General features: G+C 45.8%; 3 protein-coding genes and 1 pseudogene across 3 annotated transcripts; 2 read left to right on the forward strand and 2 right to left on the reverse strand.

Annotated features, from left to right (window-relative positions):
• Positions 1-27,606: 27,606 nt before the first annotated feature.
• LOC141468045 (TRPM8 channel-associated factor 2-like) lies at positions 27,607-42,613 on the reverse strand (annotated as a pseudogene).
• Positions 42,614-52,114: 9,501 nt separating this feature from the next.
• On the forward strand, positions 52,115-71,372 carry FKBP4 (FKBP prolyl isomerase 4). Its single transcript, XM_074150320.1, has 10 exons — positions 52,115-52,368; positions 55,938-56,082; positions 57,331-57,473; positions 61,835-61,955; positions 62,495-62,651; positions 63,966-64,056; positions 64,402-64,485; positions 65,214-65,399; positions 65,894-66,133; positions 70,110-71,372. The coding sequence occupies exons 1-10, from the start codon at positions 52,285-52,287 to the stop codon at positions 70,206-70,208; spliced, it is 1,350 nt and encodes a 449-aa protein (XP_074006421.1). The 5' UTR covers positions 52,115-52,284; the 3' UTR covers positions 70,209-71,372.
• A 1,191-nt stretch (positions 71,373-72,563) lies between these two features.
• Positions 72,564-83,269, forward strand: ITFG2 (integrin alpha FG-GAP repeat containing 2). The gene is made up of 12 exons (XM_074146007.1): positions 72,564-72,659; positions 74,291-74,386; positions 74,831-74,872; positions 75,561-75,738; positions 76,078-76,214; positions 76,613-76,761; positions 77,898-77,992; positions 79,726-79,779; positions 81,434-81,525; positions 82,063-82,180; positions 82,769-82,942; positions 83,104-83,269. The coding sequence occupies exons 1-12, from the start codon at positions 72,564-72,566 to the stop codon at positions 83,253-83,255; spliced, it is 1,383 nt and encodes a 460-aa protein (XP_074002108.1). The 3' UTR covers positions 83,256-83,269.
• A 10,439-nt stretch (positions 83,270-93,708) lies between these two features.
• Positions 93,709-118,243, reverse strand: NRIP2 (nuclear receptor interacting protein 2). The gene is made up of 6 exons (XM_074146021.1): positions 117,689-118,243; positions 112,976-113,152; positions 98,100-98,182; positions 97,519-97,646; positions 94,632-94,684; positions 93,709-93,801 (listed from the first exon to the last, which is right to left on the reverse strand). The coding sequence occupies exons 1-6, from the start codon at positions 117,917-117,919 to the stop codon at positions 93,709-93,711; spliced, it is 765 nt and encodes a 254-aa protein (XP_074002122.1). The 5' UTR covers positions 117,920-118,243.
• Positions 118,244-126,812: the final 8,569 nt, after the last annotated feature.

Consider the following 126,812-nt stretch of genomic DNA (forward strand, 5'->3'; position numbering starts at 1 on the left):
CCAGGAAAGCAAAAATGCTCCACCTGTTGAGGTCAGACTCAAGGAAGGACGACAGCCGGTAAGAATCAAACAGTATCCCCTGAAGAAGGAGGACAGGGAGGGAATTCCGCGAGTAATAGAAAGATTCTTACAACTGGGGTTACTAAAGGAGTGTGAATCCAATTTTAACACTCCAGTATTACCTGTCTGTAAACCCGACGGGTCATACCGGGTGGTCCAGGACCTCCGGGCTATAAATAAGATAACTGAGGACCTCTATCCGGTAGTGGCAAATCCATACACCTTGCTGACTGTATTGACACCTGAACTAACCTGGCTTACTGTTTTAGACCTGAAGGATGCCTTCTTTTGCCTCCCTCTCCATAAAGCCAGCCAGGAAATATTTGCATTTGAATGGGAAAATCCCAGAAGCGGACGTAAAACTCAGACGGTGTTACCACAAAGGTTCAAAAACATCCCTACTGTATTTGGTAACCAACTCGCAAAAGATCTTGAGTCCTGGGAAGCCCTGCCTGAGGAGGGGAAACTGTTACAGTATATGGACGATATCCTGATTGCCACCAAGACAAAGGACGCTTGTATGGCCTGGACGGTGAGTCTGCTAAACTCTTTGGGGCTCCAGGGATACCGGGTATCCAAGAAGAAGGCCCAAGTAATGCAGCGTAAGGTGATTTATCTGGGCTATGAAATCAGTGCTGCACAAAGGACTTTGGGACAGGCCTGAAAAGAGAGAGTGAAAGAGTTACGAACTTTCCTGGGGATGACTGGGTGGTGCCGACTAAAACCCTGTAACACCTTGAATGGACAGGCCTTTGAGTTGCAAAAAAGGCCCTGATGTCGCCCCCAGCCTTAGGACTCCCAGATGTGAGTAAACTGTTTTTTTCTTTTTTTCTCACGAGAAGCAGGGGATTGCCCTGGGAATACTAGCACAAGATCTGGGCCCGTATCGACGAGCAGTTGCCTACTTTTGGACGCAACTGCAAAGGTTTGGCCTGGATGCTTGCGAGCGGTCGCAGCTGTAGTACTAAACATCCAGGCAGCCCAAAAATTCACCCTGGGCCAGAAAATGACTGTGTTGGTGTCCCATACAGTATTAGAAGTGAAAGGCGGACACTGGCTCTCCCCACAAAGATCCTTGAGATATCAGGCTATAATGGCAGAACAAGATGATGTGGAGATTGTAGTCACTAACATTGTCAATCCAGCCTCTTTCCTCAGTGGAAACACAGGAGAACTAGTGCATCACAACTGTCTGGAGGCCATTGCAGCAACATATTTGAGCCGTTCGGACCTGAGAGACAGTCCTATGGAAAACATGGAAAACTGGTTCACGTATGGAAGCAGCTATGTCCTGAGCGGTAAAAGGCATGCCGGATATGCCATTACCACCAGTCAGGAAGTAACAGAGTCAGGGCCTTTGCCCATTAATACCTCGGCACAGAAGGCAGAAATAACTGACAGACTCGAAATACACCTTTGGAGTCGTACATGCTCATGGAGCAATCGGGAAGGAGAGAGGATTATTGAACTCACAGGGCAAAAACATCAAGCATGCAGAGGAGATCCTGAAGCTGCTGGAGGTAGTCGAACTCCCTGAGAAAGTGGCGATCATGCACATTAAGGCACACCAGAAAGCAAACTCGGAGTTGGAAAGAGGAAATGAGCTGGCGGACAGAGGCAAAACAGGTAGCCAAAGAAAAGGCAAAAACAGAAGGGGCTTTGATCCCTGACAGGCAAATTTCCCTAGAAGGTAAGCCAGAATATACCAAGGAAGATCAGAAGCTTATCACAGATCTAGAAGGATCATATAACGAGGAGGGATGGGCTCTCACCCCACAAGGGAAACTAATCGTTCCCTCTTATCTAGTATGGTCTCTGATAAGGGAAGAACATAGAAAGAGGCATTGGGGGCAGAGGCACTATATAAACAACTAATTAGGGAAATTGTAGCTAGAAATTTATACACCATTGTGAGACAAGTGACTCAGCAGTGCGATCTTTGCCTCCAGACTAATCCCAAAATACCCCCAAACCAGAAATGGGCCAAATTGGGAAGGGCAACGGGCCTGGGCAACAATGGCAGCAGAACTCCCAAGAAAAGGGGGGTATCGATATTTATTAGTATTAACTGATAGCTTTTCAGGTTGGCCAGAACGGACATTGCTCAAATTTGGCAACAGTCAAGGGTACTACACCAAGTACCTCAAGATGATGCTTTACTTGGTTTTTTCTGATCTTTGGAAAAATTAACCTCGTGGCTGCCTGAATTTGCTTGGTTGAAGCAGTTGTTTGTATTATTAATTACAATGATAGTCTTAAGGATTGCAATTTGCGCTTTACTTAGATGCTTTATGTGCTGTGCAAAAAGAACCACAAGTGATCACAAACTTTGGAAGAAGCATCAGCTTTGACAAAAAGTCAAGTCAGGAAAATATTTTAAGAAATGCTTAGAGAAAGAAAACATGCTGTAGGAATAAGTAAAAGAATTTACTAATCTCTTAGAAAAGGGGGGATTGATAAGGGGAAATAACACTAATGGCAGGGCCATTGCCTGGCTTAAACTGTGTATCTATAGCCTAAAGCCATTGCCAAGGTGTTTAGGCAAAGAAAGGATGTGTTGAAACCATAAAGTGGTCACATCGGCCTCGATGGGAGATAAGGGAACAATTGGTATTCAGTTGTCCTGACAGAGCGATCATCTGGTTTCCCAACCCCGTGGCCTGGAGCAACACATTAACATTAAAAGCGAGAGGTACACAGCGAGGAAGACCTGGCCTTCATCCCCGAGACCCCGGCCCACGACCACCAGGAGACACTGCGCATGTGCAACGGGGAGGAGTTAAAGGCGGAGACCATGGAAATGATTTCTCGTAACTCATTGTAATAAAGACCACCTTTTCGGGGAAAGGTTATGGATATGTAAAGGCGCCCCTTGAATATGTAAGATCTGATTGTATAAATCCTAAGCTAACTGCCGCGGTGGGTGCGCACGATTTTGGTGGGGTGACCCCCCGTGCTGCCCGGCGCTGAATAAACATACCTACTTTACAACCCCACAGGTTGTGGAGTCTGCTTTCCGCACGTCACCTCATCCTTCAAAAAGTTTATCTAACCAATCCCAACTATCGTCTTGTTGGAGTTTAGAGACTCCATCTTTAAGCTGTTGAATGCTGGCATGGATCGATTCCGAGTGGTCGGAGAGATTCATACAACACATGCCTTCAAAATCTTCACAGCCATGGCCTTGCGCTAAAAGCAAAAAATCTATAACAGCTCCATTTTGCAATGTAACATGGTGAACTCTATCAACATCTAATAAAAGGCCAGACAATGCATTACTAGTAGCATTAGTCTGTTTAGCAAGCCAGCAGCCAAGCTTATTTAAAGTCGCTAATGCTTTCCCAGCAGCAACTCCAGGTAACAAAAGAGAGGCAGTAGCAAGACACAAAGTGTCTTGTCCAGTCAAATTTGCCAATGTGACCCACACATTTACTTTAGGAAGAGGAGGGGGAAAAAGACTGCCTCAAAGAGGTAAGGGTCTTACACCTATTGTTATCAAAACCAGACACCCAATCATGGTCTCAAGTTTTTTCAAAGTAACAAGAGTCAAAGTCTGGTCCCATCCAGGTGCTCCGAGGCTCCCTCAGTGTCTTAGTCGTCAGTGTCTCAATCGTTCACAGTCCCAGAGCGTTCAGGAGTTTGTTGATCAAAGAGATGATCAGAGTCATCACTGGATGATTGTGATAGGGATTCACGGAAGGGTCGTACGTTCTTCACTGGAATCCACCTGGGACCTTTTTCTGTGGAGACACATGCATAACCTCTTCCCCATGTAACAAGAGGATATGGTCCCATGATCTTACCTGTTTCTGGATCATGAACCAAAACCGGGGCTTTAATTCGTACCTCAAGTGAAACGTTTGCATTAAAATGTCGAACTATCGGAGGATTGTTATCTATTAAAGAACAATTCAAAAAAGTAAAAACATACAAAGCTTTCTGCAGACGTTCCTCAGGAATAGCAGTTCCTACTCCCCCTTTTTGTTGTTGTAAGAAACGCTTCAAAGATCAGTGAGAGCATTCAATTGACCTGTAGGGGAATGAGGAATGCCGGTAATGTGGGTCACACCCCAAGAGTCAAGAAATGCTTTCGTTGCGGTTGAGACAGGGCCATTGTCCGTTTTTATTTGAGAGGGTATGCCCAAGGTGGCAAAAGCACGCATCAAATGTTTGTGGACGTCACACGCCTTTTCCCCTGTGTGGCAAGAAGCAAACAAAGCGCCTGAAAAGGTGTCAATAGAGGAATGGACATATTTCAATTTACCAAACTCCGGATAATGCATAATGTCCGTTTGCCATAGCTGTAAGCTCTGCAGCCCTCTGGGATTAACCCCTCCTGCTATCGACAGGAAAGAATGCCTTTGGCAGTCAGGACATACTGCGATAATGTTAGATGCTTGTTGGGAGGTAAGCCCAAACTGCCATTTGAGACCTCCAGCATTCTGGTGAAAAAAAGAATGGCTGAGTTTAGCCTGTGCTACGCGATCCGGCAACACCTGTACTGGTAATGTCAGCAAATCAGCTCGTCGGTTCCCTTCTGCAATAAAACCAGGTAGAGAAGTGTGTGACCTGACATGCATAACAAAATAGGGGTGAGGGCGAGAGTCCAAGAGAAAGATAGGTTCCTGTAATAAAACAAATAGGTCAGAATGTGAGACATTACGTAATACAGATGCTTCAGCTCGCTCAACAATCCCTGCAACATAGGCTGAATCAGTGATGAGGTTAAGCGGTGTGGACCACCTTCGAAAAACTCGAACAACCGCAGTCAGCTCCACTATCTGGGGAGAACCAGGAACGGTCTCTATGTCCGAGTCCCATCGTCCATGCTGGTCGTCCCACCATAAGATGACTGATTTGTGCGATTTTCCAGACCCGTCCGTAAATACAGTAAGGGCTTGTAATGGCTGATCACTCCTTTTCGGCCTGGGCATCAAGCGGAAGTCAACATTAAGCAGCTTATGCAAAGGTGGGTGGGATGCAAGTTGACCCGTATAGCCTGTCAATGTCATAATAAAGGTGTCTGACTGCTGATAAAGCCATTGTAAATACATGTTCGTCACAGGTAAGCAAATACAAGCAAAGTCTACTCCTGATAATGTTAACAAGCGTTGCCTGGCTTTAATTATCAAAGAAGCAAACATCTCATGCTGCGTCGAAATGGTTTTTGTAGATTGATTCGGCAAGAAAACCCATTCGATAATCAGCAGTGGGTCTGATTTCTGAGGGTCCCATTGAAATATTAGTGCATGAGGCTGTCGAGCGGAGTTTAAAATAATTAGATAAAAAGGTAATTCGGGAGCCCACCGGTGTATTTGTCTGAGAGTGATTGCTGTAGCAACCTTTTGCAAAGAGTCAATGGTCTCAGGGCCAAGACTGCGGTGGGAACGCAAGTCAGTATCTCGTTTAAGCAGTTCGAATAAAGGACCTAAGTCCGCATTAGAAATTCCCAACAGCGGTCGGACCCAATTGATTGTTCCCAACAATTTCTGTACATCATGCAAGTTTTTTATGTCCACCTGTATCTGTAAAGGTTGAGGAACTATAGTCTGGGCCCTGATGCACCAACCTAAGTATTTCCATGGGGGTATCTTTTGAACCTTCTCTGGCACAATACAGAGGCCTGCTGAGTTAACAGCAGTTCTGACAAGGGCTACAGCTTCCTCCATGACCTCGTGATGTTGTGCAGCCACTAGGATGTCATCCATGTAATGGTACAATAAGACACCGGACATTGCGGTCCTAACAGGACAAAGTACTTTAGCTACATACCACTGACAGATTGTAGGGCTGTTCTTCATTCCTTGTGGCAGCACAACCCACTGGTATCTCTGCAACGGAGCTTGCATGTTGACGCTTGGAACTGAAAAAGCAAACTTAGGAACATCGTCCTGGAGTTAACTTAACGACTCAGTCCTTAAAGCCTTTTTAGGCAGGGCGCCAGGAACTTGCCCATCTCAATGCTGCTCATCTCAGTGTGGCAACATTTGTCAAGTACCTGTTTTCAGGTCCTTGTCTAACCCTTTATGGTCAGGACCACCCTCAGTTTCCCATGGTTTATGGCCTACAAGTTCCAACATGTCCTGGCTTGTTAATTGAGCAGTACTCGGGGTTCTGCTCTTCAGGCCTCGTCCCACACCTGATGTTTTAATTCGAATGGGGTGGTAGTATCGTTCTTAGCAAAAATTTCTCTAATCTCTTCTGGTAGGTTTCCTGACATCCCTTCTCTGATTATATCAGAAACCACAGATTGTATCCAGAGTTGTGTTTGTATACATTGAATGGCAATAGAGACGTGTCCTTGTACAAAAGTTGCTAGTGCTTGGAAATCCTCAGTAGTATGGTTAGATAGTAGGGAAATAAAATCAACAGTTAATTGCTGAGTTTCAGCCAGAGTAATTAGAGATGACCTTAGTGGTACTTCTAGCCTTCCTAAATCAGAGGTGACTGTGCTCAGTTTATTAATCGTTACTTCCTGATCAATCAAGTTTAAAACTCCTAGTCCAGATCCAAACCATCCTGTTAAATCTCTCCGTTTTCTTGAGTGGTGAGCTCTGGAATGTAACCATGCCTTCCATCCTTTAAGGCTTTGTGAAATAAAAGGTAAGCATTCTGATTTTTTCTGAGATATATCAGCTTGTACTCTTACCTGTACCTTCTTTAAAGAACATGTGGGGTTCAGAAATAATTTCTGCTCGTTGGGTTGTTTCACTACAACTGTGAATGAGATGTTGTGGTATTTTACAGCACAGTTAGCTGGTTCAAACGGAGGGATGGTGGTTGGACTTGGAGTAATTCTATTTCTCCAAAGCACTTTGAGCAAAAAGGTGAATGTTCCTGAAAGGCTTTCTAGGCTCCATAGCGCATTTAGTTTAAACTGCTTCCCCTTTATTTACTATAGTAAGGCTACATTGAGGTTGCTGACATGTAGCCTTCAAAGTAGCTGTTGGTACTTCCCATATGGTAAGTTTCCCTTTCTGAGTGCTATCGTATTTTATATTTATAGTAATGTTTTCAGCCTTTTCAGATGCATTACAAATAACCATACTCCTAAAGGTAAATGGTTGGGTGAAAGTTTTTATCTCCTTTTTGCATGCTACATTTCCCCCATGTATTACATATTTCTTACATATTATTGGTACATTATAATTGAGAATAGTATTTGAACGTTTCACTTTTGGAAAGGGGATAGGTTGGGGAGAGAGAGCAATCGATTTAGTCATTTGAGCTTTATCCATACCATGTGTGGTGGTCATACCCTTTGGGATTGAAATCAAAGCCGCTTGTTGGTATGATCTTATCATTTTCCTTCCATCATATATAACTCCTATGCACCTAATCATTGAACTAGCTTTAGGCTGAACCTCTGCTCAACAGTATTCTTGGTGAAGCGTACATACTGCCGAGAATATGCATTGTTGCGGCTCTTCTACATTGTATACATAAATGCCAACCATCATTACAGTGGTTAGGTACACTTGTGTCATATCAAATTTACATGCTATATCAACCAAGCTGTTTTCTCTTATTTCAAAGGACGGTATTTGTCGTGAATCTCCCCAGTGTCTTCTAATTTGGCCATCAATTTTTAAAACTGTGTATACCTTAGTCTTTTTATATGTGATATTCAGAGCTGCATTGCCCAAGTATCCATTCCTGGTCCAGTCTTCAGGGTCAGGGACATCATCTAGGTCTTGATCTCTGTCTGTCCAGCTGTGATGTAGATGATCACAATAATGATTTCTGGAATCGCAGTTTTGCTGGTCCAGTACATTCGGAGATCCATTTCTGCTCAAGTGGGTGATCTTCCTTACGCCTCAGAGCCGTTTTTGTAATCTTAGTTTTAAAGGTCCTAAAGGTTCAAAAGTCCACTGCTTGTCTGGAGCTTTTTTCACTCAAGAGTAGTGAATCCAGGCCGGCTGTTCCTTCACTTTGATTGCAGTGAAGGTGGTCAGTAGCACTTGGAATGGTCCGTTCCACTTCTCTTCCAGTGGATCGCCTGAAAAATTCTTGATATAAACCCAATTTCCAGGACTAAAGGGATGGATAGGGTGGTCCAATCCCTTAACTCTGGTTCCTAGGACATTTTTATTGATTTTCTCTAATTGTTTTCCCAAAGAAATAACATATTTTTGTAAATAGGAATTACCCAACTGGTTTAAATCTTCTCCTTTATATTTTTTCTGATATGGTCTCCCATATAATATTTCAAAAGGGCTTAGGTTCTCTTTAGCTCTTGGCTTTACACATAGTTTAAGCAGAGCTATGGGTAATGCTTCATACCAATACAAATTCGCTTCTTGACATATTTCGGCTATCTGCTGTTTTATCATGTGATTCATTTTTTCTACTTGCCCACTGGCCTGCGGCCTATATGGGGTGTGTAACTGCCAATCAATTCCCAATAGATTGCTAACTTGTTGCACTACTTGTGCACAGAAGTGAGTACCTCTATCTGATGAAATGACTGTAGGTACCCCGAATCGAGGTATTATCTTGTTCAGTAACACTTTAGTCACTTCTCTTGCCTGGTTTGTTCTACAGGGAAAAGCCTCTGGCCATCCAGAAAAGGTGTCTGTAAGCCCTAATAATACTTGTACCCCCCTTTTCTTGGGAGTTCGGAAAAATCGATTTGCCAATGGTCTCCTGGTATGTTTCCTTTCTCAATAGTTCCTAACTGTACTCGATTACCTGTGTTGGGGTTGTTTCTCAAACATATTTCACACTGTTGAGTCGCTTGTTGAACAGTGGTATTCTTCCCTATCCATTTTTGGCTCAAAAATGTATATAACGAATCTGCTCCCCAATGTGTCTTATCATGTTCTTCTTTAACAAGTCCCCACACTAGTTTGGCAGTTATGATAATTCTACCGTCACTCAAATGAGCCCATCCCTTGGAAGGAACTTGTCCTCCTAATTCTTGTACGAACTCCTCATCTAATCTAGAATATTTAATGCCCTCCTGGTCATCCAGGTCTTCATCTCAATTGTCTGGAATTAAGGCTAGAATTTGTTCTTTCTGTATTCTTTCTGCTGCCTGTTTAGCCTCATAATCAGCCAATCTGCTACCTCTTTCTTGGTCAGTGTTACCCCTCAGATGTCCTCGACAATGCATGATGGCGACTCTAGCTGGTAACCGTACTGCCTCCAATAGGTGAAGTATCTCTTCTGCGTGTTTGATTTGCTTTCCTTGCGCGGTAAGCAACCCTCGTTCCTTCCAGACTGCTCCATGGGCATGAACAACTCCAAAGGCATATTTAGAGTCTGTCCATATATTTATCCTTTTCCCTCTTGCCAATTCCAAAGCCCTAGTCAAGGCAATAATCTCGGCCTTTTGAGCTGACGTCCCGGCAGGCAATGGTTGGGAATTCAGTTACCTTATTTGTTGTGGTCACTGCATATCTAGCCTTACAGATACCTTGTCGGACAAAGCTACTTCCATCCATAAACCAGGAGTCCTGTGCATCCTCCAGGGGTTCTTCTTTCAGATCTGGTCTGCTGGAGTACACGGTCTCTATTGTTTCCGAACAGTCATGTGTCAGTGGTTCAGTTGTTGCTCCACTAAGGAAAGAAGCTGGGTTCACAACATTAGTCACTTCAATTTTAACGTCACCGGATTCAGCGAGGATGGCCTGGTATTTCAAAAACCTGGGTGGGGAAAGCCAGTGATTCCCTTTTTGTTCTAATACAGCAGATACTGTATGTGAAACCAACACTGTCATCTTCTGGCCCAAAGTAAATTTCCGGGCTTCCTCGATATTTAGTATTATGGCCGCTACTGCTCGTAAACATCCTGGCCATCCTTTACTTACTTCATCTAATTGTTTAGAGAAGTAAGCTACGGCTCTTTTGTATGGTCCCAGACGTTGAGCTAAAACTCCTAGAGCTATTCCTTGTTTCTCATGAGAAAAGAGCCAGAAAGGTTTGGTTACATCAGGCAAGCCCAAGGCCGGGGCTCTCATGAGTTCCTTTTTAAGTATTTCAAATGCGTTCTGAGCTTCTTTGGGCCATATCAGTTGAGTGGGATTATTTTTCAAAAGTTCGTATAAAGGTTTCACTATTATTCCATAGTTATAAATCCATAATCGACACCAACCTGTCATTCCCAAGAAGGTTCTGAGTTCTTTTACCGTCTGAGGAAGTGGGGTTTTACAGATGGCTTCTTTTCGTCTGGTTCCCAACTCCCGTTGTCCTCCAGATAATTCATATCCCAGGTAGGTCACTTGCTGTTGTATCATTTGAACTTTCTGTTGAGAGACTCAATATCCATTTAGTCCAAGAAGGTTTAACAAGCTCACAGTCCATTGGATACACTCAAGTTTTGTTTCAGTTGCTATTAATAGGTCATCCACGTATTGTAAAAGGGTTCTGTTTTTGGAAGGAGGCTTCCATGCCTCAAGCTCTCGTGCTAACTGATTTCCGAAAATTGTTGGACTGCTTTTGAAGCCTTGGGTAAGACTGTCCAAGTAAGCTGGGTTTTCCTACCAGTGGTAGGGCTTTCCCATTCGAAAGCAAAAAACTTTTGACTTTCTTTAGCCAAAGGCAGACAAAAGAATGCATCTTTTAGGTCTAGTACTGTAAACCATACCTGACTGTTTTTCAATTTGGTAAGTAAGGTATAGGGATTGGAACTACCGGGTGCAAATCTGTTAACAATTTTGTTTATTCCTCTTAGGTCCTGTACTACCCGATAAGTTCCATTTGGTTTCTTTACCGGCAGTATGGGGGTGTTATATTCTGATTCACATTCCAGTAGTAGTCCATGTTGTAAAAAGTTATTAATTGGGCCTTCTATTCCCCTGCGATCTTCTAATCTCAAGGGGTATTGTTTTTGACGTATTGGGCTCACTCCCTCCTTAAATTCTATTACTATGGGGGTGGCGTTTTTCGCCCTTCCTGGAGTCCCTGTAGCCCAAATGCCTGGATATACTTGATTAATGATTTCTTCGAGTTCGGGTGATGATACAGTGAGCTTTTCAGAGTGCATTAGGGCTAGGCTCAAAATTTCAATCAACTGATCTTCTTTCACTTTTAATTCCATGGCTCCTTGATTAAAAACTATCACTGCCCCTAATTGCTCTAATAAGTCTCGCCCTAACAGTGATCTGGGCGAATATGGCAAGTATAAAAATCGATGTATTCCGATCTGTTTCCCCAATTTAAATCTGAGGGGTTCCAAAAAGAACGCCTTTCTCTGCTGGCCGGTGGCTCCTATCACATTTACAAAATCCTTGCTTACAGGTATTAATTCTTGATTTAAAACAGAGAAAGAGGCACCTGTATCTATTAAAAATTCAACTTCTTTCTCTTGTTCCCCTAGCTTTATCTTAACCAGTGGATCCGCTAGGGTAGATGCCCCAGGTCCCCGTCAATCAGTCCCTGTTTCAGCTATCAGGGCAGGTGGGGTACTTTTAAGCTCAGAACATTTATTTTTCCAGTGTCCTTTTTTCCGGCAATATGTACATTGATTCCTTTCCAGTACATTCTCAACATTAACACCCCTACCTCTTGCCAAATTCCTTAGTCCTCCTCTATTCCTAAAAGACCTCCCTCTTCCAGGTCCTCTAAATCCCGTACCGTTTACTACTCCCCTCTGTTCTAATGCTGCCACAGCGGCTGTGGCCATCACTTTTGTCAGCTTTCCCCTATCCACATCTTCTCGATTTCTAAAAACTCTCCAGGCTTCTTCAAGTAATTTCTCCAGATCCCTTATATCTGGTTCTTTTAATTTCTGGAGCTTCTTTCTAATATCTGGAGATGATTGTCCTAAAAACAAGGAAACAAGCTGTTGCTCCCCTATATCTGAGGAGGGATCTAAAGTAGTATATTTTCTCATTGCCTCTCTCAGTTTGTCCAAAAACTCTGTAGGGGTCTCCCTCTGTCCTTTTTTGACAGCATATAATGCTGACCAATTTATAGCTTTTGGAATGGCATTTTCCAGCCCTAATTTGATCCAATCTCGATATCGTCTTAACATTGCATAATCTTGTCCATCATTGGGATCCCAGTTTGGATCAGTCAGTGGAACGTACTCATCCACACTCCCTTGCAGGACTCTCCCTGTAATTTGAGCCTGCACATGGGTTCGGGCAGTCTTTAATACCAATTGTTTTTCTGTCTCAGTCATCTCTCCCAAAATTAAATCTACATCTCTCCAATCCAGATCTTGATTTCTAACTATCAATTCAAATCGCTTTGCCACCTTAGAGGGATCATTTCGATGCCCTCTAGCTACTTCTTTCCAATCATTTAAATCAGTGGAGGAAAACGGAATTTTCACTCTAGCTGGCCCACTAGATCCCATTACTTCCCGTAACGGGGCTAGGAGTTGTGGAGCTCTCTGGGTTTTACTCCTGGTTCTTGCAGTAACTGGAGTAAAGGCAGTTGCTGCTTCCCCTTCTTCCTCACCGCTACTGCCACCCTCTGTCTCAGTGAATGGCGATTGGTGTGGAGAAAGCAGATCTTGCAATAGAGGGGGAGGCATTCCCAAATCCTCAAGCTGATCCTCTGTTTCCTCTTTCCTCTTTCTGGATTCTGTTACTTTCAAACACCTTTGTCCAATACTACATGCCGAGCAGCACCTCTTCATTTTCTGCTGCCCCTTTCTTTTATCTTTCCGTTCTTTCTCTAGGGACAAAACTAGAGGGTCTTGCAGTGGTATATTAAATCCACAGTCCTTTTGCCATTCAGGATGGTTTCGCAAAGTGAAAAACATATCCGCGTACATAACCTCATCCCATTTTCCTTCTCTTCATAAGAATAATATTAACTGCAACATAGTATTATACTTTAGAGTCCCATTAAAGGGCCACTTTTCTCCATCATCTAATTTATATAAGGGCCACCATTGATTACAATATTTTATCAAAGTTTTCTTATTCACGTTCCCACCTGATGGTCCCCCTATATTTTTCCAATGTTTTAAAATACATCCTATGGGGCTTCTTTTCACAATTCCACCACTTTGCTGTCCTCCCATCTTTATAAATTTAACTCCCCAATTGCCCTACCACACAGTACAGTTAGAGGATAAAATCTATCTCCCCAATGTTCCTCCCACTGCATCCACAGCTGGCAATTAGGGCACTCAAAATCAGTACAATCTGGATTAGACCCAAACCAATGAACATAAAATATCTTAGAACAATTTTAACATTTAACACTTATTGTTGGCTTACACCCATTATCCGGGTGGAGGGGACAAGTATCCATTTATATGACTGGTCATATTCATCTGATCAACCAAACATACTCGCTTCATTCGTCTCCGGCCGCACCCCTCGTGGGATAACGGAACCACGGATCAGAACTCCACACTCGCTTCGCAGCTCTGCTGCCTCTCAGTCACTCAAATCATACATACAAGAGCTAGCTCAATTCATTCACACACTTTTTATCAAATCCAAATCAGCTTTCAATACACAATTCCTTTAAACAGTTCCGATTTCAATACCGATAAGTTACTGCCGCCACAAGGCACATTAATGCAAAAGTACGTAGCTTTACTCGCGACCGTACCCAACGTACCAAAACCAAGTGTACGAATTACAAGAGTATGAAGCACAACACGTGCTCATACCCGCGTACACAAACCAAGACCAAGTGTACGTATTGCAAGAGTACACAGCACAACATGTGCCTGCACTCACGTACACAGTATGCCCTCAGACACTAGTAGCCTGGCATACGGCACCCTGCGTAGGACGTCTCCTACAGCGTATGGGAACCCCAAATGACCGGTTCCAAGCAATTTTTTTTTTTTTTTTTTTTTTTTTAAAGAATACCTTATTCGTTAGATGGTCCTTGTCTGCCCCCGCAGTGATCCGTATGAGGCGAGGAGTCCCTTCGGGAAAATCCCGGGGGTACCCTGGGGAGTCCTGTTCTCAGCGGGTCCTGCAGCCGAGCAGAGAGGGTCCCAGCTGGGTCGCCAGAATTGATGCCGTGAAAGATGAAATCAGGACTCAATAGTCGGGATGACTATTAAGCAGGTATCCTTTATTGCAGCGCTGGACGCACAGGGGATCGCTCCTCCAAATGTGCGTGGCAGACAGAGTCAGTTTAGCAACATATATGCACACCACACGTACATATTCATGCAATGACTAATTAACATATTCATTAGTTTCCAGTAATTCATTACCATATGCTACCTCCCTCTTGGAGCCCCCCATTTGTCAGAGATAAGATAACATTGTGCTGGCCTCACAACTGCTGCCCACGTACATACATGCCTTTCTCGTAGCTCTGCAAGGGGGTAAGCCCCTGTTTGTGGTCAGCCAAGCTATATTTGCTAACTCACACTTAGGCAAGCAAACCTTCAAGCCATACCTAGCCTTATTCTTTAATTCACCCCCAAAACCTTACCTCCCCAATCTCCCTGGTCCCCCCCAAAATCCCATCTCCCTGTTCTCCCGGGTCCTCCCAGACTCCTGTGTCTCAGAGGACACCCATCTCCTGCCTGTCCCCAACCTCCTTTGTCCCTCCAAACCTCCTGGCTCCCCCACAGATCCCACCTCCCTCAGCTCCTGGGTCCCTCCAAACCCTTTGGCTTCCCCCAGAGACACCCATCTCTGACCTCCTGTGTTTCCCCAACCTCCTGTGTCCCCCCCAAAAATCCCACCTCCTCCATCTCCTCAGTTGGTCCCCGAGATGTCCTCACCCTCTTGGCCAACTGGGCAGTGCTGAAGAAGATGGGGCTGAAGGCCAACCAGAGGATGCAGGTGGTGTACATGGTGAAGAAGATGGGGCTGAAGGCCAACCAGAGGATGCAGGTGGTGTACATGATGAAGCCGATGGGTTTGACCTCGTTGAAGGCCTCGAGGACCTCCCAGGCTTTGATGGTGTAGATGGTGCAGGTCAACACGAGGAGAAGAGTATAGGCCAAGCAGGTGGGCAAAGGGGCTGGGGGACACAGCCACAGGGGGCTGAGCGTGCTGAGGGCCAGCAGGAACAGGATGCCAGGGCTTGGAGGAGGAGAGAGGGAGGGCTAGGGGCACATCTTGCAGGGAACCCATGGGGTGGGGACACCCTGGGAGGGGGCACCCATTGGGGAGGGCGGGGCACCCTATAGGAGTTGGCACCCTACAGGGTAAGGGGGGAAAGGGGGCTAGCTCCTATAAGGGTTTGAAGGGGTACCCTAATGGGTGGGGAGGGGGGAGACTGGCACCTATGGGGGGGGCACCCTATGGGGACTTGGGGGTCCTGGACCCCTGGGTCCCCCCTGTCCTGCTCACCTGAGTTGGTGCTCCTGGACGCCTGGGTCCCCCAAGAGCCGTCACCAAAGACAGGGTGGGGATTGTCCCCCTGGACACCCCGGTACCCTCCACCAAGCTTGACCAAACTCCCATAATCCTCTCCCCTCTCAATTAAAAGCAGCTGTTAATTACTGGGGGGGGGGGTGGTGTCTATAGGGGTGCCCCCCCATAACACCTCCTGGGGGTTCTGCTGCGTGCGGGGGGGTCCCTAATCCCCGCCATGGGGCTGAGGGGACACTGGGGAGGGCTATGGGGGCATTTTTGGGGGGAGCTGAGGGGTCCCAGAGGAGTTTAGGGGGACACGGAGGGGTTGAGGGGACATGGGGGGTACTGAGGGGATATTGGCAGGGTCTAAGTGGACATATGGGGCTCAAAGGACAATTGGGGGGGGCTCTGGGGCAGAGCTGAGGGGACCCAGTGGGGCTGAGGTGACATTTGGGGGGCTGAAGGGGGTGGCTGAGGGGACATTAGGGACCCAGAGTGAGTTTAAGGGGACATTGGTGGGGGGCTATGAAGGGCTGAGGGGACCCAGGGGGGCTATGGGGACATTGGTGGGGGGCTATGGAGGGGCTGAGGGGACGCTGGGGGGCTGAGGGGGACCTGGGGGGACACTGAGGAGCTGTGGGTGCCCAGGGGGGCTGAGAGGGACCCAGGTGGGCTGAGGGGACCTGGGGGGTCACTGAGGAGCTGTGAGTGCCCACAGGGGCTATGGGGACATTGGTGGGGGGCTAAGCGGACATTGAGGGGCTGAGGGGGCCTGGAGAGACACTGGGGGGAGCTGTGGGGACACTGGGGGGATGAGGGGACCCTGGTGGGCTGAGGGGACTCAGGAGGACACTGGAGGGATGAGGGCACCCGGGGGGGCATTGAGGAGCTGTGGGTGCCTGGGGGGCTGAGGGGACACTGGGGGGCTAAAAGAGCATTGGGGGCCTGAGGGGACCCGGGGGAACGTGGGGGGGGGACTGAGGGGACCCGGGGGGGCGTGAGGGGGACCTTGAGGGGAGGTATCGGGGGGTGAGAGGACGCTGGTGGGGTGTCATAGTTTAAAATAAAAAAAGGCTAAGTCCGAAATAGATTCACTAAATGTTTATTAAGGTAGGAAAGCAAAAACAGCGCTGGGCGGCTGGGGAGTCACAGCTCCACCAAAGGCTCGCAAATTCAAGCAAACTGAACATCTCTTTTTATCCTCACAGAGGTCGGGTTCGACATCTTCAGTACGCCCCTCTGCTTCTCCCGTTATCTTTACTCCATCTGGTCTGTCTCGCTTCACAGCGGTTTCAAGGCAATGTTGGTTGTAAATTAGTTTACACCCTTCCCCTTCTACACGATTGATTAGTTACAGAGTTAAAACAGGGATAACATTGGGGTTAAGCTTATCTTGTAAAAACGGGACATTCCTATACGGTTTAGTAATATAATATAGTGGACGTCTCTTCTTGTTAGGGAGTTCTCAAGACTGCCACAATACATTACAATCCAGCTTCAGGGGAGTTTTGCAGGTGGTGGTGGCATAATTAGCTTGTGCCATCTCTTACGTGCATTTGGTTAATACAAAGATAAACATTCACTTACATGGACACATTTTGATAGCATTGCAGTTTGTGTAAGTCAGGACTTCCTTACACTATGTACAACAGAAATGGATAATCCTAAGATTTGATCAGCAACAAATCTTCCTCAGTTATCCATTACGTGGGGGACACGGGAAGCCGCGGGGACAGACGAGCCTGAGGACACGGAGCTGCCGCCGCCGCCCGGGGCCGCGAAGTGACCGGTAACGGCCGTTCCTGCCCAAACGGCGCCACCGGATCGGGCCCCCCCGCGCTTTCTGGCCCTTTTGCGACAGCGCCCGCCGGGCCTGGGGGGATCCGGGCATCCGAGGAGGGATACCCCCCCCACACACACGCAAGGGAAACTGCGGCACACACAGGCTTGGGGGGGGGGGAGGTGGTGGTTTCCTGGGGGGACCCGGTCATCTCCCAAGGCTCCCTTAATCCACACTTCCCCCTTTCCTGGGTCTGGGGCACCCGGACGCCCGGGTGCCCTGAAGAGGTGGGGGAGCCGTGGGGGAGAATTGGGGGGCTGTGCCGGGAGAATTCCAGCAGGCTCCGCACAAGGTACTAGCGCACTCGTGTCCTCCCTTTCCTTAGCCGTGCTCCTCTGTAAGAAATGGATGGACCGAAGGGAAACAAGCTAGGAATGGCGAGTACAAGTTTGCTACGTGTGGGTTTTTTTAAAAATCCCAGCAGCAGGGTATTTGTCTTCTTCTCGGCCCTTAGCGAGCAATTGTGAACAAATCATTTGACTTTTGTACCTACTTGTGTTAACAGAAAGGAGCTGTTTAGTGAAGACTTACGAAATGTAATTAATGAGCAGCCTTGAATTTTTTTTCCCCCTCACTGAATCAATCTTATGTTACTTCTTCTCCAGCTTTTGTGTGAAAGTCAGCCCGCTCTGCTGCTGGAGACTCGTTCCTTCAGAAGGTCTCCCAAGTGCTGTCCTCTTCTTGACTCCTGAGGCAAGAGGGACAAAGACAGAAGTCACCATCCAGCACTGAGACCAGCCCAAGGGGTTCTGCTCTTGCTTGCACAGTGAGTATGTCACTACGCTCAGGAAAAATCCACCAGTAAAACGTTATCTTAGCATTGGCAGAGATATACTTAGGAAGAAGAAGAACACACTGGCGTATAGAAAAGCTGGTGTTTATAGATTCACAGGCCCGTTTTCCTTAAAGAAATAGTAAAAGGGGAGTCAAGAGTTCCCCTTTGCACCTGAGAGCGCATGTTCTTAAAGACGTGTGTTTTGGGGGGAGGTGTTCTGCTCTTGAGTCAAATAATAAACCTATCGGGAAGGATGATGCTTGCTTCTTTTCATAATCATCAGGGGTTGGTTGGTTGGGTTTTTTTAACATATCAGCCTCTTTGTCTCTATTCCCTTTAACTTGTAAATTGTTTTTAATTTTGTGGCTAGGCAAAATGAATTGCAGGTTTGATTTTAAGAGCATCTGTTTGAGTCAGGCACCTGTTGAGGGTGATCTGCAGAGACTTCTTTGGCAAGGAGAATATCCTCCTTTTGCCTCTGCTCAGGTCTTCGAGAGCAAGTTTGTCAAGGTAAGAAGTCGTTCCAATGAAATCATTTGGCATGCTCCAGATATAATTCCTTGCAATTATTCTTTTTTTTTCGCTCCCTCAGCTCCACAGGTATTCCTCACTCCTTTATTCTCACCAAACTTACTCTTTTCTCCTTGTATTTTCTCTTTTTTTGGGTTTTTTTTTATAATTTCACGTCTTACACATAAATGACCTGGGATCTTTTTCCATTTTGTGTTTGTACAACACCCAGCAGGAACCTGATTTGTAACCAGGTCTCCTTAATACCCCAGTAGTGCTGACAAAGACAAGGAATCCTCAGAACAGAGTGCCTCTTCCACCATGTTGACACTAAAACAAGTCCAGATAACGGTACTCAAGAGGTTTCTGACGGCAGTACTCAGATACCCAGTGATGGGGACTACACAAGAGCCGGGATTGCCAGTCCTCCTTTGCCTTCCTTAAACTTCTTCCCTCTCTTTCCGTTCATAGATATTCCTGTCTCACGATTGCACATTCACAGTGGGATAATGGTTATTCCACAGCCTGGTACACACAAAGCTACTGAAATAAGGTGAACTCCTGATCCACAGAAGTCAAGGGTATACCGTGGCTGATCTCTGCTAGCCAGCATTTCATCCATGTGTGGCAGCTGAGAAGCAGCAATTTTAAAGCTCATCTGATGTACTTGCAGAGCCAAAAGCTGTTACCTGTGCCAAGCTGCAGGCCAGCAACTTTGAAAGACAGAATGAATATTCCAATTAAACTATGGGGCTATAAACTAGGAGGAGGCACAACTGCTGAGTAGTCTAGCGAGTCACTAGGGAAGTAAAGTCCATCTCCGGGTAGACTGTTTTCCATGCTGTCTTGCTAAGCAAAAAAGCATTCCAGAAAAAGAAAGCTGAAAACCACCGTGATGGGACTCAAAAGGGCACCCAGCAACATTGCACAGTTACGCTGCTGTAGTGCCTGGCTGCCGAGAGCTTATGTTAGAGTTGTTTCTGATCAGCTGCTCTGATTGAGAGGAAGAGCAACAGAAACATGCTGGACCTTATCTTGAACTATGTTACCTGTGGCACATCACCCAGCTGGGGACAAAGTGAGAGGGATCCTGTCCTAGTTCTTAGCTTGTGCATTGCCTGTCGCTCAGGGGGCAATGTACTTGGATGACAGGAGCGGGTATTTTCCCAGGGGACTGACTGCCCTTCTTTGAGGCAGCAGTCTCACTTGCAGTGTGATGACCCCCTAGTCCTCCTGTGGGGAGTTAGAAAGCTGCAAGGTACTTTCTTCTCTCCACTGTATTCAGGAAGATGTACTCTGGTGCTATTGTAAGAAAGGAACACACTGTAATCCTAACAGAAGACAATGTGGGGAGAAACCTAGGCCTCAAGGGCTACTGAGCAGCTCGCGCCTTTCTAGTGAGGATAAGAAGTGTGCACATCAAGAGCATCAAAAATACTGTAAAGGAAATTATTTTGGTGATAGAGCGTTACTCATCACCAGCCAGCTCACCTTGAACAAAGAAATGGGACCTACTGGCACAAAGCTGAGGTTGTCTTGTCCAGGTCTATGAAATCTATTTTGCAACAAGCTCTTCACAACTTGAAGATTAGATTTAGTTAAGTTTATTGTTTGAGCTTTGTTTTTTAACAGTAGCCATTGTCTCACTGAATTTTATAAACTATGGATTTATTTGTGCAGCTGTTACAAAACACATCTGTTGGAAATGACTGTAACCGGTTTTGCTTGCAGGGCTTGATGTCTACTGAAAATCTGAGCCTGCTTCTAGATTAACAGGTGGCATCCCCCGCATGCCCTAATGACACCAAGGCCCATGAGTGGACCAATGGATTGAAAGATGAACCCTACGGTACAGTCACCCTGTGCACATCACTACTACTGACTGTCCTTAAAGCCAAGACAGGAGCCCACACAGCTCCACACGAGAGAAATAGGCTCTGTTTCACTACCAAGACACAGCAGTGAAAAGCTCTTTGTTCTCTGCAACTGTCTGTCTTTTCAGCGAGGAGAAGAGCACGTTTTGTCTTCCAATTTTTAAGTCCATCTGATTTGCACACAGAGCATCTGACTTTTTTCCTCCCCATTTTTCCTCCATGCCATCATGTGCCATCACGTCACATATCACATCGCATGGCATCATGTGTTGTTGCATGTCACCTCCCACATCCCACTCCCTGTTTCATCCCACATGTCATCATGACGTGTTCGCCCCTGGTGGCATCACACGTGGCCGCCATCTCCCCTTGTCATTGTGTGTCACCTCCTTGTCGTGACGTGTGTCAGTGTGTGTCCCCGTGACATCATATGTGTCAGCTGGGCTATCATTGCATGTCACCGCACGGGTCCCCTGTGTCATCATGCATGTCATTGAGTGCCCTTGTGACATCACATCTGGGACCTCCAAGGTTCCCCCCCATGATGTCACACCTGTCATTGCATAGTATCATAGCATTACCTGGGTTGGAAGTGACCTTTGAGATCATGTAGTCCAACCATCAACCTAACACTGACAAAAACCATCACTAAAATACTGTCAGTGATGTTGACTCAACCATTTCCCTGGGAAGTTTGTTCCAATGCTTAATAAACCTTTCGGTGTAAAAGTTTTTCCTAATATCCAGTCTAAACCTACCCTGGTGCAACTTGAGGCCATTTCCTCTTCTTCTGTCACCTCTTACTTGGGAGAATAGATCAACCCCCACCTCTCTACAACCTCCTTTCAGGTAGTTGTAGAGTGCAATAAGGTCTCCCCTCAGCCTCCTTTTCTCTAGGCTAAACAATCCCAGCTCCCTCAGCTGCTCCTCATTAAGACTTGTTCTCCAGAGCCTTCACCACCTTCATTGCCCTTCTCTGGACACGCTCTAGCATCTCAATGTCTCTTGTAGTGAGGGGCCCAAAACTGGACACAGTATTTGAGGTGGAGCCTCACTAGTGCTGAGTACAGGGGGATGCGATCACTTCCCTAGCCCTACTCACCACACTGTTCCTCATACAGACCAGGATGCTGTTGGCCTTCTTGGCCACCTGGGCACGCTGCTGGCTCATATTCAGCTGACAGTCAACCAACACCTCCAGGTTCTTTTCTGCCAGGCAGCTCTCCAGCCGCTGTTCCTCAAGCCTGTAGCATTCATGGGGCTGGTGTGACCCAAGGGCAGGACCTGGCACTTTGCCCTGTCGAACCACATCCCGTTGGCCCTGGCCCATCGATCCAGCCTGTCCAGATCCCTCTGCAATACTTTTCTACCCTCAAGCAGATCGACACTCCCACCTAACTTGGTGGTGTCGGCAAACTTACACCCAGTCCCCCGGTCAAGATCACTGACAAAGAGAACTGGCCCCAGTACTGAGCCCTGGGGAATGCCACTTGTGAGTGACTAGGGAGAGTGTGAGAATCAGTGTTTCTGCTGTGCTGAAAGCTATTCCCGGAGACAGTGAGAACAAGCACCACTCTTCCCTCCTTGAACTTTTGATGTGGGAGCAAGCACCAGACGTTTGATAGTTTTGAGCCCAGCCCTGGAGAGAGTGAAAGCCCATTGAATTCAACACCCCAAGCAACTCCCAAAGAAATTATCAAGTTAGCCAGTGTATTGAGCTCAAAGGCAGTGATCCTGAACCTTCTTAGGACCCAGAGGAAGTAATGGGTCCAAAGAGCAAAGTAGCTTACATACATGTTAGCTCCATGAAGGAACAGCATAATCGGAGAGCTCAATCCAATATGATTATCTGATTATCCGATAGGATAAAGTCAAGGCTTCTGGTTTGCAAGCACTTGAGCTCTCAGACAGCCACCGATGTTCTTTTGCGTTTTTCCTTTACCAAGGGCTTTTCTGTATAAATAATTACCAGCTGTTCTATCCAGGCACAGAGTCTATCTAAATTATTGGCAATGTAGGAGTTAATCCAGTGTCATAAAGCGGGGACAATTTTTACTGTAGAGGCAAAGGCAGGAAGTAACGGGTATTAATTTATGTAGTGCATTGTTTCAGTCACGTTCCCTACTTTTCCCCCTTTTAAAGGTAGGTCCAAAAAAGGAAGATAGGCAAACATTGCATACAAGGAAGATAATGTCAGATACTTAAGGATGAAGTTCATTTAATCTACTCCTGAAGTCTCATCTAAATTGTGGATAGTTACAGTTTCATGAAAGCCCACAGATTTATCAATAGGCATGGCACCCGAGCTGTACTGTACTGTTTCTTTTCCAAAGAACAGAGGGCATTTACCAGAATGAAATCTCCATACTCTGCAGAACTCTGTTTATTTTGGAGGGGATGGTTTGCAGATGCTCACTGTTATGAAAGGCAACTTAAGCCTAAAAACAATGCTGATTTGGTATGATGATTACAGGGTAAGTAAGGAAGCTCCCTCGGAACAGGATAAACATCTGCAGTCCCCTGTAGCCTGCAATGAACTCTTGTCAGTGTGCATGTTTCTCTCTCGACCTGCACAGGCCAGGCTACTGCTTGCACTTAACTCCTACAGAGCTCTGTGCTACGGCAACTACTGATGAGCATCCTCCAATTCACGAGAGTTTAAAACTGGCTATGGTTTGCATAAGCTGCAGATCTATCAGTAGATCTGGACATAACCTGTACTACAGAGCCAGTGCCTTTGCCACAGCCTGCGTATCCAATGTAGTGCTTTGCCTCGGAAGCAGTCCCACAAGGGACCTTTTCTTCAGTGCATCAGTGATCAGAACAGTTTCTTCTCAGTTTTATGATTTTTTTTTTCTGAATTCACAGTCATAATAAAGTTCCCACTTTCAAGGTCCTACATCTGCATGGTTGAATCTGGATTATCATAGTGGAGAACGAGGAATAATTCATGAAAATAAGCCAGATCTATACATTTCCCTACAGAGTGATAAATGCCAAGTATGCCTGATCTGAAAACGTCCACATATCTTGAATTAAGTCAATTAAGTGACTTTATGGAAATAAGTTACCAATATCTTAATAATGAAAGATCATAGATGGCTATTTCCTATCTAATAAAGTACATGTCTACACATATAGTAAAATTGCTCTTACATCCATTATACTTGATGATTAAGTCACTTATTTTCTCTCTCTTAACTTACTACAACAATTTCATGTTTCATACTAAGGCGGACAAATCTAAAATAGAATAATGACTGCACTGTTCATAACTGAACAATATTGAATTGGGAAAGCATATACACATATGTAACAAATCCCATGTCTAATTATATTCACACTTAGTTGCCTTTATGCATCTAGATACATACAAAAATGTATAGGAATGCTAAACCAATATTATTTAAGTTGCAAAAAGTAAGACCGTCAGATTTAAGGGTGCCATTCCACTTTAATACTGTCTGATTGTCCATCTCTGCTTGTTCTGGTTCTGGCGGGGACAGGGTTAATTCTAGGATCTAGCAGGAACACAGGAATTCCCTGCCGGGGGGGGGGGGGGGGGGGGGGCAGGAAGTCGCTGCTTGGGAGGGGGCTGGGGTTTCTCGGATCCGGTGGGTGAGCGGTGGTATCGGAATCGTGTTCGTATATTCCTCTATCCGTGTTATTGATGTTGTTTTCTTGTTCCCTTTGCTGGTCTGTGAAACTGCCTTTGTCTCAACCCATGAGATTTGCCTTTTTCTTCCCATTCTCCCCTCGCGGCCGGGGGGGGGCGAGAGAACGGCTGCCGCATGGTTCTTTGTTGCCGTCTGAGGCCAAAGCACGGCACTGCTATACACTGAATGAGTTTTATCTTGGGAGGAAAAAAGCATCTTAGACGGCACAATTTAAAGCTATGATTTCACATATGTAGAAAGTCTCATAAGCCCTACATTAAGCAAAGTGTTTTGATGGGGGGAAAAAAAGGGTGTCTGCTGTAACACATGCACAAAAATAAACCTCTAACGCTTGCGATATATTTTACTTGCATTATAGTGTTTCATATTCTCTAGTTCCCATGTAGAATTCTTCTTTTTATCCTAAATGTTTTTTCTTAAACAATAGAGAAGGCACACAGCCCCAGACAGCAGTGATGTTGACCATTAGATTGATAAAAAGAGATTATATTTAACAAAGCAACTCAGGAGGAAATACAGAGGATGTTAAAAAGGTCAGAAGCAAATGATGGTGGTCCGTGAGCAGAGCTATTGGACAAAGCAAAATCCCATGTAACTGCGGAACAGAACAGCAAGACGAAGGTGAAAAAAGGGGAACTGCATTTTTTAACTGGCTGACTGAATTGGTTCAGCTTCAGTTCTGACCCAAAGGCTACTTGATGCTCTCCGTATAGCAGACCTCCATTGATTTCAGAGGATTTAGAATTAGATACTGTGCTCTTGTTTAGTTCAAACATATGAACCAGGCAAATGGTAGTGTCTAAAAATAATGCTTACATCTTCAGCAGTGTCTCTTTAGGCTTAACTGAAGGCAGCTCATCTTCAGAAGAGCTGTAACTTGCAAACAGAAAATGCCTATGGACTTTATTAAAAGTTGTTGATAATGTTTTTTTTAAAGGCAACTCTGTAAGTCTGTCACTGGCTCCTCCCTTTACTATCCTGTATTTGTATCCCAGGGCAGGAGGCACCAAAGATGGAACTGCTCTAAAGGGGAACCACTGCGTGATGCAGTGTTTACACCAAACAAAATTGTTTCAAAAAATATTATGCAAAAGGAACTGTATTTTCTCAAAGAAAAGAGCCGTTCCTGTATTCCAGAAGAGTTTTATTTAGAGAATACTGTGGCCCATTCAAACTTCAGTTCACTCACATAGCTTGCAGTCTCCACAGTTCCATCCAACTGTCCAAAATCTCTTCCCCTGCAACAGCCGCCTTCTCTTCTGTAGCCTTAAGATATCAAGTATTAAATCACTCAGCAAGTTTTTTTTTTTTATCCCACCGCTCTAGTCCCACAGAACTCTCTGGACCCCTAGCACCTCACTGCTCTGTAATGGAAATCCAACTTCTGCTGAGCTCTGACAGTAACCAACTCATATTGCATGTTTTCAAGTGCCACTTTCAGTCATCCATCCTCTCCAGCCATCATTCCCCATTTTCATGATACATTCAGCTTTCCTATTACTGACATTGTTATATGTCAGTACGCAAGATTGCATATGATTGCAAGTGCATATCTTGCACTATGCAAGATTGAGTGGGAAGAGTCTTCAAGTCCCCAAGACAGGTGCACATAGACAGGTGAGGAAGGTGATCAAAAAAATCATATATGTCACTGCCATACCTCAGAATTCTCTTCCTTTCATGCTAAGGGGATGATTCATCTAACCAACCTTAGAGAAAAATAGAGACCTGCAAAGGGCAAACCCTCTTTGCTGTTTTAGAGGATTAATTGCCTTCTGCAGGTGCCTGTTTCTCTGCATTGGCCCTAAAGGAAGTCTTGGGTGAGCAGCTCAGATTGAGAAGGCTAACTTTTGGAGGCCTAAACCAGGGCAGATGAATCCCATTTTAGCTATGCTTCATTTATGGATTACTTCCTACAGCTTCTATTGGAGAATCAAATGCTAAAATAATCAATACAAATAGCATAAATTTCTCTAGTTGTCTAACTAAATTTTGGGAAACCAAAAGGAGCAGAACCTGTTATTAAATCAGCAGCTCATTCAATGCCACTGAGTTCTTTACCACCAACAGAAGAAAAAGCCATGTTTGAAAATAGTTTGCTAACAGAAGTAGTTAATAAAATTGACAGAATCATTGGAATTTTATGTCACATTTTCTCTTGAAGTGGTATTGTGCCTCTGTGTGTTTCTCCAAGTGTCTTAGCAAATCTAACACTTTACCTACTGGTGAAATCACCATTAGCCTGACAATAAAAGGAAGTCATTGTCAGGTCTTTGTTGGGCTTCCAGCTCCCTACTAGCAGAAGAGAGTATATAGCAATAGCAGGCAACTTTCCACTAAAAACAAGTTGACTGTAAAAATGAAGCCAGTAAGTCTATGTGTAATTTGAAAACCTCACCAGTGAACCCATTTGTTCTTACTTTATCAGAGCACGAAAATCATCTGTTTCTGGTTTCATTTCTGCTAAGGTCAATGTGGCATCCTAATCTATTCCTTTTTCCCACTTCAGCTCCTGCTCAAGTCAGTCTCGGGTGAGTCCTAGGATTTTCCCAGACTGCATGCTGCTCTCTGACTGCTGCTTAAACTACATTTTCACAGAAATTATTAAATGCTTCATGTTATTTTGCAGGCTGTCTCTGTGACAGGCTTGAGAGGGGGGCCTGTGCAAACCTCATGAAGTTCAACAAGGCCAAGTGCAAGGTCCTGCATGTGGGTCGCAGCAATCCCAAGCACAAATACAGGCTGGGCGGAGAATGGATTGAGACCAGCCCTGAGGAGAAGGACTTGGGTTGTCGCTTAATGACAAGCCCAACGTGAGCTGGCTATGTGGGCTTGCAGCCCAGAGCGCCAACCACATCTTGGCCTGCATCAAAGGAAGTGCGGCCAGCAGGTTGAGGGCCAGCAGTTCTGCTCCTCTGCTCCGCCCTTGTGACACTCCACCTGGAGCTCTGGGGCCCCCAACATAAGAAGGACATGGACCTGTTGGAGCAGGTCCAGAGGAGGGCCACGAAAATCATCAGAGGGCTGGAGCACCTTGCCTATGAAGACAAGCTGAGTTGGGGTTGTTCAGCCTGGAGAAGAGAAGGCTCTGGGGGGACCTTATAGCAGCCTTCTAGCACCTAAAGGGGTGCACATCAGGGAGTGTAGCAATTAGGACAAGGGGCAACAATTTTAAACTGAAAGAGGGTATATTTAGATTAGATATTAGGAAGAAATTCTATACTCTGAGGGTGGTGAGGCACTGAAACAGGTTGCACAGGGAAGCTGTGGATGCCCCATTCCTGTAAGTGTTCAAGACCAGGCTGGATGGGGCTTTGAGCAACCCAGTCTAGTGGGAGATGTCCCTGCCCATGGCAGGGGGGGTTGGAACCAGATGATCTTTTAAGGTCTCTCCCAAACCAAACCATTCTATGATAATGTTTTCTTGTTTTATTGCTACAATCTCAGTTTGGCCTTTCTGCCAAGCTTTTCTCTGATTTATGCTACATTGCTTTTTTTTTTTTTATTTTATGGATGAGAACAGACATCATTCTGAGGGTGACATTAATTTGAGTTAGTGCAATTTTGAATTGTTTTACTATGTATGCCTAAATATTTCAGGCTGCATTTAGAGCTGGTGATATTTTTTCCTTCATGGTCTATAAGATCTCATTGGGTCCCGTTCCCAGCTGGGTAAAGAGGACAGTTCCACAGACAGCTCTTTCTTGATAGGCCAACCTTATGCTGTAAAAAAAGGAGCCAGGTTCTTGTTCACCTGCTGAGAAAAATTCTGTGCCCACAAGTTCATCTTGGAAGGGTTGTCTTTTGGGATGGTGGACATTTTCTGGTAGTCAGAGAAGAGCTGGGTGAAGGGGTTCCAACCAAACCCTTCCTGCAACTGAAGGAAAGAATACAGTGTAAAAACAAGGAACTTCTCATTTCACTGCCGTTATTCCTGTGTTACAAGCAGTAGAAAATTCCATAGGTTCCTGCAGTGTCTTTTAGAATAAATGTAAAGTTAGATGAAGGCATCCAACTTTCAGGCTTCAGAGCATAATTTACAGCACTAGAGTACAGAAGAATAACAGGAGGTTATTTACTCCTCATAGTCCCCAATTGATACGGAAACTTCTGGTGCTGAGACTAACTATGGACTAGGCAGTATGCTTTTGTGAGAAGGTTGGAGAGTCATGAGGAGGCTGACTGGAAGGTGGGACGTGAAGTGGTCTGGTCTTGTGCCAGGTCAAAGGCAGTAAGCCAACTTATACTGGAGGAGGCTCCACACCATTAGGTTATGTCTGAACTGCAGAATGCATCCCAGACAATTCACAACCCCTTGTCACAATGTCCACAGTGTTCCTACTTGTCTGTTCCCTCCCCTGCCACCAGTTTTCTATGGGAAGAAAACACAGGTACTTGTAGGAGCGAACTGTGGGACATCCTGGACAACTTGGGGAACCAGTGCTTTGGAGCATGCTGCAAGTACTACTTTTTCCTAGTCTAGACAGAACCTGGGAGGTCTCTGACTTTACTCCAAAGCAAGCAGTAAGGATGTGGAGACAAAACAGTACAGACAGGAATTTTGTTGTTCCATTCAATCTGTAAATGCATTGGGCCAATGAACTAGTTTTCTAATTGTTTTATACTCTTTTTTTGCAGGATCTGTGTTACAGGCTTAGTGACAACTCTGGGGCGGTAAATGGGTAACCAGGCTGAACTCTGAGAGATGGTATACTCCATCAGGCAATGGCAAGACCGTCCTGCCACAAAAATGTAAGAACCATACAGGAGCTGGACCTAAAAAGGCCTGAAGACCAATGCTCAAGCCTTCCTGGATTGAAGGAATGTGAAAAGCATCTAAATGGCACAGCCAAATGTGGGGCTCAAAGGAACACAGAAACCTTTCCATAGAAAAAAAAAAAAAAATAGCTGTAATACAGACAGAATTGTAATTGTTCTTTCATGTCACATTTATCTCAGCAGTCCTGTCAGTAGCCAGATAGGAGATCCCAGCCCATAGGGTGTGGGTGAGGCAGTGCGGCAGAGGCCAGCACTGAGTGGCCTTACACTACTAGTAAGGTAGTGTGGGGAAAATTTTAATTTCCCCTTTTGAAACTGTTCCACTCTGTATATTTTGATATTCGTTGCACCAGAGAAAACAGAGGTTGACTTTTCAGCTTGATGATTCAGGCAGTCCTCTGGGATGTGGAAAATTCAGGATCAATACTCCTCCAGTAAATATTTTGTTGTTCATATAAGATGTGAGAGCTCCTAGAGAAGGGGGCTGAGGGCAACACAACAGGCAGTAGCTTAAGCCATCATAATGGATATTCACCATAAAGTTCCCAGGTAAAATGTTGAGTGCTCTCTCCATTAGACTACTAGTTGCTACAGGGAAGACAGGGAAAGGGGGAAGGGAAAAATCTCTCTCACATCCTTCCGAAAAGAACGCACTTTAATTTAGGACAGGGTTCATGATTTAGAGTCTCACCCACAGTGAGGGATCCAGCTACACGTGCAAGAGGATAAGCTGAACCCGTCTCCTTGCACTTGATGGACTACACTGGCTCTACTCAGAGCATCGGCTGATATGAAAACCCTGCTCTTTGCTATGTAAAGAGAAGCCTAGTCATGTAACTCACCAGGATACTACTAGAGCCTGGCTCTTCTAGACACTTTACAATGCCAAGAGGTTTATTTTACCAACTAGCCCAATGTCCCACAGAAAATGTGCAGCAGATTAAAAAGCTGTGCCTAAATTTGATCATCCCTTTCCCATGCTGTATAACAAGAAGCAGTTCCTGTTTCTCTCCTAGGCAAAAAGATTAGTATATTGAACTAAGCTCTGTCCTGAGTGGCTAAGCCCAAGTCTAGCAAAGGAAGGTTTGCAGGAAAAATCAGCAATAAACACTCTCTGTATAGAAAGAGTGCTTTCTGGACCCAAGATGAACCCAGATTATAAGCAAACAAGGCATGACAGCTCCAGTCATCAGGCTGCAGAGGCATCCTTCTGAACACAGGCTTCACTGACTACTAAGAATACACCCACTTTTCCCAGTTACCTGCAGGTATGTCTCCAGAGCAGTTCACATCTCCCAGTCCTTTAGTGCCTTTCTTCAGATACTCTCTTATCCTTGCCTCCGGACACTGTGACCTAAGTGCCTGATGTGCCTGATGCCTGGGAATCCCCAGCACGTTCTCATGACATAAACAGACCAGAGGTTGCAGGTGGCCTCTGTGGCATGAGGGGGAAACTCCCATGCTTTCTGCTGTTGATTGTGTCCCAGCTCATGGACAGGACCCCAAAGACCAGTAGTTTGCATGTGCTTCATGTCTAACATCTCCTTCACTGAATCCAGGTGGCCCATGCTGGGGTAGCCAGCATGCATCCAGCCTGCAGGAAAGACAGGTACCAACACGAAAGTGCTCACTCCAGTGCCTCTTTAGACATAAATGACTGTATTTTTCATTTCTCTAGTGCTTTTCCTCCATCTCACAATGTATTGCCATAAATGACAATTTTGTGAGATAAGGAAACAGTACAAGTTTCACCCTAACAAATAGTCAAATAAGCAATGTAAAGGTAGTACTGAACTATCAGTTAAGCACCGTTTTGACTGACTTCCCTTGGAAGTGGTGGAATCACCATCCCTGGAAGTATTTAAAAGACAGGTAGACATGCTGCTGAGGGACATGGTTTAATGGTGGTTTTGGCAGCGTTAGGGTAATGGTTGGACTCTAAGATCTTATAGATCCCTTCCAACCTAGACAATTCTATGATTCTATGATCCTATAAGCATACACTCATGGTTGGACTGAGGTTGAGACTTTAGGATGAGGGAAAAAGCCTGACCATTGTCCAGGATACACCTGAACTCTCACAAACTGAGCAGAGATAATGCCACCAAATCATGCAATAATGTGATTCAGCACCCTGGCAGAGCTTGAGTCTTCCTATGTTAAGAGTGTGGATACTGCAGGTCTATACTCCACTAGTCATCAGTGTGGATGAGACACATGGAAGTCACAGGTTGTCATGCTTAAGTGCTGCAAAGCTTGCCAGGCTTAAGCCTGTTCTAAACCTCAAAAGATAGCTATACTATAAACAACGTCCCAGCATCATGCTAGGCAAGAATCTTGCACTGCAAGGGATTTTGCTCATGTCTCCTTGGTGTCTTCGTCCCTGATTTGTCCTTCTCAAGATTCCCAAAATTTCATAGAAGAGTCACATCTCCAAACTCAAACACCTACTGTAGGAGGGGATAAGCAGCCCTTTACACTCACTATGTAGAGAGACTACACAGCCGTCTTTGATCACTAAGCTTGCAGACAACCCAAGTTGGAGAACATGAACGGCAACGCCCTTCCTGCAGGAACTATTTAAGATCTTGAGGTCCCTCTTTTTTAATAAGAGGGATGCATGCATTTAGCAGCCACTGGCACCCAAGAAGTTCAAGTCCAGAAATGTGAGTGAAACTGTTTAGTCCGCCCAAAACTGAAGGGATATTTGTGTCTGCAGATCATAACCTTTTCAACTGGCATTTGCTCAGGATAGCAGAACTTAGCACTCCCAAGATGTGCAACAAATTCTTTCCATGTGGCTTAGCAAAGGGTTAGGACATCAGGGTTCATGCCAAGTCCTTGTCTCATTGTGGGATGATGAATTTAGCCAGTCTATTTTGAAAAACAAATGAACAAAACTTGTATTGCAAAGTTTCATGTTTACCATCTAATTTGACTCTAGATCAAATGCACTCAGTTCTCAACTTGAAAAGCTGGGGTGGGGGAGCATCAGCTGCAAAACTATAAACTCATGGGCTTTGACAGTGATACTGATTCTGCTTCTGCCATCATCTCAGGCACACGTCTTCTCAGGCTAAGCCTTACCCACAGTAACCCATGTGCAGCCCCTCTCCAGCAGGTAGGCACACACAGGTTTAAAAACTGTCACTGAATGCGTGAGAACAGCCCTGTGGTTGAGGCAGGGAAAAACAGCAATCAGGTCACCATCTGCCAGCTGTACTGACTCTACAGTGCGTTCAGGAGGGAGAATGAGTAACTACATGTGAGTCAAAGCCACTGCAGTCAGTAGCTCTGCATCTTAACATGCCCAGGCAGCAGAACAGCTAAGTTTTGCCAGAAGGGAGGCATCTGAAAGGGTCAATACATTTTTTTTTAAGCCCCACCTTACCATGTTTCCATCCTGACAGAATAGCTCACAATTATGCAAGGGTCGCAGTCATTTGACACCTTACGTATGTTCCCAGTCTGGTTTTAGCAAAATAGCCTTGAAGGAACAGACGTTGCTGCTAGAGGCCACTTTGCCTCTTAACCCCTTGAGAAGGCCATATGACAGTGTACCTACTGAATGAGATCTGGACATCTGTTAAAATCCTCTCTGGCCTTGGGAATTTTGTTGGTATGGATGCCAATTTGCTTATTGCCGCCATGATCTGATTCCAGAAGGTCAGCAGTGGCTCTGAGTTCTCCATGTGGTGGATGCTGTCAGATGGCACTGTCAGGATGAGATTGTCAACAGCAAGTTCTGCCCAGGGAGCAGAGTAGTGCCTGATACAGGTCTTCCACTGGCTTTCACAGGTCTCCCCTACATCAACAACATAGAAAATAAGTTAAACACAGCTCTGACTTTTAAGCATGCTCCTAGAGGTCAAGATGGAGAAATAGACCACAGTCAAGAAATTGTCTTGGAAAACAGTATGTGTTAGTTGTGAGACTAGGGGTGGTGGCTGTTAACTACTTAATCCCCATCCTGTGCTTGGGAAGTCTCCTCAGGCTCTTTAATGGATGGGAGACAGAAAGAGAGGACTGGCATATACCAGAGCAGTAACATAGCAAGAACAGATCCCTGTTTCCCATCCGAGAACAAGAAGCACCAGGTTTCTCCAGCGTCCCTTGATGATCTCATTTCTTCTTCTCCATCAGATATTTGCAATTTATATAACAACCCTGGTTTTGCTTAGTTTGACAGAAGAGCAAGAAGAAATTGTATACAGGAAGAGAAACTGATGGAAAACATGGGAAATTCAGCAGAGGGATTTACTGTAGGGACTGGAGATTCCCATACAGGGACACAGTAAAGCAGGCAGAGTGCAATGCAAGCTTTGTTGTGGCAGAGGTCAGCCAGTCTCCCTCCAACACAACAGTTTCCATCAGAAATGACAACTCCAACCTCAAGAAATGTCAGTTTGGACAAATTCTGCCTATTTTGTGACAGCTCCCTTATCTACCTCCTGCCATGTAGCAGGCACAAAGTGACTAAGTGACATACCCAGAATCCCAGAAGACAACAAAGCAGGGAAACTAAATCTGGGTATTCCTAAACCCAGGGATTTCTAAGACATTCCTTTCAGTCACAGAGATAGCAGCACTAAGGAAAAAGGCACCAAGGTAAACAAACCTACCAAGCCTGAAGAAAGGAGCTCTGACTGCCCTTCTACTGTGATGGGCACTTTCCCCAGGATGCTTCTCGGTGGTACTATGATGTAAGTGAGGCCACCCCAGAGGCAGGAAATAGACTGTTTCTGGCAGGCAATATCACAGGTACGTATTACTACTGGGGCTCGCTTCAGCTCTGTGGTGTGACAAAGGTCATCCATGTGACACCCAATCTGTGCCTGGCAAACAGAAGGGTAGGAACAGCTGGTCAAAGGTCTCTGAGTGTGACCTGGAAGACCGACCTCGCAGACTGACCACAACACTCAGAGTCATCTGTTGCAGCACTGCCTTTCCAGGACATGCACACGGAATCACGGAATTGTCAGAGTTGGAAGGGACCTCTAGAGATCATCTAGCCCAACTCCCCTGCTAAAGCAGGATTGCCCAGAGCACATCACTCAGGACTGCATCCAGGCGGGTCTCGAAAATCTCCAGAGAAGGGGACTCCATGACCTTCCTGGGCAGCCTGTTCCAGGGCTCTGGCACCCAGCCTAGGCTTTCAGCCTGTAATGACCAGAAGCAGCAAATACAATGAAAAAAGCTGGTGAAGTTCAGTGCTATCCCTGTCTCAAGTAGTGTTACAGCAATACTCCCATTATTACTGGATCAACTACATCCTTCACCAGCAGTTCAAGGTACTGCAGGACTTCTTTCACTGCACTGTGCTTGCATTGATCATTCCTTCACCATTCACCAGCATCAGTCACATCCTGTGACATATGAGTAGGAGAGATGTGATTACTGCTGGCTTCTTTAATTGTGTCTCTTCCTTGGTCCTATTACCAGTAAAACAGACAGCATGTGGCTACAGGATCAGACAGAAACACCTGAGTTAACTTTGCATTTCAGCTGCAGGGAGCTCACTGCAAAAATATCCAAGCGGGTAAGCATTTATCTGCTTCATACTTTGCAGCGAACAGAATCCCAAGTAACTAGTTTATATCTGATCTGAATATATCTACATGAGCAATAGTGACAGCACTGTGAAAGTACCTTATGAGAGATCTAGAGAGACAGAACTAAGTTGGGTGCATAGAGGGGCTCAAGTACTTATTTTGGGCATGAAATTCACCTTGATCAGTTCTCTTTGCACGTTAACAAAACAAATACAGCTGCCTTCAGGCAGCAGTCACACTCAGTTATCTTCCCAGCACACAGAAATAAGAGGAATGCAACAGAAGAGTGTGGGAAACGTGAAAAATTATGACAATGCATTGAAAGTGCCACAGGGTGGCAGCAGTAAGAGAGGACTGAAAAGGCAGCAAAACCTTCTTGCAAGCTATTTTTGAGTGCTCACCTGACAAATACATCCGTGTAAGCAGAAGCCAAACTAGAGAGAGTTTACCTTTAGACCAGCACTGACCACCAGGCAAGGGAATGTTATAACTGCTGTGTGCCCTTCAGGGAGGTAGAGTCCCATACTCCTCCAGGCTGTCTTACCTAAAGGTGGGAGAACACAGTCCTCAACAGTCAGGCATTTCAGCCTGACTTTGTGGATTCTGGAGATTTTAAGCTGCAATAGAAGCATACTCCCATCTTTTTCTTTTTCGTTGCTCTACAGTCACAGAACTGTCTCAGGTTTTACCCAACTTGTCAGAAATACAGTTTTAAAGCAATAGGGTAGCAGCATGAAGAAGATCATCACGCCATTAGCAAGCAAGCCCATCCAAGTTTGAACTTCTGGAAATGCCAAGTTTAAATGTGTTTACTAGTATCTTTTAAAAATAAGAAAAAAAAGAAACCAAAACCCCAACACCTCCCCCTCTCCCCTCTCCTCAGATCCTCTTACCCTAAAGGCCTCATAAGAGGTGCACACCATGGTGGTATTAAACACTGTTGAAGCCATAATGGTCCTAAAACATTTCCTAAATAACTGACTGACAGTTACATCACATTTTTCCTTACTGACTGGCCCAGCACAAGCTGGGGCCTGCACGAATTCTCATTTCTAGCTGACTGAAGTTATAAGAAAGCCTAAAAGGACTGTCCTATACTAGGTGTAACTGTAAGATGGGTACCCCACCATACCACTACAATTCAGCATGTTTCTAGACAGTCTTCCCATGGAAATGCAAGTCTCCTCTGCCTAGTACTCTGAGGTGACTCTGTTAGGTGGTTCTTCTCCCCCAGGTGCCTGTGCATGAACAGCAAGGAAGCAAGACTTTCACAGGGTGTTTCAGAGAACTGAAATCAGGGTTGACCACAAAAGGAGCCTGTCTGCCACTACCGAGGCCAGCCTCCTCACAAGCCCACAGTGAAATTGTACATCTGTCCTCATGTTCAGACATACCCAGACACGTGCACGCTGAGGATGGGTGCCCCATTGATCCCAGCAACAGGATGCCTCAAGAGGAAGGGACATATACTCACCTGGGTTTGTGCCATCAATTTCCACAGTGGTAGGGAGGGCACAGACCCCAGCAGCAGATTTCTGCACCAGGGCTGCACTGTCTGTCATGGTGAGGGACAGCTCGGTTGCCATGCAGAGAAGGACTGCCTCTTTGGTGTCGCTCTTGACAGGGCAGTGCCTGCTGCCGTGTGGGATCCCACTTCTCTGAAGCACTTTGGTCAGGATACAGTGGACCAAGGCATAAGCAGGGCAGTCATAGAATCATAGAATCATCCAGGTTGGAAGAGACCCTTGGGATCATCGAGTCCAACCATCTACCCTACTCTACAAAGTTCTTCCCTATATCATATCCCCCAACACCACATCTAAACGTCTCTTAAACACATCCAGGGATGGTGACTCAACCCCCTCCCTGGGCAGCCTGTTCCAATGCCCGACCACTCTTTCTGTGAAAAATTCTTTCCTAATGTTCAGTCTAAACCTACCCTGCTGGAGCTTGAAGCCATTCCCTCTTGTTCTGTCATTAATTACCTGTGTGAAGAGACCAGCACCAACCTCTCTACAGTGTCCTTTCAAGTAGTTGTAGAGAGTGATGAGGTCTCCCCTCAGCCTCCTCTTCCTCATACTAAACAGTCCCAGCTCCTTCAACCGCTCTTCATATGATTTGTTTTCCAGGCCCTTCACCAGCTTCGTTGCCCTCCTCTGCACTCGCTCCAGCACCTCGATATCTCTCTTGGATTGAGGTGCCCAAAACTGGACACAATACTCCAGGTGTGGCCTCACCGGTGCCGAGTACAGGGGCACAATCACCTCCCTACTCTGCTGGTCACGCTATTTCTAATACAAGCCAGGATGCCGTTGGCTTTCTTGGCACCTGGGCACACTGCCGGCTCATATTCAGCCGCTTGTCCATTAGAACCCCCAGGTCTCTTTCTTCCAGGCAGCTTTCCAGCCACACTTCCCCAAGCCTGTAGCAATGCACGGGGTTGTTGCGGCCCAAGTGCAGAACCTGGCACTTGCCCTTGTTGAAACTCATGCCATTGATTTTGGCCCAATGATCCAATCTATCTAGGTCTCTCTGTAGAGCTTCCCTATCCTCCTGGGAATCAACACTCCTGCTTAACTTGGTGTCATCTGCGAACTTGCTGATGATACACCCTATGTCCTTGTCCTTGTCATCCCAGTCGTAGGCTGGGATGTGCAGAAAGGCAGTCCAGTCTTGTGCTAGCCTTTGCAGCCAGTCCTTCGAGGCGGCCTGGAGCTCCTCATGCTTGTGTACATGCCTGTTGAAGAGAGCGAGCGCCTTGTGGAAGTAGTAGTGCTCCCCAGGCCCCAGGGCCGGGTGTTTGGCTGCCCAGACGCTCTGCCCCAGGATGCTCAACCCAAAGCAGTTGAGGATTTTGTTGCCAGGATATTTTGCCACAGCAGCTTTGCTACAGTTCTGGGAAACCCAGTACCAGGTCTGGCCTCCAACCTGTAGGCCACCTCCCTCTGCCACGAAGGTCTGAACCCTCTCCACCTCTCTGTTGCTGTAAGAAGAGCAGCAGTACAGGTTGATGTCAGCTGTGACACCTGTGACTGCACCTCTTCCTGAGAAAGGAGGCTATACAGTTTCTTCAGGCTGGCATCCACACCCACCAGCCCCTTTCTCCCAGCATCCAGCCAGCGGACAGCGTTGTGCATGAACCTGGCCGGCTTTGGAGAGAACAGCTGGCTCTCGTGGGTTGCCACCACAACATGGCCTCTGCCACAGCGTGCTGCAGCTAAGAGGCAGCGGTGCGAGCTGCCCAGGCAGAGCGGGAAGGAGCGTACAACATGCACCAGCAAGATGGAGGGTACGCCCCGTCACCACATCCAGCTGCGACACACCGCGCAGGAGACACCCAGTATCAAGGCCGAGGGGGGCCTGGTGCCTGCAAAACCAAAAGAGGTCCAAAGCTAGTCCTCATCCCAGAATCCTTTCCACAAAAGGCCACCTTGTCCATTCCCTGCCTCTTCTTTCTCCTTCATCCTAGTAAATCATGTTGCCAGTTCTTCCAGTTAAAAAAAATAAATCCATCAATACCTATTTTTTCCCCCTTTAAAGCCTCAGGTTTTGCAGCCAAGTAAATGTGTAAGAATCTCAGAACTCATTTTAAAAAAGGGAGAAGAAGAGGTCAAAAGAAAGTTTCTAGACCTCTGACTTTGAAGAGCAGCTGGAAAATCTAAATGCATTGCAGAAACTCAAGAATCATATGGGAATTGGCACATCCCCTCTGACAGAAACTTTCTCCGTTTACCCCACCCTAGTCATTATCAACTAGGCAAGCCCAAAAGATTTCTCTGTGTCTTCTCCCAGCCTCTGCCACTGTTGAAGAAGAAAAGAACAGCTAGGCCAGATGGACAGGCAGACACACAGCTAGACAAATAATGAGTTCCTAGACGATGAATCAGGGCATTAACACATTACCAATTACAGAATCACAGAATAATATGGGTTTGGAAGGGACCTCTGGAGATCATCTAGTCCGATCCCCCTGCCAAAGCAGGTCCACCTGTGCCGCCATACAGTGAGAACTGGAGAGGCTGGAGAGTTGGGCAGAGAGGAACCTGATGAAATTCAACAAGGGCAAATGTAGGGTGCTGCACCTGGGGAGGAACAACCAACCCCTTGCACCAGTACAGGTTGGGGGCTGACCTGCTGGAGAGCAGATCTGAGGAGAAAGACCTGGGAGTCCTGGTGGACAGTAGGATGATCATGAGCCAACAATGTGCCCTTGCGGCCAAGAAGGCCAATGGCATCCTGGGGTACATCAGGAAGAGTGTGACCAGCAGGTCGAGGGAGGTCATCCTCCCCCCTCTACTCTGCCCTGGTGAGTCCCCATCTGGAGTACTGTGTCCGGTTCTGGGCTCCCCAGTTCAAGAAGAACAGGCAACTGCTGGAGAGGGTACAGCAGAGGGCTACAAAGATGATTAGGTGCCTGGAGCCTCTCTCTTATGAGGAAAGGCTGAGAGATTTGAGTCTTTTTTAGACTGAGGAAGGATCTGATAAATACTTAAAGGGTGGGTGTCAAGAGGATGGCGCACAGGACCAGAGGAAATGGTCTTAAGTTGCAGCAGGGGAGTATTATATTAGATTAGGAAGAATTACTTTACTGAGAGAGTGGACAGGCACTGGAACAGCCTGCCCAGGGAGGTGGTGGAGTCACCATCCCTGGAGGTATTTAAGAAACGTGTAGACATGACACTTCAGGGCATGCTCTAGTCCCCGAGATTGTTGGTTTGTGTCTATTTGTTTGTATCTGTTTGGTTTGGGGTTTCTTTTTTTGTGATTGGACTCAATGATCTCAAAGGTCCCTTCCAACCATGAAGATTCTGTGATTCTGTGATTTTTTCAGTGGTGCCCAGTGACAGGACAAGAGGAAATGGGCATAAACTTGAATATAAGAAGTTCCACCTAAACATGAGGAGGAACTTCTTTACTTTGAGGGTGGCAGAGCCCTGGAACAGGCTGCCCAGAGAGGTGGTGGAGTCTCCTTCTCTGGAGACATTCAAAACCCACCTGGACACGTTCCTGTGCAACCTGCTCTGGGTGGACCTGCTTTGGCAGGGGGGTTGGACTAGCTGATCTCCGGAAGTCCCTTCCAACCCCATGTGATTCTGTGATTCTGAATATCGACCAGCTCTCTTGAGCCCCCCTACCTTCCAGAGCCCTATCCCATGGGATTTCTCCAAGCAGTTTCTTGGAGAGGTCGAAGTTAGCCCTCCTGAAATCCAAGGTTTCAGTCCTACTTGTTGTTTTGCACGTACTGCCCACGATCCTGAACTCTATCTTTTCATGGTCACTGCAACCAAGTTTGCCCCCAACGTTCATGTCCTCCACCAGTCCCTCTTTGTTTGTCAGCACTAGATCCAGTAGTGCTTCGCTCTTCGTTGGCTCCTCCACCAGCTGAGTTAAGAAGTTATCATCAACACACTGGAGGAACCTCCTGGAATGTAGACGCCTGGCAGTGTAGCATTCCCAGCAGATATCAGGGTGATTGAAGTCCCCCACGAGAACCAAGGCCTGCGATTGTGAGGCTACTTTAAGCTGACTGTAAAAGGCCTCATCAACTTCCCCATCCTGATCAGGTGGCCTGTAATAAAGACCCACAACACTATCTCTCATATTGGCCTGCCCCTTAATCCTCACCCACAAGCTCTCAACTCTCTCTTATTCTGACCCCAAGGAGGGCTTTGGGGACATCTCCTCACACTCTATCCATTCCTTAACATAGAGAGCAACACCTCCACTCCTCCTTCCTCACCTGTCCCTTCTGAACAGCTTGTAGCCCTCAATAGCCACACTCCAGTTGTAGGATTCATCCCACCAGGTTTCAGTGATGGCCACTATATCATAGCTTTCCAGCAGCACGGTAGCTTCCAACTCCTCCTGTTTGTTGCCCATGCTGTGTGCATTTGTGTAGAGGCACTTCAGCTGGGCTGTCGGCTGTGCTGCCTTCTTAAGGGAACTGTTGGTCTCCACAATATAAAGAGATTATACTGTGCAAGGCCCTCTTATCTCTGCTATTTCCATATAACTCCTGTATGTCACTGTGGAGAAACACATGTTGAATTATTCTCATTTGCTTTGTTTACACTTTCTCCTAAGCAAAACACGGTTTTCTCCCAACACCTGGAAATAATCTGTTGTTACGTGGCCATTGCAGCCAACTCAATAAGAGTAAATGATGCTGCCATTCTGCATGCCCATAGGACAGGAATTAAATCTGCAGCTCTCCTTTGGTTATGACTTTACTGAGACCCTTTATCGCACAGAGTATATGCCCATGCATATAGCACAGCACCTGCCTTAAAGCGCAGTCTGATCCTCTGCGGGTTAAGCAAAGACCAGCGGGAAGGCCCAGATGCACAAAGCTGTTGTGTTGTATGGAAATTAGGTATCCACATTTCTCTGGGGCTCTGGATCCAAAGGAAACCACCACAAAAGCACCCTAAACAAGGTGTAATTCACAAAGTTACCATTTAAAGTCTTGTTAATTGCTATGTAAATTCTCTCTGCTGGGTTCTCCACCACTCTCTCTCTTCCATGCACTGCACATGAGGCAGTGGGAACATTCCCGTGCACTGCAGGTGGGAACAAGAATCAATCAGCAAATTTTAATTTAGTAACTTAATTTGTTAGCTGTGTCCAAGCATTTCGCTGAATTCAAGAATTCAACAGCTTTCTACTCCCTTTTTTGGGAAACAAATTTGGCATCCAGAGACTATCAAATCCAATTATTTTGTCTGAAAATAACAGAAATTTAGTATTACATATGCACAAGGAAAAGGCTACTAAGGAAAGACTTGCAGGGAATTTTATTGTAATTGTTGCAGCTTGCACTGCAGCGAAATGAAGCTGCCACACAGAGGAAGCGCAGCAGCACTCATGTTCCTTGGAGAACCTGCTCTGCCTTGTGTAACTCAGCAGAAAGCGGGGTGAGGTATGCCTGGCACACCTGCTGGCAAGGGGAGGTGGAGGAAGACAGCAGAGCAATGCCCAGGACACTGCTGCCTGCCTGGTCTGCTGTGCAATACGAGTCATAGCAGCCCTGAGCTTTACATCTACGGCTCCAGTACCCAAGGGACCAGGCTGGAATCCCAAATGAACTGGGAGCACCAAGATTTCCTGTCCACAGCCCATGTCAGAAGCTGAGAAGGGAGGTGGCACACCAGCCCCAGCCCCTGGGTTTCACCTGAAGGTGAATTTCTGCAAGTAACAGGTTAAACAGGTTTAGCAGCTGCCAGCCAGAGCCTGGCCCAGAGGGCTGACCTGCTGCTCCATCTCCAACCTAGTTTTGAACTGTAGGAAAGTTGCCCTGATCATACACATCTGGGGAAAAGGAAAGGAATTACTCCTGTTGCCTCTGTGTTGCTGTGTCTGCACACTCGATCAGACAGACTGCTCTAAAAGATGGCTCCCCTTGTTTCCTTCCCCTTGAATGAATTCCCCGGGCATGGTCCAACTTCCCTGGAAGCAGTCAAAGACACCATTCTTTCCAGCTGCAAACAGCAGGAAGGTCCCCCTTAAATTAGAAGACAACAGTTGCATCCCATCCTGGCTATTAAAGAGCCAGCATTCGGCATCACCCTCATCTCTCACCTCAAGAATCTTCTATAAACACCTCACCTGCATAACCTGATCAGTTGTTTAAACAGAGAGCAGTTCAGATACTCACGGGACAATTAAGGGAATCTTGGAAATATTCTTGGCAACTTTGAAGATGCCTTTCTCTACCGCATTTCCTGTGACGTACACGCCAGCCACGCTCGTTACCTGGTTGCCAGGAAATTCAAACAGAACCTTCTCCTTGCCATGTTGATTAGCCCAGTGCCAGGCCTGGCCACCAATGAGCAGCCTTCCACCCCCCTTTACAAAGCCTCCAAGTCTTTTGCCTGCGTGCTGTCATAGGCATCCATCAGTACACCCCCAGGGAGGGACTGAGCTCTGCCCCAGCCTGTACTTTGGTGCCAGCCCTGATCAGCAGCTGGGAGAGGGAATCCAAACGAGGATGGACCCCAACCAGGGCCTCAGGGGAAGGCCTGAGCCACTCCACAGCATTTCTGAGGAAATGGGAAAACTTGGGAGTCCTTCAAGATTCCCTCACGGGAAACAGCCACCATCTGGCCCTTCCCATACTGTGAAACAGCAATCAGAACCTGCTTCTTAGAGCTCACAAGCATGGGGTAGGCATCCTCTCCAACAAGTAACAGCTCACAAGGAAAAAAATTGCCAGTGAAGTCCCATGGCCCTACACCATCCACTAACAGGTCATAGGTGGCAGAGGGTTTCATCTTCAGGTCACTTATCTGGTGGAGAGAAGACCAACATTCATTACATTGGTTCAGCAATAAAGCTGTAACAATTCTGCAGGGTCACTTCTGGGTTGTCTAGTAGGAACTCCAAGCAAATGGGAAACTCACTGGAAGCAGCTCTGTGGACACAACTTTTTCAGTCATTTGGGATTATGTGTTTTTTTTGCTTGCTTGGCTTTCTTATCACGCCATTTACCATTTAAACAGATGTGACAAATATATGAAGATGATGGAGGAAAAGAAAGTGACTGTTCCAACAAATTCTGATATGCCTTATGGAAGAGGACAGGGAAATAAAGGTGCTCACTTTCCCATTAATAGTTTATTTGGAGAGGGAGAGTGACAGAGGCTCCAGGAAGTCTACTAGGAACTTGCCTGGTAGAGGTGGTTTACATGGAAATAGCCAGAAAATGAAAAGACCTTATCAACACAACACATGGCATAATTCAAACATGCAGTTCATATTTTTCTTCCTAATCAGATATATACAGAACTACACAACAGTTGCTGCAAGATGATATTCCAAAGCTGTACTTTTCTACCTCCATTTAGGCACTATAAGCCCTTGCTTACTACTAAGAGGTGCTGTGAGTAGGAGGAGAGTCAGCATAAATGATGAGGACAACCATCTCCCCTGAAATAACTGTCATTTTAAGTCACATACTACCTAGGAGAGCAGGTCTGGGCGCAGGAGATCCATGCCCTAGTTCCCCAGCCCAAACTGCCGTGTGATCTCAAGGAAACAATTTCCCTTTTCTGTAGCTTTGTTTCACCAGTTTTCCCATCTATGAAGTAAGGAAAGTGGTACTGACCTCAATTGCCAAGCCCTCTGAGGTCTATGGGTGACATGTGCTCTATTTAGGCTCCCCCAGCTTGAAAGTTTGGCAAAATTATCTTCTGCTGAGCTGGGGCTACTGTGACTGTGCAAACAGGAAGGCTTTGAGGTAGAGAGTATGACCCAGTCCCACCCAGTTCCTGTCATTCAGGATTCATGAGGCTGACTTGGAGAACGCCTACGTCAAGGGAAGGAGCTGCTCTGGGCTGGGCCTGGCCCTTTCCCTGGCAGCATCCCATGCCAACACTGGAGCAGCGTTCTCTGGTCTTCACATGCATTTCATATTTGTCTACCCTGAGAGCAAATCCTTGGCATGCAAACACAGGAAAACTGAGAAATCCTGGAGAAGCAGCATTCTTGATTTGTATTTATTTGTCACAAGCCCCAGGGTGCTCAGAAACTGCAACAGGATCAAGAATGACAGTATCGTTCTCATTGCTTATCCTCTGGACATGCTTGGAAGCTCCTATTTTTGACCTGAACTCTTGTGAGACTCCACTGTTTTTACATGAGACTTCTGAGTTGAAGTTGCTGATTAATGTAGGGTAAAAACTACATTGCCCAGTAATTTAGCGCTTGTTTGCTGACTTAGTCTGAATCCCAGCTTTGTTCCTCTGGGTTTGAATAAGCCCTACATTTAAAGGCAAATACGAGACCTAAGTGGTTTGCCAGGAATCATGCAACAAAGTAGTAACATGGCTTGGGAAAATGCTGAATTTTTTTTCTGGTGGCTTCTGTGGATTTGATACTAACGTACCTATGTACGTACCTATGTACGTACCTATGTACTGATACACTGACCATGGTGTAGGGGAGAAGAAAATCAGGTGGATAGTTTCAGCAACTTGTATTCTACCTGAGGCCTACCCTACAGGACTAGGCTTGAAGCAAATTCAGTAAAAAAACCACCCTTACTTCTTTCCCCCACCCTTCTTATCATAGGATTTGGAAGCAAACATCCTAGACTCTGGTTCCATAAAAACATGGGTGCTTCCTGGCACTTATCCAGAAAAAGGAGTGGCTGTCTCAGAAAGGATTTTAACTCTCTTAACTGAATGGAGTCCTTAGAGGTCCCTGTAAAGCCTGTGAGGATCTCCATGAGTAAAAAGTATGGGATTGTGCAATATCTGAGACAGGACAAAAGTGGATCACCTGTTAAGAACACAGGCAGCTTAAGTGAGTGACTGAGACACAATTCCTAGGGATTTGGCTGCTCTTCCTAAATAGGGAGGACCCTTAGGGTTCCCACTCTTTCCTCTTTTTCAGATTTACAGTCTAGATGTCTGCACAGTAACCAAGGACCAAGTATGCCGTGAAGTCTGTAGGCAGTAAAGAGTCACTAGGCTCCTGCTTCTTAACATGTTTAACAACAAATTGGCAAGGAGGGGAATGCTGACGTTTGGCATTTCCTAAAGAGACAAAAGTACTTACATTCATTCTGTCTGTTCAGTGTCAACAACGTTTTAAAGTGAAAGAGGCTAGATTAGATCAGATATAAGGAATGAATTTTTTTTTATTATGAGGGTAGTAAGACACTGGAATGGATTAGCCAGAGAAGCTGTGGATGCCCCATCAGAGGAAGTGTTCAAAGTCAGGCTGGACAGGGCTTTGAGTAACCTGACCTAAAGATGTCCCAGCAGGGCAGGAGGGTTGGACTACGTCCCTTCCAACCCAAACCATTCTGATTCCATGATTCTGATTCAGGTGCTGTGTAGCACAAATGCAAATTTAACATATATAAAAACTGCAAGTGTATTTCAAAGTGTACTATGGCATATTCTTATAAAGAAAGCCAGTGTCTACACTGCAAGAACAAGTGGGTTCTAAAGCTGTCTTAAGCATACAAGTGAGAGCCTGGTCTGATGTTAGGGCAGTAATGTGCTCAGGCTCTGCCCTGTTGGAGGATCAGGAGCTCAGTGTGTGCTCACGTATGAACAGCATCCAGGGTAACTGTGAGGCTGGACCGCTTGAGAATGGGCTCAAATTTGTGTTAACCTGAAGATGGAGACAATGACTCACTCTCAGAACTGAGTACCTCAGGTGTGTTCTGCATGCTTCTCCACCCTTCTCAACACCCGTGAAAGCATAAGCACCATGAAGCCACCAGTGGGGCAGGCTAAAGCAGAAACTCATGAAATTTAAAGATCAAGCAATGTGCAAGAAGGGTGGTGAGATGCAGCAATAAATTCAGGTGCAATGGATCGCACACAAAAAGAATACAACACTTAAACTTGGACAACAACATTTCTTAAAGAAATGCTCAAAACTATGGTAAAAGAAGGCACCTAGTGGAGATCATAGGGTCATAGAATATTTAGAGTTGGAAGGGACCCATAAGAATCACCGAGTCCAACGCCCTGCTCCTTGCAGAACTACCTAAAACTAAACCATGTGACTAAGAGCGTTGTCCAGACGCTCCTTGCACTGCTGCCAGGACCACTTCCCTGGGGAGCCTGTCACAGCCACCGATCACCCTCTCAATGAAGAACCTTTTCCTAATGTCCAAGGTGAGCTTCTTGTGATACAACTGGAGAAGCGGGATGGAGAAGTGGGAGGCAGGCAAGCAGGAAAGCTTACATGGGAAAGACAAAGTTGGAAAAAAATACATCATAAAAAACCTTTCTAATGTTACATAATGGAAGTCAAAGAAACAAAGCTAAATACATCAAAGGGAAACAGAGCCAGAAAAGAAGATTATGTTGTAAAATTAATGGCAACACTAAAATAAAAGCAAGATCCACCAAGAGCAACATCACAAAAAGCACCAATAGTGCATACCTTCCAAAGGTGGCTGTTGATGAAAACCAGAACGGGGAAAAGATGTAATCCATATACAGAATTAGATTATCAAAGCCACCTTAGGTCAAAAAGCAATTACCAAAAAGAAGTTACTGTATTCAAAGATATTATTTTTTTTACAATTGCAGTGTTAAGAGTTATTAGAAAACAGAGTGAAAACTGATAAAAACTAAAAAAACAAAACATTTTTAGTAAAAGTGCGGTGGAATCAATCAGGCAATTACCATCTGTAATTACTGTTATTGGCATTATTATCATACAGCGCTTCACAGCAGTAGATCACAAAACAATATAATTTCCAAGCCTAGTAAAATCCTACTTCCTGTATTTTAAGGAAAAAAAAACAGGAATTGCCCATCCTTTCTGGTAGTGTTAACATGCACACATTATGGTATACTCACTGGCTAGCTGGATGCAAAGAGATAGAAAACCTTAATATCCATTCAGCAATCTTAATTGCTTTTAAAGGTAAGGCAAGGAAAGAAAAAAATGAAAGCAGCTCATTTAAAAGCAGTTTAAAATAATTTTGCATTTGGAAAGGTAATTAACATCTTAATTAAAATGAATTTTACTAACTTATGAACTGAAAGCAGGCTGATGGGCTATGGTCAGTATAGGGATACACTGAATCAGAAGAGATGTCTACAAAAAAGTGTTGTTCAGTCTTTTTAAAAATCTCTATCTGTGATCTAAAAAGGACAGCACGTATCACATAAATGAAATTACTAAATAATACAAAGTAATGTGCAGAAGACAGGAGAAGAAATCATAACCTTACTAGAAAATAATTTTTAGAAACCAAAAACTTGCCTAAATGGAAGTCCTAGGGCCTGTAGTTTTAGAGAAGTGTTGACATCTGTTGGTGAACAAGGAGAAGAGCAGCTCAGAAATCTCCAAGAACTGCAGCTCCAAGCCCTTCTCCAGTCCTGAGCTGGAGGGGTTGAGTCTCATTCGCGTGCCTGCTATATAACAGCTCTGATAATTTCCCTTTAAATGTTGCTAGGTTTTAAAGTCGGGGATGAGTGTAACACCACTGTTCTAATTTGAAAAGGAACAGAGAAGAGGCCTAATGCTCTTTGCACGTGGGCCATGCCAATCTGCTATAGTATGCAGTAATGCGGTAAAGGACAAGGAAAAACAACTTTATCTCTTTCTAAAGAAAGAGATCTCTATTTCTCCTCTATCTAAAAGGACAGCACAGGACTTCTTTTGCTATATGCTGCTGGGGAGCAGGGGAAAGCAGAGATACTGGGACGGATCAGTGAAGCTGAGAACGAACAGGCAGGGTGTAACTCAGGTGGGCAGGCAGCAGCTGACATCCTTAATGGCCTATCACAGAAGTGTCACACAAACTGTTTCTTAGACTGATGAAGGTTTATGCCCTGCTGTGGACTTCAAGGGTAGCACTACTTATTGCAACAAAACAAAAATGTGCAATTCACATAAACTGAACATTATTTCGTCCTTATCACGCACCATTATGTTTTATAAAGCACCAAGCATTACAAGCTATCCCTGATCTCTTGTATCATATTCTTTTCCAACTCAGTGTGTGACACACCAACAGAGGAGCATCCGGGGTTTCTTCCAGATTCTGAGTCTAACCAAGCAATCACTCAGGAGAAATGTATGCCAAGTAAAAAAAAGTAACAAGTTTACTTAGTTCTTCGTTACCGTAGACAGATAGATATTTACAGTTGACCAATGTCGTAGGGCCTTATTTCAAATAACGTGGCTGCACAAAATATTGCTCTCACCCATGTCCTATGAGCTATCCCCCCGGTATTAGTTTCCCTCTAAATGCCCTCACCACATTGGAGCTGTGCTGGGTCAAATCATGTCTTCCCTGGCAGCTGGCACTGGGGGCCTCCCTGCCAATGGCTGGGCTGTCAGTCCACCTGCCAGCTGGCAGTGAGTCCGAGTCAACACGGAGTGTGTGGCTTCTGGCTTTATTCCTTTCTTACGCCCCGTGCTCAGTGCTTTCAAGCCAATTAAGTGTGCACCCAGTGCTCGTGATAAGCTTGGGTTCAGTTCCATGTTCCAATCACAAATGAATATTCAGGGTTGTTCCCTTTTTGGTTCTTCTGTTTGCTGTTACCTTGTATTGTCATCTTTGAGCTTGTACAGACCTGCATTCCTCACTTCTTACCCCCATTCGTGTGAGTCTGTGGTGCCTGGTTGATCCAAAACTGGGGAAGGGAACCTCCAGGCCACAGCTTGTCACAGCAGGGCTTTGGTCAACCTACACACTGCAGTGATTTGAGCCATGACATATCCATGAAGTCGACCCTTTGATAGCACCCCAAAGCTCCTTCCTTCCTGATGGGCTAGGCCACCCCGAGTCCTGCCCCTGCCTGTCCAGCACCTGACAATAAAGCTACAGCTGGGCTGTGATGCCTACACCATCTTTTATGTCCGAACCTTGTTATCTCTAGCAAGTCTTTACATAAACCTATCCATAAATCTAGCATGTTGCAGACTTTAGACAGGCTTCATGTCCTGGGAGGCTGTTTCAGACTCTTGCTGCAATTAGTTGCTTTTCAGGACATTTTACCACCCAGGTTATTCTCTGTTATTTTAGGCAATCATCTCACTTGTCTTTTGCTCTACCTGAAAGCTATTGCCAAAATTTTCATTTTCACCTCTCCTAAGTGTACCCATCAAGTTCTCAAATCTTTCCTTTGTATCCTCCCCACCTTGCTTAGTTACTGTCTCCAGTTTCAAAATTGCCTACGCCGTGTATCTTCAGAAAACAGGCCTGACATGACATTAAGGCTGCTTTCCAATGCATAAGTCATAAACATGACTTAAAAGAGGCTTAAAATGAGGCTTAAGAGAGACTCTTCTGACCTGCCTTCCACCCATACATACCCTAGAGAAAGCATTATGGCATTGACATCACCTAAAATGCTCACTGCCTTTTTTCTACTGTCTCTGCCCCCTCTTCCATAAAGCGCTCCACATACAGTCCCCTTTCAACTGTTGTCTGTTGCACCCTAAAGAAGGCCCTTAAACAATACCTAAGGAGTCTTTCAAAAGTTACTAAAGGGCATAGCCTGCAGTGCTGGGTTTAAATTACATATGACTTTGCACTGCTATGCTGAAAACAGGGAAAGGGCTGAAGATACATGAGATCTGTAACACCAGTAAGAGATCTCCACTAAAGATCTCCTTTCCTTTTTACTATTTATCACTTTCCTCAACTTGGTTCTAGCATGTTTGGCAGTTGTAGCTAATTTGGCACCATTTCTACATACTGCAACTTTTAAATGCTGGATTTTGAAGTATACAACATACAGCTGAAAAAGTACTGGTCCTAAACAGAAGGTTCATTGCCAAACATAAGGCAATGACTAGCAAAAACTTATTTTAAACCAACATATAGTTGGCTTATTATTAGAAAACCTAGGTGAAAAGAAAGGTCAAACCTGATGAACCGGGAGTACAGAGAACTTGTGGAGAATGTGACTGACTGGAGAATGTAAATTCAGTACCATATAGACTCCTTGCTTGGGGCAGGTGAAGATGTAGCTCGTATGTTTTTGCTGTGCCTCCCCCAACAAGACGTGCTGGACCGGAGCCAGGTTAGATGCTTCTCACTGTGTTCCTCAGTGCCAGTGTATCGGGGTCTATGCACAGAACCAGTTTTGAACCTCTTACAGATTTAATCCGCAACCAAGTAACTCATCCATGTTAAATTGCAAACCGACAGCAGCTACAAGCTTCCCGACCAAATGCACCCAGAAACCACAATTGTTTCTTTCCCTCTCCACCATTCCCCTACTTAGTCAGTTTGGAAGTGCACTACAGTTTATGTTTGCCAGGGGCTGAAAAGCCTGCTCTTTTTCAGGGGAAACCTGTAGATTTTGCAGTTTACTCCCACCTGCTTAATTAACTACAGGATCTTTCTTTAGGCTCTTCTGCTACTTGCTGCTCCTTTCCTTTGGCATTGGCAGAGCCATTCTAAGGCTGCTGGAGTCGTGCACCGTTCACAGGCACATCTTTACACCGGCACAGAACAACTCCAGGCTGCATTGCCAAGTCAGGACAGATGCAACACGCGTACTCGCAGAGCAACCTCACACGCTGCTGCCAAACCTTTTGCAGCCTTTCCAGGGATCCTTTCTGAAGGTAGATGTCTGCATTGCAGTGGCCCACGCCCTGCGATGGCCGTGTGGCTTGGAAAAACAACTCCGGAAGCGCCGAACACCAGCCCGTGCGCCTCTTTTACCTTCAGTGACCGGTCTCGTTACCGAAGGCTCAAACGCCGGGCGGAAGATGCAAAGCAGGAGGCGCACAAGCAGCAGGCGTGCCCCCTCCCCCGCCGCCGCTTGGCGGAGTATGCGCGATCCGGCGGCAGCTGCGCAGCCCGGGCTCCCTTTTGGAGCCGCGGGCGCGGAAGAGTGCCTGCCCCGGGCGGGCGGGAGCGGCGGCGGGGCAACAGCTCGCCCACCCGGGGCCCGTCGGGAGAGCGGGAGGAGGGAGAGGAAAGGGAAGTTCGGGAAGGGCCGGGGGGGCGCTGCCCGAGGTGGGGGAGCGGGTCCCCCGCTGCTCGGGGCGGGGAGGCAGCGTTAACGGCTTGCGGCGGAAGGTTGAACGCTTTTAACGCTTTTGCTGCAGTGATTTATGCCCGAAATGACTGACAAGGTCCTGGTCTGATATTACATCCTTGGCAGTTGAAAATGATTTTGCCAAAAGTAGCGTGCAGCCCATGAGGTTTGTACGGGTGCCAAATAAACCCAGAACCTGGTGTGCAAAAAATCCCGTAGCCAGAGGTCGATGTTCACAAAGGAGACGGAGGAGACCTGCAAAGACTTTACTGGAATAAAGGGGGAGGCCACTGGGGCATCCCCCTGTGGGGTCTCTCGATTCTCCAGAGGATGCATTTTCCCCTAGTTCCCCGGCCTCATGTAACCCTCTTCCTTTCCCCACTGGCTGAGGTACTTGGAAGGAACAGACTTCTCGATCTGCCTATTACATAGAAGTTTAACTTTTGCAGTTTTCTAATTGTCTAACTTTTGCATTTTCAGTTATCTCCTGCAGTTTCAATTCTCTCTCCTATTTCCTTCATTTATCTTACTCTTGCAATTTAAATTAACTTCCCCGTTTGAGGAGATACTCGTATCCCTAATTTATCACCTGTTTGTGGAGACACTCTTATCCGTATTTTATCACCTGTTTGTGAAGACACCCCTATCTTATCACTGGTCTGCTAATTCCTCTATGCTTGCACAAATGCTCTTCCTGTTCAGAGGGGGGCATCTCTTTCTGTTGATGCATCCCCAAATATTCCAGCAGCAGCCGGAGGCGCAAAGCAGCGATGCTCACCCTAATGGATTCTGATGCTGAAGCCACGGAATTTACATTCTATGCCCTGCGCTGTCTCCACCTGTCCTGGGCCGGGGTAACAAGGCATTTACAGGAACGTGGTTTCTCAGGGGATCCCTAGCCCAGCGAGACAAGGGATGCCCCAGCTCCCCGGGCTCGCTGCTGGGCTTGTTTCTACCACCTTCCCTGTAATCGGCCCCAAGCGCGTGGTGGGAGAGAAACAAACCAGCCCCAGCGCCTGCAAAGGCCCGCTGGCACCGAGCGGGCAGGGGCTGTTTGAGGGGCCGGGCCGGGACCCCCGCTGCACCCCCTGCGAGAGAGGGGCGCGCTTTCCCCCTCCGCCCAGCGCTGTGAAAGCGCAACCCTCCTCCTTGTGGTGAATAAACTCCTCTTCCTCTCCCGCCCTCGCTGGCGATGGCCTCTCCGCCCCCAGGGGCGACGCGCACTTTCTCCCCGGCCCCTGGCGTGGGCGGGCGCTTTGCGGCAGCCCGGCTGCCTCTAGAAACTTCTCGGTCCCTCCCTCTTCCCCTCCTCTTCCTCCTCCCCGCCGACCGGGGGCCGGCGCTGCGGCGAAGGCAGGAGCAGAGGAGGCGCGGGGCGCCGGCCTGCGCTGCTCGGAGCCGGAGGCGCGGCGAGGCGCTATCCCCAGCCCGGGGGGAGGCCGGTCTCGACCCCGGCCCCGTCAGGCGGCCCTTCCCTGCGCAGCGGTGGCAGCGGCAGGCGGGATGACGGCGGAGGAGATAAAAGCGGACGGGGCTCCCTTGGAGGGGGCGGACATCACCCCCAAGCGGGATGAGGGCGTCCTGAAGGTACCCGGCGGCTGCGGGTGACCGCTCCCCATCCCCACCCCCCACATTCTGGGAGGGAGCGGGCGCTCTGCCCCGCGGGAGCCCGCCTTGTGCTCTGAGGGGAAGGGACAGGCTCGCGCACCCCTGGCAGTTAAACGTTGGCGGCAGCGGCGCGGGGTGGGCGCGAGTCCCCAGTCCCGCTTCCCCGCCCCCCGGCCGGGGCGAGCCGGAGCCCAGGCCGCTCGCCCCGGGGTGACGGGGGGGGGGGAAGGGCTGGGAGGCGCTTTCTTTCCGCGCTCGGGCTTTTCCCCGGGGCTGGGGCGGTCTGTCCGCCCGGCCCGCGGAGTGCGGCTGTGCCCGCAAGGCTCATTGCGGGGAGGGGGGGGGGATCGGAGTCGGGGCCCGCCCCCAGCACGTGTGCGGGGGCTGAGGAATTAAAGATGGTGCCTCGGCGGGGCGCGTGCGTGGGCTCGCGGCAGCCCTGCCGGTGGCTGCCCGCCTGCGGGCCTCTGGGAGCGGCCTCTCCATCTTGGGGGGAGCGGCCTCTCAGCCCTGAGATGGTGCGTCGCAGACGCGGGGCTGACGTAACGGCGGGCGGCAGGAGCCGGGGAGGCCGCCCGTTGGCTCGGCCTCAGGGGGAGGGCTGGCGGCGCGCAGGCCGCAGGTGAGCTGGTGGGCAGGGCCGGACTCAGGGCTGGCTGCGGTGGGGTTAGTGCCCTGTGTGGGGGATACCGGTAGTCTGGCTTCTTCCCTTTGTACCGGGGAGTCGTTTGATAAGGACAGCGGAGTTGATACCATGAGGGGGAGTTGCACCGACTTCCTCTGTCAGATATTTCCTATTTCCACAGCTCTAGAAACTTCTTTAGTCTCTCTTTAGCATTTTAACAATCACTAGAAGCGTGTTTTAGTCACAGTGAAATTTCAGCGTTACGGTGTTTGGAAGAAGAAAAGTGGTGCCACAGCAAAGACATAATTCTAGTTTTAACCTTAGAGGCTTCTGGCTTTAAATTCTGGGTTTGTCACAGAGGCACCGTCTGCAGTTCAGGGAGGATATCAGGGACCAGATTGAAGATGCGCGGTTGACGTCCATACGCTGCTTTCCCTTGTTTCCTGCTAACATGCTTTGTTGAGAGTTCGTATTTCTTGCACGTAGCACGGTATCGGGTTGGAGTTCTCATCTCACAGCTGCCTGTGGGTCTCCTGCATCTCTGATCCCCTAGTGTGGTAAAAGGCAGTGAGTCTCTACCTACTCCGTGCACTACCTGCCTTTTGATGATGGAGAAGGAGCAGGTGACTTTTAAAGGAGAGGAGGAGAAAATCCTGTTAAAAGAACTGAGGTTGTGAAAACCTCAAAAAAGATTAAATTGTGAATTGATAAGGCAAAAGACTGTAGAGGTCATGAAGTCCAGCCTTCATGGATTTTATTTTTTTAGTAATTGCCAGAGCGCAGAATATACCCGTTGAAGTAAAGGGTCTAACTCTGAACTAATCTACACCAATTTTGTAGTGGTGTCATTACACTGATTCCAGGAGAGGGTTTTTTTTTTTTCTATTTGTTCATTAGCTTTGTATTAGAATAGTATCCAGAGGTTTTTACCTGATATTGCCGAACATGCTTACGCTATTTCTAGTCTAAGTATTGAAGTTTAGAAATAGAAATACTTGCAAATGCAATACGAACAGAAAAATCTGTTTTTTCCACCTGAAAGGGAAATGTAGACTATGGAAAACAGGGTTGCCATATTGAGTATATGAAAAAAGTAAAACTTGAGTCTCTTGAAAATGAAATAAATGCAAAATAATATTGAATAAGTACTGTAAATAAGATATTCACTACTTTCATGTTGGTCAACTTGGTATGACACTACAAGAACATGGCATTTGGAAAAGCTTAGTAAATCTCCATTAAATGCAGTTATTATTTCAAAGTGACTTCAGATTGGCTGCTTTAAAATTACTAGTATGCTTCTTTTTTCTATATCTAAGCATGATATAGTTTAGGCTGGTTATCAGATTCCCGTTATTTTCAGATGTCTCTGTTCACTTATTTCTGTGAGAGTAGTTGCTTGAACTTTTGCCTGCCTTGGGACAGAAATCAATAGATTGGTTCTGTAATGCTAGTAACTGCGGTAGCACCAGGGAGGTGCAGGGTAAGGGGATAGCGTGCTCTGTGAGGTTAGGCATCCCTTTTCACACTGAGCATTCTCTCCCTAGGAAACTGAGCAGGTGGTATTTTTTTATGGTGGGGTTTTTTGTTTGTTTGGTTGGTTTTTTTGTCTTTTATGCATCCAGTGAGGCACTTTCAGCTTGTTAAAGAGTCTCACAGAAGCTGTCCACATTGTCTTGGCTTCACATTGTCTTGGCTTTGGGTGGAGGCTGCTGGCATTTCAGTCCTATAGTCGGTTGCAAAGATGGTGGGACGCAAAGCAGGAGGCTGCCAGCAGTTAGTTACAAGAAGTTGGAATTTGGGAAGGAGGCTCCCAAAGGTCTGCTTCCTTCAATGAAAAACACGATTGGTATAGAAGCATGGCATATTTGTAGCTTTTCTTTAAAGGATGGATACCAATCCATACTTCTGTATAACTGCCCTTAAAGAAATGTTTTATCTTGTATGAACAGTATGTTTGCCAGGTCTCTATAGATGCAAGCAAATAGGGTCCTCCGTTGGTTCCCTTTTGCCTAGCTAAAGTAATGCTGAACTTTGCCTCAGAGCTAGGTGGTTTCAATCAGTCTTGGAGAAAACAGAATTCCTGAAGTTCAAATTTGAGTTGTGGCCAAGGCTTCGTATCCTTGTCCTATGAGGCAGGTCAGGTTTATTCCCTTTTTTTAATACACATTTCAAATGAACACCAGAGAGATTGGCTGATCTTGCTTTTTGTGTAGTCTAGACGTAGCTGGTACTGGTCTTGCTAGCCAGGCTGGAGAACCTCTTGAAAAGAAAATCAAATCCTTGCAGTTCTATGTGAAATTAGGGTGCTGGCAATCTGTGCCAGAGTTGTAGGAAGACAAATAATACAGTATAATAATTCCTAAGTTTTACTGTGTCAGCTGCTAGAACTAACCTGCATTGGGGAAAGATTCTGTTAACCTTTGTTAAACCAGTTTAACTCGATTAATCTCAGATTACGTGTTAGAATAGACTTTGCAGGGAAAGAACCAGCTCCTTTTATTTAAATGCTTTGCCTAGAACACAGAACTCGGGAGTAATGATAGAGGGGTGGTGAGGAAAGTACTTGAATAAAGCAAAAAAAACCCTGCCTAATGCTTTACCTGGTAAAGTTTCAAGAACATTTAAAATCCTGTTGAGGAAAGGTAAATGACATTGCTAACTATAGATGCAGAGGTCTGCAAGCTGGTGCCAACTGTTGCCAATTAAGTTCTCATATCACAGCAAAGCCAACTTTTGAGGTTCCTGCATTTGCAGCACTGCTAATTTGTAGACAGAACAGTCAATCCATTTCCAGATAACTGAAGTAAACCTGCAAATCCTTTATCTACTGAAGATGATCATGCATCTAAGTAAATGGAATTAATGTCCAATAGGCAGACTTCGTTTTCATCATCTTAATGTTGCTTACTGTTTTTCTCAGGTTGTCAAGAGAGAAGGCAGTGGCACAGAGTCTCCAATGATAGGTGATAAAGTGACCGTCCATTACACAGGATGGCTTCTTGATGGCACAAAATTTGACTCCAGTCTGGACAGGAGAGACAAATTTTCATTTGACTTGGGGAAAGGTAATATCTTGTGTTTGGTATTGATCAGTTTTGATAATAGAGATGGGATTTCCTGGCATGTGTTGCTCCTTTGCATGTTAAAGTTGCTATTTAAACTTATTTTCAGAACTTAAGGTTTATTCTCTTAGAATGGGCCTATCAGAATGGCTTTGAGATTTTTTTGAAGAGAAAACTGTTTAGCCCCTTGATGAGTCCTGCTGAAGGACCTCAGACAAAGCACTCCAGGGGAGAAAATTTGCCCTGAAGCATAGTAATAAAGGGTAGTTAAATAGAATATTCATTTTGTTGATGTTTTTCTTTGGCAGAAGACTCAAATTCAGGAATACTTAATTATGACTAGATACTGGTACAGGGTGCCACAGGGTCAGCTGCAGCGTGATGAAACGTACTCCCTTTTTCACTAAGTTCCCACATCAACTCAAATATGAATCTTGAAGCACTGTATTTCTTCATTATCAAAAGCCTTCATTTTTTTAAATGCAAATATCCAAACATCCTTGTTCCAGCAAATCTGAACTTGATCGGAGTTTTTTTTCCCTGGCAGTTCCTTACCTGCTGCTTCTTTATTTGGGGGAGAAATTCTGCAGTGAACTGAAACTTGAGATGATACAAAGTGTATCTATTAATACAAGACTAATAGGCTGCTTGATTGAGTTGAAAGCAGCAGCAAGTAGGAGAGCATGAGCAAGAGATAGGATTTTGTTACTTGAGATTCCAGCTTCTGTTTACTTTTGGATTTAGAAGGAATACTACTTCTGCTTTCCTCCCCCTTTCTGTTTCAAGTGCATGTAACTTTTAGTTACCACTCGTGCTGCTGCACTTTGCCAACTGATAAAGTACAGAGAGAAAAGGCTGTTGTGTTGGATTGTTTTCAAAATAGAAGCAGGCAATCTCGCACCCGAAGACCTTCCTCTTCAAATAGTTTATTGTTACTTCCTCACACTTGAGATTGTGCCAAGCCCTGAAGCCCATGTCTGTGTTCAGATGACCTGTATCCTGTATAGGCGAGGAAGTAAGAGGAGGAAAAGAATCACTACACCTAGAATGAAGAAATTTAGCCAAATTCCCCAGGTAACTTTGTAATTTGATTAGGGTTAAAACTGAGGTACATAAATCAGAGTGAGCACAAGTTGTTCAGTATTTTCTGCTCTTAGTTTTTGTATACTAAAAGTGATGATGCTCAGTTTCACAGTTGATTGTGTCTTTCATGTGTGCCTAGCAACCATGTGGTTGAAATTTGACTTGCAGGAGAAGTCATCAAAGCATGGGACATTGCTGTGGCGACTATGAAGGTTGGTGAAATCTGTCGGATTACATGTAAACCAGAATACGCCTATGGCTCAGCTGGGAGCCCCCCAAAGATACCTCCCAATGCTACACTGATTTTTGAGGTAAGTGAGAGATGGTCACTAAAACTGTATGCTTGAAAAACAAAAATCATATTTCACTGTAGAAAATGTGTGATGTAATATCCTTCCAAAACCATAATGTTAGGTTTTTCTAAGAGAAAAATATGATCAATTAGTGTAGTGTGGGCAAAGCATAGAGTTCTAGTCTGGCTGCTACTGATCTGCAGTGGCTCAGGTTCCCTTATTTTGGAGTCTTTAAAATATTTAAATGTTCTCCAGTGTTCATTGTTTTAATTTTACAGTTATGGAATGATTCACTACAGGAGAGTGCAAGTTATGGAGGTGGGGTAGGGGAGGAAGGACTGTCTCAGTGGTAGACTCTGAAGTAGTTGAAAATGGATCTTTAATCCTCTTTCCACTTCATGGTGCTCAAAGTAATGATACTTATTTTAAACATTGTGAAGTTTTCAACAACAGAATAACTAATATCCTCAGTAATATATTTTTTCATTCTTTTTTAATGGTTTTTTTTTGCAACATTAACACAATCTTTTATGAGCTATTTGAGGGAGAAAAGAGATAATTATTCTATATAAACTGCTAGAATATAAAATGTATTTGAACAGCCCTGTAACCATGATCTGTTTTCTGTAGGACTAAGCATTTTAATAAGCCTTAAATCACCATAAGAACAGTTTGGATTCAGGTTGCTTGTTGATTACCAAAGTCTGTGGATCCAGGCTACATTGGTCAATCTTACCGTCATAGAAAGTTGTACATGCTTGGTCCCTGGGACAGATGTGGCACTCTTGAGATTGGTGTCTGAGTAATGCTAGTTTTTCAATTCATGTGGACAGTTGGTCTCCTTAGAGGTGAACTGCATGTCTTGGTAAGCATGGAGCCAATTAGCTTGTGTATTTCTTAACCTCCTCAGCAAAGGACAGAATTTGATACCTAGTGATCTTTAAGGTATCCCCCTCACAACCCATCCAACCCTACCAAAAGGGGATGGAAATAGGAGCTGTCTCTTGTGTATTATTTCAGTAGTGAGAGTGGTTGCTCAGAATGCTGTCTGTCTGCGTTTGATTTTTCCACGGAGTGTGATACTAAAGCTGTTCCTGGAGCATGCTTTGACAAACAGTCTAAACAGTGTTTTGGGAGGATATGTTTTTATAATTGTTGAAACAGTTCAATTTTCCAAGAAATGCTTTAAAATTAATTGCACCTAAGAGAAAGCAGATAGACTCTATTTAAAAGTAATTTTTAAAATTACTTTGTTCTGAAATACTTAATCAATGGAATGGACTCCTACGTTGGGGGGCATGAGGGAAGTTTTAAGTTCTGATGATTGCTGTAAGATTGAATGTTTTATCTAATACTCGAGAAAGGTAAAAACAGTTTGTGGAGCAGGGTCTGATTTTAATGGAAACAATGAGCATCTGTTAAGAAGGGTAAATGAAACATAGTTGGATCTTGTATTTGTATTACGTTGGATAGTGTATTTACGTTTCTTTTTTCCATGAACTTGTGAGTAATAGTATTAAAGATGTATTTTGTGCAGAAGGATTAAAAAAATACTGCTAGCAGGAGGTATCCTAAGCCACTAAGGGATGAGAACTTGTTTTGAGTACACCAGAATTAATGCCATTATTTCTGCAGCTGACTAATCTTGTAAAGCTGTTCTTAAACAGCATTTTTTTAATATATAATTCTGAGGATGGTCATAGCTGATTTATATTGGATCAAACTACACAAGCTGGAATGCTGTGTGCTTTGCACAAATGCAGGTGGTAACAAGGCAGGATTGAAGGTGAGATAAAAATACTAACACATATTTACTGTGTTCTGACTTGAAGGTTCAAATGCAAACTCTGCTTTTTTTCCCTGCCCCTCTACCTTTTTCTGCTCACTTCATTTAGGTTGAGGGAAAGGAAAAACAAAGTGTAGCAATTATTGAAGATATTCAGCTTCTCTGCTTTTTACTGAACATAAGTGGTGTCTCAAAGCTCAAGACCTTCTACCTTGGCAGCATAATAAAGCATTCTTAAGGGCTTAGCACTAGTACACAGGATGCTACACCGTTGTCCTTCAACAAGAGATAATACCAAACCTTTTGATAAATAAAAGGACTAACTGCAAGGTAGGATTTGTTTCATCAGAGTACTAATGAGTCTGATACAAGCATCCAGATGCTTCACTTCCCAATCTGACCTCTCCATCTTGTAGGTACTGTTCAGATAAAAGTAGTGTTTCATTCATAACCATTTATATGGTTAATGCCTGCCTGAGCAGTAATGTTAGAGGAGAAAAAGAAAGAAAGAAAGAAAAGCAATGAAGCTGCCTATGATGGTTTTGTGCATCCCAAACAAACTGGCTTGCAGATGACTGACTACAACAAATAAGCAGTGACAGGTGTGCCCTAAAATGAGGGGATGGGGTGAAACTTAGATCAGAAAGTTTTTCTAAATTTTATTAGGTAGGAGTGATTTCTGACTATATAACTCTCAGGTGCTTAAATCTCTTTAAGTTTCCTCTTTCTTTAGTCTTGCTATTATTTAAAACAATGTCAGCATGGTTTCTTTGCAAGTGCCATCACCATACCAAAATTCTGTATTAGTTGCCTTAAAAAGGACCCTCTAAAACTTTTAGAAGATTTTTGTAGCTGTGTCACTACCATATCAGCATTTGGTTATGACCTGAAATAATGCGAGTCTTACGGTTTGGGTTTTGGGGTTTTTTTTCTTCCTCACGATTGCTTTTGCTGAGCAATATAAATAGATTGATTCTTCCATAGAATACTGTTGTTCAGGTAAAAACAAAACAAAAAAAAAAAAGGGGAGGGGGGAACCTGTATAATCATCAGAGGGATGTTCTAGAGTGACTTAGCTTGTTTCAGGCAGACTGAAGAGAAAGACCAGAATATTGTTACTAGGTAGCCATCAAAATACAAAGTGGAAGTACTCTTTGTGCTGGTGAATATTCAATTCCTCTTGCATTCTGGGCATTGTAAGTCCAGTGCCGTGAACCTCCATAGCATTAGCCCTGAACTTTTTATTTTCTTTTAAAAGGTACTTAGTCTAAACAACACTGATTATAATGACTTACTCTTTTGTGCTGTTTTTACTATTGTTTTACTCAGAGGAGAGCAAAAGATTTTTTTCTTAATTTCATAGCAGCAACAACAAATTTCTTTTAGGACTAGACTATTTTTCCATCTTGTCAAGGTAGTCCCACTTCATACTATGATTTGCAACAGAGACTTGAGAGGGCATCTGAAGATTCAGCCTGGGTAGTTATCTCCTACATTAACACTAGCTCTTAAAAAATTCTAAACAATTTGTTCCAGCAACAAGTTTAGATTAAAGGTGGGCCAGATCATGGTTTTGTTGTTTTATCATTCTTCTGGAAATAATTTTGTTCTGAAATGGTACCATGATACACAAGGATAAGGCAAGACTAGAAGGGAAAATATAAAAAGTAAAAAGAGAACACTACCTCTGTTCAGGCATGCAAGGGAGAATCGCACAGAAGTTTAGAAACTATTGTCCTGTGGCACAAGAGTAAAGGATGAAGAAACAGGTGGGGAATAATTGGTCTGCAAAGATACTATATTCTTGAATTTGTTTTAATATTGCAGGACAAGCATTTGGAATCAGTTTGGGTTCTAATCCAAGCATTTAAAAGTTGATCTGGATTTGACCATAGATGGGATTAAGGGTATAATCAGGATTTAAGAATTGCATTTTTATATTTAGTTTTCCTTCTTGCAAGCTTACAAGGTTCTTCCTACTTACAAGCCTCCTTGACTCTTGGATGCAGCGACATTACTGGTGATTCTACTTGACTGTAGAGTGAGAGGGTGTGACAGCTGCCGATCAGTGTGGTAGCACTGCAAAGTGGCAGCTGACAGCAAATTCTTCCTGTCTTAATGTGTTCAAAAGGTATTTTTCCTCATAATAAACAAACAAAACCTCAAGCCCAGAAAATACTATCCATTCTTCTGCCTGCAGACATTAGCAAAAATACTGTTAAAGAAGCCAATAGAATTTTTTTCTTTTTTTTGCAGTAGTCCCTAAGCTTTGTTTAGAAGCCAGGTTCACAGTCCTTTCAATTAAAGGATCTAATTTGTATTATTGGGAGACCAAGATTGCTGGAGGGGGGGAGGAGGAACAAAACAAACCATAAAGGCCTGAATATAATCTGAAACTCTTCAGTAGGTTTCCATCCAGTATCTATTGAATATGGCATCTTCATAGCCTTAGCTATGTCGTATCTTACAGGACATTAACTAGGATAGTGGCTTCCTGAACAGCTATAGATTCAAATATTTCTGGAGAACAGATTCTGTGAGTTACTGAATTGATGTGATGAGAATAAATGCAAGGCTTTTCTTCCCTCCACAGATAGAACTTTTTGAGTTCAAGGGCGAGGACCTCACTGATGAGGAAGATGGAGGCATCATCCGAAGAATCCGTAAAAAAGGGGAAGGCTACTCCAAGCCTAATGAAGGTGCACTTGTAGAGAGTAAGTACGTTTCACAAATAGTAAATGGGTTTACCATGTGGGAGGGCAGAACCTTTTTCCCAGTCTACAAAACCTTGCCCTGAGAGAGAGGAATACGTGTCTTCTCTTTCCTTTACCAGGTAACTTAATAATGTAGAGTAAGGTTTCATTCTCTATTTCTAGCAAGGTTTACGTTTTCCAGCAGCAGCTGTGTTCTCCAGAGATACTGAATCTGATAAAGTGGTTATCTGATCAAATAAGTTAGATGAGTCTAGTAAATTATTTCCATTTGCTGAGGAACAAGAGCAGAAGTAGTTCTGGTACTTGTTGGAGTGAAAAAAAAATTACAGATAGATAAACAAAAAAAAAGGGGGGTTATTAAGTTTAGCAGCAGAAATTCTATTTGCATGGTTTCTAGTGTGCATAGGTAGCTGTTAAAAGAGAAAAGACTGTTTAGGAGGACACTTTGATACTCCTTTTATTACCTGTGCTACTTGCACCTTGTCACACATGGATATCTTCTGATTTTTCTCTTGGTTGTTTTGTGTTTTTGTTACTAGTCCAGTTTGAAGGCCAATATGGAGATCGTGTTTTTGACAGGCGAGAATTGCAGTTTGAGATTGGAGAAGGTGACAACTATGATCTTCCTCATGGTCTGGAGAAAGCAATTCAAAAAATGGAGAAATCAGAGGAATCTGTGTTCTATCTCAAACCTAAGTATGCTCTTTCTGATCTTTTGATGGGCTTATACTAAGCATCTGGCAAGAATGCCTTTTCGCTTTTTTTTTCAGTTCTGTAGCAAAATCTTGATCAGTCCCAAAAGTTTGATGTATGAAAAGTATGAAGCTAAGATCGCTTTGCCACTAGGTTGTGTAGTACTAGCACAAGAAATTTACTTAAGTGTCTCTATAATGTTGATTTCGGTGAATATTAAAAACTACTGTTCTTGTCCTTAACTTAAATTTTTGTGACCCTCTTAACAAAGCAGTACTTACTGTGCAGCAGTGCATATAAAGATACCTAAAAAACGGCCTCAGAGTAGAAAAAGAGCTGATGAGCCTTCTGAGCAGCCCAGTGTGACCAAATAGGTAGTCTGTAGGTGATGTAGTTAGTAAAGAGTATCAGAAGTACTTTGTCAGTAGAAAACATTCACTGGTATTCTGAAAGCCTTTTGGAAAAAGACCTTCAAGATTGCTGTGAGACAGAAGGCAGAGTTACATCCAAACCTTGGACGACTACGAGAACTCTTTGAGACTAAGAATGGCTAACTGAGACGTATGGTTGCCCAATATTGTAGCCTTAATTCTGCTTATATCTAAGACTGTTTTTCTCTTTATAGTGAGAACACATGTGAAGCAAGTGGAGTTTGTGCTGATTTTTTCCATCAAACTCTAATTCATTGCAGTTTTTAAGTGTTTTAAACTGGAACTGAACCTGATGGTAGAAGAAAAGCAAAGCAATCTGATCTTGAGGGTTTTCCTACTAATCTGCAGCTTCTTACTGGAGTTGCAGTGCAGCCTTTCTATAGGCATTTACTGTTAATTGACTGATTGGCAGTATGTGAAGTGTACAGCTGTTCGCTTAATCTCTGTATTTATCATTGTCTTTGCTTTTCTGACAATAGTACTAAAATACAGGTGCTCTGAAGGAAACATCCGGTCTCAGACCATTAATATAAAGCAAAATATGTATAACTCAAAAGGACTTTTTTTCCTTGATGGAGAAATAACTAGCTTTTCCTTCACATGAACTTTAAAAAAAAATGGGAACTGGAAACCTAGAGATTAATGAAATTAACCTCAGGTTTCTTCAGCTTGCTTCTGCGTTATGCTTGCAAATTTTAGAATAGTACCCAGAATTCTTCAAGCCTTTATGTCTTGTAATAATGCTGGATGGGCAACCCATTTGCATAGGGTTTTTGCCTCCAGCTTCCTATGTAGTAAATATGTCTAGCTGGATAGTTTTTGAACTCTTTTCTTTCTTTCTTTCTTTCTTTCCACCTCCCTTCCCACCCCCACCCCCATCTTACAGTTACGGTTTTGGAAGCGCTGGGAAGGAGAAATTCCAGATCCCTCCAGATGCAGAGCTGCAGTATGAAGTGAAACTCAAAAGCTTTGAAAAGGTAGGAATGAGATATGAAGTCCCAAAGAGATTGGGAGGTGGGAGAAGAAGTGTGAGTGCAGCTTAAACAAGGATGATGGAATCCTTGAACGTTGATCTGAAATAGGGAAGCCACTCTGGTCAAAGATGGTAACACACTGGGAGCTCTTGGCTGAAATTGTTCTTGTTCTTAATGTATCCCTGTCTGTTGCCATCAGTGTCTCTCCTGTTTTAACCCAGTTTCCAGCAGCAGTGCAAACTCTGCTTTGCCAAACCAATCTCTACCATACTGTTAGTGGGAAGCAGCATAACTACTTGGATTCTCCAGAAGCTGTGTCATTGACTTGAACTGTTTCTGTTTGGATAGGCTAAGGAGTCTTGGGAAATGAACACAGATGAGAAGCTGGAACAAAGCTGCATTGTGAAGGAGAGAGGCACTCAGTACTTCAAGGTAAACTACAGTCCCCAAGTAATAATAGCCTTTCTTAGTCCATGTCATGAGCTGATAATGATGATTGCAGCTTCTGTCATTTCAAAGTGGTGGTCATTCTCTGTGATGTTTTAAAGGGAGGACTGGAGGGGAAGGTGTCTTAAAAAAAAGCCTCAGAGTTGGAATATCCAAAGAACTAACTCTGCAGGGGGTTAGTTCTCTCTGTCAGAGCTCTTTGCTGTACCTACAGATAACTTTGCCATAAATTGAATAGTAGCAAGCTTACAGTACTTAAGTTCCAACTGTGGGATAGTGCTGTGAATGAACAACATTCAGTTGGGTATAGAGGTGTGGAGAAGCTGTTTCAAACGATTTGACCAGCTAAAGGCAGACTTTCTCATTATCTTCATGACACAGGAATAATTGTGCTGTTTTGAAAATGCCCCGTGTTTCTTCTGTATCAAAAGTTAAATGTAAGGTGGGAGTTGAGAGTGAAGTATCGATGCTGGCCTATGTATAGGCCAAGCTATACCCCTAGCGTTAGTGGGGGAACTGGTAGGTGTTCCTAAAGATTTTCTGATTCTGTGCAGGAATGGCTTTGAGAAGTAGTATATTTTTGATAGAAGTTATTTTCTGATTACTCTGAGTTACTTTTTTCAGATCTATCGCTCAAGGTAAGCAGGAGGAGCAAGAGGGAGATAAAAGTTACTGTGGCGAGCTGTGTGATAATTGAATTGCCTTGTTTACAGGAGGGGAAATACAAACGGGCAGCATTACAGTATAAGAAGATTGTGTCATGGCTGGAGCATGAATCGGGACTCTCTGACGAGGAGGATATAAAAGCCAAAAGCTTGAGGCTTGCTGCCCACCTTAATCTAGCTATGTGTCATCTCAAGCTGAAGGAATACTCCCAGGCTTTGGAGAACTGCAACAAGGTAGTAAGGGTTTATTTATTCTTAAGCTGCACAAACAATCTGACAGTTTTGTCTCTTGCTTTAATAATTTGAGGAATACCAGACCATTTGGTGTTTGGTCTTTCTTACCAGCTGGAAGAACAGGTTATTTTCATAATTACTGTCCTTTGAATATCTCTTACTGACTAGCTGCTACATCGAGAATATTCAAGTATTTAGAAATTAGAAACACTGAGATGTGGTGAAGGTAGTCATATTGGCAAAGCCCCTCAAAGAGCTGGAATAGAGCCGGGACTAAATTTTAGACTTGCTGGTTCTCTGTCAAATAGCTTAATATATTCAGTCGTCCTCGTACTTCTGTATTCAACTCACCTTAATTAGTAAGCCCTGAGAGGACTCATAAATCTACATCAGAAGGTACAGTTTCTGACAGTCTTTGGTATTCTGACTGTATATTGTATTTAAAAAAGAAAAAATATTCTTGAATGTGGTTTTGTTTTGTTTCTTTAATGTAGGCTCTTGAATTGGATAGCAACAATGAGAAAGGCCTCTTCCGGCGTGGAGAAGCGCACTTGGCTGTCAATGACTTTGAGTTGGCCAGGGGAGATTTCCAGAAGGTGATACAAATTTATCCAAGTAACAAAGCTGCCAAAGTGCAACTGGTAACTTGTCAGCAAAAAATACGGGAGCAGCATGAGAAAGAGAAAAAGATGTATGCCAACATGTTCCAAAGGCTTGCAGACAAAGACTTAAAGGTAAGTAACACTACTCCAGGAGACAACAAGAGGTGGTATCACGTGTTAGACAAGGAATAGTGTTTTAGGCATTCAGCTTACTTTTTAGTACAGATAAATATAGTCAGAGAACACTCAAGTAGCTTTCTCTGGGGTAAAAGACCGCAAATAGCCAACAGTCAAAATTATTAGGCCATCTTGTTTGAACAAGACAGCTAGTAGTACCAAGCGTGGCACAGAATGCTTTTACTTAATTTCAAGTGACTTTGCCACAGAGCAGTGTTAATCAGAGAGCAATTGAAGTGATGAGATGCAAACACGATAACCTTCAAGAATTGGATAAAGTGCCTATTCTCCTTGAACTGATCTTCTAAATAACAGTCTGATCTGGTCCCTGGGTGGCCCATCTACTGAGACCTTATGTCTGTCATACAGATGGTGCTGAGGACCATCTTGCTTCTAAAGGGACATCAAAATGTGGTCTCCATCTCAAATGTCGCAGACTGATTATGAAGTGTCAGAATTCAGACTGTCAGAAGATTCTACTGTATGGACGGTTTTCCTACTAAGCTTGCAATAGAATTTTAGTAATACTAGTTCAGTTAACAGTATCAATATTTCAATACAAGTTATAAGAAGGTTGTACCAGCTAGCAAGAAACATTCAAAGTTACCAGTCAGAATTGTGCATACTAAGAAAATGTTCTGTTTGTTTTCCTTAAATTTGATGGTCTAGAAGGACTAGGTGAACCTGTAACTTCCAAGACAAATCCGGGATTTACATCAGAATCAATTTTTCTCTAACATTGGGGAGTGCAGAAGTTTGCATCTTGTGAGGTTATTTTCACAGATCTTTGTGTCCACCCTCCTAGAATATGCGTGGAGAATCTAAAAAATTGTTGGACGTTGGTATGTCACTTTCTGTGGTTAACTGTGTCAATGAGTCCAGGGGCCCTCTGTCCTCAGATGTGTGTATGCTGACAATTCGGCCATCTCAGACTTTCAGTTGACAATTCCCTATATTAAATGCTTCACAAATCTTTTTTTTTTTTTTCCTCCCCCTCCCCCAGTCTTTCAAAATGAGATATATCTGAAATCCGTTAACATCCCAGAGACAACGGGAGATGTTTTCCATTCTTCATCTCTTACTCTGCTAGAGTAGTCATACAGTAAGCACAGGGTAATCACCTCTAACTGGATGACTGGGTGGGCAAGCTGTTCTGTTTGTGCTTTTTTGGTTGTGGGTTTTGTTGTATTTTTTTCCTCTTAAGAGTAGCAGTAGTTCTATGGATTTAGTTCTGCTTCTCATGGAGGAGTGTAAACAACAAATACAGACATTACCCACTGATTCTGCAAGGAAAGTGTCATTGTCCATGTATTTCCATATCTGGCTAAAGCAGCCTGATTTCAACAGTCCTTGCTTATATAATGGAGCTTGGAAGAAAGAATTCTGTCCTTTTAGACATTGTCACGTGTAGCCATGCAGTACCTTAATTTTTGGTAGGCTTTAATGAAAAATCTCAGGAAGATAAAGATATAGAAACTAAACTAGAATTATTTCACTGTTGGGCATCTTCACTTTTGAAATGGCAGGTTTCAATTGCCAGCTGTGCCTTTTGGCTAGCACAGCTGCTGCACAGCTTCCTCCACGAGGTGTGAGACACAGCAAGATCTGTTGTTCAGAGAGGAAGAGTGGATTGCGGAAACAAGCTATACTCACTAAAAGTATCAAAGTGCTGCCTTTGTGCTTTTCAAAATGTACACTTCAGCCCCTAAGACAGACAGTTGGTAGTTGTATTCTTGGCAAAAGGCAGACTTGCAGTCTTTGCATTGCAGACTGTTTGGGATACTGCAAAGACATGGCACTTAATTTCAGTTTTCCCATCTACTTTGGATAGAATCAGTTTATAGAGTCATAGAATCATTTAGGTTGGAAAAGATAAGTCCAACCTAACACTACCAAGTCTACCACTAAACTGTGTCCCTAAGTGCCACATCTACGTGTCTTTTAAATACCTCTTGGGATGGTGACCCAACCACTTCCCTGGGCAGCCTGTTCCAGTGCTTGATAACCCTTTTGGTGAAGAAATATTTCCTAATATCCAATCTAAACCTCCCCTGGTGCAACTTGAGGCTCTTTCCTCTTGTCCTGTCACTTGTTGAAAGGGGCGACCAACACTGACCTTGCTACAACCTCCTTTCAGCTAGCTGTAGAGCGTGATATGGTCTCCCCTCAGCCTCCTTTTCTTCAGACTAGACCCATTCCCTCAGCCACTTCTCACAGGAGTTGTTCTCTGAACCCTTCACCAGCTTCATTGCTCTTCTCTGGATGTGCTCCAGCACCTCAGTATCTTTCTTGCAGTGACAGGCCAAAACTGAATGCAATATTTGAGGTGTGGCCTCACCAGTGCCAAATCCAAAGGGACGATCGTTTCTCTAGTCCTGGCCACGTTATTTCTTATACAGGCCAGGTTGCTATTGGCCTGGTTCTTTCTTCTGAGTAGTTAAGATGATCTTGGAAATGTGCATGTGTTTACATTGTTTTTTCTCAGAGTCATCTAGGCTACTTCAAATGGATTAGGTTTTATATAAAACCCAAAAATGAAACTGTAAACAAGACACTGCCCAGGTCAGTCCTGGGGACTTTTCTTGCGGGAAAACATGTTTTCCTATTAATTCATTTATGTTGCTTTACCCTAGCTCCAACGGTTTCTTTATTAGTGATGGTAGGAGAAGTTCAAGAGTTCTGGAGAAGAGTTTGTTTACCAAATGTCTTCTGATTTGCTAAGAAGGCAGCTTGGACTTCTGAAATTCATGACATCTGCATATCTTATTGTCTGTTGAAGTACGACAGCCACTCTTGCATAAGCAGTTCTTTTCATGAATTCGAATAGTTCACATATGTAAAGTAGGAATTTTTAAAGGTCAGGATGTTTATCACCTTATCTTAAGCCCTGGAACTGCTAGCTAACAGGTTTTCTGTGGAGAGGAGACTTTGCTTTCGTGTGCTTCACAGAAGGCTTCTAAGGATGAAAGGTTGACCTTTGATGCCTAGATGTTTTTTGCCTGTGATTTCTTGTTGCAGCTAAGCTGATGTAATGTTTAAGGATTCTGTCCCCTTTTCCTTTCCTATTCCCTTCTCCCAACAGGGCATGCTTTTGTCCTTGCTTGTTCGTGTCTGGTTCTCCCCTAACCTCATAATAAAGGGTGCTAGGCTGATGGGTGGAATAGCAATCTCATTGCACTGTCTTTTAAGATGAGCAGGACAAGACACTTCTACTTTCCTTTACTGTGCTTGAAAATTACTGCGAAGTCAGGATGTGCTGGTTTTATCCTATTGGAAAAACTGACTTCTGGCCCTTACCACATGGCTCTCTGTTTTCCATGCCTTTTTATGTGGACTGGAAGATACAGCAAGGAGAGGACTTTGAGAGAAACCACATTGTCAGATGAAATTTTCTTCCAGCTAAGCTCTTCTTACAGAGGACATCCAAGTGACCTTTGTCAAGTTGAAGCCATTCTTTATGAAACTAGTTATCCAACAAAGATGCTTCTTCCTATCTTGAGTCCAGGTGTGCCTCATACAAGTTTGGGGGGTGGGAGCAAGGTATGGAAGTTCCTGAAACTGAATCACATTGAAATTGAAGCAGGACGAAAGCAGTTCCGTGCAGAAGCTTCCTAAATGAATTTCAGTTTGTGGGAGAACACTTCCTTAAAGTATGTGGCAAGCATATGCGTGCCACATTACGAATCGTAACCACCTAACACCATTATTACTTCTCAGCCTCCTCTAAACTGCTTCTAGTTTCTTAGATGCAGAAAAAATGCAAAGAAAACTTGGTTTCTCTTGGCTAAAGGTCCTAATATCTTAACTCAGTCTTGCAGGGAGGCCAGGTATGTTGGTGATAAGAATCAAATACCATGTGTGGTATTGTTAGTAAACGCTAGCAATTTTGTATAAAAAAAAAATATATTTTTTTTTTTGTTTCCCTATTTAGTCAGCTGCTACTCTTCAAACCAGCCACGCTCAAGATGAAGAAATGAAAGATGAGCAGAATGGAGTTGAAGATAAATCAGAAGTTGACACAGAAGCATAAAACCAAACCCTATTCCATTAGTTTTGTAAATGAAAGAATTTCCAGTGAATTAGACCTTTATTTTTCTACCTGGTTGGACAGTGGCTTCAGGGGAGCAGAGGCTGATGCCACCATGCCGCAGTCAGTTACAGCTTTGTATGTCTGTTGAAGAAGCTGAGTGGCAGCATAAATCTAGTTTAATCCTAGGGAGTTTATTTATTCATTCAGCTTCTGTTACTGTTTGGGTTCTGTCTGGATTTACTCTGCTTGGCTTATTTGCACTTTTGCCATTGGTGTATGTCTCCTTCTGGTTCCAGCTCACTTTAATCCCAGGTTCTGCTTCCTAAATTTAATTTCCTTGATTTCTTTTAACTAATCGGCCTTTTCCATGAGTCCTCATGTGACACTTGAGAACAAATTGGCGCTCCTGGTTCTCCTGCCTTGGCATTGCCCCCTTCCCTCCTGTTCAGTAGGGAGTCCTTTCCATTAAGTGTTGTAACCTTTCTTGTATGCCTCCTCTTTACAAATTGCTGAAGGTGAAGACTGTGAAGTCACAGCTAAAGTAATAAAGCTCCAATTAAACTAAAGAAAACAGAACTTTTTGTTGGTTTTTATTGGAATTTGCACAGAATGAAGAGAGTTTACCATCCTTTGGTCAATCGGTATTTTCTCATCCACATAGCTATACAGTAGCCACACTGATTATTTTTCTGTGTTGTTCATTCATTGCCACAGAAAATTCCCACAATAATCCATACATTATTTACTCATATATTTGGAAAAGGGAAAAAATACGTTGCTGAAAATTGTACAACAAGCAAGTCTGTAACTGATGCATAGAGCTTACTTTCTGTTCATATTGCTACCTTCCTCTTCACCCTCCACATGGTAAAACTGGACCAGAAGAAAACCCATTTATGTATACCTGAAAGAGAAGTGATAATGGTTTAACACATTACAAATACTTATTCCTGATGAACTACAACGTTCTGGGTGATTCGAATGTCTGCTTATCCCCTCTCACAAGAAAGCTATTACTTGATACACTCCTTCTTTCTGCTGTAATGTTTTGTGTCGTTTGGGGGTGGGTGTGCTTTTGGGTTTTGTGTAGCGATATCCTAAGCTTCAGTGGGGTGGGGGAGGAATAGGGTAAGAAGCACAATAAAGCGATCGGTAGATCATCACATTTAAGGAAATGCTGATTTGATTTGCTTAGCAAAATCTTAGCGTTGCCAGGTATCTGACTCTCAACATTATCAGCCCTGTGTGCATGATAACTGTTTCACCTCCTACGAAAGCCTGACTGCCTCTAAGGGGAGCGCTACAGACAGCTTACAACAAGGTGAGAATGTCTGTCAGCTGCAGGTACAAGAGGGGATTTCTAGGCACGGAAGAACAGTGAGGGGAGCAGGAACGTCAAGCAAGAGTTCATTTTCTCCAGCAAGGAAGTACCCTGATTTGTTGGGAATCATTACTAGAAACAAGAGCCACTGTGCCTGAAATTGCTGTTGCTATGAAAGTAAGCGTGGGGCCAAGTCCAAATTACAAATTTCTAATTCTTGAAAGTATCATTTTGCCCTTGTTGTTACTTTGTAAGCTACGCACACACCTCTCGGTTTATAAATCCATCCTGTGCGGTGTTCTCACCACACAGTGTATTTGGAGTAAGAGAAGCGTCCCGCTTCCCCGTCACCTGGTGGGAGTGGAACAACCCGGCTCTGCCCGACGCTCGACAGGAGCAGGAGGGCGCTGCGGGGCGCTGTGCCGCCCGGTGGTTGAACGGCAGTTAAACAGCCCGTTAGCAGGCGATAAGGAGGCGGTTTTGCCGTTAGGACGAGCCGGACCCGGCCGTGGGCGCGGGGCTGCGGCCTGGTGGGCCCTCCTCGTGCCAGCCGTTCCCTTTTGGCAAGCGGCAGCCGGGGCGCCGGGACTGCGGTGCTGCCCCTCCGAGACCGGGTAACGGGGCCGGCGGGAGGCACGGCACGGCACGGCACGCCGCGGCAGAACGGCGGCCGGCCTGGCTGCCCTGAGCGCAACGGCAAACGCGGAGCGTAAGGCTGGGCTGGCCCTTCCCCTCACCTTGGCCTTCCAGGCTGCCCGACAGCCGCGGCGGGGCCGGGCTCCGGGACGCTTCCGCGCGGAACGGCTGCGGCTGGAAACCCGGGACAGGACGGGGGAACACCCGCGCTGAGGGGGCTGACAGGAGCGCGGGGCCCGCCCCTCCCTCCCTCACGTGATCCCGTCCTGCGCTCTGCGCCTGCGCGCCCTGCCCGCGCTCCTACCTGCGGAACGGCCGCTGCCGCCCTGCGCCTCAGCCCGGCGGCAGGCCCGGCAGCCGGCGGCAGGAGCTCCGCCTCTGCGGGCGACGGCAGCGGGATGCGGTCCGTCAGCTACGTGCAGTGCGTGGCGCTCGACTTCGGCGGCAGCCTCTTCCCGCACGCCATCTGCCTGGGGGACGCCGACAATGACGCGGTCCGGAGGCGGGGGGGGGGGTGGTGGTGACCGTTGCGGGACCGGGCGGGGTGTGGCGCGCTCCGCCCTCACGCATCGGCGGCGCTGCAGGGGCAAGCGCCGGGGCGAGCGCTGCGCCCAGTTCTGCTGCGGGGCTCGGGCGGGCGCTGGGCAGCAGGCCGCGGGAGGTGGCCCTGCCGCAGGCGGCGTGCTGGCCCCGGTTCGGGCGGCCGGCTGCAAGGGGGGGACCCGGGCGCGGCGAGGGAGCTGGGCTTGGCCGGCCCGGGCGGCACCCCGAGGCTGCCCGCAGCCGCCGCCCGGGCGCTGTCGGAGACGAGCGCCGCCAGGGTGAGGGGCGGCAGTCGCATATTTTAGGGAAGGGAGCTAAAATGGAGCGGGGAGAAGCACCGGGAGGACGGGGTGGCAGCAGAGCAGGTGCCTGGAGAAGGTGGTGGGGCTTCCACCCTTGGGGGGGATTTGGAGCTTGATGGACACTTGAGCAGTGTCAAGAGACGAAGAGTTTGGATAACGTGGCCCCCAGAGGTCCCTTGCAAACTGAATATTTTGGTGCTTCTGGGCTGCAGCTGGTCAGTGCTTCCGTCCCCACCCCTGGCACGCGCCCTGGATGATATACAGCTCGTAGAAAGGTTAGCTTTTGGTCTCAAAGACAGGCACTCTCCTTTCACAGTGGTAGGGGTGTAGAGGTGTGAGGAAATGCTTTGCTGGCCACAGTGGATCACAAGCAAGGTAGAGCCAAGGTTGAATGTCTCTTGGTCTCTATGATGGATGGATGTGCATCGAGAATGCTGCTGTCAGCCCCACAAATGATTGTTTCTGGGTCTGATTTGTCTGTAACTAGGAAGAGGTTAGCTTAACAAGGTATATGTAAACTGTCCCTTCTTCTCCTCAACAGTCAGATTGTATTACAGTCCTGTCCTGCTATCCTGAAAAATGTCATGGCTAGCAGTGCAGTGGAAAATAAATCAAATTCTCCCATGAGCAGTTGTGTTACGTGGGATAACATGTGCAGGGAGTTATGAAATGCTCACAATTTAAATACACGGAGGCATGATGCAGAAGATGGACTAGCAGGAGTAGGCTTATCAGGCAGGGTGGTTGGTGATTGTTGGCAGTCTTCTTTAAAGATATAATCATCGTTCGGAAAGACCCTTACCCCTTTATCAGTGAGACTGAACATCCTGTGTAAATCTATTGTAAGTGTTCTTGCAGCCTCTTTCTGGATGATTACATTTTCCTTATTGCCATCATCTTTCTCGGGTGATTCAAGAAGTCAAGTCAATCTAGATTGAAGGATGGATGATGGGGTGGTGATGACGATTATTAGCAAAGCAGGACGTTAAAACAGTCAGTGACAAAACTCTGAAACAATGGCTAGAGAAGGAGTGTATAATGGAATGTTGCTCTAAAGAGCCCTTCTGCAGCTCTTTTATCTGTGATAGTAAAATTAGGGCTTTTATTTTTTCCCGGACCTTCTCTATTGATTTGAGGCTGTCTCTTTAACTCTTGTCTTGCTCTGCTCTTTCTTCCCACAGAGTAATCTTTTTAGATATGGATTCTGTAATTATTGCTGTATGGGAATACTGTTACTGTAATTGTGAATTTCTTCTTAGTAACCCAATTCTCTTCTACAGCTGAATGAGCTAGTGGTGGGAGACACCAATGGGAAACTGTGTGTTTACAAGAATGATGACAGCAAACCCTGGGCTGTGCGATCGTGCCAAGGAATGGTCAGTTCTTGACAAAGTTATTAAATGGTTAGGCCTTTAGGTGTATGTGCAGCCATCTGGCCTTGACGACTTCCTAGGAACATGTAGGCCAGCGGGGAATGGCAGCCAGAAGTGGTTATGATGCCTTTTATGTAGTTATGCAGGATCATGCTTTTGCCCACAGCTAGTCCCATGGGCAAGAAGTGACAAGCAAAGTACTGAATAAACACAGGAAATGGGTCTTTGTTACACCTTCACCCTGCTCCTGTGCAGTGTGGATTTTTCCCCAGGGCTCTGGACAGTTGTGTGACAGATGTGTTTCTGATTCTGCTGTCTTTGTCCTTGAAAAGGCTGGTCAGACTTCAAGAGACGGTTTATGAGAGAGGAGGGGGTAGGGCAGAGGCTTATCCCAAAGTGCTGTTTTGAGTTGCCTTCTCTCATGTATGGCCTTCTTTTCTCTTGCAGCTCACATGTGTTGGCGTGGGAGATGTATGCAATAAAGGAAAGGTGAGAGCAGCCAAACTCTTTCCAGCTGTGTCTGTAGGGCATGTGGGAGGTGCTTAGGAGATTAGGGTCATATCATATCGTGAGTGTGGAGAAGGACAGGTAGCAGGTGCTTTCTGTCCAGGATCTGCCCTTGCTCATAGAGTTTTAGCACTACTGTTTTAAAACCGTTCTTCTGTTTACATATAACCTGTATCTGACTGTGAGCCATATGCAGGTTTTTGTGAGCAAGGAAACCCATCCAGTCTTCAGAAAGCACCACTGATTTGCATGTCCCCCTCTGCGAGTGCCACAGGGCTTTGGTGGTTTGAGGGTTGCTCCTTTTCCTCAGTGGCTTTTTCCCTGCTCTGTGCTGTTACCTGCTGTGGGCCGTGGCCCTTATGCCACTTGGCTGTGTAGCATTTAAGGTCATCTAAACAAGACTGAGCCACAGAATAGTCTAGACTCCCAAGCAAATTCCACTGGGTTTAATATGACTCTTTTTGCTGGATTGCTATTTCTGGGGGTTAAACTGGTCCAAAAGTTCCAGTAGTACCTGAGTAGTTCGTATGCTGGCCAAAAACCTTCTCCTTTTCCCTCTGTAGGGATCTTGATGGATCTACCCTCATATCTTCCCTCATGCTGCTGTGGGACAGCTTCTGCAGTTTCTAAAATGGGAAAAATCAAATATTTTTTTTCTCTTCCTTCTTAGAATCTTGTGGTGGCAGTGAGTGCAGAAGGCTGGTTTCATCTTTTTGACCTGACTTCTCCAACTTCAAAACACCCAGATGCTTCAGGCCACCATGAGTTGGCAGCAGCAGAAGAGCAGAAGCCAGTGTTCAAGCAGCACATTCCTGCCAACACCAAAGTCATGCTGATCAGTGACATTGGTGAGCCGGGAAGCTGGTGTGGGAGTGCAGGGTGAGGGAGTTCGTGAGTATGAGGTGGAGGGGGTGGAGAGAGGGAGGGACTCCCATGGGACATGGGACTGACAGAAGGAAATTACTGTCTTGCTGAAACAGGTGCTCTAGTAAGCAAACCACAGCCAAGTCATGGAGGAGAGAAGCAATAACTTCAGGAATTTTCCTGAAGTGCAAGTTGTCATTACAGGTTTGGGATCCTCAGGGATGCTACCTGATGGAAACCAGGGGGTGGGTTTTCTGAATGCTGGGAGTATTGGGGCTGTGAAAGCCTGAGAGGGCCTATCTGTCTCCTTCTATTCCCTGCAGATGGAGATGGGAAGTACGAGTTGGTGGTGGGTTACACTGACAGGGTGGTACGTGCCTTCCGCTGGGAGGACTTGGAGAATTCAGACCATGTCTCTGGACAGCTGCTCCTGCTAAAGAAATGGCTGCTAGAAGGTCAGGTAAGGAAACAATTTGCTCAGAGCAAATTGTCATACAAGAAGTTGTCATACAGTCTTCAAAAGGTGGCTCTCCCAAGGGAAGAAGCACAAAATCTCAGTCCTATTAACAAAGGAATTGTCACGTTGATGGCTTGAAAGGAGATTTGCCAGTGGTCGTTCTGCAGAAACAGCCAGTTGCTCTCACTCAACCAGAGAGCATTAGTGGAAAATACTAGTGTGTTAAGTGGATTTTAGTAGGGAAACATGACATTTTGCTTCTAGCTGAATTTGTTCAGTTCCTGTTCAGCTCTCTGAGAAGATCTGCTGTAGTTTAAGTTTAGGTACAAGGAGCACAGTGAACCCTTCTGAGGTGTTTAAAGTCCTCAGTTTGACTCTGTGTTTTTCCTCGGCCAGTATAGGTGGACAGCCTCTCTGTGAACCCAGGCCCCGATGGCTCACCGGAGTTGATGGTGTCTCAGCCAGGCTGCGGTTATGCCATTCTGCTGTGCACCTGGGACTCTGAGCAGCAGGCCAAGACAGAGGGAAGAGACAACTCTGCCCCAAGCAGGTGAAGAGCATTTCTGAATGAGAGAAATCAGGAGATTCCGCTGTAGAGGCCATCACAAGGGGGCACCACCACACCACCTTTCGGGCAAGGGGGGAGGTGTTTTCATTTGTCCTTGCTTCTGTGACCTGCTGTGCTGCTGGGAGTTCATGACTTAAGCCCACCTGCATCCAAGCTTTTGTGATCACTCTTCATTCCTCTGTCACAAAGATGAATACTGCTTTCATTGTGTTCCACTCTGTTCTTCTTGGGTTGGGCAAGGAAAGTGGCAAAACCAGCTTACTGAGGTGGGGGCAGTACTGGGGGCTAAGGCAGGGAAATGAGTGACCTGGATTTCCAGAAAAAGCGTAGGCAATCTGGTGACCTATCTAACAGTGGGAAGGGTAGCACCTGAAAGGTTGGGCCAACTCCAGTTATTCTGAAGCCCAGGATGACAGTTTGGGTTCATTTCACTTCTTTCTTCCAGGTCAGGTAATTGGAGGTTTTCCTAATGAGACCCCTGGCAGCCAGCGCTGTAAATCACAACCAGAGCAATCAGGATGAGCAGTGAGGTGATTGTCCTTGGTGCCGGAGGGACCCTTGTAGGGAATTCGTGTGCTTCTGTGGTGTTCTGCAGACACAGAAAACTGCAGCAGGAGGGGAGCTAGGCAAGTGTCCTTGATGTCTTGGAGACCTTAGCGGAATGGTACCTTGCTAGCCAGAAAGCAGACTCTGTCATGATCTCTGACCAGCCTGTTCAACCCGAGGCAGGCACTTGCTGAGTGAAAAGCAGCCAGGCTTATGTGACAGTAAAAGAAAAAAAGACCATTTTAATCATTATTAGAATGCATTTTTACAGACTTTTTTCTTTCTTTTTTTTGTTTACGTTCTTTCCAGTTTTCTGGTGCATCAAATCATTCTGGTTTCTGTTTGTTATTTATTTGTTTGTTTGTTTTTAAACATTGGTGAGTTCCTTTCATATCTGGGGTGGCATGCATTCTTTGCCTTGGTCTTTACCATTAAAGGGCAAACCTATGTACAAACTCTATCAGTCTCTGGATTTGTAGAGCTTTGCAGTGCACTGCTCTTGAGATTGTTCTGGCACAGTCCCTGGTGTGGTTCTCTAGCCTTTCCCTGATGTCTGTCTCTCTTTTCCCTAGTGAGGTCCCTATTCGAGATGTTATTCTACACCAAACATCTGGACGGATTCACAACAAGAATGTTTCTACTCATCTAATTGGTAGCATTGGCCGAGGTAAGAGATTAGGAGCTGGAGGTCTCTGGCCCAACAGTTGCTACTAATGGTTTCTCAATGTATCAGTCCAGCATAAAATCAGATTTCCCATGGTTGAAAAATAACAGTGGGAGGCAGCTGCAAGAGCAGAGGGAACTGGGCTTCTGTTAGCCAGCTCCCAAAGAAAAGACAGCTGGAAATTTGCATTTGAACTTTTCATAGCCTTCGTCCTTCCCTAGGTAGCTCTTGCTGTTCACCTGGGACAACAGTTTCTCTGCAGCCTCCACTGGCCTGCATTTAGTCAACCTGAATGGCTGTCATGCCTTGCTCCATGTCGTTGATCTTTGCTTTTGCATGGCTGCAGCTTATGCTCTCTTCTTATTCCTTATTAGGTGCATATCTTCCTTTCCATAGCCTCATCTTTATGCTTTTGTGCTTTTCAGCATTTGGCTCCCAATACCTGGCGGCTATATCCTTCCCTTCCTTAACCTATGCAGTCCCAACCCCTCCAGAGCTGCTTCCATATTTCATTTCTATCACTGTCCTCCGTCATCTTCTAATGTATTCTGTTCAACTGTTGTATCTAAACTCTCCACAGCTACTGACTCCTCTTAGCCCTGACACACTGCTGTTGTGTCCAGATTTTTCTCACACGTTGCCACTACTTCCGTTGTCTAACTGCTTTGTGCTCTGACCTGTCTCTGGTGCACCTGCAGATCCATGTTTTGGTACCTATGGAAAATAAGCAGCTTTTACTCCCTCTTGGAACATGTGGGCATAGTACAAGAAGGCAGAAAATTTTCAATGCAGATCACTTTCTCTTGTCTGTAGCTGGCTGGAATCCAGCTGTGTTTGCTCTGTACAAGTATTACCCCCTGCAGTGCTGTCTGAGAACAACTTAGGCTGTCCAATGTAATTAGAGCTGGTGGAGAAGAGCAATCCACTGAAATCCCTCCTCTTCCCTTTCTCCAGAGTACCCCTCCCTCCCCAGTTCCTAAACTTGTCATGTTTTCAGCATCTTGGATGCTGGTATGACCAATATGGTCAACAGAGCATGAAATCAATTATTTCACTGGATACAAAGCCTTGCATTTAATGAGAGGTGCATTATTATTTCATCTGTGAAAAATGAACACACACAGAACAAAGGATGAAGAGAAGGTTGTGAAAAGTCCACTGATGCCGGACCATCGGTAATGAAACAGCTGAATAGTGCCATGCTCACCAGTTTATAACAAGGACACAGCAAATCTTTTGGGTCAGAGCCTGTCTGGATGACTGTTTGCTTTAGGCTGGTCTGTGGAAGTAGTGTGGTCTGTGTCCTGGGAGCACGCAGGGTGTTGTAGCTTGGAGCTGTCTATGGACAGTGGAGGTAGGCTTGCAGTATTAGGTTCATTCTGGTGATGCAGTCCGCTAAAATCGGAACTGCCATGAGCCTGCAAGTGCATATGTGGTACAGACAGGCTCCTAGGAACAGCCAGCAGGGCCAGATATGCCTGCACATCAGTGCAAACCAAAGGTCTTGGGTTTTGAGATGCCAGTGCCCTACAAATAAAAGCCAGCATGAAGTACGATTGGTTGTAAGACTCTGCAGATACCTGATAAGCAAAGTGTCAAGTCTGGGCAAAAAAGGAGGCAGGATGGATCAGCTTGGTTTAGATCTTTTTTTCTTTTTTTTTTTTTTTTTCAGGAGAGGGAGGGGACAATACTCGTAAAATGGCATCAACTCCTGTAATTCTTTTCTGCACTTACAGGTTGCGCCAGTGAGAATAGTGGCTCAGGTCTCTTTGCCCTCTGTACTCTGGATGGTAAGTCCTACCACAGTCCTGGAAGAAAGGCCTGTGGGGAGACCACGGCCTGTCACTGATTGAAAAAAGGGAACCATGGGCTTGGTGCTTTTGGGTTTGAAAGAACAGGGAGCTGGGCTTCAGAAGTGCTTCCTGGGTCAGGCAAGAGATTTGACTCAGGCTCCTGCTGACATAAGAAGGCATGAAAGCTAAGACATGAGCCAAGGTAAGAGTTGTCCCTGTGAGCAAGTTTTCCATAAACCAGGTGTGTGATAACATGCCTGTCTCTGAAGATATGATGAAACACATTAAAGCTGAGCTTGTCTTTCTGTTCCTTACTGAATTGGGTCTAATATTGCACAGGCTTGGTCTCTTCAGGAAACCTGTTGTGTTTTCTATCTGTTAATAATAGGTGCCTTTCTCTTTCCCTTAGTACAGTCTATTCACCTATGGATTTCAAAGCATTTTACAAACGCTAATTACTTATATTGTCCCATGGCCTATGGGTGTAGAAGTATTAAAGCTGTGCTGCAACGAGCCACTGGGAAAATGAAGAGGCTAAGTCATTGGTCCAAAGGCACACTGCAAGCTTGAGATGGAGAAAGAGACTAGAGCTTTCACCTACTGACTCCTAAGTTGCCTGCTTACTCAATAGTCAAACTGTTTGAGATGCCAGTTCAACAAGTCCCATTCATGTAGACAGGAGTCTGTAAACACAGCAGAAGTGTGTCCTTGTACTTGAAGGGACTTGGGTTGTTTTCAAGAGCAGTAAAGGAAATGGATGCTGGAACTTGAATATTAGTAGAGAGGAGCTGGTCTTACACAGGCCTGGAGCCAGGTTCTTTTGCTGTGCCCCTGACTGATAGGACAGGTTGCAATAGGACTGAATCTAATGAGCCGAATGCTGGGTTTCTGTCCAAAACCCAACAGTGTGGAGACATGATGCTGTGCATCTCTTTTCCCAGGTAGGCTGCCTGGCCTGTTTGGGCCAGGGTCCACCTGCCCAATGATGTCGTGCTAGGGAATTTCAGATTATTCTTTGTACCTGAACAAAGCTTCTGCATCTGGCAAGGCTTCCTGCCTCTCTGTATTCTACTCAGCCTTACCGAGGCTGGAGGGCACTGTGAGGACAGATTCATGTTCCAGTCTCTCACAGCCACCCTTGCATGGCAGTACTATCACAGTATCTCTGGGCGATAGGAAAATGGTATCTGAGGTAAGTGTCCAGTATGTTTTTAGCAGCCAAGAGGCCGTGCCCATGCTGTTAGCCAGCCACCTCTCAGCTGATACCTGTCAACGTGCTGTCCTGAGATCATACGATCTGTGCGACATGGTGAGAGGCTTCTAGCTTACTCACTGTCTCATGTGAGATCTGTTGATATACTGTACTTTGAGACTCTGTTTTGGGCAGTTTTCCTCTTGTCTTAGAGCACAATCTGATTAGCAGGGCTGCCACTTTTCCTTTCCGTTTCCAGTTACTGATGACAAGATAATGGACTGCTGTCCTTCCCAGAACTGAGACTGTGTTATTATCAATCACAGCCTGTACCCTGGGCCCAACCCTCTGCCTGCAGACCTTAAGTGTTGAAGGAATGTGCGCGGCCCAGTGTTAGCAAACATCTTGCTCCCTTTTAATATTTTCAAGGCAAACTTTACTGTTTTTTTTTCTTTCCAGGGACATTGAAACTCATGGAGGGAGCAGACAAACTGCTCTGGTCTGTGCAGGTTGATCACCAGCTGTTTGCTCTGGAAAAGCTGGATGTTACTGTGAGTGTCTGTGAAAAGGGCTGGGAGGGATGAAGACAAAAAACTCAACATGGCTTTGTGTATATGAATTTAGGAAGGGCAGAGGGAGTATGACTCGGCTGAAGAAGGCTGGGATTTTCTCAGGATGACACAAAAAGTGCTCGGACTGTGCCAGTGCATTCTGCACTCATGTCAGTCTGTCCACCTGCAAGTGATAGAGCTGTGTCTGCCTGTTTGACCTAGTGAGCCCAGCTTCCTGCTATGAACTTTTTTTGTCACCCAGCTATTCTTTTATCTTATTGCAAAGTTGAATGGTTTTGCACACTGCTAGTACCCCAATTGTCTACAACATCTTATGATATATAAGGATTACAATAGAGAGAGATGGTCTCCAAGTGCAAAAAGACTGGGCAAGTGCAAAGTGTCTGGACAAGGCATCCAAAAGTGATATCTTGTTCAGACATTAGTGTTCTGTCTCTGAACAAGCAGGAAAGATTCCTGACTGCCTCTGGGAATAGTTGGTGTGCGTGCTAATATACGATCTTATGGTTCCTGCAGGGCAATGGGCATGAGGAGGTGATTGCCTGTGCATGGGATGGTCAGACGTACATCATTGACCATGATCGGACTGTTGCCAGATTTCAAGCAGACGAGAATGTCAGTGCGTTCTGTGCAGGTGGGGAGCCTGACTGCAAAGCCAGCTCTTGTAGCATTTCTCTCTCAAAACTACTACTGCCCTCTGGGAGACCTGGAATCCTTCGTCCATCTGCAGTAGGGAATAATTTCCCTGCGTGTATAGTGCAGAAGGCCCAGCCAGTCTTTCCTCTGGTGGCATCTGGGAAAGTAGGGGTGAGAGGAGGTGATGCTGAGGTTTTTCTGTGATGGTTTGGGGTTTTTCGAGAGGAGTGCTACAGTTGTCTCTTGTCTTCTCCACTGCTTTTTTAATTTGTAGACACTTAAGTTGTTCTCAAGTGGAGATAAGGAGCCCCACAGAACGAGCCCAAGCCTTGGCTTTGCTCGGTCCCCTCTCTCAGACCTGCCAGAGGCAGCTTGGAAATCCCCAAGCTCCATGCATTAACAATAGTTTAGAGACACATTTTTGGATTGTCTCAAAGGGACTTCATATACCCAAGTCCATGTCTGTGCCCCTTGCCCCAGGTGCTTGCTGCTTTCTGCTAACAGCTTTTGTACTCATGAGAAGTTACGTATTTGCTTCTCTGTCCATTTGGAAGTAGTAAGATCTCCACACTTTTGCTTTCTGCAGGCCTCTATGCATGCAAAGGAGGAAGCAACAGCCCCTGCCTGGTTTATGTCAGCTTCAATCAGAAGATCTACATCTACTGGGATGTGCAGCTGGAGAGAATGGAGTCCACCAACCTATTGAAAATCCTGGATTGTGACCCAGAGTTTGGAAATCTTCTGCAGCAGCTGGGTGTGGGTGAGTGCAGAAAGGGTGAAGTATGTACAGGAAAAAAGAGAGGAAGGGCTGCTGGTGGGTGAAATGCTGGGTACTAGAATTCCAGGTACTTCTTCAGGAAGAGGGGCTTTCATACTGCTTGTTGAGAATCCCTAACAACTGTCTTCATCTCTTTTCTGTAGAAAGAAGCAACGTTTCTGCTGTCAAAGATCTGATTCACAAAACACTGTATTTTCCTGAGAAACAGCAGCAGCAGAGCAGCCCTTTTCAGTGTCAGGACCCTGCTGGAACAGACTCCTCTGGCCACTACACTGCCATACAGGATCCCTTATAACAAGACACATGAAGGTTGACATCTTTTCTATCAGCACAAACTCTTCTCCAACTGGAATCGGGCACCTAATGAAGATGAGGCTGTTCTTTTCCCATCTCTGTCAAAGGTTCCACACAGCAAAGGGTATACAGGCAAGGTTCTGTGGAGAGATGTGCTTGGCTGTAGGCTTGAGTGAAGGTGGTGGGTTGATTTGCTTTTAGCTGAGGAAGCTACCAGAGCAGCAAGAGTCCAGAGTCCTGCTCATTTGCCTTCCGTTGCCAGTTTCCATGTTCTCTGCTAGCTAAAGCATTTTATGGGTGACTGTGAAGGAGCATTGAGGACATAGATGGAGAAAATAGCTGAGCTCAGTCTCTGTTTTGGCCTGTTCTTAAAACTGCTCTAGTGATTACTTCTGAGTTCTTAGCAGGATCACAGTGCAGGAACTGCAGGTGGAGGAATTGAGTTAAGGAGCAAACAAGGGCCTTCTCTCCCATTTAGGTGTGTTTTTAAGGTAGACTTTTGTTTGCCTTTGCTCTGCTACTGCTCTTCTACCAAGCAGTTTCTCACAAACCACCTCATGTTCTGAGGAGCTGGAGACGTGTGAGAACCGCTACAACTTGTACTAGTAAGTGTTGAGAAGTAACAGCTGCAAGCAAACCCCAGCTGTACTCGAGAACATTGCTTGTCTCCATCTTCTTGGGCAGGGTGATCCCAGAGGTGGCTGTGACTTAGCAAAGAAAGCAGCTGTGAACTGGGCAATAAGAGGAATCTGCCTTGACTGTGGATCTGTGGTGCTGTGGGAGCTTGGCTATTCCATAATCAGCACTGGAAATGCCATGCTTCCTTTTTGTTAAGGAGAGTCCCCTCCTATTTTCAGTCCTGCACAACTGAAAGAGGTGGACTGGAGGTGTGATGTTCCACTTGCTGATATCCAGAGTCTGGGAAAGGTCCTTGCTCCCCCAGGCTGCTCATACGCAAAGGCCCATGCAGGAACGCTTCCACATGCTGCTGATGTTCTGCTTTTCCCCGTCTCAGCTTGCCCTTGCCTAACTTAGCTTATTAGGATAGGACCAGCAGGCTCACCTGCTGTTTTGCATCTATTATCTTTTCTCAGTTGTGTGAAGTTTTACTGGACGTGTATAATGGGTGGGGCTGTTCCTTCATCCTTATGGCAGCCTGAGTCAGAGCAAATGTAATTTAGTGATCTCTCTTTAGCAAATGGTAACACTTAAAGATCCTGCAGGCTGTTGAAGACCTGCTGTTGTACACTCTGCAAAACACCCAAGGGCAGCCCTAACTGGGAGAAGGAACTTTGTGTAGAAGAAAGGAGGCCTTTTGCCCTTGGATCAAAAGGACTGTTGTTGAAGTTGTGGTAGAAGGGCAGGATTTTTATATAATGAGCCCAAGCTTTGCTTTGCAATTTCCATCCATTGATTTATATAAGCTTTATAGAGGACAGCTTCTGTCCTCTGTTTGATAGCTCTGAAAGCTGACACATGGAGCAGTGAAATGGTATGACCTGTTTTGTACCAGCTAGCTTGCTTCTCAGACCACTCTAACTACAGTGGAAGTTTCTCCATTTTAATGACCTCACTTAGAAGTGTTCTTAAGTGTTCCTCTGACATATTGAGTACTTGTACATTTGGACCCTTCAGGCAGGAGCTCTCAAATCATATTAGTGATTTAGTAACAGTGGTGTTCAGAGCAGCAGGGCTTGAGTTTTGTCAGCTGTGGAGAGCTGACAGTGTAGGGACCACGAGCTAAAGCAAGGAGTTGTCTTGAAGCTTGTCAGCTCTGGACTGTAACCTCAAGAAATTGTCAGCTCTCATGATGCTGAGATGTACAGCTACCCATCTCAGTGGGCAATCACAGCTGCTTCTGACAAATTGGTCAGTGTGACCCTCTCATCAGTTGGGCCAGGCTGAGCTAATCTGGTAGCTTGGTCTTGTAGGCTGTTGCAGTGCTGCTATATTGTAATTCCTTCTTAGGTCCTAAAAGGGTCGTCTACACTCGTAACAGAACAACTCAATGCTGTCTGTCCATGCCGAATACAAACCTTTATTAGCAACACAAGCGCTAAGGGGGATACAGATGGTTGTATGACTGAAACTGTTTTATGCAAAACAAATTTTGCTGTACAGGTCAAATTGATCCACTATTGGACTATTAATTGTTGATAAGAAACAGGAAAGGGTTAATGCAGGAGAGATGACGTTTTCCTAAGAACTGTCTTTAAAAGAAAATGGGGCAAAACCAATGTAAATGTTGACAGGGCAACCTGTACAACCTAGCCCTCTTCTCTTGCTGGCCTGAGGATAACATTGCTGTGTGCTGTGCAAGCGCAGGTGTGCTGCATTGTGGAAAGCAGAGGTGACAATATACAAGTGCTACAGATCATCCATTGCCCAAAACTCTTCCGCTCTTAAAACCATTTCAGGAGAAAAATACTAATGTTTGAGGGTTTCTCTGGTCAGTTTATATTGCTTACAGCACATAATAACTTGCAGATACATTTTGCTCCTGTGCCCCTTGTGCACAAAGGAAGATTAAAACTCTGCAGACTAATTCATTGGAACTTATGTACTGTTCCTTGGCCAAAAGATGAGTTTCCTTCTTTTTTGATGCCCTAACTCCTAAGTGACAATTAATAGACTGGCTACAGTCAGTACTTCCTGAAGTCAATGCTTCAGGCTACTTCCACTGGCAATAATTCTCTGTGAAGTATGCATCTAAATAGAGAAGGAGCCATTAAGGCTCTGTCTGTGGACTGGTGGAGTTACGTTGTAGTTTCATTGTAACTCACTGCCTGTCTGTCCTTGCCAGCCAACACAAGCCACAGAGTTGGAATGTGAAGTTGTTCCTTCCCACACAGCAGAAAATGTTGTTTGCTGCATCCTACTCAGTAGTAGATTGGCATACCCACTGCTGCCAGGAAGCTTTTCGACAGGGCAGGAATTGCAAGACGCATTTGTATGTCCCAGTGCCAGCACACAGCAAGTGAGGAGTCCCAGCAGCATTCTCAGAATCTGGGGGCGTTTGCAGATAAAGGATTCATGGCTTTGGCTGTAACATTCAATTTGCTAGCAAGAAAATAAAGGGAAGGGGCTTTATTTTCTTGAGATATAATGAACCTGCTGGCTGTCCCTGCTCTCATTTTTATCATCTCTTTGCTGAATGCAGTCAGACAGGCATTTCCAGTCATTTGCCAGTGGAGTCTCTTGAAAGGAGGACTGTCTGCAAACATGTGTAGATGGCTCAGTGGTCTTCAGTTCCATAACTCACCTGCTAGTAGTGAAAGAAGAGGCAGGCCCCTGGGAATATGAATGACTGTAGCTCCTGTTCTGTGCAAAACCAAGTGACCCCAAGCTCCTGGAAATCGTCCTGCTTGTGGCTTTGGCAAAGTGCTAGTTCTTGGGGTAGGTTTACCTCTTGCACCTAGGCCTTGGATGGGGTCTCAGAAATCCATCTCCCCATGCGCAGACAGGTTCAGCTCTATGTATCTCACAACTGTGCTTCTCTGTTCCAAAGACTTACTGTGACAGACACTTCCCTGCAGACTATTTCACAACTGCTGTATTCACTCTACTGGAAAGTAGCCCTGGTAGGAGCTGACCACCAAGGTAGTTCAGAGAGATTGTCCATAAAATAACAACATTCCATTGTCTGTATTGAAGGGATGGCCCTCATTATGTGGAAGTCAGTGTTGGACGCAGAGGATGTGCCTATGTCAGGCTCTGAGGTCACAGTTTGTACTAAATTCCTACTTTCCATATGAATGCTTTAGCATTTTTTGATTTCTGGTGGAAAGGACCTTTAGATAGCTCCTTCTTTCCTCTTGTCCCCTAAAAGACTGGAATTGGGGTAGGGAAGTGTATTTATATAATAGGCTTTTCCAAAAGAAACTACAATTGAGGCAGTCTTCAGCCTTGCCAGCCTAGTTAAAAATTACTTACTGGGCTCCTTAACATAGGAAGACTTAAAAATTACCATGTTTGTAGATGGTTTGTATGGGTTGTTGTAAGTCCTGTTTTATAATCACATCGTTTAAAGCTAAGATTTCTGTCTTTCACAATGGAAGCTGGGATTCCCGTGTAATGACATAATAATGCTGGTCTTTGAAGAAAACACCAGTTTGGGCAAAAATTCAGAATACATGTGTTAAGGTCAGTAACAACATGTCATTTAATGTCAAGGAACTTTAGGAGATGGAAACCCCCAAGGAGTTTTGTATGATGATGAGGAAACCAGGTACTGACACTGTCGGATTAGACTGTGATTTTGGGAATGAGTTGAAGTGAGGTGTCAGCCATGGTGTTATGACCTGCAGTTTTCATTTAGTCATATAATGCCCATAGTTTTGGGCAACTCAATACAAGAGAGATATCGAGGTGCTGGAGTGAGTGCAGAGGAGGGCAACGAAGCTGGTGAAGGGCCTGGAGAATAAATCTTATGAAGAGCGATTGAAGGAGCTGGGACTGTTTAGTATGAGGAAGAGGAGGCTGAGGGGAGACCTCATCACTCTCTACAACTACTTGAAAGGACATTGTAGAGAGGTTGGTGCTGGTCTCTTCACACAGGTAATTAATGACAGAACAAGAGGGAATGGCTTCAAGCTGCAACAGGGTAGATTTAGAGTGGACATTAGAAAACAATTCTTCACAGAAAGAGTGGTCAGACACTGGAATAGGCTGCCCAGGGAGGTGGTTGAGTCACCATCCCTGAATGTGTTTAAGAGTCGTTTAGATGTGAAGGCAAGTGTAGGGTGCTGCACCTGGGGAGAAATAACCCCCTGCACCAGGACAGGTTGGGGGCTGACCTGCTGGAGGGCAGCTCTGAGGAGAAAGACCTGGGAGTCCTGGTGGACAATAGGATGACAAAGAGCCGACAATGTGCCCTTGTGGCCAAGAAGGCCAGTGGCATCCTGGGATGCATCAGGAAGAGTGTGACCAGCAGGTCAAGAGAGGTCATCCTCCCCCTCTACTCTGCCCTGGTGAGTCCCCATCTGGAGCACTGTGTCCGGTTCTGGGCTCCCCAGTTCAAGAAGGACAGGGAACTGCTGGAGAGGGTACAGCAGAGGGCTACAAAGATGATGAGGGGCATGGAGCATCTCCCTTACAAGGAAAGGCTGAGGGACTTGGGTCTTTTTAGTCTGGAGAAGAGAAGACTGAGGGGGGATCTGATCAACACCTATAAATACTTAAAGGGAGGGTGTCAAGAGGATGGGGCCAGTCTTTTATCAGTGGCACCCAGTGACAGGACAAGAGGAAACAGGCACAAAGTTGAACATAGGAAGTTTCACCTAAACATGAGGAGGAACTTCTTTCCTGTGAGGGTGGCAGAGTCCTGGAACAGGCTGCCCAGGGAGGTGGTGGAGTCTCCTTCTCTGGAAACATTCAAAACCCGCCTGGACATGTTCCTGTGCAACCTGCTCTGGGTGGACCTGCTTTGGCAGGGGGGTTGGACTACATGATCTCTGGAGGTCCCTTCCAACCCCATGTGATTCTGTGGTGTTGGGGGACATGGTGTAGGGGACAACTTTGTAGAGTAGGGTTGATGGTTAGACTCTGACCCCGAGGGTCTTTTCCAACCTGAATGATTCTATGATTCTATAATTTTATTTTTTCTTTTTTTTCTGTAAGCTCTGTCTGCAACAAAGCTTGATGGGGAGGTTCCAGGATAACTGGTGGCAACAGCTTCCTCGATGTCTGGGTGGAAGAGAACTTTACTGTGTGGGCTTGCACGTTCAACTGATACGGACAAGAGGAAAGTGAAGCATGTTTTCTGCTCTGGAGCTGATTTCACAGCTTGAAGAGAAAAGCTCTCACATGGTAATTTAGTGCTTGCTTGGAAACATCCTCTCTGTGACTGATAAGCGGCACAGTCTACGTTTATACATGCTAGTATATATACAATTAATATAATTGTTAGGAACATAGAAGAAAGGCTTGTAAGATGGTGGCACAGTGTGAGAGAGTACTAGCAGGTAGGGTACAGGAAAGTGTTAAAAGAGTCATCTAAGAAGGCAAGAATTTCCTTTGGAAGAAGCAAATTTGTCACTTACCAGTGCGGAAGAATGAATTATTTGCTTGGGGGAAGTAAGGACCATGCAAAGAAAGGCTCATTATGCAGAGAAGAGAGGAACAGATAGGGCTGGTGATTTTCACCTACTGTAGCACATTAATTTGCAGAGGAACCTGAGCTCTTGGTGATTTGAGGAACGAGGCATGTGAATCACAGAAAGGCTTCAGAAGGACTGGGGGGTGTTCTGAGGGTGAGCAAAAGCAGAGTTATCCTGAGACTAATGTGTATGAAGCACCTGGTGAATTCTAACAGCAGCTAGTGTGCAAGTATCTGCAGGGCTGTTATGTGACAGGCACTAGTCAGAATTGTCAACTCAAAGTCATGCCAATTTTATGTAGGATCCCATCCAGCACCCTTTAAATCATTGGAAAGATTCCTGTTGGCTTCAGTCTGAGTTTGGGAAGACTTCTACTCACCTACACCCTCATGCTCACCAGAGCCCAGCTCCAAAATGCACAGCCACCACCTAGGACTCCCACCCAGAAGTGGCCAGGACTGAAAGCTGTTAGTGGCCCTCACCTTCCCTTGGCAGCCACTTTGCGGGCATCAGCAAAGCCTGGCAAAAGCTGTCAGACGCTCTGGAAGACAGCAGAGAGCTGTTTGGGCATCAGCAAAGCACATCAAAAGCCCTGAGGTGCTCTGGAAGGAAGCAGGGCCCCTTGCAGGCCTCACAAAGATCGGCTAAGCTTTGGGCCACTCTGGAGAGAAGTAGGGCCCCTGCTGCGCGCTGTCAAAAACCGTTCAGGTACTCTGGAATGTTAGGGTTAGAGTAAAAGGTAGGATTAGGATTATGGGGTAGGGTACAGGTTAGGGTTAGGGCCATAGGGTAAGGAAGTAGAGATAGGCTTAGGGGTGTTAGGGATAGGGTTGGGAGTTAGGGGGTTAAACTGGTGTTAGGATTAGATTTTGGGATTGGGGTTAGAGTTAGGGGTTTAGATTTAGCTATTTAGGTTTAGGGGCTACAGATCAGGGTTAGAGTTAGGGGTTAATACTTAGGGTTAGGAATTGGAAATAGGGTTAGGGTTAGGCTTACTGTTTAGGGTAAGAGTTGGGGGTTAGTGATAGTGGTTTGGGTTAGGGTTTACTATTAGGGGTTAGCGTTAATGTTAGATTTAGAATTAGATTCAGGTTTTGGAATTAGATTTAGGTTGTTAGATGTAGGGAGTTCGGGTTAGGGGCCAGAGGTTAGGATTTGTGGTTATGGTCAGAGTTAGGGGTTAGGATTAGCGTTAATGTTAAGTGTTGGATTGGGTTTACTGATTAGGCTTAGGGGTAGATTTAAATCATAGAATGGTTAGAGTTGGAAGGGACCTTAGAGATCATCGAGTTCCAACCCCCCTGCCATGGGCAGGGACACCTCCACTAGAGCAGGTTGCTCAAAGCCCCATCCGGCCTGGCCTTGAACACTTCCAGGGATGGGGCATCCACAACTTCCCTGGGCAACCTGTTCCAGTGCCTCACCACCCTCACAGGAAAGAATTTCCTCCTAATATCTAATCTAAATCTCCCCTCTTTCAGTTTAAAACCATTACCCCTTGTCCTGTCACTACATTTCCTACAGAGAGTCCCTCTCCGGCTCTCCTGTAGGCTCCCTTCAGATATTGGAAGGCTGCTATGAGGTCTCCCCGGAGCGTTCTCTTCTCCAGGCTGAACAACCCCAGCTCTCTCAGCCTGTCTTCATAGGGGAGGTGCTCCAGCCCTCCGATCATCTTCGTGGCCCTCTGCTGGACCCGTTCCAACAGGTCCATGTCCTTCTTGTGTTGAGGACTCCAAAGCTGGACACAGTATTCCAGGTGGGGTCTCACAAGCGCAGAGTAGAGGGGCAGAATCAGGGTTAGTGATAGAGTTAGGGTTAGGGGGTTAGCAATAGGGTTAGCATTAAGGTTTAGGGTTAGGAGTTAAGAGTTATTGTTAGGTTTAGGATTTGGGATTAAGGTTATGATTACGAGCTTAGAGTTTGGGGGTTAGGGGTTAGAATTAGGTGGTTATGTTTATGGTTAACTCATGGTTAGTGGTTAGGTTTTGTGTTAAATTTTAGGATTAGGGTCAGGTTTAGTGGTTAGGTTTAGGGATAGAGTTAGTGTTAGGGATTGGGGTTAGGTTTTGGGGTTAGGGTTTATAGTTAGCATTATGTTTAGGATTAGGTTTACAGTTTCGGGTTAGGTGGTCAGAGAGGGTTGGGGGTTATGTTTAGGGTTAGGGTTTAGACTTGAGGATTAGGGGGGTTTTTTTAGGAATTATGTTTAGGATTATGGTTACTTTTAGGGGTTAGATTTAATGTCAGGTTTAGGGTTTGGGCTAGGGCTAGAGTTAGTTTTAATTTTTAGGCTTAGGGTTTAGGGGTTTATTTTAAAGAGATCATAAGTTAATGAATAATATGAGGTGTAATGGACATGGTATCTGTCAGCTTTTAACTGATTATTTGCCATTGTTCCACATATCATTTTTAAAGGGTAGCAAGAATTGGAAGCTGGGCAAGTTGCTGCATGTAGGAACAGGTGTTTCATCTGTCACAAACAAGATTTTTTTCAGCAGAGTTAACCCAAGTATTACAAAGATTCTAGTTGACATACATGATGGTTTAGTACAAGTCTGAACTGTCATTTAAGACCCCTGGGTTTGAGAACCCAATCAGACTTGCAAGTGATACAAATCCAGGATGAATTACTGGTACTTTGGAGCACTAGGCTCATCGAGTAGACATTGGTCCTAACATAAAAGAGAGAACTGTTGGTGCCATTCAGGAGATTTATGGAAAGTAGTTCCTGCAGCCAGAAATAATCAGATGCACAAGTAGAAGAATGGCAAAGATGCCAAGGAACAGATGAAAAGCTGCAAGATATGATAACTAGCAATAAAATTCACTAGCCTTATGTGGCTTGTAGGAGGAGCAGTTGCCAGTCACACCAATCAACACTGGTAAGTGCATCACAAATCATAGCAGCCAGGCTGCAACTCTGCTGTCCTCAGCATGTGTTAAACTACAGAATACGGCATCTGATTTAGGAAAGAACTATCAGAAGAAAGCAAAAATGCATACACAAGTTCTTTGAGAAGCACAACAGAAACAATGAGCAGTTTGATAAAAAAGGAAGAGAGCAAGTGGGGACAAAATGGGGATGTCGTGACATTCTAGGGGCAGACAAAGGGACATTGTGCAGAGTTTGGATAGTAAATTAGTAATCATGAGGCATGGAACAAGACCTGATCTGGTGCATCTTTCCTACAGCTAGTAAATAATAGACTATATATTTATCATACAGCTATGCTCTGTTAAAAAACTTTAAAAAAATTAAATGAAAAAATTTTAAAACCCTAACAGTTAAGTAACTTAATAATCACCTTGGTCATCTCAGATGAGTTCACAGTTCTCTGACCTGAGCTCATACTGCAAGGAAGTCTAGTTCTTGTTTCATGCAGGAGTAGCAAAGTTGATGGGCTGTGAGATGCTGGAACTTAAGGCTGATGGTGTGTCTGTGTCCAATCACTAGATTTCAGGTCGAAAGAAAGGAGCTCACAGAGCAGAAGAGACTGGGTTGTGTAATTCATTGCAGCATTTAAACTGAGTGGCAGGATCTCTGATGATGCAGCAGAGGTGATAGGCCTGGTCAGAAGAGCAAGGTGTGCAAGTCTGGTTACTACTATAACACCAAGAGATGGTAAGCATTGCTATTCAGATAATATAGCTTAGTAGCCAAGGATGCAGTGGCAAAGCCCAGGCCCCTCTGACTGTCCACTGTACTCCAGGCATCTACACTCAGCATTTCTGCAAATGTTTCTTAGAATTAAGAACTCTGAAAGTGTTCTTGCTGCAAGGTTTTTCCAAGAAAATACTTTTGTTTTGCTCTGAGCCAGCAAATAGTAACAAAATCTAGCTTCCCAGAGTACAGATGAGGGGACTGGCCGCAGAGCCCTTCCCACAAGGAAAGGGGAGTGGAGTCCGCTCACATTGAGGCAAAGAGAAGTGAAACATTCATGGGAATCTTTGGAGGCTTTTGGAGAAATTGCTGTCCTCCTGCCCACAGAACAACTTGAGATTGTTCACCGAGATGCTCTTGTCTCATGGACAGAAGGTGGGGTAAAAATAAAATTAAAAGGATAGAGTGAATTTAGTACAGAAGCAGAAATTGAAGTGACTAGAGACATAGAAAAAGAAGAACAAAATGGCCACTTGGCATGTGGGGACAAGCAAAAGGGTCCACTAAAAGGAAGGATCTCTCTCAAGATGAGGCACTCCCGTCAACAGCAGCTTCCAGCACGTTTGCCTTTTTCTTGCTCCCCAGCGAATGCCTCAGCCTAGAACTTAGCAAGATTAGGAGCATGTGAGCCTCACCCTCATCTGTCTCTCACAGCAGCGAGTCTCCTCAGCCCCAGACGTGTGGAATGCAGCCAGTCACTGACCAGGCTCTTCGGAAGCATGTAGAAAAGGCAGTTCTTGACTCAGTGCTTTAAATCTCAGGACCCCTTCCTCCAAGTCAATGCAACACTAAAGAAGGGGAGAGCCAGTTACTTGCTGGACATACCAGAGAGCAAATCTCATGATGTCTATGACTGGGGAAAACCTGTATAACCATCAAACAGCCCCACTTTGGGTTTGTACAGACCTTACGATCCCATTCCCCAGCCCCCCACCATGCTGCCTCCTTGCTCCTATTCCCTTCAATGGATTCTTCTCCAAGCCCTGCACAGGGCCATTCTGCTCCCTTCCTCCTTTAACTCCCTCTGAGGTGATGTCCTCACATCGCTCGGGCATTCAGCCCAATGCTTTTCGTGCTTTATGAGTCTGACTTGTGGCTACAAACATTAAATATGCAGGAACAAGCTTGCTGCAGCCATATTCTGAGCCACCCAGGAGCCAGGCTCAGCAGAGCATTAACCCCGAGCTGAGCTGACAAAAGGAGAGGACTCTTTCCACCTGTGTCCAGCGAGTGTTGGACACTAAATGTGATCATAGAGTCTCATTTGGCTCAAAGCAAGGGCAGAGCTTGTTCACATATGCCTTCAAAAGGCAGAACAGATATAACTCATGACACGGTGTGCTTTGCCTTTTCTAGTCTCTTCAGTTTTCTCTTCCTGTTTGCAACTTGTATGGTCAGCAATACAAAGATTGGGAGATGTGATAGAATCCTATTGGGCGATTCTTTTCTTAAAACCTTTAAGAAGGACTGGAAAGGCATCAGTGACTCATACTGCAGCCAGCCAGACAGCTGTGCAACAAGCATTGCAAGTGGCACCCTGGAAGACCTGGCCCTAAGTATTTCTGATGCTTCCAGCAACCAAATCTTGGAGAATTTGTTGAGAGGAGCTGTTCCTTACCTTGAGAGACAACAGAGTCTGGAGACCAATGCAAAACTCCAGCATTTCATCATCTGAGAAGAGAGAAGAGACTGGTCAGGCTCAAGATTGCACCTCTAAGGAAAGTGTGTCTCTCCTGTAAAAGGATATGGAATACAAGAGCATCTGGTTCATAAAGTTTTACAGTTATGGTCTATTCAGTATAAAGTAAATAAACAATAAGGAAAGTGATGAATTAAATACATTAACAAGCAGGTGATAACAGTGACAATAACAAAGAGCAGCACTCTTCTGTCACTGGTGAGCTGTTAAAGGAGCTACTTAGGCATAGCTCTGAGGAGGGTCAAAATCAACTTTGTAGCTGAGGGAGGAGGGAAGCATGATTATTTTGAGTATTATGATCTATTTGAGGGCTTCTGGGATTGTTTGAAACTCTCTATGAGATACCAGAAAGGGCTTCTGGGATCATGTAAAACTTACTTATGGGCTGTGCAGGGGAAGGACCAAAGTCAGAAGGCGGCAAGCAGCAGGGTGGATCAGGGAAGAACAAGCATGGGAAAATGAAGAGGAGGGGGGATAAGGGGCCATGCAAGCAGGCTGTCGGTCAGTTCACTTGTCTGTCCAAACCCTGCACCTGATGGCTGCAATCTACCCAATCTTCTTATTTAATAATTTAATTACTTTTTTTCTGTGTAACTCTTCTATCCCATATGTGACTGCTGCAAGTCTTAAATGTCAGCAAGTGTAGAAGATTCCATGGGTTAAAGGGCAAATAGCTCTAGATGTCAGTAACTGGAAGGACTGGCATGCAAGAGAGGTACCCGTTAACTGAGGGGACCACGGGCCATAGGGCTCATGGGTCTGTGTCAACAACTGGAGAAGGGGATGTAGCTCACAGATGCCAGCAACTAGAGACCAGCGTGCAAGAGAAGTCTGCGTGCCAGTAACTGGGGGAGGGAGCACAGCCCCAGGGCATGTACACCTGGGTGCCAGCAACTGGAGGGACTGCAGTGTGTGCTGCAAGTTCTTAGTGTCGGTAACTGGAGAAGGACTATGGGTCACAGAGCTTGCAGGCCTAGGTGCCAGCAACTGGAGAGATGAGCATGCAAGAGAGCTCTGGGTACCAGCTCTGACGGGCGTCACAGGGGCCCTGAGTTTATAAGCCAGCAACTGAAGAGGACAAGGCATATGCGTGAGAGATCTGAATGCCACTAACTAGAAAGACTCAGGAGTGTTTATATTTCCCCAATGAACTTAATCCTATATGGTTCTGATTTTGTATACATAATTAGCTAGCAAACTTCAATCTGGTCTAGCCAGCGAGTAGGAGGAAACCTGCATCGGGAAAGACTCAGGGTCTGGGTCAGTGGCTAGGTAAGGGGCCCAGGATCCAGACATGGGTATAAGACAGACCTAGAAGCTGTGCTGTTATTCGAAGACTCTCTGAATACGAGTGTGCTTGTGAATCTAGAGACTGAAGATATATGTATTACAAGCTTCTGCTAGTGAAATTCAGTCCTAGTCAGCCGGAGAGGAGGATCAGGACTGGGCTATGTGTGCTGGTAAAGGCACTGGTCTCTGTGTGGTAATCTCTGTGGCTGGCTTTGTCTGTGTCCTCTCTGTACGTGCCTCTATGGAATATATGTTCAGCCTTGCGACTGTCTGAACCTGCCACTAAGAACACGCATCAGACTGGGCAAGAGCAACCTCCTGGGTCTTAGAGTCATCCACCTGGATTTCAGTGGCAGGGAAGGAGGAATCCACAGGTCCTGGAGTCTGCAGGATTCAGCAGCCACCAATTAACATTTGCAACGTCTCCTGGCTGCCTGCTTGCCCTGTAACCAGCGGCTGTATTTTGCAATTTATTTATAACCACATAAGCAAGAGCACTGTGCGCACAGGGAGATGTCAGGCACAGATGTAGCAGTTCTGCTCCTTCAGGGAGCCATTTTTACATCCCAGCGAAATGGATAGGTGCTACTGGGCTATGGAGTTACTAATACAGTCTCTCCATGAAGGGCAAGAACAAGTAGAGGAGAAACCAGGGAAGAGCAGTGAGCTGGAGTATGGAAGAGGAGGAAGGTCTTTCTAGATGACTGGGAAAGTGGGAAGAATGGACATGAAAGAGCAAGGAAGCAAGGGAGGCCTTGGAAGATGAATAGAAATCATCAAAGATGAGAAGACAGATAAAGGAAAAGAGGGTAAAGCAGGAAGACTGATAAGGAAAAAGAACAGGGGAAAAAAGATTACTAAGTTGTTTTCAGCATATGTGCAACTTGATGTAAAAGCAGAACATGCAGCCTTTCTGCTGTTTTCTGGGTGTGCTCCAGTGCCTGCCGACTTGACCTTGTCTCCTACAGCTGCTTGCTTCAAAGGGTCCTGCCTCAGGACACTGAGGGAGACTCAGCACTCTGGAGCTACCAGGCTCTTCCAGCGTGCTCCCTGCAGCAGAGGCAGATGAGTACACAGAGAAATACTCTTGGGAATAAGCTGTACCCTCTGTCAGTTTCTCTGATGACTTCCATCCAGCCAAAGACACAAGTGCCCATTCAATAGGAGAACATAGGGCACCAGAGGACTAATCAACCAGTCTGGATAATTTTAAGAAAGGTCCATTTTAGAAGGAAATGAGGATTTTCCACATCCTGTATTAAGACCAAAAAACACCTAATTTCTCCCCACTTTCAACGGCTTTTGTCTTCTCTGTGCTCTTCCTATGCCCTTTGCCTTTGGTTACATGAAGGGTATTCACAATGCATAGTGATCTTGGCCAGCAGTGGAGGTGACCCCATCACCAACCTTCCACCACATTATGATCTGGTGGGATCCCAGAGGTCCTTTTAAATGCTCTTGGCAGGGCAAGGGGGACACAGGAAAACTGGGGGAGAGAAGGGGCTGGCACTCTCACCTACAACCAGTGCTGAACACAGCACTGTCTCCTGGCCAAATTGCAACTCCATATGTTCTACTCGGCCAACAACGCTGAGGATGGGAAGAGAGAGGTCTCCACAGTCCATGGCAGACACTTCTTCCAGCCTGTGGGACACAAGAGGTGTTATTACCTCAAGTGGAGGAAGAGGAATTAAAACAGGACTTCTCACTGCTAACAGTACTACTTGGTCTTATTGGGAACAGGCCCAGAAGAGGAGGAATTTTTCATATGGCATATCTGGAGGCAGATTTCACAAGCAAAGCCATAAGGTGCTGTCCATTTGGGTTCCTTGCAGCTGAGGCTAACCATCAGGTGGGCAGCTTTGCCCTGCAGTACACACAGAATGACACAGCTCTGCCTTCTATTCAGGGGGTCTGCGCACAACTTTGCCAGTGTTCCTGATGCCTCGCCCTGTAGCCCACCCTCTGCATCTTTGCCTAAGCAGCCATGTGCACATGCAAAGCTGCTAGTAACTATCATTGGGGCTGGGAATCAAAAGTACCTTGTTATAGGTTTTCTTTTAGCCACCACTCCTTTTCTACTGTGCAAAGACTTACCCCAGCTGGTTTAAACAGCTCTTGGAGATGAGATTTGGTAGACAGCCAGTATTAACAGTCGCTTTCAATATCTGACCTTGGCACTAGAAAAAACAACAACAGATAGTTACTGTGGGCTCAAAATTGGCATACCCACTCTTCCAACAGTGTGACAATCCCTTAGACCTTCCTTAGCTACACTGCCAAAGATGTGGTGTTTTAAGCAGTAGTCATAAGGCAGGAGACTCATCCAAGACAATGGTGGTCTCCACAGTGCTCTGCCAAAGGCTTCTTTTTGAATGTCTAATTTGTATTTGATTGCACAGACACTTATCTGTTATTAGCAACTTTAACTTAGCAGTATTCCAGTCAAAAGATGCAAAACTCGTGAATTTGTTCAGAAAATCCATGTGGACTTTATTAGCAGAGCAATAATTGATATGAGAAAAGCTTCTAAAGGAATATAAGCATGTGATACAGCCTTTGTAGTTCTCCTGTCTCCTTTTCTTCTGGTGTCACAGAGGACAATGTTCAAGGACTAGACATTTGTTCTCATTTGAACAGCTCCCAGAAGGAGAAGTCTGTGGGAGAAGCCAGAGCACCCAGGACGAGTGTCCCTGAGAAGATCTTGAATTTAAGGCAGTTCCGAAGACAAATGACACATCCAAGTGACTCTTGAATCCAAGAAACAATGTAATCAAGAAGTGTCTATTTTGTGTGGGGCTTACATTAAGTTCCCAGACAGCTCTTTAAGGAAATATGACATGAACAGTACAATATTCAAGCTGGTGTCATCTAGCAAAGGGAGAGACTGGATGCCCTGCAGTCCTTTGCATCATCTTACTGCGACGCTCCCCAGTGCCTTCCCTACTTCATTTCTTAACCCCTGTGCACTTGAAAGGGAATGGGGAGATGTTGCCGTCTGTTTTCTGTCCCCTCTGTACTTAAGTCCTTAATGCCAGGCCAGAAGTGCTGCAGTAACAGCAGGTCTCATATATGGTAGAGATCTGGAAAAATAGGGTTGTTGAGGTCATCAGTAAGAGTTATGTTCAGGAAAAAAAAAAAAAAAAAAAAAAGGAGGAACAGGACTTAGTAAAGGAACTGGAAAAGACGGAGTAACTGCCATCTACAAAATATGGCTTGCACCTACTTGTAGTGCCTAACCATACCCATTCTTGACGGTTTGTCAAGGCTCTGTCTTGCACCAACATCCAAAAAAAACCCCAACTACCAAATTTCTGTCTTCGGGGCTCATTTTCATTCTGCAATGATTTGTATTTTTCCTGTGATTCCTTCTCTTCCATCCGCTATGGCACTCAGTGCCATGAGTCACTCAGAAACAGTAACAGACCTCTACCCTTATGCTCATTCCTGATAAATGCTTCGAACACCTTAAGCAGATCAGTATGACTATCAGGGACTCAGTGCAGCACCAGTAGGGTCAAGGAAAATGTCTCAATGTCCTGATTCTTAACTAAATCTGTTTATGATTGTTACAAGGATTAATCATCACTGAGAGCTACACATGGTATTTCCAAGACTTCATTTTCAAAAATGTGCTATTTGTGAGTTATTATGAAGAGAAAGGAGAAAACACCTCCTGTGAGAAATACTGGAATGTTGCAAACATACGACATCAGTAGTCGCTCAAGTGCTAATTGCACTCAAGGCAATCTCGGAGAGCACATGCTGGAAACTTCAAGTCTGTTTCATCTTGGAGCTCTTCCTCTGGTATAAACTGCATCTGCAGTACACCAGTGTAGAGAATTTCATCATTCTGAACATTCAGATACACCATATTCCTAGAATGGCCATTTAGTTGGGAAATTCTCAAGCACTCAAGACCACTGGATGTAGATACCTCAACCTGTTTTATTTTACAGAGTTTACCAAGGATCATGTAAGACTCATGTGTATATATGATGTATATTTAAATAATATCAGTGCTTTTAGAAGGATGAGCATTCACCATGTGTGGCCTCATCCAGGAACAAGGAGAGCAGTGCTTAAGCAGTATCTACACAGAAAATGTGCACAGATACATATTTTCAACAGCTCCCGATTTGGTTATTATACTTCTTCATAAAGAATTATGCCCAGTTAATATAGGTTCCTGTGTGACTGCAGCACTTATGACTTCTTACAGCACCCAAGTGGGGCATGCAATCTGAATACTTCAGGAAAGCCAATTCAATCCAAGGCTGCTCTTTGGCACAGGGCACATGCCGTTTCCATGGTATGGAAATTGCCAGAACTACAAAGTCACAGGTTGGGAGAACAGAAAACTTAACTGACCTGATACCAGATGGAAGATTCCTGAGACAGAGTCAGAGCACAGAGAAACCAACCCTCAGAAGCTTTCTCTGCAGTTCTTTGCATGTTGGTACAGGAATATTCCCCCCAGCTCCTTCACGGATGAGCAGTCCCATTTCAGTGTGGAGCAGCTTGCACTGCTGTCCCACAGTACCATGAATCAGACCCGACAGAGCTGGCAGGAGATGCGGATGAGCTACTGCCTGTTCCCAGAGTGCACACCCCTTCTCTTGCCCTTCATTCATGCATGCCTCCTTCCCCTTGGCACAAATCTGCTTTAAGCGAGTGGGAGAGCATGTTAGAGCCTCACAGAAGCGGAAGAGCTGCAAAGCACTCTATTTAGAAGCTCCCGACTTCAGCAATACTCCTGCTAGCTTAAGGGAAAACACTGCTGCCATGGCTCCAGGTGGCCTGGCAAGTCAAGTTTAAACATTCAGGACTAGGATTAGTGCCTGCCCGTAGACATCCCCAAAGCCCAACCGGGGAGATCCCGCCTTATCTCACAACAACAGCTGTTTGTGGCAAAAACTGGTATTACAAAGTCCATGCTTCTAGAGAGTCAACAGCCTGGCAGTTGACCAGACCCAGAGGACAGTCCCTTACCCCTGACTCGGGAGAAGGGTCGGTGAGGCACCGGCAGCACCAGGTGAGCCCGAGGTGAGGGTGGAATGGTGCTGCACAGAGGGGTTCCCAGCTCAGGGACCCCCCACTCAGAGCCCGAGGTGGGGGTGGAATGTCTGTCACTCTGGCAGGAGGAGAGCAAAGACAGCGCCTGTGTGCGCTATGAGCAGGTAAATGATCTTCTTAGCCTGGTGGCTGACCTTAAGGAGGAAGTGGAAAGATTGAGGACCATTTGGGAATGTGAAAGGGAAATGGATTGGTGGAGCCAATCCCTGCCATCCTTTGGCAAAAAGCAGCAGGTGGAGGCTCCAGGGGAGGCAGAGGATCCCCTGCCCTCTTGTCCCCAGGCAGAAGGAGGGGAATGAGGAGAGGATGGGGGGAGCAGAAGCAGGTACCCGCTCGGGGCAGCAGGAGAGTCCCCTCCAGACCTCCCCCACCTTCCCAGGTGCCCGTACAGAACAGATACGGGCCTCTGGAGATAGACGATGAGGGAACTGAGGATGCTTATAAAGCCCCATCCAGGGAGCTGCCGAAGCAGCCAGCTCCATGTATTAAGACTGCTTCTGTGAAGAGCAAGAGGAGGGCAATAGTTACAGGTGGTCCCATTCTGAAGGGGGACTGAGGGTCCCATTTGCAGACCGAACCCTTCCCACAGGTTGGTCTGCTGCCTCCCTGGGGCCCGTGTTAGGGATATAACCAGGAGGCTTCCTGGCCTGATACGGCTCTCAGATTATTACCCTCTTTTGATCTTACAGGTAGACAGTGATGAGCTAGAGAGAAGTCTAAAGGCAATGAAGAAAGATTTCAGGGCCTTGGGATGACTTGTCAGGGGTTCAGGAGCACAAATCGTGTTTCTCCTCTGTCCCTCCAGTTCTGGGGGCTGATGAATGGGTTAACAAGAAGACCAGACAGATCAACGTCTGGCTCCAAAACTGGTGCTGCCAGCAAGACTTCGGGTTCTCTGATCACAGTTTGATATACAGGACACCAGGCCTGCTGGCAAAGGATGGGAAAACCCTATCCCGAAAGGGGAAAAGGGTACTAGGCCAAGAGTTAGCAAGGCTCATGGACAGGGCTTTAAACTAAAATTGAAGGGGGAGGGGGATAAAACCAGGCCTACTAGTAATGAGCCTAGGGGTAAAGGGCCAAGGATGGCAACTACAGAAGGGTCTGAGCATGGTCAGGTGGGAATTAGGGCTCGTCCCCCCAAAAAAGTGGCAGGACAATTAGCCCAGCTGAAGTGCATCTACACAAACGCACGCAGCATGGGCAAAAACCAGGAGGAGCTGGAGGCCATTGTACAGCAGGAAAACTATGATATAGTTGCCATCACAGAAACGTGGTGGGAAGACTTGCACAACTGGAGCACTGCGATCGATGGCTACCAACTTTTCAGAAGGGATAGGCAAGGAAGGAGAGGCGGTGGGGTGGCCCTCTGTGTTAGGGACAGATTTGAATGCCTAGAACTTAACAACGTGAATGACAGTGTTGAGTGTTATGGGTAAGAATCAAGGGGAAGACCAATAAGGCAGACATCATGGTGGGAGTTTGTTACAGACCCTCCCAACCAGGATGTAGAGGTAGATTAAATATTCTAGAAGCAGCTGGCAGAGGTTTCGCGATCGCTCGCCCTTGTTCTCATGGGGGACTTCAACTTCCCCAATGTCTGCTGGAAATATAACACAGCAGAGAGGGAACAGTCCCGGATGTTCCTGGAGTGTGTGGAAGACAACTTCCTAAAACAGCTGGTGAGGGAGCCAACCAGGGAAAGCGCCCTACTGGATGTGCTGCTTGTTAACAGAGAAGGTCTTGTGGGGGATGTAAAGGTTAGAGGCCATCTTTGGCAGAGCAATCATGAAATTATAAGAGTTTTCAGTTCTTGCAGAAGCAAGGCAGGGAGCCAGCAGAACTGCCACTTTGGACTTCCGAAGGGCAGACTTTGGCCTGTTTAGGAGCATGGTTGAGAGTGTCCCTTGGGAGACAGTCCTGAAGGGTGCAGGTGCCCAGGAAGGCTGGTCATGCTTCAAGGAGGAACTCTTAAAAGCACAGGAGAAGGCCATCCCCAGGTCCCGAAAAATGAGCCAACGGGGAAGAAGACCAGCCTGGCTAAATAGAGGGCTTTGGCTGGACCTCGGGAATAAAAGGAAAGTTTATGATCTCTGGAAAAGGGGGTTGGTAACTTATGAGCAATACCAAGACGTAGTGAAGCTATGCAGGGGGAAAATTAGAGGGGCCAAAGCTCAAGCAGAACTTAACTTGGCCACTACAGTTAAAGATAACAAGAAGACATTCTTTCAGTATATCAATAGAAAAAGGAAGACTAGGGAAAATGTAGGCCCACTGATGAATGAGGTGGGCGCCTTAGTGGTAGAAGACACAGAGAAGGCGGAGTTACTGAATACCTTCTTTGCTTCGGTCTTCACTGCTAAAACTGTCCCTCGTGAATCCCAGACCCTGGAGACAAGGGGGAGGGTCTGGAGAGAGGAAGATTTTTCCTCTGTAGGGGAGGCCTGGGTTAGAGACCACTTGGCCAAACTAGACATCCGTAAGTCCATGGGCCCTGATGGGATGCACCCACGAGTGCTGAGAGAACTGGCAGATGTTATTGCTGGGCCACTCTCCATAATCTTTGAAAGGTCATGGAGAACAGGAGAGGTGCCTGAGGACTGGAGAAAGGCCAACATCACTCCAGTCTACAAAAAGGGGCAAGAAGGAGGACCCAGGGAACTACAGGCCTATTAGTCTCACCTCCGTCCCTGGAAAGGTAATGGAGTGACTTGTTCTGGAAGTCATCTCCAAACATCTTGAAGAACAGGAAGTTACTGGAAGTGGTCAACACGGATTTACCAAGGGTAAATCATGCTTGACCAATCTGATAGCCTTCTATGATGCTATAAGTGGATGGCTGGATGAGGGGAGAGCAGCAGATGTCATCTACCTTGACTTCAACAAGGCTTTTGACACTGTCTTTCATAACATTCCTCATTAGGAAATTAAGGAAGTGTGGGCTAGATGAGGGGGCAGTGAGGTGGATTGAGAACTGGTCGTGTGACAGGACTCAGAGGGTTGTAAATAATGGGGCAGGGTCAAGTTGGAGGCCTGTAGCCAGTGGTGTCCCCAGGGGTCAATACTTGGTCCAGTTTTGTTCAACATATTTATCAATGACCTGGACGAGGGGACAGAGGGTATCCTCAGCAAGTTTGCTGATGATACCGAACTGGCAGGGGTGGCTGACACTCCAGAGGGCTGTGCCACCATCCAGCGTGACCTGGACAGGCTGGAGAGGTGGGCAGGGAAGAACCTAATGAGGTTCAACAAGGGCAAGTGTAGGGTCCTGCATCTGGGGTGGAAGAATGCCAGACACCAATATAGGTTAGGGATGGACCTGCTGGAAAGCACTTTTGGGGAGCAGGATCTGCGGGTCCTAGGAGATAGTAAACTATCCATGAGCCAGCAATGTGCCCTTGTCACCAAGAGGGCCAATGGAATCCTGGGCTGCATAGGGAAGAGTGTGGCCAGTAGGTGGAGGGAGGTCATTCTCCCCCTCTACTCTGCACTGGTGAGGCCACAACTGGAATACGGCATCCAGTTCTGGGCTCCCCAGTTCAAGAGAGACAGGGAACTACTGGAGAGAGTCCAGTGTAGGGCAACAAAGATGATTAAGGTATTGGAGCATCTCCCTGATGAGGAAAGGCTGAGAGAGCTGGGACTCTTTAGCCTGGAGAAGAGAAGGCTGAGGGGAGACCTTATTAATGCTTATAAGTATCTAAAAGGCGGTTTGAGGGAGGATGGAGCTGGACTCTTTTCAGTGGTTCCCAGTGACAGGACGAGGGGCAACGGGCACAAACTGGAACATAGGAAGTTCCATTCAAATATGAGGAAAAACTTCTTTACTTTGAGGGTGGCAGAGCCCTGGAACAGGCTGCCCAGGGAGGGTGTGGAGTCCCCTTCTCTGGAGATCTTCAAGACCCGCCTGGATGCAGTCCTGAGTGATGTGCTCTGGGCAACCCTGCTTTGGCAGGGGAGTTGGACCAGATGATCTCTAGAGGTCCCTTCCAACTCTGACAATTCCATGAGTCTGGGATTCCGTGATCCCTGACCATGGCAGCAGGACTGGAACTAAATGATCTTTAAGATCCCTTCTATCCCAAACCATTCTATGATTCTATGACAAAATGCATCCCTTTCTGCTTTTATTGCTCTGTAATGTCTGTGCTCTCTGGTCCTCACTGACGCATTATCCCTGCCCTGCCTGATTGTGGCCAGATTAAGCAAGGCCACAAGGCAAGAGGAAAGATAAAGCACAAGGTGCAGATACATGTTAAGCATCTCACTCCTCATCCTCTCTACTGTCCACAGAAGAGGCTTCCCTGTGCCTCCTCACTATCTAAGCGAAGTATATTAGCCATGAGCGTCAGGTCAGTATGCTACCACATCTGCCCAGACTGCAACCCGCCAACTGGCCAGCTGAATCAGCTCTTCCTCATTAACAGACATGGATTCTAGTGGGAAAGAGTTAACCATGCCTGTGGCTCGCAGAGGCTGTTAGTTGCCCAGCTACAGAAAAGACCATGTATCAGCTCTTCAGAAACACAAGACCTGCAGTATGGACAGCAGTTGCTAAGGAATCACTCTGGGAGCAGACAGAGGTGAGATGCATGAGCTGCTAGCATTGTTGTGACAAGAAACTTACTGTATCGTTAGGCAGATTATTGAGTTCTGTTTCAGAGCAGGCTGGGAAAGTTGCAAGTTAGAAACTTGCTAGGATATAACAGGACAGTGATTATTCTGTCAAAACCAATATTTCATCTCATTCAGTTCCAGCACCTTCACAAAAGCTATCCACCTTCCTATTATACTACGAACTACTTGCTCCTGGCGAGTTCAGAGCCAGAGGAGAGTCCCTGGTCCAGCATACCAGAAATACAATGCAGATTAGGTAAGGAGTACACAGGCAACTGATTAACATTGCAAACCTTCTTGGAGTAAGAGGACTTTCCATTATCTTACCCACTCTCATTTCTGCCTCAGAACTTTCATCTGTTACTACCAGTCACCATTAGTCTTTATCTAAAGTCAATTATGAGGATTTCCAAGAAAGTGAAAGAAGGGACGGGTATCTGCAAGGATCACCATTTTATAAAGAGCTTTGTTTTCTGAAATAATGCCAGTTCCAAAGTCAAGAAGCTGCTTTAACCAACTAAAGCTGATTAATCCCGGGTTGGTTTTGGCACAGAAGAGAAGCAGCTTTGGACAGCAGTGGAATCTTTCAGCATCTATTTCAACGAGAGACAAGCTCCACCACAAAAAATAACAGCTTGGTTTTATGATGCAGGTGCCAGTCATGCCAAGTGTTCCAAAGTGCTTTGCAAAAACTGCCACAAAAAGGGGCAATTCTGCTAAAGTACTGTATGGGAGCACCCAGCCAAAACGGTTTCAGAGCACAATAGGTGAGATGCAGGGAGTTGTCGTTCGACTCAGCTTGGTCTCCACCTTGGCAGATCCTTATCTATGCAGAGATAACTTGGGGTAGTGAAAAACGGCTCAGCCCAGGGTTGTCTCAAGATTGCATCACAATAAGAACCAAAAGCCAGAATGGAGCCTTGAATATTCCCTTAACAAACAAAATGTCCTTAGTCCCATCCCACTGCTATTCAGTGACTTTGAGACATCACAAAATTATCAACAGAAACTAAGGAGCCATCACACCACCAGAGATAAGCATTCCAGATAGTGTAATCCACTCAGGCACTGCACACCCACGGATTCAGGAAATATAAACCATAAGGTTTGGGGAGAAAAATGGGGAGTCTTACAATGATATAGCTGGCCTGTAGGGGATTCTTCACCCCCTTGTCCAGGACACTGTACAGGGTAACTTCCCAGGGACTGAGTGGCCTTACCTGAGAGGGTGATTAAGAAACATACGTATGGTATATGGTATATATGGTATATATGGCATGCTTTAGGATTGTGATTGGTGCACTCTTTTAAGATCTAGCGTACTTGTGGTTTGTGTTGTTACTTTTCAGGATCACTTGTAGGTTGTAATAGTGTATACCATTAATTGCTTTTAAATTGCAATAGTGCATTCTCCATTGTATCCATAGAACCTGCAATAGTGGCGCATTGGACCTGCCAGTGAAGTCCAAATAAGTTTTTAATTTGAACCTCTCAGTGAAGTCTTTTTCCCCTCCACCACAAGTACATGTGAGCAACCCACCTAAGTAAATAGGAAGATGAGTGACTCTGCAGTACAACTATTATAGACTGAGTCTGTCTGTGATCTCTGAAAGTCATAGAATCATAGAATGGTTTAGGTTGGAAGGGACCTTAAAGATCATGTAGTTCCAACCCCCCTGCCATGGGCAGGGACATCTCCCACTAAACAGGTTGCTCAAAGCCCCATCCAGCCTGGTCTTGAACACTTCCAGGGAAGGGGCATCCACGACTTCCCTGGACAACCTGTTCCAGTGCCTCATCTCCCTCATAGTGAAAATTTTCTTCCTAATATCTAATCTAAATCTACCCTCTTTCAGTTTAAAATCATTACCCCTCATCCTATTGCTACACTCCCTAATAAAGAGTCCCTCCCTGTCTTTCCTGTAGGCCCCCTTCAGATACTGGAAGGCTGCTAAAAAATCTCCCAGGAGCCTTCTCTTCTCCAGGCTGAACAACCCCAACTCTCAGCCTGTCTTCATAGGAGAGGTGCTCCAGCCCTCTGATCATCTTCATGGCCCTCCTCTGGACCCACTCCAACAGATCCATGTCTTTCCTGGGCTGAGGACTCCAGAGCTGGATGCAGTACTCCAGGTGGGGTCTCACCAGAGTGGAGTAGAGAGACAGAATTCCCTCCCTCAACTTGATGGCCACACTTCTTTTGATGCAGCTCAGGATGCAGTTGGTCTTCTGGGCTGCAAGCGCAAATTGCCAGCTCATGTTGAGCTTTTCATGACCCAACACCCCCAAGTCCTTCTCCTCAGGGCTGTTCTCAATCCATTCTCCACCCATCCTGTATTTGTGCTTGGGATTGCTGCAGTCCAGGTGCAGGACCTTGCACTTGGCTTGGTTGAACTTCATGATGTTGGCATGGGCCCACCTCTGAAGCCTGTCAAGGTCCCTCTGGATGGTATCCCTTCCCTCTAGCGTTGGCTGTCACCAATCATCTTACTTTCCATGTGCCCCAGCATATTTTCCAGGAGAATATGCTCCATGATCTTGCCAGGCACAGAGGTGAAACTGATTAAAATGAACTGGCACCCTGAATGCTATTTCCTGCCATAGATCTGTTACTTACAGGCGAGGCTTTTTGAAGTTCACAAATGGGAACATGAAAAGCAGCAAGACCACAAGGAAAGGGAGAAGAGCTCCCCTTCCTTCAGTGTAAAAAGAGTAAGTGTGGCTAACAGTGACTGGCTCTTAAGAAGGGCAGAAAAAGTGATAAATGTCTGTGCAGAAGGTACTGAGTTCAGAGAGAGTTGAGTGCAGCATTAGACCCATTTCCTTGACTGTGGTGTTCATTAGGCTAACAAGGGGGATTTTGTGCTGGGAGTCTGCTATAGACCACCCAACCAGGATGAGCAGGTTGATGAAGTATTCTATAAGCGGCTGGCTGAAGTCTCGCAATCGCCAGCCCTTGTTCTGGTTGGGGACTTCAACCTACCGGATATCTGCTGGAAATAGAACACAGCAGAGAGCAGGCAGTCTAGGAGGTTCCTTGAGTGTATGGAAGATAACTTCCTGACACAACTGGTAGGAGAGCCTACTAGGGGAGGCGCCTCGCTAGACCTACTTTTCACAAACAAAGAAGGACTAGTGGGAGATGTGGAGGTCGGAGGCCGTCTTGGCCTTAGCGATCATCAAACGGTCAAGTTTTCAATTCTTAGGGAGGTAAGGAAGGGGGTTAGCAAAACCTCCACCTTGGCCTTCCGGAGGGCGCACTTTAGCCTGTTCAGAACCCTGGTTGGGAGGGTCCCTTGGGAGATAATCCTGCGGGGCAAAGGGGTCCAGGAAGGCTGGACGCTCTTCGCGAAGGAAATCCTAAAGGCCCAGGAGCAGGCTGTCCCCATGAGGCACAAAATTAAAGGGCGGGGAAAATGGCCGGCCTGGTTGAACAAAGAGCTTTGGATGGGACTTAGGGAAAAAAGGAAGGTTTACCACCTTTGGATGAAGGGACAGGCAACTCAGGAGGAGTACAGAGATCTTGTTAGGTTACACAGAGAAAAAATTAGGAAGGCAAAAGCCCAGCTGGAACTCAACCTGGCCATTAATATAAGGGATAACAAAAAAAGCTTTTGTAAATACGTCAACAAAAAGAGAGTCAGGGAGAATCTCCATCCCTTCCTGGATGAGGGGGGAAACATTGCGACCAAGGACGAGGAGAAGGCTGAAATACTTAATGCCTTCTTTGCCTCTGTCTTCAATAGTCGGACCAGCTATCCCCAGGGTGTTCAGCCTCCTGGGCTGGAAGATAAGGATGGAGAGCAGAACAACCCCCCCATAGTCCAGGAGGAAGTAGTTAAGGATTTGCTTATGCACCTGGACACGCATAAGTCCATGGGGCTGGATGGGATTCACCCAAGGGTACTCAGGGAGCTGGCGGGAGAGCTCACCAAGCCTCTCTCCATTATTTATCAACAATCCTGGTCAACAGGAGAGGTACCAGATGACTGGAGGGTGGCCAGTGTGACGCCCATTTACAAGAAGGGCCAGAAGGAGGATCCGGGAAACTATGGGCCTGTCAGCCTGACCTCGGTACCGGGAAAGATCACGGAGAGGATCATCTTGAGTGAGCTCTCGCAGCAAGTGCAGGGCAGCCAAGGGATCCGCGCCAGCCAGCATGGGTTTATGAGAGGGAGGTCCTGCTTAACCAACTTGATCTCTTTCTATGACCATGTGACCCGCCTGCTCGATGCGGGGAAGGCTGTGGACGTTGTCTACCTGGACTTTGGTAAGGCCTTTGACACCGTCCCCCACAGCGTTCTCCTGGAGAAGCTGGCGAATCATGGCATAGACAAGTGTACTCTTCACTGGGTGAAAAACTGCCTGGATGGCCGTGCCCAGGGAGTTGTAATTAATGGGGTGAAATCCAGTTGGCGGCCGGTCACTAGTGGTGTCCCTCAGGGCTCAGTTTTGGGGCCGGTCTTGTTTAATATCTTTATTGATGATCTGGATAAGGGGATTGAGTGCACCCTCAGTAAGTTTGCAGATGACACCAAACTAGGTGGGAGCGTTGATCTGCTGGAGGGTCGGAAGACTCTACGGAGGGACTGGTCCTGCATTTTGGTCACAACAACCCCAGGCAACGCTACAGGCTTGGGGAAGAGTGGCTGGAAAGCTGCCCAGCAGAAAAGGACCTGGGGGTGTTGGTGGACAGCCGGCTTAACGTGAGCCAGCCGTGTGCCCAGGTGGCCAAGGCCAACAGCATCCTGGCCTGTATCAGGAATAGCGTGGCCAGCAGGAGTAGGGAAGTGATGGTGCCTCTGTACTGGGCACTGGTGAGGCCTTACCTCGAGGGCTGTGTCCAGTTCTGGGCCCCTCACTACAGGAAGGACATTGAGCTGCTGGACCGTGTCCAGAGGAGAGCTACCAAGCTGGTGAGGGGTCTGGAGAACAAGTCATATGAGGAGAGGCTGAGGGAACTGGGTATGTTTAGTCTGGAGAAGAGGAGGCTGAGGGGGGACCTCATTGCCCTCTACAACTACCTAAAAGGAGGTTGTGGAGAGATGGGTGTTGGCCTCTTCTCCCAAGGGAATAATGACAGGACCAGAGGAAATGGTCTGAAGTTGGGGCAGGGGAGGTTTAGATTAGATATTAGGAAGAATTACTTTACTGAGAGGGTGGTCAGGCACTGGAACAGCCTGCCCAGGGAGGTGGTGGAGTCACCAACCCTGGAGGTATTTAAGAAACGTGTAGACATGGTACTTCAGGGCATGCTCTAGTGCCCGAGATTGTTGGTTTGCATCTGTTTGTGGGTGGGTGTGCTGTGTGGTTGTGGGTGTTTGTTTTGTGTGGGTTTTGTTTTTGTTTTTGTTTTGTTTTTGGTGTTTGTTTTTTTTTGTTTGTTTGTTTGTTTTGGGTTTTTTTTTTGTTTTTTTGTTTGTGGTTGGACGTGATGATCTCAAAGGTCCCTTCCAACCAAGAAGATTCTGTGATTCTGTGATTAACGGTCCTCCATAAAAGGAAATGTAATGTGTGTAACAGTTGGGGTACATTAGAAACATAAAAGGGGAACAAGTAGTGGACTGACACTGAACTAGCTACTGTCCCTGGGATATGATACCTATGCACGCCTGTCCTTGTTCAATGTACATGCTTGGCAAAGAAAACACTCTTTATCATTGAGTTTCCTCTTTTTTGTGGTTTAACCCCAGCCAGTAACTAGAACCACACAGCCACTCACTTGCTTCACCAAGTTGGGATGGGGGAGAGAATCAGAAAAATGAGGAAAAAAACTCGTGGGCTGAGATAAAAACAGAGGTAGAGCAAAAGCCGCGCACACAAGCAAAGCAAAACAAGAAATTCATTCACTGCTTCTCACTGGCAGGCAGCAGGAAAGCAGGGTTCCATCACGCATAATGGTTACTTTCGGAAGACAAATGTCAAAACTCTGAACGTCCCCTCCTTCCTTCTTTTTCCCCCAGTTTTATATATGGAGCTGACATCACATGGTGTGGAATGTCACTTTTGTCACTTGGGGTCCACTGTCCTGCCTGTATACCCTCCCGACTTCTGCCCTCCCAGCCTGCTCACTGGTGGGGCGATATGAGGAGCAGAAAAGGCCTTGACTGCCTAGGAACAATTAAAACTACCAGTGTGCTATAAAAATGTATTTCTCATCCCAAATCCAAAGCATAGCATCATACCAGCTGCTGGTAAAAAAGTTGAATCTATCCCAACTGAAACCACAACAGTCTTACAGAACAATACAGAGCAGTGATTAAATGAAAAGAAACATCTTCATTTGCTCAAAAAACAGATGCCAGCTATTTGGAGAAATTACACTGACAGCCATTCATCCTACTAGTCTTTTCTCCCAGAACAGAACTAGTCTGTTCTGTGGGTTCGGTTATGTTAACTGAGCTGCATCAGAGTCTGAAACACAGGGTAAGCAAAGCCTAACTGCAACAGTAAAGGCTGGAAAACAAACCAGACAGTGGCTTTGCGTGGTCCTGAGACATCTGATCTGAACATTTCAGAAAACCAGGCTGTGTTCATATAATAATTAATTGTGCCAACTGAATTTTCGAAGCTGTATGTGTTCTTCCTGGAAGTGTTGACTTTAGAACCTAACATGTGAGATGTTCTTTAGGACCGGTAACTGAAATGAACACAGCTTTAAAATGGATTTTATTTACCAGGTCTGTATGTTGGTCTCATATCTACATGTTACTGAATGGCTCTAACCATGGAGCACAGCTTTTGGATATACTTTCTACAGGGACCAAGGAGGAGTGTGTTCCGCTGTATAGGAGGATATAAGAAAAGGGGGCTAAAAATACTGCTTCCATCAAGAAATGCAACAGTGCTAATTCAGAGCACAATTAGCCACTTTCTTAGGAGGTTCTTTGACACCTGAGAGAATCAGACCAGACTGGATCCAGTAACGGTAAATCAAATATAGGCGCCTGTTTTAAAGTGGTAAGGGGACATTCCTTGCTTCTGTATGCAATTATGAAATACCTCACATCATGGGAAAGCTGGCCTCCAAAGGAAGGAGATGTGATTAAGGTAATTTATCTTCAAATACGGACAACTAGAATGCATGTGGCAGAAAGGCTTTCCTCTGTCTGTTGGAAGAACGGAATCCAATCTCTAGGAGAAGCCATGCAGGAAATTGCTCTCTCTGGTTGCAGCTGGCATTGCAATTAATAACTTAGCATGGCCCTTGGGAGTCAGGCAGCTGGAACTCATTCTGCATTTGCCATCACTGTGAAATCATCAGCACCATGTTGTTGCCTTACCTGGCACTCTATTAGCAGGAGTGAAGTCTCTTTTCTCCTGTCTTCTCCCTTTTTCATCTTTTCATCCTGGTCTTTTGCCAGCGGAGATTGAACCCGTGCAGACTGAACCCTGGTCTTGCCCCTCAGCTTGTTCAGATTGCCTTCCAAGAGGCGCCGCTGGACCACGCTATGTGGCTGCTGTCTCCACCACAAAGAAAGAGAAATCCCAGCTAAGTATGGAGGTAAGGACAAGGACATTTGGTAGCCCAGGGAAGCAGACTGCAAATACTTGAGCCAACTGATCATCCTGATGAAAGACAGGCTTATCCCAAAAAACTTTCTTTAAATCCCAAATTTTTTTTCTGTAGCCACTAAGGTGACTTTAAAGTGTTGGCCTGTCCGTGACAGGTGTCTGAGATATATCTATTCCTTCAGCTAAATACCTACTCAGGTACTGCAATACACTATCTGGTGGGTGTGTGCTGATGTTCACCTTCTAATGTGGGAGGGGACACGGGATGCAGCATCAGTGTGATGTACATGTGGGTAAGAAGGCAGGACTCCAGAAATGTTAGGTGTATAAGCAATTATTTGTAGTGAAGCAGGAAGCCTCCCCTGCATAGTAAAGTAAAACTTGCTTCTAATGTTCTTTGGGGTCTGTCTCTCTGCTCCCCTCCATCAGAAATGATACTATTTTAACTCCCTTCCTAGTTGGGGTAGCATCTATGAAGCCCTATGTTGTCCACACCTAGAAGGGAGTGTCATCAGCCAGATGAAGGAACTTTATTCTTATCTCATGTATCTTGTATTCCTATCTCCTTTCTTCTGGGCAGATGGGGAGGTGCACCAAAAGAGAAGAAAAATAGTGAAAACCACCTTGTCCCAGCGTTGCATACACACTATGTATGTAGGAAAGTGTTGCTTTGGAAAGAAAGCTCCCTTTGTCATCAACTTGATGCTCTAGTTTTTGCCCGATGTTGATCCAGTGCGTTCAGTCCCTGCACAGCTACTGAATCAGCAACAGGCAGCATCAGTGAAGTAGGCCTTTTGGAGGTAGTTTTTTCCTTCCTCCATGTATTTGGCCCCATGGCTGATCTCCAGGAGCTGCTCAGAGCTGACAATAGTGTTCTCAGTAACAACTGCCCATGTGAAGAAAGGCAATGAATCCAAAGGGGCTAGTGTTCTACAGCATAAACTGTTGCTTTTATCTTTCTCAAAAAAAAATTAATAAATCAACTTCCAGATGGTGCAGCAGTTCGATATAGGATCTTATCAACATGATCTGAATTAGACCAGACCTGCCAATGAGTTGGGCTGTATTAATCTTATAAGGTGTGTGTGCTTCAAAACAGCTTTATGCTTGGTCAGAGGGCTAAGGCCAGGGAAGCCTGTAAATTGCAACTCGAAGCACACTGACTTGTCAGTTTTCCCTAGTGGTTGGAGTGGGAGAGCTATTATTGCCTCTTTGGTTGTACTCAGCATTGCTCTTTGCAGGGTGCTGAGTCTCTCATGCCTCTGTTTCACCATCACTCAAGGGGTAAGAGTCAGATCATTCACATGCTGCATGACAGACACTGCAGTAGTTGGAAAAGCGAGGCAAAAATACCTCTCTGCTCCTGGTCTTTTCCCAGCCTACTGTGCAGGCCCGCAGCACAGCTGGCCATTGTATTTCACTCCCTAAATACTCCGAGCACAGTGCCAGATGCTAGCTAACATCTGGGCCACGGGAAAGGTGCAGGGAACCTACAGCAGGTCTCCGAATTCCCACCCTCCCTCCTGTCTCCTCTCACAATCTGGCACACGAAGGACTTTCCCTCTCCCCACAACCTTTCCCACAGAAAGAGCAGACCCTTGGCAACTGCCACCTCTGTCTCCTTCTTGTCACCCAAGCTGGGAAGAGGCCAAGCACTGATGGAGTATCTGAGTTTTGGGACTGTGGAGGCATCTGATTTAAGAGCAGATTCCTGGAGACTACCCTGTCTTCTGTCTCACCAGTGAGACAGAGAAGTGGAAACCATTGTCTCTTTTGGGCTGGTAAGTAACAGTGAAATGAAGGGGATGGTGAGGGAGGACCTGAGGGAGTTGTGGCCAGCAGCTAGAAGGGAGGCCCTCTCAAGACTCTTAGAAGGGTCAGAGCAGGTTTCCAGTGCAACTTATCAGGTTCAGGCTCTCCAATGTGAAATCTCAAAGCCTTGCTGTGATTAATGAAGTGGTATGAGCTGGGGATCTTGATTTTTGGGAGGGTAGAAGCCAGCTATTCAGACCTTCTTGGTATTGTCAGAATATTATTGCTGATGCAGCTATTTTTTTTCTTTCCCATATTAAAAAAAAAAAAAAAAAAAAAAAAACCACCACCAAAATGTCATGCTTGTAGTTATAAAGCTGGAAATGTGAGATCTCCACTGAAATGTATAATTACTCATTGTTTGAAATGTGATGGGAGCATCAGTCCCAGATACTGCTGGATGCATTGCATAAGCTGAATGCACGCCCAGCATACACAGAAAGGAGTGGCAAAAAAGAAACAGCCTGACTTTGACTGTATAAGAAAACATTTTTTGAAGTGACACGGGGCCTTGCTCTAATTTTAGGACGTGTGGCTGCCACAACTGGAGTCTCTGGAACTGTCAGTGGAGACATATTTTGGGGAATTAAACTCTCCTCCCAGTGTAACTGCTATAGGACTTGGTGGTGTCTTGCACTCTCTCCAAGATCAGCCTTTCCAGCACTTCCTGCTGATGCTTTGTTTTCAGCCCTGCATTCCTGTTCTCCAGGGGGGAGCCGGATCAATTTAGGAAACATAGATGGAGTTTTTCATGGGACTGGAGGAGTGCCTGAAAGTATATTTTGGTCTCAAAACATCACAGTGGGATCGCAGTGGCCCATCAAGTTGCAGGGACTGCTGAATCGCTCTTGGAAGCTAAGGCCTACTTTTTCTCTTGCTCCAAGGTAAACCAGAAATGGAGTTACCACAGCTCCTGCATTGACCCCAGCTGTGGCACTGTGTGTGTGAACTTTTCACGGGTGCAGCATTTTATTTTGTGCCTTCTAACACCAGTGCAAAATTTCCAAGGTAGAAAAGATGTTATGTTTTATTCACTGCTCCCTAGCTCCACGGTAAAAATGTTTCTGTGACTCTTGTTACAGACCAAACACGAACTTTGTAGTGGTTTAAGTGACCGAACACCCTCTGCGTGCAAGGAAGTCTCTGGCCTAGAGTGGTTAATTTGACCAGGAGAGCTGCTCAGGGCAAGCAACTTGGACAAGGCCTGTCTCGCTAGAGCAAGCATTTGGGGTGCAAGCAAGAGTGCCAGCCTCTGGAGGCAAAGACTGCCATCTGTAGCGTGCAGGACTCTCACAGAGGCCTCTGGCTGGCACTACAGTTGTCATTTTGGGGCATGGTGTGACAGGAGTCAATTACAAAGCAAAGCAGGTGGACGTGCCCTGCTGAAAGCCACCTGTGCGACTGCAAAAGGCTGGCAGAGGTGACCACTCCAGGTGACTTTGAGGAGCCACCCTTGACCCTGCTGAGCCAGGGACTCTCAGCAGCAGTGGCTGCAGGGAGGGTGGTGGGAGCAGGGAGGGTGCACCAGTACAGGAACATGGCACTGACCCCTCATCTGCACACAGCAGAGCCTCTGTGCCTAAAGTTTCAGCAAAGCAGATGGCTCCCATTCAGGCCCAGTGCCTGGGACCCTGCCTGTACCGCACATTCACTGCCAGCAGCCGTGGGGCCTGCCACGGGACTGAAGGAGACAGGCACGCACAAACAGCCGTGGTGCTGTTGCGATGGTCTGAGGATATAGAGGGAAGCACAGCCTGCAGGGAGGGGCAACGTGTTCTGTGACACCCACTGGCACCACTGGAACAAGTGATTCTGTCCACGTCACTGGCCAGACACAGGGCCTCTTTTAGGCCCTTTTCCCTCTTTAGACCTCCACATCCGCATCAACTCTACAGCAGATAGGAGAGTTTAGACAGCAAGACTGCCAGAGCAAGGGGGAGATGTGTGCAGTTAAGCCAGCAAGAGATCCCATGGGAAACTGCTCCCTGCCTTGGGGAAGTCCCTCCAGACCACAGACTGGCTAGGCTCCTGGAACAGATCCCCTCCCTGATGCTTCCTGCTCCACATCTCCTCAAGGAGGCGTCCATAGGCCTCACTCCTGTGCCTCCTTCCCAGAGGCGTTATCCACAGGTGCTGGCCACTGCAGCTGCCTGTGTGCCTGGCTAGCAGTCCTGCCCTGTGGTTGTCCCTCCAGAAATCCAAATAAAGGGGGGAAAGAGAATAATGCAAAAAAGTGACAAGGTCAAACCTTGGAGTTTCATGAACTGTGCTTCCCTTCCTGCTGAGTCCAGGAAGGAGTCTACTTTTCAGCTGGATCATTCAAGAATACATAGGGGCTTTCAGAGATGTCCAACATGGAAACATACATGTCAAATAAACATATTTATGTACCAGATGAGTGGAAAGTAGGATCCTGGGGAGTCCTTCTAGTCCATATCTGCCTGCCTCCGGGAGGAGTTTTGTCCCTGTGGGGATGTACGGGAAGATGGATATGCAAAAAATGGGTGATTAATTCTTTCCCCTCACCCTGACCTGTTCCTAGATGATGCTGAAGGGAAGTTTCATCTTTTCTAAACTCATGACCCTTTCACAAAGCCTGGCAGCAGTTCCCAACTGGGATGAAGGCTATTAGGAGGATCCTCTCCCAAATGGGGTCCCACTGGACTTACCAGATCCTTGGAGGTGCCAAGTCTTGTCAAGCCATCCAGGGGCAGCAGGTCAGCAGAGTCCTTGTGCACAAACTGGGTGGCCTGTTTAAGGCGCCTCTTCTGTTGCAGAATAGCTTTGTTCCTCAGTTCTACCTCACACTCCTGTCGCCCCAGGCCAGGAGTATCCTCATTCTGCTTTTCCTCCTGGTCTCCTTGCCCCAGTGGCAGGGGGCAGCTCTTCCTTGTGTTCATTGTGAAGATTCAGACAGAACAGGTCCTTCTTGATATGCTGGGGAGTTCCCTGCACTTGCCTCCTGGTGTTTGCCCTCTTGAGGCTGACTCAGTCTCTGAGCAACTTTTCCTTCCCCACAGCTCTCTGCCTTTCTCTTGTCTCCCTTTCTCTGCCTTTTTCCCTGCTCTCTTAGTTATAACTCACCCATCTCTGAAGTGTATCTGCCTTTTTCTCCCTCTGTCCTCTCCGCTCCGTCAGTGTCCCTCTGCTTCCCACTCTTCCTCTTCCTCTCACTCTCTTCTCCTACCCTGACTGCAGCTCTGCCTCCTCCAGTCGGTGGGTCCCTGTCGTAACAGAAAAAGCCACACGTCAGAAACCAATTTCCATAAATTACAGCAAGAGTCTGCAAAATGCTCCAGCTGGAAAAATCCAGCAGCAGAAGGATGACCCCGCTGCTGGGGGCTGGACTTACCTCCCTTAGGCTGCGCATGCGCCCATGCATGTGTTTCCCCCACAATACACTGCCTGTTCCCCACAATATGCTGAAGAGACAGTAAATCTCTCGGTGGCAGTGCTGTGCAGTTCAATGTCTCGGGGGGGGGGGGGGGGAGCTTTGATGCATCTCAACGAAGCTGTAAATATTGGCAACGAGATGGTTCAGTCTAGGAGATGGTGCGGTGCCTTGGTAAATGGGAGAAAGCATCCAACTCAAGGTTCCTGGCAGGCATGCACACTGTCATTTCTGCAGAGACTGTCACATATTTGGAACAGGCTGCACCGAAGGAGTTTACTGTTTAGCTTGAACAAAATGCTGAAGGCTTGATTTCTGCTTCCAGCCAGGGCAAATATATTGGGCCTGACTCTGACCTGATTTTTCACCCCTGTCCATCTAGAGCTGAAGTTGCAGAAGTCTAAAATCACTGGCTTGTCAATACCAGTGGACTCAACTCCCTGTTTACATTAAGAGTATGCTGATATCGCTGCAGTGTGAGATGTCTGGACCAGGGCAGACATCCCTCCTTTCAGGAGAGAGAGGACATGGCAGAGCTCACTTTTTCAACTTTCTGCTTCCACATTGTCCTGCTTGAAACTATAAGTTTCAACTTGAACTGAAGATGCTTTATTTTGATTCCTTTTCACTGGTGAATGCACTGCCCCACCCAGTAAGTACCAGTTCTGACATCACATATAGAGTAGGAAACTGAGTTTTACTCAGCTATGAAGCTGAGAACACCATTACCTTTCTGTGAATGTCAGCTAGGGGTGAAACAGTTTTAATGTACAACATAGAAAGAATAACAGCAACAGACTATTAAAGTTACAGCAAAAGGTTTTCTGTTGCTCCCTTTGTTTTTTTTTCCAGCTTAGCAGTATGTAACAGTCCAACATTACTGATACCAATTATTTCTATATTCTAGATTGTATATAAAAATATAACACTTGAGTTTGCATTGTTAGGAAGTAAATGCAATGATCCGTGTACAAAGATAAGTCCAGTCAGCCACTGTGAGACCTCAGTGCGGTTACAGAAAGTACGAAAAAGTTGCTTCCATGCAAAGCAAACCATGTCATTTACCTTTTAATCCCTGCTAATCATCACAGTATTAGCAGCTCTCTTGCGATCTTTGGTCCTCAGGTGTTAGAAGGGAGGCTGGTAATTTTTAGTCATTCAAAAATGTGAAGAGGTTAACCCTTTTATTCCCAGTATGCTAACTACCTTCCACAATGTATCATGGTTCCCACAGCACCAACTTGCAGAATCAGATTTGGCAGGAATGGGAGTAGAAATATATCCTAACTGCTTTACACTACAAGGCCAAACTCCAACACCATAATGCAGTCAGAGTCCCATCAAGAGCTCAGCAGAGATGTTTTCAACTGTCCTTGTCTCTCTGGAAGCTGAATTAAGAAGAGAGTTTAAATAACGGATATTCACAGGGAAGCTGTGTTCCCTCAGTCTTGTTTTCTTGCCTCTAGGTTGTCATGACTCCTGATTTACACACACGTTTGACCTCTTGACTTTGACCACACTGAGCATCCTCTGAGTCTCATTATCAAGTCTTTTAACCATTCCCATAAACCAGTGGACCCATGGACCTCTACCCTCACACAGGGCCCCACTTCCTCTTTTGTAGACTGTGAATACCTCAGCAGGCCAGCTTGGTGAGGCAGCTCTGCAATTGTGTGTCAATTTTATTAAATCCTCAGAAAAGACCTTAAAACTATAAAGTAGAACAGAACATCTTGACACCAGATCCCCTACAGTCCCTGTCTTGAAACCTATGGGCAGAGTTATACAATTTCTGATTAGATCGTCTCCCACCTTGGATGTTTATGTGGGCATGAAGAGGAGAGAGAGAGCTCAAAGTTCCCCGTCCCAGATCCTCCTTGCAGCTAGCCACCCTTTGTTATTTTTTCTTGCTCTGCACTTTGGAAAAGCTCAATCAAAATTGGTTTGCCTTGCAGCTGTGCTGGAGCTTGAGTAGTCCTGCTTTAGAGTCTGGCCAGCTAATCCTGGCCCCTAACTCAAAAAATATTTCTCTCCTAGTTCCTCAAGGGTGAAAACTCTTCAGATCTTACTTAAAGCTTTTTCCCCTTCTTCATCCCTTCTACTCCAAAGAGTTAAGGTCACTTAACTCTTTATATCCTGTCATGTGTTAGTTCCCAGACCTGGCAAGAAACCCTAGCATTTTGATGGCGGTGGAGTCATCTTCTCCCTTCAGAGGCATCCTGGGTTCTAGGTCACTGTTTTTTTCTATTCAGCTATTACTTTTTCTATCCTGTTCTTCTTAAACAGAGCCCATTTACTCATTGGTTAGGTACTTCCAGTTTTTTTGCAGAATGGACACTCTTAAACGTTTTCTAATGGAGAGCCAGACCACAGTGCAGCAAATTTAAGTTTATTCCCAGTAGCTGTGCCTTTCCCAGTTTTGTAGGCCCTGGGAAATATGTATGACCCACCAACAGCCTATGGTAGAGAAATAAAACTGATGTAGGTAAAAGCATTTATACACAATCCCATATACACTGAGAAATTATTTTTCTTCTTAGATTCAGTCATATACAATAATCATAACCGATTATACCTCACTATTCTCCAACATTCATACAGAAATTCTTACAGGATGTGTAACAGTGCTTTTCAGACAATGGAAGAACCACTCCACCTCCACAGAAGACAAAAGCATTCTCCTGCTCCTGCCAGTGGCTTGGCCTTCTAGCTCAAGCAGTTACAGCTCAGTGAGAGCTCTGGGGCTTAAAATTCCAGTTTCTAACCACAAAGCCCAGCACTGTATCTGTGTTCATGGCTGTTGGTGCCTGGTGTTGACTCCCTCCATGTCTGAGAAATGCTTAATAATTCAGATCTAGTGCCCATATGTCTGCATAAAGGAACTGAAAAGCAGCATTTCCCAGTAGCCAGTTTGCCCAGTCAATATTCCAGCCAGCTATTCCTTTGTTGAAGAAATTTATGAACAGTACCTGAAGTGGTGAAGGGAAGGAAAGAGTTAACTCTTTGAAAGAAGTAACTCCTGATTAAAGAGCATGATATGAAGTAAAGATTTTACCTCTCTCTGCTAGGAGCATTAGGGAGCATCCCAGCTGTTTGAGGAGCTGCTCTGTTGAAGGCTTTCACTGGTTTGACTTTAAATTCACGAGCTGAGATTCTTTCCTGACAGATTTTTCATGTATCTCACTTCTGGGAAGCTTTACCTAACCTAATCATTCCTCTTTGAAATATTCTCCTACTACTTTTGCAACTTCTAATATTTGTTCCCTTCTCAGAGAATTCTCTTCAGCTTTGAATTTTCCTCTCTTTCAATAATTTAAAAACTGTTATTATAGTTACAAGGCATAAACGTGCCAACGATCGCTCGCCGAGGAGACCAGCTCCAGTGTAGGTAAGTCCCCACTGTGGAAGGAAATCATGGCAAAATGGAGCTCTTTTTGAGCTGGTCTGTGCCGGGGGCTGGCAGCTTGGGGGCCGGAGCCAGCACCCCCCCCCGGCGGCAGAGCTAAATGAGGCGTAACCGTGCCAGGGTCAATCCGTGCCAAAAGAGGCCTTTCGGCAGCGCTAAGTAAGCAGCAAGTGGATGTCACCCAGAATGTCACCTGGGAGCACCACCACAAGGCGCAGGGAGCAGGGAAAGGGCATGTAGGAAGGAAATTAAGCTCTGCCAGCTTGACAGGTGAGTCCTGCTGGTGGTCATCACCCCCTCGGAAGGAGCTTAGCTATGGTCTTCACACAGAAGAAGGTCATGCTCTCAGCCTCAGCCAGAATGGATGTGGGAACCCAGACAGAGCCCCCATGGAAACATACAGCTGTCCAGGTCACAGGCTGCAGGGAGTGCCAGAACCTTTTACCAGTAATGGGTGGCAGCTCTGAGAACTACAGTGAGTGTTGTGAACAGGTGAACGATATGCTCAGCCTGGTGGCAGAGCTATGAGAGGAAGTTGAAAAGTTGAGGTGCATTAGGGAGGCTGAACAAGAAATAGACTGGTGGAGCCAAGCTCTGCCCTGCTTGAAACGCAAACAAGAGCACCTAGTGGAAAGCAGCCAGGATCTAGGAGCCCCTGTATCCTGCTCTGATCAGTAGTTGGAAGTCTGTAACAAGCGGTGTTCCCCAGGGGTCAGTACTGGGTCCGGTCCTCTTCCAATACCTTCATCAATGACCTGGATGAAGGGATGGAATGTACCCTCAGCAAGTTTGCTGATGATACAAAACTGGGAGGGGTGGCTGACACACCAGAAGGCTGTGCCGCCATACAGTGAGACCTGGACAGGCTGGAGAGTTGGGCAGAGAGGAACCTGATGAAATTCAACAAGGGCAAGTGTAGGGTGTTGCACCTGGGGAGGAATAACGCCCTGCACCAGGACAGGTTGGGGGCTGACCTGCTGGAGGGCAGCTCTGAGGAGAAAGACCTAGGAGTCCTGGTGGACAATAGGATGACCATGAGCCAGCAATGTGCCCTTATGGCCAAGAAGGCCAATGGCATCCTGGGGTGCATCAAGAAGAGTGTGGCCAGCAGGTCGAGGGAGGTTCTTCTCCCCCTCTGCTCTGCCCTGGTGAGTCCCCATCTGGAGTACTGTGTCCGGTTCTGGGCTCCCCAATTCAAGAAGGACAGGGAACTGCTGGAGAGGGCAACAAAGATGATGAGGGGCCTAAAACATCTCTCTTATGAGGAAAGACTGTGGGACCTGGGTCTTTTCAGCCTGGAGAAGAGAAAACCGAGGAGGGATCTGATCAACACCTATAAATACTTAAAGGGAGGGTGTCAAGAGGATGGGGCCAGTCTTTTTTCCGTGGCACCCAGTGACAGGACAAGAGGAAACAGGCACAAACTTGAACATAAGAAGTTCCACCTAAACATTAGGAGGAACCTCTTTACTTTGAGGGTGTCAAAGCACTGGAACAGGCTGCCCAGGGGGGTGGTGGAATCTCCTTCTCTGGAGACATTCAAAACCCATCTGGATATGTTCCTTTGCAACCTGCTCTGGGTGGACCTGCTTTGGCAGGGGGTTGGACTAGATGATCTCCAGAGATCCCTTCCAACCCCATATGATTCTGTGATTCTGTGATTATTTTTTCCTCTTGTAGAGCAAACACTGTGCAGGTGGGAATATGGATTGTAGATAAAAAGATTTACATTTCTTTTGTGTCAAGCTGGGCTGTTACAGAGCTCAACGGTAGCCCCCCATGTACTGTAACCACCCCAGAGGCTGTTTCTACATTACACCAGTTTCCAAGGCAGTGTCTCAGTTTGGTAGAGCAAGCTTCAAGTGGCTGTAAAAGTGCCCCTTGGTGGAGCAACTATGTCAAGACCAAGAGATTCCTTGTGGTAGCCCAGTACAGGAAAACCTTTTGCTCATCCTCTTGCATTCTCACAGTCTGTGGATGCACAGAGCAGAGGAGGGACAAGAGGACAAACCTTACTCAGGCAAACCATGCAAGCTTCTCTCTTTCCTTCCATCTCTGAAACAAATTCTTTGGAAAAAAAAAAAAACAAAACAACACCCAAAACAAACAGCTTCCTCTGCTTTGAATTCCCTCAAGTTTGTCTATCTGGATAATAAAATATATTCCTATTCTTCAAATAGTGAGTTACGAGTTACAGAATTTATATCTGTGAATATGTCTGGCAAGTTTCCTTGAAATAAATACCATCTCAGATGTACATTTTATGTTTTTAGCTCAGCTGCTGGACAGCAAAGTGTGTCCTGCCAGTAAGGTCAGTCAGAAAGTAGAATAGTTTGCTTAATTAGGTTATTTGGGGTCAAGTCTCTGTAGTCATCTGCCATAGGGGCTAGATTTATGAAAACACTGTGGCAAACTTGGAACAATGTTGTCCAATATGAATTCCCCTTGCTGTATAAATGTTACTTGTAATGCTTTGTGTCCTGTCTGTATTGATTTCACCGCTTGAACTAAGTTGCATACAAAGGGGCCTTTTCCATTTTGTTAGGATTGCCACAGAACAGTTGCTGATCAGGCAGCAGGCAATACAAAATTCCCCTTTTCATTACATGGCTACGATAATTACACTTAAATGACTTTGGGTTTGTTTTTACAAGGGGAAAGAATATCCACTTTTATTACAGACTGCTAATGCACATAGCAATGGCAACTGTCTTACTCACGCTAGAGCTTCTCTGTGCTCATGACGTTTTGAGTATAATTTTGTTGTGGTTTGGCCTCAGAGGGCAACAAAGAACCATGTGGCAGCTGGTCCCCCAGGCCCCCCCTACGCCATGAGGGGAGAATCGGAAGAAAAAAAGGCAAAACTGGTGGGTTGGCACAAAGGCAGTTTAACAGAACAGCAAAGGGAACAAGAAAACAATAACAGTAACACCGATAGAGGAATATACAAACACGATGACCATACCGCTGCTCAGCGATGACCATACCGCTGTTCACCAACCAGACCTGGGGTGCCCCAGCCTGCTCCCAAGCTGTGACTTCCTGCCCCCCCTCCCCTGGCCAGCTCCCACCTACACCCTGGCATGGAATACCTGTGTCCCTGCGAGATCCTGGGGAGAATTAACCCTATCCCCGCCACAACCAAGACAAATTTCTAGTAGGAATATGCTTACCAATAGAAGTATGTAAGAGTCTGAGATGAAGGATAGTTGTGTATTTAAGGCAAATAGCACAGTACTTGGAAATGTGCAGTCTCAAAGACGTCTCCTGTGAGTGTCTCTGGGTAGTTGCTTTCATTTCACTGTCCCTCCACTTCCTATCTGTAGGGAGAACAGAATTTCTGTTATCCACTTAACTTGAGGCTAAGGGTGCTCTTGTCCCTAACACAGACTCTTTTAGAAGTCCCTGTATCCTGCCATAATACTAATGAAATTTTTACACCATCAAGGCTCCTTTCAGAGGATGTCCTTAAAGCTGAATACTCAGACAGTAAAACTCAGTGCTGTTAGAATTGCCTTGAAAAGGTTGATTTGGTATGCATATGTGCAGCCTTATTACTAAAAACACTTACAGAGTCTTGGCAAGGAGCTTTGAGTGGCTGTCTGTGGGCTTCTATCAAAACTTTTAATTTTTCATATAAACAACAACAGAAGCTCTTCTCAGGTTTCAGTTGCCAGCTATGTCTCTGCTAAGGATGTGAAATAGACTTTTTAAAGAATGTTTATAACAGCCAAAAATTGGAAAATGTTCATTCAGCTCATAAAAAGGGATACATCAAAGCCAAGAAGGACACCCTGACAAACTCCTTCCACATCAAGGAGGCCCTAGGTCTTTTCGACAAAAGATTTGCTATAAAATGGGTTTTTTCACCTGAGCAAAACATTCTTGTGCTGGCATTTATAGAAGCAATTGACTGTTTGAACTGAATTCCCTGTGTTCCTTGCCCCTTCTCTCTGCAGTAGAACACAGATAACTCTACCTGAGACTCATATTCAGGATGGGTATTTTCTGCTCAAACAATTCAGGATTTTATGATGGAATCACCAGCACAGTAGTACTGCTAGTACAAAAGCAGCTTTGTGTACACAATGCTGATACAGTGACAGGAAGACAGAGGGATGTGTTATCACCACAAGGATTTGATGGATAACGATGATGGTTTAACAATGTAATTTTGTTTTAAATTATAAATACAGAATTCCTTTGGTTTCATAGGCTTTAGGCTGCATTCACACATCAAATGTTCTTTGCATTCTTGATGGCTAGGCTTTTGAATTTGAATGACAATTGAGATTACGTCTTGATCTCCTGACTCCAGCAATCAGGATTTTAACAAAAACAGCAAACAAATCAAAACTGAGATTCAGCTACGGGAAACGGCAAAACAGCTCCTATCATTGTAATATGCCAGTCCCATGGGTATGCATAGCAGAGTGCAGACTGTTGAGCACTAATTAGCTACAGGATGGAGATCCTGAGATCAGACCATTCTGTGGCATCAATATAATTATTTGCAAATACTTGGAAAAGCATATTGATGCTGAAAGTATCTTCAGTGATCCCACAAGTTCCAAGCAATATGCTTTACAGTGTCAGTTCAGCTGCATTCACAGAATCACAGAATCTTCTAGGTTGGAAGGGACCTTCAAGATCATCTTGTCCAACCATCAACCTAACTGACAAAAATAAACACTCACAAAACAACAAAATGCAACACCATCACTAAACCATGTCTCCCAGCACCACGTCAACCTGTCTTTTGAACACTTCCTGACTTTTCTCCTCTTCCTATCATTGGGTGCTAAATACATCAAACACTGTTAATTGTCCAAAATGTTAAGGCTACATTGTGATTTGAATTCATAAAGGAATGACAAGGGTATCAAGTGGCCTTTGAAGCAGAAAAAGAGAATAATTAAGATGTGCAGAAAATGAGAGGAGGGGCTGAGAGGGTGAAGGTGTGAAAGTGAAGGTCTAGAAAGAGCAAGTGTATGTG

This window comes from Numenius arquata, chromosome 1 (genome assembly GCF_964106895.1).
Source record: "Numenius arquata chromosome 1, bNumArq3.hap1.1, whole genome shotgun sequence".
Taxonomy (NCBI): domain Eukaryota; kingdom Metazoa; phylum Chordata; class Aves; order Charadriiformes; family Scolopacidae; genus Numenius; species Numenius arquata.

Bases quoted from the DNA above. Each gene is read 5' to 3' on its own strand.
- FKBP4 (XM_074150320.1), top strand. From the start codon at position 52,285: ATGACGGCGGAGGAGATAAAAGCGGACGGGGCTCCCTTGGAGGGGGCG. The intron at 57,474-61,834 runs GTAAGTGAGAGA...TTCCCTCCACAG, and splicing joins ATGCTACACTGATTTTTGAG to ATAGAACTTTTTGAGTTCAA. The intron at 61,956-62,494 runs GTAAGTACGTTT...TTTTGTTACTAG, and splicing joins TGAAGGTGCACTTGTAGAGA to TCCAGTTTGAAGGCCAATAT.
- ITFG2 (XM_074146007.1), top strand. From the start codon at position 72,564: ATGCGGTCCGTCAGCTACGTGCAGTGCGTGGCGCTCGACTTCGGCGGC. The intron at 81,526-82,062 runs GTGAGTGTCTGT...TGGTTCCTGCAG, and splicing joins TGGAAAAGCTGGATGTTACT to GGCAATGGGCATGAGGAGGT. The intron at 82,943-83,103 runs GTGAGTGCAGAA...TCTTTTCTGTAG, and splicing joins TCTGCAGCAGCTGGGTGTGG to AAAGAAGCAACGTTTCTGCT.
- NRIP2 (XM_074146021.1), bottom strand. From the start codon at position 117,919: ATGAACACAAGGAAGAGCTGCCCCCTGCCACTGGGGCAAGGAGACCAG. The intron at 98,183-112,975 runs GTAAGGCAACAA...TGTTTTTTCTAG, and splicing joins TCCTGCTAATAGAGTGCCAG to TGCCAAGGTCAGATATTGAA. The intron at 97,647-98,099 runs GTAAGTCTTTGC...TGTGTCCCACAG, and splicing joins AGCTGTTTAAACCAGCTGGG to GCTGGAAGAAGTGTCTGCCA.